The sequence below is a fragment of the Dendrobates tinctorius genome, unplaced genomic scaffold, assembly GCF_039654945.1.
Source record: "Dendrobates tinctorius isolate UK_male_01 unplaced genomic scaffold, ASM3965494v1 ptg000085l, whole genome shotgun sequence".
NCBI classification, from domain to species: domain Eukaryota; kingdom Metazoa; phylum Chordata; class Amphibia; order Anura; family Dendrobatidae; genus Dendrobates; species Dendrobates tinctorius.
The window spans coordinates 8,346,529-8,490,707 of NW_027361753.1; the positions used below are offsets into that span (position 1 = coordinate 8,346,529).

General features: G+C 46.2%; 1 protein-coding gene across 1 annotated transcript; it reads left to right on the forward strand.

The window, feature by feature from the left end:
* Window positions 1-23,878: 23,878 nt before the first annotated feature.
* On the forward strand, window positions 23,879-87,322 carry ST8SIA3 (ST8 alpha-N-acetyl-neuraminide alpha-2,8-sialyltransferase 3). Its single transcript, XM_073584836.1, has 4 exons — window positions 23,879-24,392; window positions 67,427-67,549; window positions 68,195-68,752; window positions 75,513-87,322. Exons 1-4 carry the CDS (start codon window positions 24,214-24,216, stop codon window positions 75,793-75,795), a joined length of 1,143 nt encoding a protein of 380 aa, XP_073440937.1. The 5' UTR covers window positions 23,879-24,213; the 3' UTR covers window positions 75,796-87,322.
* Window positions 87,323-144,179: the final 56,857 nt, after the last annotated feature.

Here is a 144,179-nt window from a genome sequence, read left to right on the forward strand (position 1 = left end):
AACTGTCTCCTGCACTCCATGCACCCTGCCCTTTGGCAGGCCGCCCGGGCTTCTGCCTCTAAACAGGAAGTGCCCGTCGTATACCTCCTTGCTCTGTGCTGCTCTGCTCTGACTCCTCCCCACTGAATAACCCCTTGTTGCCTGTGCCTAAACTGACACTATTATCTATCCTATTATCTATGTCTAATGTGCTATTACTCTACGCAAATTTCTATCCCTAATCTTAAACATATACACAGTACATAGCAGATACCTTACACTCAAATAACAATGAGGTTCCACATATGAACAGCATTCAGGAGACAGAAGGCATGTGAGGTTCCCTGCCAACTCCTTACATACCATAATCCTGCCCCATCTCTCCCATGATTCTGCCCCATCTCTCACATGATCCTACCCCATCTGTCCCATGATCCTGCCGCATCTGTCCCATGGTTCTGCCCCACCTGTCCCATGATTCTGCCCCATCTGTCCCATAAACCTGCCAAATGTGTCCCATGATGCTCCCTCATCTTTCGCCATCCATCCCTATCTGTCCCATAAATCTGCCCCATTGTCTCCATCCCGCCCCATCTGTCTCCATCTTGCCCTATGTGTCCCATGATTCTGCCTAATCTGCCCCCATATTGCGGCTTGCTGCTTTCAGTAAAAAAAAGATGTCAGCTACTATCCGGCGATTGGGTGGCAACTTTTATTGCAATGCGGGCCCGCGCTGCAATAGATTTTAAACTGAACGTGCGACCAAGGATCCATACTCCAGTAAGAGCAGTAATGACCTGATGGCGTTCCTGGGTGATGATTTAGGGCATAAAGTAGTGACTATAGGGTAAGATATACTCTAGTAAGCACTATAAGTTTAATACAGTGGCATGTAAAAGTTTGGGCACCCCTGGTCAAAATTATTGTTATTGTGAACAATTAAAAAAGTTGAAGATGAAACGATCTCTAAAAGGACTAACGTTAAACATGACACATTTCCTTTGTATTTTAGGCAATATATATATATATATATATATATATATATACAGGTGCTTCTCACAAAATTAGAATATCATCAAAAAGTTAATTTATTTCAGTTCTTCAATACAAAAAGTGAATCTTATATATTATATAGAGGCATTACACACAGAGTGATCTATTTCACGTGGTTATTTCTGTTAATGTTGATTATGGCTTACAGCCAATGAAAACCCAAAAGTCATTATCTCAGTAAATTAGAATATTTAGAATATTCATGATTTCCTTTTTAAAAAATACAAACAGGAAAATGGGCCGATGCAAAATTTTGGCCACCCTGTATGGTTAGTACCTAGTAGCACCCCCTTTTGCAAGTTTCACAGCTTGTAAGCGCTTTTTGTACCCAGATAAGAGTCTTTTAATTCTTGTTGGATGGATTTGAATCCATTTCTCCATGGAAAATTGTTCCAGTTCTGTGAGATTCCTGGGTCGACTTGCATGCACTGCTATTTTGAGGTTTAGCCACAGATTTTCAATGATGTTCTGTGCCCTTTTTTCTCCACACATACCTTTGATTATCTAGGGGATTGAAGTAGAATATCCCTTTAATGCCACCTCCATTTTAAGGAGTTCTAATGTAAATATATTGTAAGTTGATGTACAGATATTATTATGCTTCGGTACTGCTACACTACGGTGCCTGTCCCATTGGTACTGCCACATTATTTGTTACCATGTTGTAATATATTGTATTGTATTGTATGCCGTATATTAATGTATAGATTAGGGTAAGCCAGTGCATCCATCGGGTTCAATAGTGGAGGGCACTGTTAGTATATAGTTCCATAGACTGGGTAAGCGTAGTTCTGTTGTGGGCCACTAGATGCGGTATACTAGTGGGCCTTGTTAGGTATAGTTGATAGGAAGTTCACATAAGGGTTAATTGTAGGAGGAGCTGCTATGGGTTAAGCAAGTGTAGGAGATAGGAACAGTTCAGAAGGCGAGCACGCCCGACAAGTCCACAAGGGCTCTAAGCCCAGGACACCATAGTAGCTACGCAATGTTGTTGAAAGAAGAGAAGGATGGGCACAGTCAGATGGGTGCTGGATAAGACCAGAGCACCTGAGGAATTACAGTTTATGGCAGCAGCAGGAAAGGAAGAGAGAATATGGCCCAAAAGTCTTGCAGAGTGCAGAGTATTCACCATGTGGCAGATCTTAAATATGGCTGAAGTCTGCAAATCCAGGGCGAAATGGATGAACGGGATCCCCTATATCTTGAGGTCCTACAGTAGTGAAGCTGCGGTACCGCCAAGGGCGCTACTACCCTGTAATGTGCGTAAGGACAAGGAAAGTAAGAAAGGGAAAGTGCAGGAGGAATTCTGTGTGCACTGTGATGTAACTGATGTGTCTGGGACCGTTGAAGAGAAAAGTAAAATCATTGATTTGACATCAGAACCTGTATCTGTGTCCATTATTTCAACCCTGAGCACTGGAACCAAGTGTGCAGGAGCTGGGTTGCACCGCAGTGGAATCCCTGTCCGTGGACCAGCACCCCAGACATGTACACCAGTAGAAGCTGATGGTTTTTCTGTGGGAGGAGGCCAGGACATCAGAGCCTTGGTGTCCTCGACTATGACTACCGTCCTGGCAGCCTCTTACAATTATTGTGGGCAAAGAGTTCTATTTTAACCTCATCGATCCACAGGACTTATTTCCAAAATGCATCAGGCTTGTTTTGATGTGCATACTTCTGACACTGAATTTTATGGTGAGGATGCAGGAGAGGTTTTCTTCTGAAGACTGTTCCATGAAGTCCACATTTGTGCAGGTGTCTCTGAACAGTAGAACAATGTACCACAACTATACAGTTTGTTAAATCTTGATAGAGTGCTGCTTCCCATTTTTTGTCTCTGTATTTGGCAAGTATACAGATTATTTGCTGGGAGGCCTGTGCACCCACTTATCTGAAAGTGTGCTGTTCCATTTTCTCTAATGATAGATAGATAGATAGATAGATAGAGATATAGGAAAAAAAACTGACCAGCACCTCCTAAGTATGAATAGGTGCAAGCCGTAGTGACTGCAAATTATGTATAAAAAGCAGAGCAGCACTCTGTGAATGCCAAGACATACAGTGTCAATGGAAATAACGACTTCCAACTGCATTGTCCCCCAGCAAGATGTACTTATAAAAAAAAGCAGAGCCTCTTGGCGCATAAATTGTCCAATTCATGTGTGTCCATCAACCATGGCAAGATGACACTTCTCTGACGGGTCTATCAGAAATCCTGCTCCGACACTTTACTCCTCCCATTGAACTGCAGGTGTTCTCAACCAGTTCTACTTGCCCATTCAAATTGTAGGCTTGCAGCCCAGGAGAGAAATGTTTGTCCATTACTGTAGGCTTTTTAGCCTGAAAGTGGCATGTACAGCAGGATAGGGAAGGGTTATGATTAGTGTTGAGCATTCCGATACCGCAAGTATCGGGTATCGGCCGATATTAGCTGTATCGGAATTCCGATACTTAGTTCCGATACTTTTTTCATATCGAATACCGGAATCGGAAGTTCCCATAATGCTAGGAGCCCGCTCGATTTGATTCAGCCAATGGGGATCCTCAGAAGTGTGGGCATTTCCTGTTAGGCATGTAGGCATGTTAACTACTGGCATGGCTGTGATTGGCTGCTGAAATGATGTCATGATGCACTATAAAAAGCGCTGCAGCCGCCATTTCTGGTCACTCTGCTGTGAATTCAGTTAGGGACAGGCTGCTGTTGAAGACTGTGAGGGACAGTTAGAAATAGCGATTCCACAAAACATATAGTGCTTAACCCAGGCTACATAAGCCACCACTGTAGCTTGCTTTTCCCTAGCAGCGCTGTTTTCACAGCTGTCTGCAAGGGCTGTGTGAGTGCAGACCCACACTGTGTAGTGTGTCCTGCAGGCACGTCTGCTTGTAGGCCGGCCAGCGTGTGTCTCTGCCTCATACACATTTTTCTTTTATTGCTGCTTTTTTTTCTCCTGTATAGTGTGCTTCCATACGTATCCATATACGTTGGTTGCAAACACTAAAGGAGTGGACAGCAGAGCCTTTCAGCAGCCTTTCAGTGCTATAGCCCATTTCTCTGCACTGTTTTTGGCTGTCTGATAGGTCTCTCTGTGTGTGAGTGCAGCTCACGTTGCAGTGTGCTCTACAGCCACCGCTAGCTGTAGTCCGCTCAGCGTGCGTCACTGCCTCATACATAGTCCTTTTTTTGAAGCTAATTTAGCCAGATTTTTGCTCCTATATTAGTGTGCCTCCAACCGCATCCATTGTCATTGATTGGTTGCAAACACTATATAGGATTAGATAGAGGAGCCTTTTTGCTGGCTTGTGCCCTTCAGGGCCAGCCAGGCTATTATCACCCTATTTTTTGGAGCCTCATCAATTGCATTGTAGGTTAGCTTCCTGCATTGTAATCGCTCCAAAAAGTTTGTGATACTATAGCTTTCAAACTTTGGTCACATGCTTTCCTTTCCCCCCACCCAAAAAAAAGGAAATAAAGTTCACCAAACACTCCACTTTACAGTTGTCTAGGCCACATTAGATCACACTAAAGTGTAGTACACACACTCTTAGCCAAATTAGTGTTTCTTATACTGGTTAGCAGGTGTTCAGGAATAAGAACACTAAGCCACCCCTTTTTTACTTTTCTGCCTATCTTTATCAGTCTACCAAGATGAAGAAGGCAGGGAGTAAGGCACGTGGTCGTGGCCGTGGAGTTTCAGCAGGGAGAGGACGGGGGGATTCAGCAGGGAGAGGACGTGGGGATTCGGTATCTGCTGCGGCCACCAGTGACCCGGCATCCCCCACTTTTACCAGGCAACAGTCCTTCATACGCAGCTTTGTAGGACCTCGCCGTACCCCACTGCTGCGTGACGAACAAATTGAAGCCGTTGTCGGATGGATGGCAGCTAACGCATCCACTTCAATGACTTCCGCATCCTCCCAAGGCCAGAGCACTGAAGAGGAACCATCTGTCTCTTCACCACCTGCCAAATTGCCCAGGCAGTCTGAGAGCCCTGGACAGGAGCCATCTCAATCTTTACTTCTGTTCTCAGAATCTGTTGGCTTGGAAAGAGGTGGCCAGCCAAGCAGCATTCTAGAGCGTGAAGAAGAGGGAATATGCAGTGATGCGCAACTGCTTTGTCCCTCTGAATCTGAAGAGGCGGGTGGGCCAGTGCCTATGGTCAGCACACCTCAGTATGCATCAGATGATGATGAGACTCAGTTGCCAATTTCTGGTGCGTACGGTGCTGGCGAGACAACCCAGGACCAGCCGGTGCTTGAAGAGGGGAGTGGAGATGATGAGGTCCTTGACCCATCATGGCATCAGCCACAGGAAGGTGGTGGGAGCAGCTCTGAGGAAGAGATTCCCCAAACGGCCAAAAGAGGAGGGAGAGGGCGGGGGCAGACTTGGTTGCCTGTAGCCTCCACTTTGGCACCCGTGAGGAGCAATCCTCTTCCAAAACACAAAACGGGCGCTCCCAGGACTTACAGTGCGTGGTCTTTTTTTGACACAGTTGCAGATGACATTTGCTTTGTCAAATGCAAGCTGTGTCATCAGAAAGTGAAACAAGGGAAAAATGTGACCAACCTCAATACCACAAATATGTGGAAACATGTGCGTACCAAGCACGAGGTGGAGTTACACAGACACACTGAAGATGTAGGCCAACCTTCAGCAGCACCTACCACCTCTTCAGCTCGTGTTGGGGCCTCTTCCTCCAGCTCACACACAGCTGGTTCGGCTTCCTCACTGGAACGCCATGGAAGAACCACTGCCACTGTTGTCCAGAGACCCAGTGAAATTCCACCCACTGAACCACGTTCGCAGTCATCAGCACACTCCCAGGCCACTCACCAGCAATCGGTAGCACAGGCATGGGAGAAAAAGCGGCCATACTCGGCAAACCATCCCCGAGCACTGGCTCTGAATGCCGGCATTGCCAAACTACTGGCCCTTGAGATGCTGTCATTCAGGCTGGTGGAGACTGACACCTTCCGGAACTTTATGTCATTGGCAGTTTCACAATACAATGTGCCCAGCCGCTTTTATTTCAGCAGGCAAGCTGTCCCTGCCCTGCAAAAGCATGTGGAGGGAAAAATTAAAAATGCGCTACTAAATGCCGTCAGTAGCAAGGTCCACCTGACCACCGATGCGTGGACCAGTAGCCATGGACAGGGACGATACCTTTCCCTCACTGCCCATTGGGTCAATGTTGTGGAGCCGGGTACAGATCTGGAGAGTGGCTCTGTACGTATTCTGCCAACTCCAAGGATTGCAGGAATGCAGTTTGTACATATTGAGTCCTCCTCCTACTCTAGTTCCTCGGAATCAGCACTGCGTAAGCCTGTTAGGCCAGATATGAGCACAGGTGTGGCCAAACGTCAACAGGCCGTCCTTAAATTAATTTCTTTGGGGAATCGGAGCCACACAGCACAGGAGCTCTGGAATGCCATCAAGCAGGAGAGCGATGTGTGGTTTGTGCCAGCGAATCTCCAGCCAGGTTTGGTAGTGAGTGACAATGGCCAAAATCTAGTGGCAGCTCTGGGCCTAGGCAACCTCACTCACATACCATGTCTGGCACACGTGCTCAATTTGGTCATGCAGAGCTTTCTGAGGGACTATCCGGATCTTGATGCACTGCTGCACAAGGTTCGCCTAGAGTGTGCTCGCTTGCGGCGTTCCAGCATGGCAAGATCGCGCATTGCATCTCTGCAACGCCGATTCCGCCTGCCAGAACATCGCATCATATGTGACCTCCCCACCAGGTGGAATTCAACGTTACATATGTTGGAGCGGTTGTGTGAGCAGCAGGCAGCAGTAATGGAGTACCAGCTGCATCAGGCGCAAACAAGTCGCACTGTGCGCCGGACACACTTCACCACCACTGAGTGGGCCACTATGAGGGACATCTGCCAAGTTTTGCGTGCCTTCGATGACTCCACGCGGATGGCCAGTGCAGATGATGCACTAATCAGCATGACTGTCCCCCCTCATCTGTCTGCTTCAAAAAACCTTACAAGCACTAAGTGAGGAGGTTTTTGAAGAGGTCGAGGATGAGCAGTCAGAAATGCCATCTGCTTCTGGCAAGTCTGCGCAACGTGCTTCCACACAAAGGCCCAGGCAGGGGACACTTAGTGAGGAGGATGACGAGGAGTCAATGGAGGAGGAGGAACACATCTCTCCAGAGGAGGGAGGTACACAAGGCTCTAGTAGTCAGTGTGTACAGCGAGGGTGGGGTGATGCTGAGCAGGCAGAGATGCTGCCTCAAGCTGGGGACAGCGTTTCTGGTCCAGTTGGCAGTCTGCAGCACAAGGTTGATTTCATGCTGCAGTGCTTGTTAAATGACCGCCGCATCGCCAACATTCTCCACACGGCTGATTATTGGGTGTACACCCTCCTAGATCCTCGCTACCGGGACAACTTACAAAGCCTCATACCACAGTTGAACTGGGAGCGAAAAATGCGGGAGTACCAAGAAACACTTGTGCAGGCCATCATGTTCTCCATTCCCCCCACAAGTGTTGCTGGTAGTGCTTTTCAAAGCAGCCATGTGGGTAGAGGCAGTGGAGGAAGCTCTGCACAAAGAGGTAGCAGAGGCAGTGCCGCAGGACAAGGCAAGGCCAGTATGGTCCAAATGTGGAAAAGTTTTGTGGGACCGCCACAAACGGCTACACCATCACAGACAGCTCCAGTCAGCAGGAGGCAACGTTTCCGTCAGATGGTGACAGACTACTTGTCGTGCCCTGTTAGTGTTCTCCCAGACGGCTCTTCCCCGTTCAAGTATTGGGTCTCTAAGCTGGATACATGGCCAGAGCTTAGCCAGTATGCATTGGAGGTGCTGGCTTGCCCTGCTGCCAGTGTATTATCGGAACGTGTCTTTAGTGCTGCAGGTGGTGTACTAACAGACCGTCGCACGCGACTATCCGCCGATAATGTTGACCGGCTTACTTTTGTGAAAATGAACAAGGCCTGGATCTCACCTGAATTTGCCAGTCCTCTTCCAGAACAAATAATTGGCTGGCAACAGGATCCAGGTCTCCTGTTGTGTTCATGTTTCTATGACCTGAACTTTATTTCCTGGGCTACAGCAACGCCCGTTGTTGCTCAGAAGTGCTGTCCGCACAGACAAAACACTCGCTCATGTGTAAGTGGGGTTCGGTAACGTCAGCTGATCCCCTGCTGTGTGTACGGCAAACTCTCCTGCTGCCTACAACTTCTGACTACCTCTGATTTAATATGTTCTCTGATTTGCCCTCTGTCTCCACTCTGTTTTGAGTATTTCCTCCGGCCTACAACACCGCCTGTTTCTGCTCTCAAGTGCCGTCTGCACAATCCACACTTGTTCCTGTGGTACCTGGGTCCTGTAACATCTGCTCATCTCCAGAGTTGAGCACGGCAATGTCTCCTGCTTTGTCTACATTCCCACTACTTGTAGTGGAAATGTGGACAGAGCAGGAGACATTGCCTGACTCACCTCTAGGGAGAAGCTGCTGTTACAGAACCCCAGTAACACAGGAACAATTGTGGGTTGTGCAGACGGCATTTCAGAGCAGCAACTGGCGTGGTTGGAAGCCAGAGGAAATACTCGAAACAGAGTGAAGACAGAGGCCTAATTGGAGTATGTTGACAGTTAGTAGTAGTCTAGAAACAATCGCAAACTGCCACCAAGTAGGCCTCGGCCTACTACCTGATTTTCCCTGGGCTCCGACACCGCCAGTTGGTGCTCAGAAGTGCTGTCCGCACAGACAAAACACTCGCTCATGTGTAAGTGGAGTTCGGTAACGTCAGCTGATCCCCTGCTGTGTGTATGGCAAAGTGTCCTGCTCCCTCCACAGTCAAACAACCTCAGATTTACACCTGGCTCCAAGTAGGCCTCGGCCTACTACCTCATTTTCCCTGGGCTCCGACACCGCCAGTTGGTGCTCAGAAGTGCTGTCCGCACAGACAAAACACTCGCTCATGTGTAAGTGGGGTTCGGTAACGTCAGCTGATCCCCTGCTGTGTGTATGGCAAAGTGTCCTGCTCCCTCCACAGTCAAACAACCTCAGATTTACACCTGGCTCCAAGTAGGCCTCGGCCTACTACCTCATTTTCCCTGGGCTCCGACAACGCCAGTTGGTGCTCGGAAGTGCTGTCCGCACAGACAAAACACTCGCTCATGTGTAAGTGGGGTTCGGTAACGTCAGCTGATCCCCTGCTGTGTGTACGGCAAACTCTCCTGCTGCCTACAACTTCTGACTACCTCTGATTTAATATGTTCTCTGATTTGCCCTCTGTCTCCACTCTGTTTTGAGTATTTCCTCCGGCCTACAACACCGCCTGTTTCTGCTCTCAAGTGCCGTCTGCACAATCCACACTTGTTCCTGTGGTACCTGGGTCCTGTAACATCTGCTCATCTCCAGAGTTGAGCACGGCAATGTCTCCTGCTTTGTCTACATTCCCACTACTTGTAGTGGAAATGTGGACAGAGCAGGAGACATTGCCTGACTCACCTCTAGGGAGAAGCTGCTGTTACAGAACCCCAGTAACACAGGAACAAGTGTGGGTTGTGCAGACGGCATTTCAGAGCAGCAACTGGTGTGGTTGGAAGCCAGAGGAAATACTCGAAACAGAGTGAAGACAGAGGCCTAATTGGAGTACGTTGACAGTTAGTAGTAGTCTAGAAACAATCGCAAACTGCCACCAAGTAGGCCTCGGCCTACTACCTGATTTTCCCTGGGCTCCGACACCGCCAGTTGGTGCTCAGAAGTGCTGTCCGCACAGACAAAACACTCGCTCATGTGTAAGTGGGGTTCGGTAACGTCAGCTGATCCCCTGCTGTGTGTATGGCAAAGTGTCCTGCTCCCTCCACAGTCAAACAACCTCAGATTTACACCAGGCTCCAAGTAGGCCTCGGCCTACTACCTCATTTTCCCTGGGCTCCGACAATGCCAGTTGGTGCTCGGAAGTGCTGTCCACACAGAAAAACACACTCGTTCATGTGAAAGTGGGGTTCGGTAACGTCAGCTGATCCCCTGCTGTGTGGCCGGCAAACTGCTGCTGCCTCCAAATTTTAGCTACTTCAGATTTAAACATTCTCTGATTTGGCCTCTGTCTCCACTCTGTCTCTAGTATTTCCTCTGACATCCAACACCGCCAGTTCCTGCTCACAGTTGCCGTCCACGCATTCCACACGTGTTCCTGTGTTACTGGGGTTCTGTTACGTCAGCAGATCCCCCAATGTGTGTCCGCCACTGTCTCCTGCGCTGTCCACCTTCCCACTGCAAGAGGTGGGAATGTGGACAGAGCAGGAGACAGTGGCAGACACACATCAGGGGATCTGCTGACATTACAGAATCCCAGTAACACAGGAACACGTGTGGATTGGGCAGACGGCTACTGTACGCATAAACTGGCGGTGTTGGTGGTCACGTGAAATCCTGGAAACAGAGTGGAGACAGATGCCTAATTGGAGCACGTTGACAGCCTGTTGTAGCCTACAGACAATCTAAAACTGCCACCAAGTAGGCCTCGGCCTGCACCCTGGTTCTCCCTGGGCTCCAACAACGCTAGTTGGTGCTCGGAAGTGCTGTCCACACAGAAAAACACACTTGTTCATGTGGGGGTCAGTAATGTCAGCTGATCCCCTGCTGTGTGGAGGGCAAACTGCTGCTGCCTCCAAATTCAAACAACGTCTTATCTTAAACTGCCTCCAAGTAGGCCTCAGCCTACAAAATGACTATCCCTGGGCTCCAACATCGTCAGTTGTTACTCGGAAGTGCCGTCCACACAGAAAAACACACTCGTTCATGTGAAAGTGGGGTTCGGTAACGTCGGCTGATCCCCTGCTGTGTGGAGGGCAAAGTGTCCTGCTCCCTCCAAAGTCAAAATACCTCAGCTTTACACCTGGCTCCTAGTAAGCCTCGGCCTGCACCATGATTTCCCTGGGCTCCAACACCGCCAGTTGGTGCTCGGAAGTCCTGTCCACACAGAAAAACACACTCGTTCATGTGAAAGTGGGGTTCAGTAACGTCAGCTGATCCCCTGCTGTGTGGAGGGCAAACTGCTGCTGCCTCCAAATTGTAACTACTTCAGATTTAAACATTCTCTGATTTGGCCTCTGTCTCCACTCTGTCTCTAGTATTTCCCCTGACCTCCAACACCGCCAGTTCCTGCTCACAGTTGCCGTCCACGCATTCCACACTTGTTCCTGTGTTCCTGGTGTTCTGTAACGTGAGCTGATCCCCCAATGTGTGTCCGGCACTTTCTCCTGCGCTGTCCACCTTCCCACTGCAAGTGGTGGGAATGTGGACAGAGCAGGAGACATTGGCAGACAAACATCAGGGGATCTGCTGACATTACAGAACACCAGTAACACAGGAACACGTGTGGATTGGGTAGACGGCTACTGTACGCATAAACTGGCGGTGTTGGTAGTCACGTGAAATCCTGGAAACAGAGTGGAGACAGATGCCTAATTGGAGCACGTTGACAGTCTGTTGCAGCCTACAAACAATCTAAAACTGCCACCAAGTAGGCCTCGGCCTGCACCCTGGTTCTCCCTGGGCTCCAACAACGCTAGTTGGTGCTCAGAAGTGCTGTCCACACAGAAAAACACTCGTTCATGTGAAAGTGGGGGTCAGTAACGTCAGCTGATCCCCTGCTGTGTGGAGGGCAAAGTGTCCTGCTCCCTCCAAAGTCAAAATACCTCAGCTTTACACCTGGCTCCTAGTAGGCCTCGGCCTGCACCATGATTGTCCCTGGGTTCCAACAACGCTAGTTGGTGCTCAGAAGTGCTGTCCACACAGAAAAACACACTCGTTCATGTGAAAGTGCGGTTCGGTAACGTCAGCTGATCCCCTGCTGTGTGGAGGGCAAAGTGTCCTTCTCCCTCCAAAGTCAAAATACCTCAGCTTTACACTTGGCTCCTAGTAGGCCTCGGCCTGCACCATGATTGTCCCTGGGTTCCAACAACGCTAGTTGGTGCTCGGAAGTGCTGTCCACACAGAAAAATACACTCGTTCATGTGAAAGTGGGGTTCGGTAACGTTAGCTGATCCCCTGCTGTGTGGAGGGCAAACTGCTGCTGCCTCCAAATTGTAACTACTTCAGATTTAAACATTCTCTGATTTGGCCTCTGTCTCCACTCTGTCTCTAGTATTTCCCCTGACCTCCAACACCGCCAGTTCCTGCTCACAGTTGCCGTCCACGCATTCCACACTTGTTCCTGTGTTCCTGGTGTTCTGTAACGTGAGCTAATCCCCCAATGAGTGTCCGGCACTGTCTCCTGCACTGTCCACCTTCCCACTGCAAGTGGTGGGAATGTGGACAGAGCAGGAGACATTGGCAGACAAACATCAGGGGATCTGCTGACATTACAGAACACCAGTAACACAGGAACACGTGTGGATTGGGTAGACGGCTACTGTACGCATAAACTGGCGGTGTTGGTAGTCACGTGAAATCCTGGAAACAGAGTGGAGACAGATGCCTAATTGGAGCACGTTGACAGTCTGTTGTAGCCTACAAACAATCTATAACTGCCACCAAGTAGGCCTCGGCCTGCACCCTGGTTCTCCCTGGGCTCCAACAACACTAGTTGGTGCTCAGAAGTGCTGTCCACACAGAAAAACACACTCATTCATGTGAAAGTGGGGGTCAGTAACGTCAGCTGATCCCCTGCTGTGTGGAGGGCAAAGTGTCCTGCTCTCTCCAAAGTCAAAATACCTCAGCTTTACACCTGGCTCCTAGTAGGCCTCGGCCTGCACCATGATTGTCCCTGGGTTCCAACAACGCTAGTTGGTGCTCGGAAGTGCTGTCCACACAGAAAAACACACTCGTTCATGTGAAAGTGGGGTTCGGTAACGTCAGCTGATCCCCTGCTGTGTGGAGGGCAAAGTGTCCTGCTCCCTCCAAAGTCAAAATACCTCAGCTTTACACCTGGCTCCTAGTAGGCCTCGGCCTGCACCATGATTGTCCCTGGGTTCCAACAATGCTAATTGGTGCTCGGAAGTGCTGTCCACAAAGAAAAACACACTCATTCATGTGAAAGTGGGGTTCGGTAACGTCAGCTGATCCCCTGCTGTGTGGAGGGCAAACTGCTGCTGCCTCCAAATTGTAACTACTTCAGATTTAAACATTGTCTGATTTGGCCTCTGTCTCCACTCTGTCTCTAGTATTTCCCCTGACCTCCAACACCGCCAGTTCCTGCTCACAGTTGCCGTCCACGCATTCCACACTTGTTCCTGTGTTCCTGGTGTTCGGTAACGTGAGCTGATCCCCCAATGTGTGTCCGGCACTGTCTCCTGCGCTGTCCACCTTCCCACTGCAAGTGGTGGGAAAGTGGACAGAGCAGGAGACATTGGCAGACAAACATCAGGGGATCTGCTGACATTACAGAACACCAGTAACACAGGAACACGTGTAGATTGGGCAGACGGCTACTGTACGCATAAACTGGCAGTGTTGGAAGTCACGTGAAATCCTGGAAACAGAGTGGAGACAGATGCCTAATTGGAGCACGTTGACAGTCTGTTGTAGCCTACAAACAATCTAAAACTACCACCAAGTAGGCCTCGGCCTACACCATGATTTTCCCTGGGCTCCAACAACGCCAGTTGGTGCTCGGCAGTGTCTTTGGCACGGGGACTCCCTGTTGCCCAGCCTGGTTCCAGCACGCCTGCTGTTTCCGGGTAGTGTCAAGGTCACTATGCCACCAATCCGTTGTCCTGTCGTCTTGCGGCCGGGTTAGCCGACTCTACGGTGCCTGCAGTTTAGGTGACTCCTATGTGGGCTGCGGGAACTGGCACTGAAGGCTGGATCCGTAGTGCCAATGGGACATGGACCCCCTGTAGGACTGTGGGTTTCGGTAACTGCGGCAGGCTTGCGGCCTGGTTACTTTGCTTTCAATGGGTACCTTCTGCTACCCACCCGGGTTCCAGCACTGTCTGCTGGTTCTCGCCACAGCCTTTGGCCTAGGTGCCTTCATCTCGGTATCCGAGGTCCAGCACCGTCAGCTGGTCCTTGGTAGTGCTTTCTAGCACAGGTACCTCCTGCCTAGTAACCGTGGTCCAGCACCGTCAGCTGGTCCTTGGTAGTGATTTTTAGCACAGGTACCTTCTGCTTAGTAATCGTGGTCCAGCACCGTCAGTTGGTCCTCGGTAGTGCCATTGGCTCTTGTTCCTTCTGCTACCCATCCGGGTGCCAGCACTGTCTGCTGGTTCTCGCCACAGCCTTTGGCCTAGGTGCCTCCATCTCGGTATCCGAGGTCCAGCACCGTCAGCTGGTCCTTGGTAGTGCTTTTTAGCACAGGTACCTTCTGCTTAGTAACCGTGGTCCAGCACCGTCAGTTGGTCCTCGGTAGTGCCATTGGCTCTTGTTCCTTCTGCTACCCATCCGGGTGCCAGCACTGTCTGCTGGTTCTCGCCACAGCCTTTGGCCTAGGTGCCTCCATCTCGGTATCCGAGGTCCAGCACCGTCAGCTGGTCCTTGGTAGTGCTTTTTAGCACAGGTACCTTCTGCTTAGTAACCGTGGTCCAGCACCGTCAGTTGGTCCTCGGTAGTGCCATTGGCTCTTGTTCCTTCTGCTACCCATCCGGGTGCCAGCACTGTCTGCTGGTTCTCGCCACAGCCTTTGGCCTAGGTGCCTCCATCTCGGTATCCGAGGTCCAGCACCGTCAGCTGGTCCTTGGTAGTGCTTTTTAGCACAGGTACCTTCTGCTTAGTAACCGTGGTCCAGCACCGTCAGTTGGTCCTCGGTAGTGCCATTGGCTCTTGTTCCTTCTGCTACCCATCCGGGTGCCAGCACTGTCTGCTGGTTCTCGCCACAGCCTTTGGCCTAGGTGCCTCCATCTCGGTATCCGAGGTCCAGCACCGTCAGCTGGTCCTTGGTAGTGCTTTTTAGCACAGGTACCTTCTGCTTAGCAACCGTGGTCCAGCACCGTCAGTTGGTCCTCGGTAGTGCCATTGGCTCTTGTTCCTTCTGCTACCCATCCGGGTGCCAGCACTGTCTGCTGGTTCTCGCCACAGCCTTTGGCCTAGGTGCCTCCATCTCGGTATCCGAGGTCCAGCACCGTCAACTGGTCCTTGGTAGTGCTTTTTAGCACAGGTACCTTCTGCTTAGTAACCGTGGTCCAGCACCGTCAGTTGGTCCTCGGTAGTGCCATTGGCTCTTGTTCCTTCTGCTACCCATCCGGGTGCCAGCACTGTCTGCTGGTTCTCGCCAGTTTCTCAGCCTTCTTGTACCTTCTGCTACATTTCCAAGATCAAGCTTTTTGAAATTGTCTTTGGTAATCCTTATTGATCTCCATGACGATGACCCTGATGATGTCGACCCTGAAGACCACACCAAAGAAGACCAGAAATATGACCCTAAATAATAAGACCAAGAGGACAAAGAACATGAAGACAACCACCAAGATACAGAACAAAAGACAGAAGAACAAGAAGCAGAAGAAGCAAAAGCAGAAGAACAGAAAGCAGAAGAACATTAAGCATAAGACAAAAAATCAGCATAGAAGAAATCAAAATTATAAGCAGAAGAAGACTAAGCAGTAAATGGGGGTGAGTCCGTTCCTCCTCGTGGTGCCCCTGGAAAATGCCTGCTGCTGCAGGCCAAACTGAACGCGGACAAATCCTGTTGTAAATCTTTTGTGACAGGAAGAACGTAAGGTGTAATCTTATAACTTTTATAGATAAGTACTACAGGAATGCCTGTCACCATGAGAAAATGAAGAAAAAGAAGAATAGGAAGAAGATGAAGAAATAGCATATGAAAATTAATAATAGCTGAATAAGAAGAATATGAAGAATGGAAAAAAAAATTAATGGGAAGAAGGTGAAGAAGAAGAAGATGAATAAGGTGAAGAAAAAGTTGATGAAAAAAATGCTACTTCTGCGGATCATGAAGGAGAAAGTGTGGGAGAAGTACAAAAGAAGGTGAAGAGCATGGAAGTTGCGAAACATACATATCTGACTAAATATAAAAAAGTTAACATAGTCAATATCTTTTTAACTCCGAACGTCTTGAAAAAAAAAATTAGAATTAATGCTATGCCATGTGATTTGAATAAACCACTATGCTTTTAATGTCTCCTCCACCTCCTACAATACATTCTACATGATTCTTATTTGTTTTCAATTATGTAGAATTAGCCAACAAGGAAATAAAGGCCTTTTTTAATTCCGATACCGGAAGTCCCATTGACTTGAATGGGACTTCCGGTATCGGAATCGGCGATACCCGATATTTTTTTCGTATCGGGCGATACCATCCGATACGATATTTTTGGGTATCGAACGGTATCGCTCAACACTAGTTATGATAGGTCCCATCAGAGAAGTATCACTTTGCCGTGGTTGACAGGCACAGATGAATTGGCCAATTTATGTGACAACAACCATCGCTTTTTTTGTAAGTAAATTTTGCTGAGGGATAATGCGGTTGGAAGTTATTTCTATTGACACTATATGTCTTGGCATTCACAGCGTGTTGCTGTGCTTTTTTATACATAGATAGATAGATTGATAGATAGATAATAGATAAAAATATAATAGATTCTATGATTCTATGATTTAGCGAATCCTGCTTTGAGCAGGGGGTTGGACCAGATGGCCCAGGAGGTCCCTTCCAACTCTACGATTCTATGATTCAGTTGTGCTCAAAAGTTTACCTACCCCAGCAGACTTTTTGCTTTCTTGACCTTTTATGAATGATAACACCAAAACTTTTTCTCCACTCATGGTTAGTGGTTAGGTAAAGCCATTTATTGTCAAACTACTGTGTTTTCTCTTTTTAAATCATAATGACAACCCAAAACATCAATATGACCCTGATCAAAAGTTTACATACCCCATTTCTTAATATTGTGTATTGCCCCCTCTAAACATCAATGACAGCTTGAAGTCTTTTGTGGTAGTTGTGGATGAGGTTCTTTATTTTCTCAGATGGTAAAGCTGACCACTCTTCTTGGCAAAAAGTCTCCAGTTCCTGTAAATTCCTGGCCTGTCTAGCATGAACTGCACTGTTGAGATCTCCCCAGAGTGTCTCAATGATTTTGAGGTCAGGAGACTGAGATGGCCACTCCAGAACATTCACTTTTTTCTGCTGTAGCCAATAACAGGTCGATTTGGCCTTGTTTTTTAGATCGTTGTCATGTTGGAATGTCCAAGTACATCCCAAGCGCAGCTTCCATGCTGATGATTGCAAATTTGCCTCCAGTATTTGCTGATAACATGTTGCTTTTATCTTTCCTTCAACTTTTACCAAGTTTCCTATGCTTTTGTAGCTCACACATTCTCAAAACAACAGTGATCCACTAGGGATGAGCGAGTATACTTGTTAGGATTCGGTACTCAGCGAGTAATGAGGTACTCACGGTACTCAAATCCTAGCGAGTAAATTTCACTACTCGGCTTGCAATATTCGGATCTCCCACCGGCATGTGTTAGCCAATCACAGTGAAGCCGCTGCCTTCTTTGTTGTGGCATTACTGGGATTGGCTGGCTGCGCATCATCACTGAATCCCTGGTGAGCGGTCGGGAGATCGACGTGGGACCCTCATTAATGGGATTACTGCGGAAAGGTGAGTACAAGTTGCTATATTATTTTAATTTTTTTTACAGGTGATCAATGGCTTTGTGGAATTAGGTGTGTGCGGTGAGTACGTACTCTGTGTTATGTGTATGTTCTGTATGTCTTTTTTTTTTTTACATTCATCACATTAGCCGGATGATGGGAATACTACTTTCCCATCATGCGCTAATGCTGTCAATGTAGCGGGCATAGCCAGATGGGACAAGTAGTCCCATCGGATGATGCCCGCACAGCCCGCACAGACCCCGCAAACACACACAGCCCCACAGACCCCCACACACATTTTCCACGCACACATAGTCTCCACACACACACATTCTCTGCCCATTACTCGCATTTCACAAAGACTTACATTGGACTCGCTACTTATTAAGAGTACCCAAGTATTAGGAGCTACTCGTAACGAGTAGAGCGAGTCCGAGTATTTCACTACTTGCTCAACCCTATTATCCACCTCCATGCTTTACAGTAGGAATAGTGTTCCTTTCATCATAGGCCTTGTTGACCTCTCTCCAAATGTAACGTTTATGGTTGTGGCCAAAAAGTTCAATTTTGGTCTCATCACTCCAAATTAACTTGTTACAGAAGTTTTGAGGCTTGTCTCTGTGCTGTTTTGCATATTGTAGGTGACATACTTTGTGGCATTTGCGCAGTAATGGCTTTCTTCTGGCGACTCGACCATGCATCCCATTTTTCTTCAAGTGCCTCCTTATTGTGCATCTTGAAACAGCCACACCGCTAGTATTCAGAGAGTCCAGTATTTCAGCTGATGTTATTTGTGAGTTTTTCTTTGCATCCCGAACAATTTTCCTGGCAGTTGGGGACAAAACTTTTGTTGGTCTACCTGACCGTGGTTTTGTTTTTACAGAGCCCCTGATTTTCCATTTGTTAATCACAGTTTGAACGCTGCTGACTGGTATTATTAATCCCTCGGATATCTTTTTGTATCCCTTTCCTGTTTTATACAGTTTAACTACCTTTTCCCTTAGATCCATTGACAATTCTTTTGCTTTCCCCATGACTCACAATCCAGAAACGTCAGTGGCTGGATGAAAGATGCAAGAGTCTGTCTGGATCCCATAAACTCACTCAGCTTTTATGCACACACACTGATTACAAGCAAACAGGATGAGGATGTTACCTTTAGTAGCCATTCAAACCCTCCCATTTTTGTCAACTTCTATGCATGTTATCAGTCCAAAATCACCAGAATATGTGAACTTTTGATCAGGGTCATTTGGATGTTTTGGGTTGTCATTATGATTTAAAAAGAGAAAACACAGTAGTTTGACAATAAATGGCTTCACCCAACCACTAACCACGAGTGGAGAAAAGATTTCGTGTTATCATTCATATTTTCTGAAAAAAGGCCAAAGAAAGCAAAAATTCTGCCGGGGTATGTAAACTTTTGAGCACAACTGTATACAGTGAAGGAAAAAAGTATTTGATCCCTTTCTGATTTTGTATGTTTACCCACTGACAAAGACACGAACAGTCTATAATTTTAAGGGTAGGTTAATTTGAACGTTGAGAGATAGAATATCAAAAATAAAATCCAGAAAATAACATTGTATAAATTATATACAGTAAATTTATTTGCATTTTGCAGGGAGAAATAAGTATTTGATCCCCTACCAACCATTTAGAGTTCTGGCTCCTACAGACCAGTTAGACGCTACTAATCAACTTGTTACCTGCATTAAAGACAGCTGTCTTACATAGTCACCTTTATAAAAGACTCCTGTCCACAGACTCAAATAATCAGTCAGACTCTAACCTCTACAACATGGGCAAGACCAAAGAGCTTTATAGCAATGTCAGGGACAAAATCATAGACTTGCACAAAGCTGGAATGGGCTACAAAACCATAAGTAAGATGCTGGGTGAGAAGGAGACAACTGTTGGTGCAATAGTGAGAAAATTTAAGAAATACAAAATGACTGTCGATCGACATCGATCTGGGCCACCATGCAAAATCTCACCTTGTGAGGTATCCTGGATCATGAGGAAGGTGAGAGGTCAGCCTAAAACCACACCGGGGGGGGGCTTTTTAATGATCTTAGCTGGGACCACAGTCACCAATAAAACTATTGGTAACACATTACGCCGTAAAGATTTTAAATCCTGCAGTGCCCACAAGGTCCCCCTGCTCAAGAAGTCACATGTGCAGGACCATCTGAAGTTTGCCAATGAACACCCGGATGATTCTGTGAGTGATTGTGAGAAGGTGCTGTGGTCAGATAAGACAAAAATTGAGCTTTTTGGCATTAACTCAACTCGCCGTGTTTGGAGGAAGAGAAATGCTGCCTATGACCCAAAGAACACTGTCCCCACTGTCAAGCATGGAGGTTGAAACATTTTGTTTTTGGGGTGTTTCTCTACTTAGGGCACAGGACTACTTCACCATATCAATGGGAGAATGGATGGAGCCATGTACCGTAAAATCCTGAGTGACAACCTCCTTCCCTCTGCCAGGACATTAACCCCTTTACACCCAAGGGTGGTTTGCACGTTCATGACCAGGCCAATTTTTACAATTCTGACTACTGTCCCTTTATGAGGTCATAACTCTGAAACGCTTCCATGGATCCTGGTGATTCTGACATTGTTTTCTCGTGACATATTGTACTTCATGTTAGTGGTAAAATTTAATTCATATAACTTGCGTTAATTTGTGACAAAAACGGAAATTTGGCGAAAATTTTGAAAATGTCGCAATTTTCCAACTTTGAATTTTTATGCCCTTAAATCACAGAGATATGGCACACACAAAACTTAATAAGTAATGTTTCCCACATGTTTACTTTTCATCAGCACAATTTTGGAACCAAAATTTTTTTTTTTAAGAAGTTATAAGGGTTAAAAGTTGACCAGCAATTTCTCATTTTTACAACACCATTTTTTTTAGGGACCGTATCACATTTGAAGTCACTTTGAGGGGTCTATATGATAGCAAATACCCAAAAGTGACACCATTCTAAAAACTGCACTCCTTAAGGTGCTCAAAACCACATTCAAGAAGTTTATTAACCCTTCAGGTGCATCACAGGAATTTTTTGAATGTTTAAAAAAAAATGAACATTTAACTTTTTTTCACAAATAAATTACTTCAGGTCCAATTTTTTTTTATTTTACCAAGGGTAACAGGAGAAATTGGACCCCAAAAGTCGTTGTGCAATTTGTCCTGAGTACGCTGATATCCCATATGTGGGAGAAAACTACTGTATGGGCACACGTCAGGGCTCGGAAGGGAAGCAGTGACGTTTTGGAATGCAGACTTTGATGGAATGGTCTGCAGGTGTCATGTTGCCTTTGCAGAGCCCCTGATGTGCCTAAACTGTGGAAACCCCCCACAAGTGACCCCATTTTGGAAACTAGACCCCCAAGGAACTTATCTAGTGTTCCACATCTAGTGTGGTGAGCACTTTGAACCCCCAAGGGCGTCACAGAAGTTTAAAACGTATAGCCATAAAAATAAAAAATAAAAATTTCCACAAAAATGATATTTTTGCCCCCAATTTTTTATTTTCCCAAGGGTAACAGGAGAAATTGGACCCCAAAAGTTGTTGTGCAATTTGTCCTGAGTAGGCTGATATATGGGGGTAGATGACTGTTTGGGCGCATGGCAGAGCTTGGAAGGGAAGGAGCACCGTTTGACTTTTTCAACGCAGAATTGGCTGGAATTGAGATCAGACGCCATGTTGCGTTTGGAGAGCACCTGATGTGCCCAAACAGTGGAAACCCCCCAATTCTAACTCCAACCCGAACCCCAACACACCCCTAACCCTAATTTCAGCCCTAACCCTAGCCCTAACCCTAATCCTAATTGGAAAATAGAAATACATTATTTTTAATTTTATTATTTTTCCCTAACTAAGGGCGTGATAACGGGGGGTTTGATTTACTATTTATGGCGGTTTTTATGTTTGACAGCTGTCGCACGCTAAAAGACGCTTTTTATTGTAAAAATAGTTTTTGCATCACCACATATTGAGAGCTATAATTTTTCCGTATTTTGACCCACAGAGTCATATGAGGTCTCATTTTTTGCGGGACGAGTTGACGTTTCTATTGGTACCATTTTCGGGCACGTGACATTTTTTGATCGCTTTTTATTCTGATTTCTGGGACGCAGAATAAACAAAAAACAGCATTTCATGAATTTCTTTTGGGGGATGCGTGTGGTAAAATTGATAAAGCGGTTTTATTCTTTGGGTCAGTACGGTTACAGCGATACCTCATTTAGGCTGTTTTTTTATGTTTTGTCGGTTTTATGCAATGAATACAATTTTATATAACAAAATAATTATTTTTGCATCGCTTTATTCTGTGAGCTATAACTTTTATATTTTTTTGCTGATGACGCTGTGTGGCGCGTCGTTTTTTGCGGACAAGATGACGTTTTCAGCGGTACATGGTTATTTATTTCTGTCTTTTTGATCGCGTAGTATTGCACTTTTTGTTCGGCGGTATGATAATAAAGCATTGTTTTTTGCTTTGTTTTTTATTTTTTAAGGGATTCAGTAAAGGGGTTAACTAGTCGGACAGTTTAATAGGGCGGGTCGTTACGAACGCGACGATACTAAATATGTGTACTTTTATTGTTTTTTCTATTAAGAAAAAATGAATTTATTAGGGAATATTTTATTTTTCGTTTATTGAGGGATTTTTTATTATTTTTATTTTTTTTTTTACTTTATTCTATTGTCCCGGGGGGGGGGGGGACATCACTGTCTAGTGTCAGATCGCTGATCTGACATTTTGCACAGCAAAATGAAACTGATGAAATGAAATGAAACTGATGAAAACTGATGAAAACTGATGAAAACAAAATGAAACTGGGATGAAACTGAATGGGAGGAGACACAGATTAGATATTAGAAAAAACTTTTTGACAGTTAGAGTGATCAATGAGTGGAACAGGCTGCCACGAGAAGTTGTGAGTTCTCCTTCAATGGAAGTCTTCAAACAGAGGCTGGACAGACATCTGACTGGGATGATTTAGCGAATCCTGCTTTGAGCAGGGGGTTGGACCAGATGGCCCAGGAGGTCCCTTCCAACTCTACGATTCTATGATTCTATGATTCTATGATCTGACAGGAGCTGCAGCAGGCTTTCTCAGTGCCTGCACTTAGCAGGCACTGAGAAAGCCACCTCCCTGCAGGCCCCCGCGGCCATACTGGATCCAGGGGCCCTGCAGGGAGGGAGGCCCTCTGAACAGCGCAATCACATTGCGCTGTTCCGAGGGTCCAGGGAAGCACGCAGGGAGCCCCCTCCCTGCCCGATGCTTCCCTGATCCCCCGGTACACTGCGATCATGTTTGATTGCAGTGTGCCAGGGGTTAATGTGCCGGGGGCGGTCCGTGACTGCCCCTGACACATAGTGCTGGGTGTCAGCTGTGATAATCAGCTGACACCCGGCCACGATCAGCGGCGCTCCCCCCGGGCGTCGCTGATTGCGCTGACGTATTATCCCATCCCGGTCATACGGGCCCGGGTACCGTGGACGGGATAGTACGTCAGATGTCAGAAAGGGGTTAAAAATGGGCAGTGTTTGGGTCTTCCAGCAAGACAATGATTCAAAACATACAGCCAAGGCAACAAAGGAGCGGCTCAAAAAGAAGCACATTAAGGTCATGGGGTGGAGTAGCCAGTCTCCAGACCTTAATTCCATAGAAAACTCATGAAGCTCCGAGTTGCCAAGCGACAGCCCCAAAATCTTAATGATTTAGAGATGATCTGCAAAGTGGAGTGGACCAAAATTCCTCCTGACATGTGCGCAAACCTCAAGAAACCTCTGACTGCTGTGCTTGCCAACAAGGGTTTTACCACCAAGTATTAAGTCTTGTTTGCCAGAGGGATCAAATACTTATTTCTCACTGCAAAATGCAAATAAATGTATAGAATTTATACAATGTGATTTTCTGGATTTTATTTTTGATTTTCTATCTCTCAATGTTAAAGTTAACCTACCCTTAAAATTATAGACTGTTCATGTCTGTGACTTACATCAGCAAGGGACCAAATACTTATTTCCTTGACTATAGATAATAGAAGCAATAGAGTTGGATAGAGGTGAGATCGATAAGTAGATAATTTATATTTTTAATGATTTATTTATTATAACAATAATTCATAAAAAAAGCATAAATCTAACCGCACAAAATGAAGAGGAATCACCTACAGCTGGTACATAAGTAGTGTTTTTTCCATAGCTTTTCCCCCTTTGCTGCTGCCTGGTGCAGAGAGGGTCTGGTGTGAGGGCACGGTGCCTCCCTGGCAGAGGGAAGCCTGGCTCTGAGCCGCACTACGCATGCCCCCTGCCTCCTCCTGCATGCCGGACTGTGTGAGGGGGATTCCGGGCTGTATGGGGGGCTTCCTTCTCCTTTCCTCCCATAGCTGAGTGGGATGCAGTGGCCTCCATCCATTATTGCAGGCTGGCGGTGCACAATGAGGGGGGCTCCTAGCAGCCGCAGCACAGACGCCTCAGCTGCCATTTCCCCTGTGCAGCTCTGCCCTCCATCTTCCTGCTAAGTCTCCCCGGCGCTGGGCTCTCTCCCTGTGGATTATCTCCTCATTATTTCGTGTCTCCCCGCCGACCTAGTTCTTATGTGGCTGCTGCATTGAGCAGGGATGAGAATCTGCAAGATGGTGCGGGTTGCAAGTGTGCTGGGGCTGGTGATGCTGAGCGTCGCCCTCCTCATCCTGTCCCTCATCAGCTATGTGTCCCTGAAGAAGGACAACATCTTCACCACCCCCAAGTATGCCAGAGCTGGGGGTCCCAGGATGTACATGTTCCACGCAGGATTCAGGTATGTAGCACAGGGATACATTGTGTCAGCGGGGGAGGGGCAGGAGGGACACATTGTATCAGGGGGCTCAGCTCATGGCTGGGGGGCTGAGAGGGGCTTTATTCTGGGTGTAGATGGGTGCTGCTTTCACTGCTGAGATTGTCCATCATCATGGTCCCTGCCTCATCTACATTCCATGGCCGACATCCTGGCGCAGGCGCGGCGGAAGGAGCACAATGGAGGGTCCCTCAATCCTCACCCATCCTATAATGCACAGTGGTCTTATTATTGGCAGCCCCTCCCTGTGACATTAACCCTTGGCTGGCCACTCTGGATTCCGCCTGTCCTGAATTATTACACTGATTTTGGCTCATTCTAAACTATTAGGGCAGTTGCTGTCCCAGGTGCTGATTCCCCGGCTTTGTGTATAGGTAGAAAGTCTGGTGAACCCCCAGTGGTCTCCAAACAGTGAGGCTTCTCACAGCCGGCACGGCCCACTGAGAGTTGTAGTCCTGCAATAACTGGTGGAAAGCGAGAGCCACAGATTGGTGCAGGGGCAAAGAGAAAGAACTGCCCTTGTTTCCGAAGCTTGGCCGATAAAAGTTTAGGTTTCTCGATAGGTGGAGTTGGATCGTTCTCTTTTGTTATCGCCTCCTGCAAATCCTCTTGAAAAGAAGTCAAAAAGTCAAATTGTCTCTGTTGAAGAGAAATAAGAGTTAATGGAAAAATCACCCAACTTTTCCTAAAGTCCTGCCTAGTAATGTATTGATAAAGGAGCAGATGGAAAGAGGAAATCTAGGAAAGCTGGATGAAATATAAAAGAGTGAGAGGAAGATTAGATGGCCCCCGGCTTTCCCACACGCAGATATAGCTCAGGAAGTTTACAGGAAGAACGACTTGTGCCATATTCTAGAAAATGCGCGTCAGATTATTAGATACCGTCGTGGCATCTGCTGACATTTTTTTTTACATTGTGGGATGTATAATGTGAGCCACAATAGTAGTCATGCCCAGTTACAGCCTGTAATGTGCTCCAGAGCTGAAATCACAATTCTGCTAGTATCAGAGCTGAATACTTTGTGTTGCTGGCTCAGTCTCTGCGCTAAGTTTGCTCTGATGATTTCAGTTGAATAATAGAAGCTCAACTGAGCTCTTAGGTGAGTTTTTCCGGACAAGCTTTCTGACTGTTTCCAATATCCAGCAGAATTGTGAATGAAAATTGCATGTTGTAGGCCTGCAGGGTGGACATAGCACAGTGCGATGATTTGCAGCATCACTATAAAAACACCTAATCACGGTTAAGCTTTACATGGTGTTATAGACCTCGGTGTAACCCAGATGAGGCCCCTGTGCAAGAACCGTCCAATAATATGTCTGTGCCAGAAGCTGATTGTTGCTGTGGAGGTGGAAGTGGGCCCCCTTACCACTTGAGCCCCGTGCGGCTGCTGCCCCATTAGTATGTTCTCCCTGACCCCAAAATATGGGAAAACATAGTAGACTTGACTAAGTCATATATCAGAGGTGGGCAATTTTTTTTCCAAGATAGACTGTGACTGTTGTGGAGGCCGAACCGATCGGCCAAACTTTATTCTGCTCATTATTATTGTTAAATATCAATTTTTATCACTTAATCTTGAGCGTAATTAAGTCTGGTAACTTGCCGATACTGTTAATATATGTAAGGTCTTCTTTCCTGCATCAACCAATAAAAAAGCATAATTTACTGCTTTTTATAAAAATGATATAAAGCAGTAAATTATTCTGCTCCTGTTTTTCAGCCTTTGTACCTTGATCAACAGCTCCCAACACAATATGATGTCCCTACAATCCCCACTCAGAGTAAGATATCCCCACACAGCCCCCTTTATAGTCTGTCCCCACAAAGCCTCCCCTACACAGTATCATGTTCCCACACAGTATGTAGTCCCCACAGGGCCCCCAACATAGTAAGATACCCCCTCACAGCCCCCCTACATAGTCTGTCCCCACAAAGCCCCCCAACACAGTATGATGTTCTCACACAGTATGAAGTCCCCACAGAGCCCCCAGCATAGTATGATATCCCCTCACAGCCCCCCTACATAGTCTGTCCCCACAAAGCCCCCCAATACAGTATGATGTTCCCACACAGTATGTAGTCCTGTAGTCCCCACAGAGCCCCCCGCATTGTATGATATCCCCTCACAGCCCCCCCTAAATAGTCTGTCCCCACAAAGCCCCCCAACACAGTATGATGTTCTCACACAGTATGAAGTCCCCACAGGGACCCCAACATAGTAAGATACCCCTTCACAGCCCCCCTACATAGTCTGTCCCCACAAAGCCCCCCAACACAGTATGATGTTCTCACACAGTATGAAGTCCCCACAGAGCCCCCAGCATAGTATGATATCCCCTCACAGCTCCCCTACATAGTGTGTCCCCACAAAGCCCCCCAACACAGTATGATGTTCCCACACGGTATGAAGTCAACACAGAGCCCCCAGCATTGTATGATATCCCCTCACAGCTCCCCTACATAGTGTGTCCCCACAAAGCCCCCCAACACAGTATGATGTTCCCACACGGTATGAAGTCAACACAGAGCCCCCCGCATTGTATGATAGCCCCTCACAGCCCCCCCCTAAATAGTATGTCTCCACAAAGCCCCCCTACACAGTATGATGTTCCCACACATTATGAAGTCCCCACAGAGCCCCCCTCATAGTATGATATCCCCTCTCAGCTCCCCTACATAGTGTGTCCCCACAAAGCCCCCCAACACAGTATGATGTCCCCACACGGTATGAAGTCAACACAGAGCCCCCCGCATTGTATGATAGCCCCTCACAGCCCCCCCTAAATAGTATGTCTCCACAAAGCCCCCCTACACAGTATGATGTTCCCACACAGTATGATGTCCCAACAGAGCCCCCCACATAGTATGATATCCCCTCACAGCCCCCCTATATAGTGTGTCCCCACAAAGCCCCCCAACACAGTATGATGTTCCCACACAGTATGAAGTCCCCACAGAGCCCCCCTTGTAGTATGATATCCCCTCACAGCTCCCCTACATAGTGTGTCCCCACAAACCCCCCAACACAGTATGATGTTCCCACACAGTATGAAGTCCCCACAGAGCCCCCCGCATTGTATGATAGCCCCTCACAGCCCCCCCTAAATAGTATGTCTCCACAAAGCCCCACAACACAGTATGATGTTCCCACACAATATGATGTCCCCACAGAGCCCCCAACATAGTATGATACCCCCTCACAGCCCCCATACATAGTGTGTCCCCACAAAGCCCCCCAACACATTATGATGTTCCCACACAGTATGATGACCCCCAAAAAACCCCCACATAGTATGAATCCCATCACAGCCCCCCCTACATAGTGTGTCCCCACAAAGCCCCCCAACACAGTATGATGTTCCCACACAGTATGATGTCCCCACAGAGCACCCAACATAGTATGATACCCTCTCACAGCCCCCCTACATAGTGTGTCCCCACAAAGCCCCCCAACACATTATGATGTTCCCACACAGTATGATGTCCCCACAGAGCCCCCAACATAGTATGATACCCTCTCACAGCCCCCCTACATAGTGTGTCCCCACAAAGCCCCCCAACACATTATGATGTTCCCACACAGTAGGATGACCCCCAAAAAAACCCCACATAGTATGAATCCCATCACAGCCCCCCCACATAGTGTGTCCCCACAAAGCCCCCCAACACAATATGATGTTCTCACACAGTATGAAGTCCCCACAAAGCCCCCAACACAGTATGATGTTCCCACACAGTATGAAGTCCCCACAGAGCCCCCGTCGTAGTATGATATCCCCTCACAGCTCCCCTACATAGTGTGTCCCCACAAACCCCCCAACACAGTATGATGTTCCCACACAGTATGAAGTCCCCACAGAGCCCCCCGCATTGTATGATAGCCCCTCACAGCCCCCCCCTAAATAGTATGTCTCCACAAAGCCCCCCAACACAGTATGATGTTCCCACACAATATGATGTCCCCACAGAGCCCCCAACATAGTATGATACCCTCTCACAGCCCCCATACATAGTGTGTCCCCACAAAGCCCCCCAACACATTATGATGTTCCCACACAGTATGATGTCCCCACAGAGCCCCCAACATAGTATGATACCCTCTCACAGCCCCCCTACATAGTGTGTCCCCACAAAGCCCCCCAACACATTATGATGTTCCCACACAGTATGATGACCCCCAAAAAACCCCCACATAGTATGAATCCCATCACAGCCCCCCCCACATAGTGTGTCTCCACAAAGCCCCCCAACACAATATGATGTTCTCACACAGTATGAAGTCCCCACAGAGCCCACCAACATAGTATGATATCCCCTCACAGCCCCCTACATAGTCTGTTCCCACAAAGCCCCCCAACACAGTATGATGTTTCCACACAGTATGATGTCCCGAAAGAGCCCCCCACATAGTATGATATCCCCTTACAGCCGCCCTACATTGTGTGTCCCCACAAAGCCCACCTTAGACAGTGTGATGTTCCCACACAGTATGAAGTCCCCACAGAGCCCCCAACATAGTATGATATCCCCTTACAGCCCCCTACATAGTCTGTCCCCACAAAGCCCCCCTACACAGTATGATGTTCCCACACAATATGATGTCCCCAGAGAGCCCCCCACATAGTATGATATGTCCTCACAGCCCCCCTACATAGTGTGTCCCCACAAAGCCCCCCTACACAATATAATGCTCCCACTATTTATGAAGTCCCTACAGAGCCCCCACATAGTATGATATCTTCTCACAGCCCCCCTACACAGTATAATGTTCCCACACAGTATGAAGTTCCCACAGAGCACCTCACATAGTATAATATCCCCTCACAGCCCCCCCCACATAGTGTGTCCCCACACAGCCCCCCCAACACAGTATAATGTTCCCACACAGTATGAAGTTCCCAGAAAGCACCTCACATAGTATGACATTCCCTCACAGCCCCTATATAGTTTGCCCCCACAAAGCCCCCCTAAACAATATGTCCGCACAAAGACCCATACACAATATGTCCCCACAAAGTCCCCTACACAGTATGATATCCCCACACAGCCCCCTTGCATAGTATTATATCCGCACACAGTCCCCCACATGGAATGATGTATCCAGACCTTTGGTTGTCCCAGTACTTGGCCCGCACTGGAACACCCAATGTGCCGCATGTGACCCTCGGGCCACACTTTACCCAGGTCTGCCATATATTGTTATCCACTATATGACTATATTATGCCATGCACATTTTGCTTTAGCATAGGACGCTTTTGGTGATGCGTATTGCCAGGGTTTCTAATCGATTATGCTAATAACTCTCTGAGCAAACTCTCATCAGAGTTTGAACCAAGGGTCACCTTAGTGTGATCCAATTGACTTGCATGAGAGAATCGCAGCACAGGTGCGGAGAAGACGGAGAACTTAATTTCTCCATCTTCTCCATTGTATGTGTCTGCATAAATCGCACTGCACTCTGATGACACCCGAGTGCAGTCCAACGTTTTACATGTACCCATAGACTTGAATGGGTACTGCCCCATAGTATAACACTGGCCCAAGTGCTATCAGATAACACATCGCATAGCACTCGGGTGAGCGAGCCCCGTCACTTTACGGCAGTGTGTCTTCAGTGCCATACATCCTCCTGGCTGATGTCTTAGGGGCAGAAGAGAACAACTGAGGGGGCAGAAGAGAACAACTGAGGGGACAACAAGTTATATATGGAGTGCTGAGCACTTTATAACTGAGGGTTTGCTACAGTTGTATCCAGTTTAGGCAACTCTATGTGAGCTTAAAGAGCACAAATCTGTCCTATTTGTTACAGTGTATCACTGGCACTTATCTGGAATCCAGCCTTTGTAGCTCACATAGATTGCCCACACAGGATGCAGTGCCAGGTAAAGGGAACCTATCACCAGGTTTTCCCCATATAAAGTACGGCTAGCACCTGTAAGCCCCCTGGTACAGCATTCGGGTCCCCAATCCCTTCTGCAAGGTACAAAAAAAAGCTTTTATTATACTCACAGATGGCGCAGTCCAGTCTGATGGTTGTCTCTGGTCTTGATCCGATGCCTCCTCTTTTCCTGTGATCGCCGTCCTCTTTCACTATGGCGTCACTATGAGACCGGCACTATGGCATAACTATGAGACCAGCACTATGGCAGGACTATGACACCGGCGCTATGACATGACTATGAAACCGGCACTATGACATGACTATGAGACCGGCACTATGGCAGGACTATGAGACCGGCACTATGGCAGGACTATGAGAACAGCACTATGGCATGACTATGACACCGGCACTATGGCGTGACTATGAGACCGGCACTATGGCATAACTATGAGACCGGCACTATGGCGTCACTATGAGACCGGCACTATGGCGTCACTATGAAACCGGCACTATGGCATAACTATGAGACCGGCACTATGGCATAACTATGAGACTGGCACTATGGCGTGACTATGAGACCGGCACTATGACATGACTATGAGACCGGCACTATGACATGACTATGAGACCGGCACTATGGCGTCACTATGAGACCGGCACTATGGCATAACTATGAGACCGGCACTATGGCGTGACTATGAGACCGGCACTATGGCGTGACTATGAGACCGGCACTAAGACATGACTATGAGACCGGCACTATGGCATGACTATGAGACCGGCACTATGGCATGACTATGAGACCGGCACTATGACAGGACTATGACACCGGCACTATGGCGTCACTATGAGACCGGCACTATGGCATGACTATGAGACCGACACTATGGCAGGACTATGAGACCGGCACTATGGCAGGACTATGAGACAGGCACTATGGCAGGACTATGAGACCGGCACTATGGCAGGACTATGAGACCGGCACTATGGCAGGACTATGAGACCGGCACTATGGCAGGACTATGAGACCGGCACTATGGCATGACTATGAGACCGGCACTATGGCAGGACTATGAGACAGGCACTATGGCAGGACTATGAGACAGGCACTATGGCAGGACTATGAGACCGGCACTATGGCAGGACTATGAGACAGGCACTATGGCATGACTATGAGACCGGCACTATGGCAGGACTATGAGACCGGCACTATGGCATGACTATGAGACCGGCACTATGGCAGGACTATGAGACAGGCACTATGGCAGGACTATGAGACCGGCACTATGACATGATTATGAGACCGGCACTATGGCATGACTATGAGACCGGCACTATGTCATGACTATGAGACTGGCACTATGGCAGGACTATGAGACCGGCACTATGAAATGACTATGAGACCGGCACTATGGTAGAAATATGAGACCGGCACTATGGCATGACTATGAGACCGGCACTATGGCAGGACTATGAGACCGGCACTATGACATGACTATGAGACCGGCACTATGGCAGAAATATGAGACCGGCACCAAGGCATGACTATGAGACCGGCACTATGGCAGGACTATGAGACTGGCACTATGGCAGGACTATGAGACCGGAACTATGGCATAACTATGAGACCGGCACTATGGCATGACTATGAGACCGGCACTATGGCATGACTATGAGACCGGCACTATGGCATGACTATGAGACCGGCACTATGGCATGACTATGAGACCGGCACTATGGCATAAATATGAGACCGGCACTATGGCATGACTATGAGACCGGCACTATGACATGACTATGAGACCGGCACTATGGCATAAATATGAGACCGGCACTATGGCATGACTATGAGACCGGCACTATGACATGACTATGAGACCGGCACTATGACATGACTATGAGACCGGCACTATGGCATGACTATGAGACCGGCACTATGGCATGACTATGAGACCGGCACTATGGCATAAATATGACACCGGCACTATGGCATGACTATGAGACCGGCACTATGACATGACTATGAGACCGGCACTATGGCATAAATATGAGACCGGCACTATGGCATGACTATGAGACCGGCACTATGACATGACTATGAGACCGGCACTATGACATGACTATGAGATCGGCACTATGGCAGGACTATGAGACCGGCACTATGGCATGACTATGAGACCGGCACTATGGCATAAATATGAGACCGACACTATGGCATGACTATGAGACCGGCACTATGACATGACTATGAGACCGGCACTATGGCATAAATATGAGACCAGCACTATGGCATGACTATGAGACCGGCACTATGGCATGACTATGAGACCGGCACTATGACATGACTATGAGACCGGCACTATGACATGACTATGAGACCGGCACTATGGCATGACTATGAGACCGGCACTATGACATGACTATGAGACCGGCACTATGACATGACTATGAGACCGGCACTATGACATGACTATGAGACCGGCACTATGACATGACTATGAGACCGGCACTATGGCATGACTATGAGACCGGCACTATGACATGACTATGAGACCGGCACTATGACATGACTATGAGACCGGCACTATGGCATAAATATGAGACCAGCACTATGGCATGACTATGAGACCGGCACTATGGCATGACTATGAGACCGGCACTATGACATGACTATGAGACCGGCACTATGACATGACTATGAGACCGGCACTATGGCATGACTATGAGACCGGCACTATGACATGACTATGAGACCGGCACTATGACATGACTATGAGACCGGCACTATGACATGACTATGAGACCGGCACTATGACATGACTATGAGACCGGCACTATGGCATGACTATGAGACCGGCACTATGACATGACTATGAGACCGGCACTATGGCATGACTATGAGACCGGCACTATGGCATGACTATGAGACCGGCACTATGGCATGACTATGAGACAAGAATAGAATAAGAACAGAATAAGACAACACGATCCCATCCCTGGTATTGACTCATGGAGGAGTCAGTAGAGACCCTGACATGAGTAGACAAGGTCATAAGCATTCCAGAAAGCATATATAAAGAAATGCACATAAACAGGACTATGATCAATATAAACAAAGTGCCAATAGAAGACAAACAATACACAAGATATCAAGTAATGTCAGTGGCCTAAAATGAGAACCATGTAATATACAAGATATCAAATATTGGTAACCGAAAATGGGCGTCCCCAAGAACAGTAAGAGAACACATACAAATTGTTGGGCTCAACAACAAAAAAACCACTTAAGCAATAGAGATCAGGGATGTATAACGCATGTGTGATTTAATAAACATATATATTTTTTGCTAATTTCAGGAGTGCGCTATGTCCATGGAATGACCCTTTTTTCTTTCTTTGTTTATACTCTCATGCATGGCGCAGCACCCGTCTACTTGCTATTTATGCCTATTCATGTAGTGCACCCTTTTTCCTAGTTGTATCACTGGCACTATGGCATGACTATGAGACCGGCACTATGACATGACTATGAGACCGGCACTATGGCAGGACTATGAGACCGGCACTATGACATGACTATGAGAACAGCACTATGGCGTGACTATGAGACCGGCACTATGACATGACTATGAGACCGGCACTATGGCAGGACTATGAGAACAGCACTATGGCATGACTATGACACCGGCACTATGGCGTGACTATGAGACCGGCACTATGGCATAACTATGAGACCGGCACTATGGCATAACTATGAGACCGGCACTATGGCATAACTATGAGACTGGCACTATGGCGTGACTATGAGACCGGCACTATGACATGACTATGAGACCGGCACTATGACATGACTATGAGACCGGCACTATGGCGTCACTATGAGACCGGCACTATGGCATAACTATGAGACCGGCACTATGGCGTGACTATGAGACCGGCACTATGGCGTGACTATGAGACCGGCACTAAGACATGACTATGAGACCGGCACTATGGCATGACTATGAGACCGGCACTATGGCATGACTATGAGACCGGCACTATGACAGGACTATGACACCGGCACTATGGCGTCACTATGAGACCGGCACTATGGCATGACTATGAGACCGACACTATGGCAGGACTATGAGACCGGCACTATGGCAGGACTATGAGACAGGCACTATGGCAGGACTATGAGACCGGCACTATGGCATTACTATGAGACAGGCACTATGGCAGGACTATGAGACCGGCACTATGGCATGACTATGAGACCGGCACTATGGCATGACTATGAGACCGGCACTATGGCAGGACTATGAGACAGGCACTATGGCAGGACTATGAGACAGGCACTATGGCAGGACTATGAGACCGGCACTATGGCAGGACTATGAGACAGGCACTATGGCATGACTATGAGACCGGCACTATGGCAGGACTATGAGACCGGCACTATGACATGATTATGAGACCGGCACTATGGCATGACTATGAGACCGGCACTATGGCAGGACTATGAGACAGGCACTATGGCAGGACTATGAGACCGGCACTATGACATGATTATGAGACCGGCACTATGGCATGACTATGAGACCGGCACTATGGCAGGACTATGAGACCGGCACTATGAAATGACTATGAGACCGGCACTATGGCAGAAATATGAGACCGGCACTATGGCATGACTATGAGACCGGCACTATGGCAGGACTATGAGACCGGCACTATGACATGACTATGAGACCGGCACTATGGCAGAAATATGAGACCGGCACCAAGGCATGACTATGAGACCGGCACTATGGCAGGACTATGAGACTGGCACTATGGCAGGACTATGAGACCGGAACTATGGCATAACTATGAGACCGGCACTATGGCATGACTATGAGACCGGCACTATGGCATGACTATGAGACCGGCACTATGGCATGACTATGAGACCGGCACTATGGCATGACTATGAGACCGGCACTATGGCATAAATATGAGACCGGCACTATGGCATGACTATGAGACCGGCACTATGACATGACTATGAGACCGGCACTATGGCATAAATATGAGACCGGCACTATGGCATGACTATGAGACCGGCACTATGACATGACTATGAGACCGGCACTATGACATGACTATGAGACCGGCACTATGGCATGACTATGAGACCGGCACTATGGCATGACTATGAGACCGGCACTATGGCATAAATATGACACCGGCACTATGGCATGACTATGAGACCGGCACTATGACATGACTATGAGACCGGCACTATGGCATAAATATGAGACCGGCACTATGGCATGACTATGAGACCGGCACTATGACATGACTATGAGACCGGCACTATGACATGACTATGAGATCGGCACTATGGCAGGACTATGAGACCGGCACTATGGCATGACTATGAGACCGGCACTATGGCATAAATATGAGACCGGCACTATGGCATGACTATGAGACCGGCACTATGACATGACTATGAGACCGGCACTATGGCATAAATATGAGACCGGCACTATGGCATGACTATGAGACCGGCACTATGGCATGACTATGAGACCGGCACTATGGCATAAATATGAGACGGCACTATGGCATGACTATGAGACCGGCACTATGACATGACTATGAGACCGGCACTATGACATGACTATGAGACCGGCACTATGACATGACTATGAGACCGGCACTATGACATGACTATGAGACCGGCACTATGGCATGACTATGAGACCGGCACTATGACATGACTATGAGACCGGCACTATGGCATGACTATGAGACCGGCACTATGGCATGACTATGAGACCGGCACTATGGCATGACTATGAGACAAGAATAGAATAAGAACAGAATAAGACAACACGATCCCATCCCTGGTATTGACTCATGGAGGAGTCAGTAGAGACCCTGACATGAGTAGACAAGGTCATAAGCATTCCAGAAAGCATATATAAAGAAATGCACATAAACTGGACTATGATCAATATAAACAAAGTGCCAATAGAAGACAAACAATACACAAGATATCAAGTAATGTCAGTGGCCTAAAATGAGAACCATGTAATATACAAGATATCAAATATTGGTAACCGAAAATGGGCGTCCCCAAGAACAGTAAGAGAACACATACAAATTGTTGGGCTCAACAACAAAAAAACCACTTAAGCAATAGAGATCAGGGATGTATAACGCATGTGTGATTTAATAAACATATATATTTTTTGCTAATTTCAGGAGTGCGCTATGTCCATGGAATGACCCTTTTTTCTTTCTTTGTTTATACTCTCATGCATGGCGCAGCACCCGTCTACTTGCTATTTATGCCTATTCATGTAGTGCACCCTTTTTCCTAGTTGTATCACTGGCACTATGGCATGACTATGAGATCGGCACTATGGCATGACTATGAGACTGGCACTATGGCAGGACTATCAGACTGGCACTATGGCATAAATATGAGACCGGCACTATGGCATGACTATGAGACTGGCAGTATGGCATGACTATGAGACCGGCACTATGGCAGGACTATCAGACTGGCACTATGGCATAAATATGAGACCGGCACTATGGCATGACTATGAGACCGGCACTATGGCATGACTATGAGACCGGCACTATGGCATGACTATGAGATCGGCACTATGACATGACTATGAGACTGGAACTATGGCAGGACTATGAGACTGGCACTATGGCATAACTGAGACTGGCACTGTGGCAGGACTATGAGACCGGAACTATGACATGACTATGAGACCGGCACTATGGCATGACTATGAGACCGGCACTATGGCATGACTATGAGACCGGCACTATGGCATGACTATGAGACCGGCACTATGACTTGACTATGAGACCGGCACCATGACATGACTATGAGACCGGCACTATAGCACGACTATGAGACCGGCACTATGGCACGACTATGAGACCGGCACTATGGCAGGACTATGAGACTGGCACTATGGCAGGACTATGAGACCGGAACTATGGCATAACTATGAGACCGGCACTATGGCATGACTATGAGACCGGCACTATGGCATGACTATGAGACCGGCACTATGGCATGACTATGAGACCGGCACTATGGCATGACTATGAGACCGGCACTATGGCATAAATATGAGACCGGCACTATGGCATGACTATGAGACCGGCACTATGACATGACTATGAGACCGGCACTATGGCATAAATATGAGACCGGCACTATGGCATGACTATGAGACCGGCACTATGACATGACTATGAGACCGGCACTATGACATGACTATGAGACCGGCACTATGGCATGACTATGAGACCGGCACTATGGCATGACTATGAGACCGGCACTATGGCATAAATATGACACCGGCACTATGGCATGACTATGAGACCGGCACTATGACATGACTATGAGACCGGCACTATGGCATAAATATGAGACCGGCACTATGGCATGACTATGAGACCGGCACTATGACATGACTATGAGACCGGCACTATGACATGACTATGAGATCGGCACTATGGCAGGACTATGAGACCGGCACTATGGCATGACTATGAGACCGGCACTATGGCATAAATATGAGACCGGCACTATGGCATGACTATGAGACCGGCACTATGACATGACTATGAGACCGGCACTATGGCATAAATATGAGACCGGCACTATGGCATGACTATGAGACCGGCACTATGGCATGACTATGAGACCGGCACTATGGCATAAATATGAGACGGCACTATGGCATGACTATGAGACCGGCACTATGACATGACTATGAGACCGGCACTATGACATGACTATGAGACCGGCACTATGACATGACTATGAGACCGGCACTATGACATGACTATGAGACCGGCACTATGGCATGACTATGAGACCGGCACTATGACATGACTATGAGACCGGCACTATGGCATGACTATGAGACCGGCACTATGGCATGACTATGAGACCGGCACTATGGCATGACTATGAGACAAGAATAGAATAAGAACAGAATAAGACAACACGATCCCATCCCTGGTATTGACTCATGGAGGAGTCAGTAGAGACCCTGACATGAGTAGACAAGGTCATAAGCATTCCAGAAAGCATATATAAAGAAATGCACATAAACTGGACTATGATCAATATAAACAAAGTGCCAATAGAAGACAAACAATACACAAGATATCAAGTAATGTCAGTGGCCTAAAATGAGAACCATGTAATATACAAGATATCAAATATTGGTAACCGAAAATGGGCGTCCCCAAGAACAGTAAGAGAACACATACAAATTGTTGGGCTCAACAACAAAAAAACCACTTAAGCAATAGAGATCAGGGATGTATAACGCATGTGTGATTTAATAAACATATATATTTTTTGCTAATTTCAGGAGTGCGCTATGTCCATGGAATGACCCTTTTTTCTTTCTTTGTTTATACTCTCATGCATGGCGCAGCACCCGTCTACTTGCTATTTATGCCTATTCATGTAGTGCACCCTTTTTCCTAGTTGTATCACTGGCACTATGGCATGACTATGAGATCGGCACTATGGCATGACTATGAGACTGGCACTATGGCAGGACTATCAGACTGGCACTATGGCATAAATATGAGACCGGCACTATGGCATGACTATGAGACTGGCAGTATGGCATGACTATGAGACCGGCACTATGGCAGGACTATCAGACTGGCACTATGGCATAAATATGAGACCGGCGCTATGGCATGACTATGAGACCGGCACTATGGCATGACTATGAGACCGGCACTATGGCATGACTATGAGATCGGCACTATGACATGACTATGAGACTGGCACTATGGCAGGACTATGAGACTGGCACTATGGCATAACTGAGACTGGCACTGTGGCAGGACTATGAGACCGGAACTATGACATGACTATGAGACCGGCACTATGGCATGACTATGAGACCGGCACTATGGCATGACTATGAGACCGGCACTATGGCATGACTATGAGACCGGCACTATGGCATAACTATGAGACCGGCACTATGACGTGACTATGAGACCGGCACTATGGCGTGACTATGAGACCGGCACTATGGCGTGACTATGAGACCGGCACTATGGCGTGACGATGAGACCGGCACTATGACGTGACTATGAGACCGGCACTATGGCGTGACTATGAGACCGGCACTATGGCATGACTATGAGACCGGCACTATGGCGTCACTATGAGACCGGCACTATGGCATGACTATGAGACCGGCACTATGGCAGGACTATGAGACCGGCACTATGGCATGATTATGAGACCGGCACTATGGCATAACTATGAGACCGGCACTATGACATGACTATGAGACCGGCACTATGGCATGACAATGAGACCGGCACTATGAAATGACCATGAGACCAGCACTATGGCAGGACTATGAGACTGGCACTATGACATGACTATGAGACAGGCACTATTACATAACTATGAGACTGGCACTATGGCATAACTATGAGACCGGCACTATGGCATAACTATGAGACTGTCACTATGACATAACTATGAGACTGGCACTATGCATGACTGTGGGACTGGCACTATGGCATAACTATGAGACCGGCAGTATGGCATGACCATTAGTCTGGCACATTGGCATGGTTTTGAGGCTAGCACTATGGCATGACTATGAGACTGGCACTATGCCATGACTATGAGACTGGCACTATGGCATGACTATGAGACCGGCACTATGGCATAACTGAGACTGGAACAATGGCAGGACAATGAGACCGGAACTATGGCAGGAATATGAGACCGGCACTAAGGTATGGTTATGAGACTGGCACTATGGCATGACTATGAGACCGGCACTATGGCATAACTGAGACTGGCACTATGGCAGGACAATGAAACTGGAACTATGGCAGGACTATGAGATCGGCACTATGGCATGATTATGAGACCGGCACTATGGCATGACTATGAGACCGGCACTATGACATGACTATGAGACCGGCACTATGGCATGACAATGAGACCGGCACTATGAAATGAACATGAGACCGGCACTATGGCAGGACTATGAGACCGGCACTATGGCATGATTATGAGACCGGCACTATGACATGACTATGAGACTGGCACTATGACATGACTATGAGACCGGCACTATGGCGTAACTATGAGACCGGCACTATGGCATAAATATGAGACCGGCGCTATGACATGACTATGAGACCGGCACTATGGCATAACTATGAGACTGGCACTATGGCATAACTATGAGACCGGCACTATGACAAGACTATGAGACCGGCACTATGACATCACTATGAGACCGACACTATGGCGTAACTATGAGACCGGCACTATGGCAGAAATATGAGACCGGCACTATGGCATGACTATGAGACCGGCACTATGGCAGGACTATGAGACTGGCGCTATGGCAGGACTATGAGACCGGCACTATGGCAGGACTATGAGACCGGCACTATGGCAGGACTATGAGACCGGCACTATGGCAGGACTATGAGACCGGCACTAGGACAGGACTATGAGACCGGCACTATGACATGACTATGAGACCGGCACTATGGCGTGACTATGAGACCGGCACTATGGCGTCACTATGAGACCGGCACTATGGCATAACTATGAGACCGGCACTATGGCGTGACTATGAGACCGGCACTATGACATGACTATGAGACCGGCACTATGGCAGGACTATGGGACCGGCACTATGACATGACTATGAGACCGGCACTATGACATGACTATGAGACCGGCACTATGGCAGGACTATGAGACCGGCACTATGGCAGGACTATGAGACCGGCACTAGGACAGGACTATGAGACCGGCACTATGACGTGACTATGAGACCGGCACTATGGCGTGACTATGAGACTGGCACTATGGCATCACTATGAGACCGGCACTATGGCATAACTATGAGACCGGCACTATGGCGTGACTATGAGACCGGCACTATGACATGACTATGAGACCGGCACTATGACATGACTATGAGACCGGCACTATGGCGTCACTATGAGACCGGCACTATGGCATAGCTATGAGACCGGCACTATGGCGTGACTATGAGACCGGCACTATGACATGACTATGAGACCGGCACTATGGCATGACTATGAGACCGGCACTATGGCATGACTATGAGACCGGCAATATGACAGGACTATGACACCGGCACTATGGCGTCACTATGAGACCGGCACTATGGCATGACTATGAGACCGGCACTATGGCAGGACTATGAGACCGGCACTATGGCATGACTATGAGACCGGCACTATGGCAGGACTATGAGACAGGCACAATGGCAGGACTATGAGACCGGCACTATGACATGATTATGAGACCGGCACTATGGCATGACTATGAGACCGGCACTATGGCAGGACTATGAGACAGGCACTATGGCAGGACTATGAGACCGGCACTATGACATGATTATGAGACCGGCACTATGGCATGACTATGAGACCGGCACTATGTGATGACTATGAGACCGGCACTATGGCATGACAATGAGACCGGCACTATGAAATGACTATGAGACCGGCACTATGGCATGACTATGAGACCGGCACTATGGCAGAAATATGAGACCGGCACTATGGCATGACTATGAGACCGGCACTATAAAATGACTATGAGACCGGCGCTATGGCAGGACTATGAGACCGGCACTATGGCAGAACTATGAGACCGGCACTATGACATGACTATGAGACCAGCACTATGGCATGGCTATGAGACCGGCACTATGGCAGAAATATGAGACCGGCACCAAGGCATGACTATGAGACCGGCACTATGGCAGGACTATGAGACCGGCACTATGACATGACTATGAGACCGGCACTATGGCATGACTATGAGACCGGCACTATGGCAGAAATATGAGACCGGCACCAAGGCATGACTATGAGACCGGCACTATGGCAGGACTATGAGACCGGCACTATGGCAGGACTATGAGACCGGCACTATGACATGACTATGTGACCGGCACTATGGCAGGACTATGAGACCGGCACTATGACATGACTATGAGACCGGCAATATGGCATGATTATGAGACCGGCACTATGACATGACTATGAGACCGGCACTATGGCATGACTATGAGACCGGCACTATGGCATAACTATGAGACCGGCACTATGGCATAACTATGAGACCGGCACTATGGCGTCACTATGAGATCGGCACTATGACATGACTATGAGATCGGCACTATGACATGACTATGAGACCGGCACTATGACATGACTATGAGACCGGCACTATGGCATGACTATGAGATCGGCACTATGGCATAACTATGAGACCGGCACTATGACATGACTATGAGACCGGCACTATGACATGACTATGAGACCGGCACTATGACATGACTATGAGACCGGCACTATGGCATGACTATGAGACCGGCACTATGGCATAACTATGAGACCGGCACTATGGCATAACTAGGAGACCGGCACTATGACATGACTATGAGACCGGCACTATGACATGACTATGAGACCGGCACTATGGCATGACTATGAGACCGGCACTATGGCATAAATATGAGACCGGCACTATGGCATGACTATGAGACCGGCACTATGGCATGACTATGAGACCGGCACTATGGCATGACTATGAGACCGGCACTATGGCATAACTATGAGACCGACACTATGACATGACTATGAGACCGGCACTATGACATGACTATGAGATCGGCACTATGGCATGACTATGAGACCGGCACTATGGCATGACTATGAGACCGGCACTATGGCATAAATATGAGACCGGCACTATGGCATGACTATGAGACCGGCACTATGACATGACTATGAGACCGGCACTATGACATGACTATGAGACCGGCACTATGACATGACTATGAGACCGGCACTATGACATGACTATGAGACCGGCACTATGGCATTACTATGAGACCGGCACTATGGCATGACTATGAGACCGGCACTATGGCATAACTATGAGACCGACACTATGACATGACTATGAGACCGGCACTATGACATGACTATGAGACCGGCACTATGACATGACTATGAGACCGGCACTATGACATGACTATGAGACCGGCACTATGACATGACTATGAGACCGGCACTATGGCATGACTATGAGACCGGCACTATGGCATGACTATGAGACCGGCACTATGGCATGACTATGAGACCGGCACTATGGCATAAATATGAGACCGGCACTATAGCATGACTATGAGACCGGCACTATGGCATGACTATGAGACCGGCACTATGGCATGACTATGAGACCGGCACTATGGCATGACTATGAGACCGGCACTATGGCATAAATATGAGACCGGCACTATGACATGACTATGAGACTGGCACTATGGCATGACTATGAGACCGGCACTATGGCATGACTATGAGACAAGAATAGAATAAGAACAGAATAAGACAACACGATCCCATCCCTGGTATTGACTCATGGAGGAGTCAGTAGAGACCCTGACATGAGTAGAAAAGGTCATAAGCATTCCAGAAAGCATATATAAAGAAATGCACATAAACAGGACTATGATCAATATAAACAAAGTGCCAATAGAAGACAAACAATACACAAGATATCAAGTAATGTCAGTGGCCTAAAATGAGAACCATGTAATATACAAGATATCAAATATTGGTAACCGGAAATGGGCGTCCCCAAGAACAGTAAGAGAACACATACAAATTGTTGGGCTCAACAACAAAAAAACCACTTAAGCAATAGAGATCAGGGATGTATAACGCATGTGTGATTTAATAAACATATATATTTTTTGCTAATTTCAGGAGTGCGCTATGTCCATGGAATGACCCTTTTTTCTTTCTTTGTTTATACTCTCATGCATGGCGCAGCACCCGTCTACTTGCTATTTATGCCTATTCATGTAGTGCACCCTTTTTCCTAGTTGTATCACTGGCACTATGGCATGACTATGAGATCGGCACTATGGCATGACTATGAGACTGGCACTATGGCAGGACTATCAGACTGGCACTATGGCATAAATATGAGACCGGCACTATGGCATGACTATGAGACTGGCAGTATGGCATGACTATGAGACCGGCACTATGGCATGACTATGAGACCGGCACTATGACAGGACTATGACACCGGCACTATGGCGTCACTATGAGACCGGCACTATGGCATGACTATGAGACCGGCACTATGGCAGGACTATGAGACCGGCACTATGGCATGACTATGAGACCGGCACTATGGCAGGACTATGAGACAGGCACAATGGCAGGACTATGAGACCGGCACTATGACATGATTATGAGACCGGCACTATGGCATGACTATGAGACCGGCACTATGGCAGGACTATGAGACAGGCACTATGGCAGGACTATGAGACCGGCACTATGACATGATTATGAGACCGGCACTATGGCATGACTATGAGACCGGCACTATGTCATGACTATGAGACCGGCACTATGGCATGACAATGAGACCGGCACTATGAAATGACTATGAGACCGGCACTATGGCATGACTATGAGACCGGCACTATGGCAGAAATATGAGACCGGCACTATGGCATGACTATGAGACCGGCACTATAAAATGACTATGAGACCGGCGCTATGGCAGGACTATGAGACCGGCACTATGGCAGAACTATGAGACCGGCACTATGACATGACTATGAGACCAGCACTATGGCATGGCTATGAGACCGGCACTATGGCAGAAATATGAGACCGGCACCAAGGCATGACTATGAGACCGGCACTATGGCAGGACTATGAGACCGGCACTATGACATGACTATGAGACCGGCACTATGGCATGACTATGAGACCGGCACTATGGCAGAAATATGAGACCGGCACCAAGGCATGACTATGAGACCGGCACTATGGCAGGACTATGAGACCGGCACTATGGCAGGACTATGAGACCGGCACTATGACATGACTATGTGACCGGCACTATGGCAGGACTATGAGACCGGCACTATGACATGACTATGAGACCGGCAATATGGCATGATTATGAGACCGGCACTATGACATGACTATGAGACCGGCACTATGGCATGACTATGAGACCGGCACTATGGCATAACTATGAGACCGGCACTATGGCATAACTATGAGACCGGCACTATGGCGTCACTATGAGATCGGCACTATGACATGACTATGAGATCGGCACTATGACATGACTATGAGACCGGCACTATGACATGACTATGAGACCGGCACTATGGCATGACTATGAGATCGGCACTATGGCATAACTATGAGACCGGCACTATGACATGACTATGAGACCGGCACTATGACATGACTATGAGACCGGCACTATGACATGACTATGAGACCGGCACTATGGCATGACTATGAGACCGGCACTATGGCATAACTATGAGACCGGCACTATGGCATAACTAGGAGACCGGCACTATGACATGACTATGAGACCGGCACTATGACATGACTATGAGACCGGCACTATGGCATGACTATGAGACCGGCACTATGGCATAAATATGAGACTGGCACTATGGCATGACTATGAGACCGGCACTATGGCATGACTATGAGACCGGCACTATGGCATGACTATGAGACCGGCACTATGGCATAACTATGAGACCGACACTATGACATGACTATGAGACCGGCACTATGACATGACTATGAGATCGGCACTATGGCATGACTATGAGACCGGCACTATGGCATGACTATGAGACCGGCACTATGGCATAAATATGAGACCGGCACTATGGCATGACTATGAGACCGGCACTATGACATGACTATGAGACCGGCACTATGACATGACTATGAGACCGGCACTATGACATGACTATGAGACCGGCACTATGACATGACTATGAGACCGGCACTATGGCATGACTATGAGACCGGCACTATGGCATGACTATGAGACCGGCACTATGGCATAACTATGAGACCGACACTATGACATGACTATGAGACCGGCACTATGACATGACTATGAGACCGGCACTATGACATGACTATGAGACCGGCACTATGACATGACTATGAGACCGGCACTATGACATGACTATGAGACCGGCACTATGGCATGACTATGAGACCGGCACTATGGCATGACTATGAGACCGGCACTATGGCATGACTATGAGACCGGCACTATGGCATAAATATGAGACCGGCACTATAGCATGACTATGAGACCGGCACTATGGCATGACTATGAGACCGGCACTATGGCATGACTATGAGACCGGCACTATGGCATGACTATGAGACCGGCACTATGGCATAAATATGAGACCGGCACTATGACATGACTATGAGACTGGCACTATGGCATGACTATGAGACCGGCACTATGGCATGACTATGAGACAAGAATAGAATAAGAACAGAATAAGACAACACGATCCCATCCCTGGTATTGACTCATGGAGGAGTCAGTAGAGACCCTGACATGAGTAGAAAAGGTCATAAGCATTCCAGAAAGCATATATAAAGAAATGCACATAAACAGGACTATGATCAATATAAACAAAGTGCCAATAGAAGACAAACAATACACAAGATATCAAGTAATGTCAGTGGCCTAAAATGAGAACCATGTAATATACAAGATATCAAATATTGGTAACCGGAAATGGGCGTCCCCAAGAACAGTAAGAGAACACATACAAATTGTTGGGCTCAACAACAAAAAAACCACTTAAGCAATAGAGATCAGGGATGTATAACGCATGTGTGATTTAATAAACATATATATTTTTTGCTAATTTCAGGAGTGCGCTATGTCCATGGAATGACCCTTTTTTCTTTCTTTGTTTATACTCTCATGCATGGCGCAGCACCCGTCTACTTGCTATTTATGCCTATTCATGTAGTGCACCCTTTTTCCTAGTTGTATCACTGGCACTATGGCATGACTATGAGATCGGCACTATGGCATGACTATGAGACTGGCACTATGGCAGGACTATCAGACTGGCACTATGGCATAAATATGAGACCGGCACTATGGCATGACTATGAGACTGGCAGTATGGCATGACTATGAGACCGGCACTATGGCATGACTATGAGATCGGCACTATGGCATGACTATGAGACTGGCACTATGGCAGGACTATGAGACTGGCACTATGGCATAACTGAGACTGGCACTGTGGCAGGACTATGAGACCGGAACTATGACATGACTATGAGACCTGTACTATGACTTGACTATGAGACCGGCATCATGACATGACTATGAGACTGGCACTATGGCAGGACTATGAGACTGGCACTATGGCATAACTGAGACTGGCACTGTGGCATGACTATGAGACCGGCACTATGGCATGACTATGAGACCGGCACTATGACTTGACTATGAGACCGGCACCATGACATGACTATGAGACCGGCACCATGACATGACTATGAGACCGGCACTATAGCACGACTATGAGACCGGCACTATAGCACGACTATGAGACTGGCACTATGGCACGACTATGAGACCGGCACTATGGCACGACTATGAGACCGGCACTATGGCACGACTATGAGACCGGCACTATGGCACGACTATGAGACCGGCACTATGGCACGACTATGAGACCGGCACTATGACATGATTATGAGACCGGCACTATGGCATGACTATGAGACCGGCACTATGGCAGGACTATGAGACAGGCACTATGGCAGGACTATGAGACCGGCACTATGACATGATTATGAGACCGGCACTATGGCATGACTATGAGACCGGCACTATGTCATGACTATGAGACCGGCACTATGGCATGACAATGAGACCGGCACTATGAAATGACTATGAGACCGGCACTATGGCATGACTATGAGACCGGCACTATGGCAGAAATATGAGACCGGCACTATGGCATGACTATGAGACCGGCACTATAAAATGACTATGAGACCGGCGCTATGGCAGGACTATGAGACCGGCACTATGGCAGAACTATGAGACCGGCACTATGACATGACTATGAGACCAGCACTATGGCATGACTATGAGACCGGCACTATGGCAGAAATATGAGACCGGCACCAAGGCATGACTATGAGACCGGCACTATGGCAGGACTATGAGACCGGCACTATGACATGACTATGAGACCGGCACTATGGCATGACTATGAGACCGGCACTATGGCAGAAATATGAGACCGGCACCAAGGCATGACTATGAGACCGGCACTATGGCAGGACTATGAGACCGGCACTATGGCAGGACTATGAGACCGGCACTATGACATGACTATGTGACCGGCACTATGGCAGGACTATGAGACCGGCACTATGACATGACTATGAGACCGGCAATATGGCATGATTATGAGACCGGCACTATGACATGACTATGAGACCGGCACTATGGCATGACTATGAGACCGGCACTATGGCATAACTATGAGACCGGCACTATGGCATAACTATGAGACCGGCACTATGGCGTCACTATGAGATCGGCACTATGACATGACTATGAGATCGGCACTATGACATGACTATGAGACCGGCACTATGACATGACTATGAGACCGGCACTATGGCATGACTATGAGATCGGCACTATGGCATAACTATGAGACCGGCACTATGACATGACTATGAGACCGGCACTATGACATGACTATGAGACCGGCACTATGACATGACTATGAGACCGGCACTATGGCATGACTATGAGACCGGCACTATGGCATAACTATGAGACCGGCACTATGGCATAACTAGGAGACCGGCACTATGACATGACTATGAGACCGGCACTATGACATGACTATGAGACCGGCACTATGGCATGACTATGAGACCGGCACTATGGCATAAATATGAGACCGGCACTATGGCATGACTATGAGACCGGCACTATGGCATGACTATGAGACCGGCACTATGGCATGACTATGAGACCGGCACTATGGCATAACTATGAGACCGACACTATGACATGACTATGAGACCGGCACTATGACATGACTATGAGATCGGCACTATTGCATGACTATGAGACCGGCACTATGGCATGACTATGAGACCGGCACTATGGCATAAATATGAGACCGGCACTATGGCATGACTATGAGACCGGCACTATGACATGACTATGAGACCGGCACTATGACATGACTATGAGACCGGCACTATGACATGACTATGAGACCGGCACTATGACATGACTATGAGACCGGCACTATGGCATGACTATGAGACCGGCACTATGGCATGACTATGAGACCGGCACTATGGCATGACTATGAGACCGGCACTATGGCATAAATATGAGACCGGCACTATAGCATGACTATGAGACCGGCACTATGGCATGACTATGAGACCGGCACTATGGCATGACTATGAGACCGGCACTATGGCATGACTATGAGACCGGCACTATGGCATAAATATGAGACCGGCACTATGACATGACTATGAGACTGGCACTATGGCATGACTATGAGACCGGCACTATGGCATGACTATGAGACAAGAATAGAATAAGAACAGAATAAGACAACACGATCCCATCCCTGGTATTGACTCATGGAGGAGTCAGTAGAGACCCTGACATGAGTAGAAAAGGTCATAAGCATTCCAGAAAGCATATATAAAGAAATGCACATAAACAGGACTATGATCAATATAAACAAAGTGCCAATAGAAGACAAACAATACACAAGATATCAAGTAATGTCAGTGGCCTAAAATGAGAACCATGTAATATACAAGATATCAAATATTGGTAACCGGAAATGGGCGTCCCCAAGAACAGTAAGAGAACACATACAAATTGTTGGGCTCAACAACAAAAAAAACACTTAAGCAATAGAGATCAGGGATGTATAACGCATGTGTGATTTAATAAACATATATATTTTTTGCTAATTTCAGGAGTGCGCTATGTCCATGGAATGACCCTTTTTTCTTTCTTTGTTTATACTCTCATGCATGGCGCAGCACCCGTCTACTTGCTATTTATGCCTATTCATGTAGTGCACCCTTTTTCCTAGTTGTATCACTGGCACTATGGCATGACTATGAGATCGGCACTATGGCATGACTATGAGACTGGCACTATGGCAGGACTATCAGACTGGCACTATGGCATAAATATGAGACCGGCACTATGGCATGACTATGAGACTGGCAGTATGGCATGACTATGAGACCGGCACTATGGCATGACTATGAGATCGGCACTATGGCATGACTATGAGACTGGCACTATGGCAGGACTATGAGACTGGCACTATGGCATAACTGAGACTGGCACTGTGGCAGGACTATGAGACCGGAACTATGACATGACTATGAGACCTGTACTATGACTTGACTATGAGACCGGCATCATGACATGACTATGAGACTGGCACTATGGCAGGACTATGAGACTGGCACTATGGCATAACTGAGACTGGCACTGTGGCATGACTATGAGACCGGCACTATGGCATGACTATGAGACCGGCACTATGACTTGACTATGAGACCGGCACCATGACATGACTATGAGACCGGCACCATGACATGACTATGAGACCGGCACTATAGCACGACTATGAGACCGGCACTATAGCACGACTATGAGACTGGCACTATGGCACGACTATGAGACCGGCACTATGGCACGACTATGAGACCGGCACTATGGCACGACTATGAGACCGGCACTATGGCACGACTATGAGACCGGCACTATGGCACGACTATGAGACCGGCACTATGGCATGACTATGACACCGGCACTATTGCATGACTATGAGAGCGGCGCTATGGCATGATTATGAGACCGGCGCTTTGGCATGACTATGACACCGGCACTATGACATGACTATGAGACCGGCACTATGGTATAACTATGAGACCGGCACTATGGTATGACTATGACACCGGCACTATGACATGACTATGAGACCGGCGCTATGACATGACTATGAGACCGGCGCTTTGGCATGACTATGACACCGGCACTATGACATGACTATGAGACCGGAACTATGGTATAAATATGAGACCGGCACTATGGCGTGACTATGAGACCGGCACTATGACGTGACTATGAGACCGGCACTATGGCATAACTAAGAGACCGGCACTATGGCATGACTATGAGACCGGCACTATGGCATGACTATGAGACCGGCACTATGGCATAACTATGAGACCGGCACTATGGCATAACTATGAGACCGGCACTATGGCATGACTATGAGACCGGCACTATGGCGTCACTATGAGACCGGCACTATGGCATGACTATGAGACCGGCACTATGGCAGGACTATGAGACCGGCACTATGGCATGATTATGAGACCGGCACTATGGCATAACTATGAGACCGGCACTATGACATGACTATGAGACTGGCACTATGGCATGACAATGAGACCGGCACTATGGCAGGACTATGAGACCGGCACTATGGCAAGACTATGAGACCGGCACTATGGCATGACCGGCACTATGGCATGACTATGAGACCAGCACTATGGCATGACTATGAGACCGGCACTATGGCGTGACTATGAGACCGGCACTATGGCGTCACTATGAAACCGGCACTATGGCATAACTATGATACCGGCACTATGGCGTGTCTATGAGACCGGCACTATGACGTGACTATGAGACCGGCACTATGGCGTGACTATGAGACCGGCACTATGACGTGACTATGAGACCGGCACTATGGCGTGACTATGAGACCGGCACTATGGCATGACTTTGAGACCGGCACTATGGCGTCACTATGACACCGGCACTATGGCATGACTATGAGACCGGCGCTATGACATGACTATGAGACCGGCACTTTGGCATGACTATGACACCGGCACTATGGCGTGACTATGAGACCGGCACTATGACGTGACTATGAGACCGGCACTATGACGTGACTATGAGACCGGCACTATGGCATAACTAAGAGACCGGCACTATGGCATGACTATAAGACCGGCACTATGGCATGACTATGAGACCGGAACTATGGCATAACTATGAGACCGGCACTACGGCGTGACTATGAGACCGGCACTATGGCGTCACTATGAGACCGGCACTATGGCATAACTATGAGACCGGCACTATGGCGTGACTATGAGACCGGCACTATGACGTGACTATGAGACCGGCACTATGGCGTGACTATGAGACCGGCACTATGGCATGACTTTGAGACCGGCACTATGGCGTCACTATGACACCGGCACTATGGCATGACTATGAGACCGGCGCTATGACATGACTATGAGACCGTCACTATGACATGACTATGAGACCGGCACTATGGTATAACTATGAGACCGGCACTATGGCGTGACTATGAGACCGGCACTATGACGTGACTATGAGACCGGCACTATGACGTGACTATGAGACCGGCACTATGGCGTGACTATGAGACCGGCACTATGGCATGACTATGAGACCGGCACTATGGCGTCACTATGAGACCGGCACTATGGCATGACTATGATACCGGCACTATGGCAGGACTATGAGACCGGCACTATGGCATGATTATGAGACCGGCACTATGGCATAACTATGAGACCGGCACTATGACATGACTATGAGACCGGCACTATGGCATGACAATGAGACCGGCACTATGAAATGACCATGAGACCAGCACTATGGCAGGACTATGAGACTGGCACTATGACATGACTATGAGACAGGCACTATTATATAACTATGAGACTGGCACTATGGCATAACTATGAGACCGGCACTATGGCATAACTATGAGACTGTCACTATGACATAACTATGAGACTGGCACTATGCATGACTGTGGGACCGGCACTATGGCATAACTATGAGACTGTCACTATGGCATGACTGTGGGTCTGGCACTATGGCATAACTATGAGACCGGCAGTATGGCCATTAGTCTGGTACATTGGCATGTTTTTGAGGCTAGCACTATGGCATGACTATGAGACTGGCACTATGACATGACTATGAGACTGGCACTATGGCATGACTATGAGACCGGCACTATGGCATAACTGAGACCGACACTATGGCGTAACTATGAGACCGGCACTGGCATAAATATGAGACCTATGACACCGGCACTATGGCATGACTATGAGACCGGCACTATGGCACGACTATGAGACCGGCACTATGGCACGACTATGAGACCGGCACTATGACACGACTATGAGACCGGCACTATGGCGTAACTATGAGACCGGCACTATGGCATAAATATGAGACCGGCGCTATGACATGACTATGAGACCGGCACTATGGCATAACTATGAGACCGGCACTATGGCATGACTATGAGACCGGCACTATGACAAGACTATGAGACCGGCACTATGACAAGACTATGAGACCGGCACTATGACATCACTATGAGACCGACACTATGGCGTAACTATGAGACCGGCACTATGGCAGAAATATGAGACCGGCACTATGGCATGACTATGAGACCGGCACTATGGCAGGACTATGAGACCGGCGCTATGGCAGGACTATGAGACCGGCGCTATGGCAGGACTATGAGACCGGCACTATGGCATGACTATGAGACCGGCACTATGACATGACTATGAGACCGGCACTCTGACATGACTATGAGACCGGCGCTATGGCAGGACTATGAGACCGGCACTATGACATGACTATGAGACCGGCACTATGACATGACTATCAGACCGGCACTATGGCAGGACTATGAGACCGGCACTATGGCAGGACTATGAGACCGGCACTATGGCAGGACTATGAGACCGGCGCTATGGCAGGACTATGAGACCGGCACTATGGCATGACTATGAGACCGACACTATGACATGACTATGAGACCGGCACTCTGACATGACTATGAGACCGGCGCTATGGCAGGACTATGAGACCGGCACTATGACATGACTATGAGACCGGCACTATGACATGACTATCAGACCAGCACTATGGCAGGACTATGAGACCGGCACTATGGCAGGACTATGAGACCGGCACTATGACATGACTATGAGACCGGCACTATGACATGACTATGAGGCCGGCACTATGGCAGGACTATGAGACCGGCACTATGACATGACTATGAGACCGGCACTATGACATGACTATGAGACCGGCACTATGGCAGGACTATGAGACCGGCACTATGGCACGACTATGAGACCGGCACTATGGCATGACTATGAGACCGGCACTATGGCATGACTACGAGACCGGCACTATGGCGTAACTATGAGACCGGCACTATGGCATAAATATGAGACCGGAGCTATGACATGACTATGAGACCGGCACTATGGCATAACTATGAGACCGGCACTATGGCATGACTATGAGACTGGCACTATGACACGACTATGAGACCGGCACTATGACGTAACTATGAGACCGGCACTATGGCATAAATATGAGACCGGCGCTATGACATGACTATGAGACCGGCACTATGGCATAACTATGAGACCGGCACTATGGCATGACTATGAGACCGGCACTATGACAAGACTATGAGACCGGCACTATGACATCACTATGAGACCGACACTATGGCGTAACTATGAGACCGGCACTATGGCAGAAATATGAGACCGGCACTATGGCATGACTATGAGACCGGCACTATGGCAGGACTATGAGACCGGCGCTATGGCAGGACTATGAGACTGGCACTATGGCAGGACTATGGGACCGGCACTATGACATGACTATGAGACCGGCACTATGACATGACTATGAGACCGGCACTATGGCAGGACTATGAGACCGGCACTATGGCAGGACTTTGAGACCGGCACTATGACATGACTATGAGACCGGCACTATGACATGACTATGAGACCGGCACTATGGCTGGACTATGAGACCGGCACTATGACATGACTATGAGACCGGCACTATGGCAGGACTATGAGACCGGCACTATGGCACGACTATGAGACCGGCACTATGACACGACTATGAGACCGGCACTATGGCACGACTATGAGACCGGCATTATGGCATGACTATGAGACCGGCACTATAGCATGACTATGAGATTGGCTCTATGGCATGACTATGAGACTGGCACTATGACATGGCTATGAGACTGGCACTACCGGCGCTATGACTTGACTATGAGACTGGCACTATGACATGACTATGAGACCGGCACTATGGCATGACTATGAGACCGGCACTATGGCATGACTATGAGACCGGCGCTATGACATGACTATGAGACCGGCACTATGACATGACTATGAGACCGGCACTATGGCACAACTATGAGACCGGCACTCTGGCATGACTATGAGATCAGCGCTATGGCATGACTATGAGACCGGCACTATGACATGACTATGAGACCGGCACTATGGCACGACTATGAGACCGGCACTATGGCATGACTATGAGATCGGCACTATGGCATGACTTTGAGACCGGCACTATGGCATGACTATGAGACCGGCACTATGACATGACTATGAGACCGGCACTATGGCAAGACTATGAGACCGGCGCTATGGCATGACTATGAGACCGGCGCTATGACATGACTATGAGACCGGCGCTATGACATGACTATGAGACCGGCACTATGGCATAACTGAGACTGGCACTATGACATGACTATGAGACCGGCACTATGGCATAACTGAGACTGGCACTATGACATGACTATGAGACCGGCACTATGGCCCGACTATGAGACCGGCACTATGGCACGACTATGAGACCGGCACTATGGCACGACTATGAGACCGGCACTATGGCATGACAATGAGACCGGCACTATGAAATGACCATGAGACCAGCACTATGGCAGGACTATGAGACTGGCACTATGACATGACTATGAGACAGGCACTATTATATAACTATGAGACTGGCACTATGGCATAACTATGAGACCGGCACTATGGCATAACTATGAGACTGTCACTATGACATAACTATGAGACTGGCACTATGCATGACTGTGGGACCGGCACTATGGCATAACTATGAGACTGTCACTATGGCATGACTGTGGGTCTGGCACTATGGCATAACTATGAGACCGGCAGTATGGCCATTAGTCTGGTACATTGGCATGTTTTTGAGGCTAGCACTATGGCATGACTATGAGACTGGCACTATGACATGACTATGAGACTGGCACTATGGCATGACTATGAGACCGGCACTATGGCATAACTGAGACCGACACTATGGCGTAACTATGAGACCGGCACTGGCATAAATATGAGACCTATGACACCGGCACTATGGCATGACTATGAGACCGGCACTATGGCACGACTATGAGACCGGCACTATGGCACGACTATGAGACCGGCACTATGACACGACTATGAGACCGGCACTATGGCGTAACTATGAGACCGGCACTATGGCATAAATATGAGACCGGCGCTATGACATGACTATGAGACCGGCACTATGGCATAACTATGAGACCGGCACTATGGCATGACTATGAGACCGGCACTATGACAAGACTATGAGACCGGCACTATGACAAGACTATGAGACCGGCACTATGACATCACTATGAGACCGACACTATGGCGTAACTATGAGACCGGCACTATGGCAGAAATATGAGACCGGCACTATGGCATGACTATGAGACCGGCACTATGGCAGGACTATGAGACCGGCGCTATGGCAGGACTATGAGACCGGCGCTATGGCAGGACTATGAGACCGGCACTATGGCATGACTATGAGACCGGCACTATGACATGACTATGAGACCGGCACTCTGACATGACTATGAGACCGGCGCTATGGCAGGACTATGAGACCGGCACTATGACATGACTATGAGACCGGCACTATGACATGACTATCAGACCGGCACTATGGCAGGACTATGAGACCGGCACTATGGCAGGACTATGAGACCGGCACTATGGCAGGACTATGAGACCGGCGCTATGGCAGGACTATGAGACCGGCACTATGGCATGACTATGAGACCGACACTATGACATGACTATGAGACCGGCACTCTGACATGACTATGAGACCGGCGCTATGGCAGGACTATGAGACCGGCACTATGACATGACTATGAGACCGGCACTATGACATGACTATCAGACCAGCACTATGGCAGGACTATGAGACCGGCACTATGGCAGGACTATGAGACCGGCACTATGACATGACTATGAGACCGGCACTATGACATGACTATGAGGCCGGCACTATGGCAGGACTATGAGACCGGCACTATGACATGACTATGAGACCGGCACTATGACATGACTATGAGACCGGCACTATGGCAGGACTATGAGACCGGCACTATGGCACGACTATGAGACCGGCACTATGGCATGACTATGAGACCGGCACTATGGCATGACTACGAGACCGGCACTATGGCGTAACTATGAGACCGGCACTATGGCATAAATATGAGACCGGAGCTATGACATGACTATGAGACCGGCACTATGGCATAACTATGAGACCGGCACTATGGCATGACTATGAGACTGGCACTATGACACGACTATGAGACCGGCACTATGACGTAACTATGAGACCGGCACTATGGCATAAATATGAGACCGGCGCTATGACATGACTATGAGACCGGCACTATGGCATAACTATGAGACCGGCACTATGGCATGACTATGAGACCGGCACTATGACAAGACTATGAGACCGGCACTATGACATCACTATGAGACCGACACTATGGCGTAACTATGAGACCGGCACTATGGCAGAAATATGAGACCGGCACTATGGCATGACTATGAGACCGGCACTATGGCAGGACTATGAGACCGGCGCTATGGCAGGACTATGAGACTGGCACTATGGCAGGACTATGGGACCGGCACTATGACATGACTATGAGACCGGCACTATGACATGACTATGAGACCGGCACTATGGCAGGACTATGAGACCGGCACTATGGCAGGACTTTGAGACCGGCACTATGACATGACTATGAGACCGGCACTATGACATGACTATGAGACCGGCACTATGGCTGGACTATGAGACCGGCACTATGACATGACTATGAGACCGGCACTATGGCAGGACTATGAGACCGGCACTATGGCACGACTATGAGACCGGCACTATGACACGACTATGAGACCGGCACTATGGCACGACTATGAGACCGGCATTATGGCATGACTATGAGACCGGCACTATAGCATGACTATGAGATTGGCTCTATGGCATGACTATGAGACTGGCACTATGACATGGCTATGAGACTGGCACTACCGGCGCTATGACTTGACTATGAGACTGGCACTATGACATGACTATGAGACCGGCACTATGGCATGACTATGAGACCGGCACTATGGCATGACTATGAGACCGGCGCTATGACATGACTATGAGACCGGCACTATGACATGACTATGAGACCGGCACTATGGCACAACTATGAGACCGGCACTCTGGCATGACTATGAGATCAGCGCTATGGCATGACTATGAGACCGGCACTATGACATGACTATGAGACCGGCACTATGGCACGACTATGAGACCGGCACTATGGCATGACTATGAGATCGGCACTATGGCATGACTTTGAGACCGGCACTATGGCATGACTATGAGACCGGCACTATGACATGACTATGAGACCGGCACTATGGCAAGACTATGAGACCGGCGCTATGGCATGACTATGAGACCGGCGCTATGACATGACTATGAGACCGGCGCTATGACATGACTATGAGACCGGCACTATGGCATAACTGAGACTGGCACTATGACATGACTATGAGACCGGCACTATGGCATAACTGAGACTGGCACTATGACATGACTATGAGACCGGCACTATGGCCCGACTATGAGACCGGCACTATGGCACGACTATGAGACCGGCACTATGGGAAGACTATGAGACCGGCACTATGGCATGACTATGAGACCGGCGCTATGACATGACTTTGAGACCGGCACTATGGCATGACTATGAGACCGGCACTATGGCATAACTGAGACCGGCACTATGGCATAACTATGAGACCGGAACTATGGCATGACTATGAGACTGGCACTATGACACGACTATGAGACCGGCACTATGACGTAACTATGAGACCGGCACTATGGCATAAATATGAGACCGGCGCTATGACATGACTATGAGACCGGCACTATGGCATAACTATGAGACCGGCACTATGGCATGACTATGAGACCGGCACTATGACAAGACTATGAGACCGGCACTATGACATCACTATGAGACCGACACTATGGCGTAACTATGAGACCGGCACTATGGCAGAAATATGAGACCGGCACTATGGCATGACTATGAGACCGGCACTATGGCAGGACTATGAGACCGGCGCTATGGCAGGACTATGAGACTGGCACTATGGCAGGACTATGGGACCGGCACTATGACATGACTATGAGACCGGCACTATGACATGACTATGAGACCGGCACTATGGCAGGACTATGAGACCGGCACTATGGCAGGACTTTGAGACCGGCACTATGACATGACTATGAGACCGGCACTATGACATGACTATGAGACCGGCACTATGGCTGGACTATGAGACCGGCACTATGACATGACTATGAGACCGGCACTATGGCAGGACTATGAGACCGGCACTATGGCACGACTATGAGACCGGCACTATGACACGACTATGAGACCGGCACTATGGCACGACTATGAGACCGGCATTATGGCATGACTATGAGACCGGCACTATAGCATGACTATGAGATTGGCTCTATGGCATGACTATGAGACTGGCACTATGACATGGCTATGAGACTGGCACTACCGGCGCTATGACTTGACTATGAGACTGGCACTATGACATGACTATGAGACCGGCACTATGGCATGACTATGAGACCGGCACTATGGCATGACTATGAGACCGGCGCTATGACATGACTATGAGACCGGCACTATGACATGACTATGAGACCGGCACTATGGCACAACTATGAGACCGGCACTCTGGCATGACTATGAGATCAGCGCTATGGCATGACTATGAGACCGGCACTATGACATGACTATGAGACCGGCACTATGGCACGACTATGAGACCGGCACTATGGCATGACTATGAGATCGGCACTATGGCATGACTTTGAGACCGGCACTATGGCATGACTATGAGACCGGCACTATGACATGACTATGAGACCGGCACTATGGCAAGACTATGAGACCGGCGCTATGGCATGACTATGAGACCGGCGCTATGACATGACTATGAGACCGGCGCTATGACATGACTATGAGACCGGCACTATGGCATAACTGAGACTGGCACTATGACATGACTATGAGACCGGCACTATGGCATAACTGAGACTGGCACTATGACATGACTATGAGACCGGCACTATGGCCCGACTATGAGACCGGCACTATGGCACGACTATGAGACCGGCACTATGGCAAGACTATGAGACCGGCACTATGGCATGACTATGAGACCGGCGCTATGACATGACTTTGAGACCGGCACTATGGCATGACTATGAGACCGGCACTATGGCATAACTGAGACTGGCACTATGACATGACTATGAGATCGGCACTATGGCATAACTGAGACTGGCACTATGACATGACTATGAGACCGGCACTATGGCATGACTATGAGACCAGCACTATGGCATGACTATGAGACCGGCACTATGGCATGACTATGAGACCGGCACTATGACATGACTATGATGGTATGACTATGAGACCGGCACTATGGCATGACCATTAGTCTGGCACATTGGCATGTTTGTGAGATTGGCACTATGGTCATGTTATGGCAGTGGCATTACACAACTATGGTGAGTACTTTCAGGGTATGAGCAGGACTCCTATGGAAGGTGAAACCAGGAATTCCTTCCGACAACCCTTGGCACATCTTGTGTCTGAGCCTCTATATCCAGTATCCGATACCTAAGACACAAACATTCCCATATCCAATATTTTCATTTCCGGGGCCGTACGCCATACTCCACAGTATTAGAAATGATGGCTCTATGGTTTTAGCTGCGTTAGGATGGCAGCTTTGGCAGATCGGAGAGAGGCGCGGAGTGGATGTGTCCCAGGTCTGCAGCCTCTGCTCCCCCCTCCCCCCGTTTCTCATTGTAGTCCTTTATAGGGAACACACTGTTATAATGCTTGTAATCTGACATTTGGCAGCAGCTGCTCCTGTTTAGATTAAATGCGAGCACTTACCAGCAGCGAGACTGCAATTCCACTCACGTGGATCATATAAATCCTCTGGTTTGAGCAGATTAAGCTAAACAACTGGCGAGCCTCTGAGTAACACAAGGCATCGTGCGGGCACAGCTGGAGATGAGCCGTGCCATCCATGCCAGTGGTGCCACAACTGCAAGCAGTGCCGCCAAATTATCATCAGCTTATCACAATGCGTCAGGTTATTACACCATTGGGATGAATCAGCGGCCATTGTAGACTTCTACAGTAGAGGCTCAACCGCAGGTCATGCCGTAGTTTCCCCGCAGCTGCACATTTCCCTACTTCCTTTTCTATCTGGAGATCTTTCATTTGGGGAATTTTTCTTCTTTAATGCATTTATTTTTGGCTGAAAAAATAATGCCTTTTGCAATTGGGTTTGATTATAAATTTTTCACAGTTTGGCTTTTACAGATTGTTCATTGCTGACTGCAGAATGAGGTAACTAGGGATCCGTCAGTGAGCTTGTTTTGTGGGGAAAGTTTGTAATTGTGGTATCTTTCTTTTTCTGAGCTTCGCTTAGCTCAGGGTTCCCCAACTCCAGTCCTCAAGGCTCACCAGCAGGTCATGTTTTCATGATTTCCCTTTTATTGTACAGGTGATGCAATTATCACCTGGGCAATACTAAGGAAATCCTGAAAACATGACCTGTTGGTGGGCCTTGAGGACTGGAGTTGGGGAACCCTGGTTTAGCTGATTTATGACCACATCAAAGTTCATCCCAGCTTTGATGTGGTGTGTGGTCATAAATCAGAACAGAGGGGTTCAGAAAAACACAAGGAGTTAAAAGAGTTTTCTACCACTAGGATACCACTTTCTTATATACTATATTCCCAAATGGATATTAAAAACCACATACACTCACCTCCTGTACCGGCGCCAACCCAGCGATATTGGAGCTGGGTTTTCCGAGGCTCACGTGGTATTGATATGCCACTTGAGCCGTTCAGACAGTTAGCGGAGGTGAGTTTATGGTCTTTTACTCTTCCACTGGGAAATATATATAATACTTAAGAAGGTCTTGTCCTAGTAGTGGACAACCCATTTAAGGCCCAATTTAGACAAGCTAATAATGCGAGATCAGCACTCATTAGAATACTCATTCGCCAATTATTTGACTTTTTAAACACTGAGGCAAACAGTTGTCTGCTGGTAAGTCGATTATTCATTATTCAGGTATGAAAACATTTGTTATCGGCGATACATTGTCAGCTGTAAATAGGATATGTGTTGTCGATAAAATTATACTCTGTGTGCACAGAACAATTGTATTAACATTAGTTCTGCACATTTAGATTTCTGGTTGGCCTATTTAAACAGGTCAACAAACGACTATAGACCAACTTTTATATAGCCGACTGGTAGTCATTTAAATGGGTGGTTCGAGACTATTTATTTATCATTTTTACTATGGACCTAAAAACTAAAACGCAGAGTTAGCTACCTAGCGCTGGCTCAGATCGGTGACCTAGCGCTGGCTCAGATCAGTGACCTAGCGCTGGCTCAGATCGGTGACCTAGCGCTGGCTCAGATCGGTGACCTAGCGCTGGCTCAGATCGGTGACCTAGCGCTGGCTCAGATCTGTGACCTAGCGCTGGCTCAGATCGGTGACCTAGCGCTGGCTCACATCGGTGACCTAGCGCTGGCTCAGATCGGTGACCTAGCGCTGGCTCAGATCGGTGACCTAGGGCTGGCTCAGATCGGTGACCTAGCGCTGGCTCAGATCGGTGACCTAGCGCTGGCTCAGATCGGTGCCCTAGCGCTGGCTCAGATCGGTGCCCTAGCGCTGGCTCAGATCGGTGACCTAGCGCTGGCTCACATCGGTGACCTAGCGCTGGCTCAGATCGATGACCTAGCGCTGGCTCAGATCGGTGCCCTAGCGCTGGCTCAGATCGGTGACCTAGCGCTGGCTTAGATCGGTGACCTAGGGCTGGCTCAGATCCGTGACCTAGCGCTGGCTCAGATCGGTGACCTAGCGCTGTCTCAGATCGGTGACCTAGCGCTGTCTCAGATCGGTGACCTAGCGCTGGCTCAGATCGGTGCCCTAGCGCTGGCTCAGATCGGTGACCTAGCGCTGGCTTAGATCGGTAACCCACCGCTCTTGTGGGCAATTCAGCTGCTCCAGGTCAACAGAGCAGCTCTTCTTCTTCTAGGCTGCTCTGTCAACAGGGTGTGACTGCCGACGTCATGCTGCGGATTGACAGCCAGCTCCCTGCAGTTAGGAAGTCAGCATGATGTCAGCAGTCACCCCCCACCCATCAACAGACAAAAGCCGAAGAGAAGTCGCTGTTCCCCCAATGAGATGTCTGTGAATGTGCTGAATTGCCAATTAGAGGTAGTCTGTGACTGATCTGTGCCGGCAGAGATCGGTGCTGGGTATAACAGACAGGTAGTTAGCAACAACCTGCCTGTTAGTTCTTAGGCCATTGAATAGTCCTAGATAACCCCCTTAACAGGTTGGCAAGTTTACATGGGCCCTTACAAACTTGCAAGTTAGAGCGAGCTCCTTGACGGATCCTTAGATAGCGTATTCTGCAGCTAGCCAAGCAGCCTTAAAGAGTAATTGTCATTTTAATTTTTCATATCATAATTCATAGTCAACATAAAGACACAGTTGATTGCATAAGTTTTCAACCCCTTGGCTTTTTACCTGTTTTGTTGCATTACAACCTGGGTGTAAATATTTTTGTAATCCGTTTTGTGTGTGATACATCAGCACTAAATAGTCTAAGTTGGAGAAGTGAAGTGTCAAAATATACGCAAGAATTACATTTACGTAATCGAATAACTAAAAATCGGCGTGTGCGTATGTATTAACCCCTTTTGCAATGAAGCCCCTAAAAACTTCTGGTAAAACAATTCCCTTCCTAAGTTACATGCTTAGTGAAAGTAAGTCCACCTGTGTGCAATCTAAGTGTCTCCTGTCTGTCAGTATATACTGAAAGGCCACAGAGGCTGCAATACCATTAACAAGAGGCACCACTAACCAAACACCATGAAGACCAAGGAGATCTCCAAACACCACCATGAAGACCAAGGAGATCTCCAAACAACTCCATGAAGACCAAGGAGATCTCCAAACAACTCCATGAAGACCAAGGAGATCTCCAAACAACTCCATGAAGACCAAGGAGATATCCAAACATCACCATGAAGACCAAGGAGATCTCCAAACAACACCATGAAGACCAAGGAGATCTCCAAACAACACCATAAAGACTAAGGAGATCTCCAAACACCATGAAGACCAAGGAGCTCTCCAAACAAGTCAGGGACAAAGTTGTTGAGAAGTACAAGTCAGGGTTGGTTTGTAAAGAAATATCCCAATCTCTGATGATCCCCGGAACACCATCAAATCCATTATCATCAAATGTGAAGAACATGGTACCACAAAAAAACCTGCCAAGAGAGGGCCGCCCACCAAAACTCTCAGCTCGGGCAAGGAGGGCATTAATCAGAGAGGCAACACAGAGACCAAAGGTAACCCTGAAGGAGAGAAGACTTCCCAAGCAGACACTGGAGTATCTGTCCATACCACCGCAATAAGCTGTACACTCCATAGAGGTGGACTTTATGGAAGAGTGGGCAGAAAAAAGCCGTTACTTACACACAAACATTGTAAGGCTTGTTTTGCGTTTGCCAAAAGACATGTGGGAGACTCCCCAAGTGTATGGAGGAAGGTGCTGTGGTCAGATGAGACCAAGCTTGAACTTTTTGGCCACCAATGTAAACACTATGTTTGGTGCCAAATCAGCGAAGCTCATCACCCCAAGAACACCATCCCCACAGTGAAAGATGATGTTGGCAGCATCATGCTGTGGGGATATTTTTCGGCAGCAGGGACAGGGAAAATGGTCTGAGTTGAGGGGAAGATGGAAGTGGGTTAAGGGGAAATGTAAATGTTTTGGAGTGGCCTAATCAAAGCGCAGACCTTAACTGAGGTCAAAATTTAGCAAGTGTGAATATAATCAGTGGTGGATATAACACGGGACCCCATGTGCAAAGACAGTGTGTGACCTTGTGAAATAAAAAAAAAAATGTTTACTTATGTCGCCATTTTCAGAGACCCCTAACTTTTTTTATTTTTTCCATCAATGGAGCTATGTGATGGCTGAAAACTGCAAATCTTGTATTTCATTTTTGGGTGTTTTTTGGTGTTCAACATATTTTTTAAATAATTTTACCATTTTATAAACTCAAATTTTATGGACGTGATGATACCAAAAATATTCACTATTGTTGTTTTTATAATTATTATTATTTTATTCCTTTATTTTAAAACTTGGAAAAGAAGGGAGATTTCAACTTTTATATTTTTTTTAAAAAATCTGGAAAACTTTTTTACTTTGTTAGTCCCCATTGGGGACTTAAATCCTGCGATTGTTTGATTGCATATATTACAATGTCCTATGAACCTCAGCCTGTGGTTAAACTTCAGAGGTGTACCAAGATGGCAGCGATGGTGACCTTCAGCAAGTGCTTGGCTTCCCTTGTAAACCATTGGCCCCTCATGATCACGTCGTAGGGGGTTTGGTGGGCACCAATAAATAAACAAGAGTCGGGCGAATTTCCACCATTCCTGACTGGGCACAATTTTGGGTTTTATCGTACATTAACAGCTCTAAAAATAAATTTGGTTCTGATATTCAAATAATATTCGATACATGTGACTTAATTGTTTTCTCATTTATATTCCTTTTTTTATAATGGGCTAAAATGAAATGTAAAGAAAAGTAGGAAATACGTGTCTTATTTTCCACTTCTTTTATTACCCCCCAGGATGAGGTATTAAAACATCTTTGGACAGAGGGGTTGGGAGCGGGGATTTTTACGTGTTAATACATACTTTTATCACTGATTTCCACTGTAACTGAGGCGGATGTAATAGCCCCAGTTACAGGGGAAATTTAGCCTCCTGGCTGCATGACAGCACTGAATTTGTCTCATTGGTCTCAGTAGCTCCTGTTTCCTGTCGGTTCTTACTTATCTGTGTACAGTGAGTTAGGCACTGCTTAGGGACTGTACAGTAGGTTTGTTTATAATCCGAATTTCTATGTAGGTTGAAACAGGGCCAGGAAAAAAATAAAACAAATACTTCACTTCTCGCTGCCTGCCTTCAGGTCCTCTTCTTTCAGTCATTGGGTGCCTCATCACTGACCCCTTCACTATAGGTCAGGACCGCCAATGGCACGTAAACGTGATCTGATGATGGGCATTGTCAGGACTCGAACCCAGCAGCATTTTTAGTATATAAACTAGTATTCCAATGTTGATGAAGACTGTAGCAGGCATACGCAACAATCAGGTAGTTAATTCATAGGTGCTGTGGTTCTTACATACTCCTCAGAACTATATCTGCCTCCTTGCATGGTCACTATTTTCTTATGTCAAAGGAGAAGGGGTTCCGGCACTGTGGGCCTCACAGCAGTTACAGGTGTACGTAAGGGAGTGATATAATGCTAAATAATAAAATCTGCGTAGATTATTGATTCCAGCATCACATCCAAGGGTGAAACAACAAAGGGTGCAGCGGTAGAAGTTGCATCTAGGCCCAGGATATGAGGGGTCCCCAATGACCCTGTAACATATGAAGGCACCGGTATCTAAAATGGCACAAAATAGTTGGAGACCTGTTAAACATTCGACTGTGGGACCCAAGAGCCTCAAGTTGAGCCTCTTGATCACTTTGATACTCTTGTACATGTGATAAGAGTTGGAAAGACCACCATGTTTTCTGGAAACCTACAAGAGTGAATGACTAGGGCAATCCAATAATCTTCGTGTTTTACATCAAGTAATGATAATTTTGTTTTGTACTGCTAGGTCCCAGTTTGCGATGAAGTTTTTGGACCCTTCATTTGTTCCAATAACAAATTCTTTGACGCAAGAACTACAAGAAAAACCAGCCAAGTGGGTGTTCAACCGGACAGCATTCTCTCGCCAGAGGTAAGTGGAGGAATTAACTATATGCGACAACCATTCACCTATAGTTCCTATTCCTAATTACATACCACATTTCCCTCTTAGTGGTCAACATATGTAACATGAAAACATGGTGGGGTCCAAATCATGGTGTCTGGTCTGGAGTCTAAATTATAGGTTCTGGCCCTGTTGTCTGAATTGTGGGATCTGATCTTGGGTCTCTAAATTATTCGATCTGGACTGGGGTTTGTGATATGAATATTGAAGTCTGAATTTTGGAGTCTGGTTTGGGGGTCTAATTTTTGAAGTTTAGAAAAGTTTAGGGGTCTGGTCTTGATTACCTAGGCTCCATATACGATTTTCACCATAATGGCCTTGTAGTGATGGCAGTTTGCTAGGAATATTCATAAGAAAAATGATAAATGTCAAACTCCACTCTGACAATCCATGCCATATTATAGAAGCAGTGAGAACAATGTCTCAAATATTGACAACTACAATTGATCATTGGTGGTTTGCGAGACCAGACGAGACCAGTCGATCAGCGCTCCAGCTTTAATCCAAGGGTTATGTTGAGACACCCCTTTAAGTCCTGATATTTGATGAACTTTTAGGGAAAAATTATGTTTAGTTTTTCTTAATTTTGGTTTTTCTTTTTTGCGTTCTAAGGAGAGAAATTCTGCAGAATGTGGACGTCATCAGAAATTTTTCTCTGACCAAGAATAGTGTACGAACTGGCCAGTTGATGCATTACGACTACTCCAGTCATAAATACGTGTTTTCTATCAGCAATAACTTCCGATCGCTTCTTCCAGACGTGTCGCCCATTCTCAACAAACATTATAACATTTGTGCCGTGATAGGAAACAGTGGCATCCTCACGGAAAGTCAGTGCGGGGCAGAAATAGACAGCGCCGATTTTGTCTTTCGTTGCAACTTTGCTCCGACTGAGGCTTTTCAGAAAGACGTGGGGAGGAAAACTAACCTGACTACGTTCAACCCCAGCATCTTGGAAAAATATTACAATAACTTATTGACCATTCAAGATCGGAACAATTTTTTCTTACATTTGAAAAAACTGGATGGGGCCATATTGTGGATCCCGGCATTTTTCTTTCACACTTCGGCAACAGTCACCAGAACACTGGTCGACTTTTTCGTTGAACATCGGGAACAGCTTAAAGTCCAGTTGGCTTGGCCTGGAAATATCATGCAGCATGTCAACAGGTAAGAGACTGTCTAAATTCTAGCCCTTTATTATAGGGACCAGTGATCCCATCAATGGCCAGTCCTTAAAATGCCATAAAAATGTAATTAATGAGAGTCCGACTGCAGGGACCTTCACTGATCGAGAGGATGATGGGTCCCAGTTCTTAGTGTAGGGATGGTCAAGCATGTGATTGGGTAGGTTTCCCAAAAAATTATATTCTAACTTTTTTTTCTTCCCTTTTCATGACATCAGACTAGCTGTAAAAAGGCATATAATCAAAAAAGATCTTGCGCAAAGTATAAACTTTTTTTAAAAAATATTTTTGTACGTCAAGCTAAAATTAACCTACTAGATGCTCAGGAAATTTTTTCTACCTGTGTACAGAGCATTTGAAAAAATTCACCTAAAAAAACTTGAAAGATTGCAGTTTTAACAGTGCCCACCAGAGGAGACAATAGGCTGACACTTCCTGTTTTCTGTAGCTCAGTTATTGGCTTTGCTGTTTAGACTGGGGCTGAATGAGCAGAGTCAGCTCATTATCATTAGTGACAGGAAGATATAGTGACATCTCTATTGTACTTTGCTGAAGGCTTTTGTAAATAGGGGACTGTTATAATTGATAACAGTTTGCTGTCAATTGAATCCCATTCATGTCACGTGCCATAAAGACACACAAAATGCTGTATTGTCAATACAGACTTTACAGAAATAAAGTGCATCCAATATGGCTACCCCGGGGATTTAAAAAAAACAAAACAAAGCACAAAATGTGTAGTTACAATGTAAACAGAGCAAACACATTATTTCTCTTTTATAGACTTGTATGTTATTAATGACAATAGACGAATACCAGACTAGTCCGGGACAGTGCTCGGCCGGCTTCTTCCCGCACCTCTGCAGTTGATTTACACGTTTATTTCACGAGTGTACATTGGGACAGACGTTAATCATCAGGAGCTGCACTTCAAGCTGTATTTTCTCTGAAACACCAGAGCGTTTCAAAAAAAGATGTACCTGACTACAATCATGTAGCTAAGCTCTGATTCATGCTGCCCGTTTTTGGACAGCATTAACCAAGTGACAGGTTAATGGAAACGCATTAAGTTTCAGTCTGCAATTTTCATTCCTTCAAAAATGTTTATACCTCTTGATATGCAATTTGTAGCCTAATCCAAGTTGCAGATTTTTTACTTTTAGCTGAGTCTCTCCCAACAATGGGAGCTCTCTGTTTCTCTCCTATTAATATAGGCTGAATGGGAGCTGTGTGTCTCTCCTTGTAATATAGGATGGATGTGAGGTCTGTGTGTCTCTCCCATTAGTAAAGGCTGGATGTGAGGTCTGTGTGTCTCTCCCAGTATTAAAGGCTGGATGTGAGGTCTATGTGTCTCTCCCAGTAATATAGGCTGAATGGGAGCTGTGTATCTCTCCCAGTAATATAGGCTGGATGTGAGGTCTGTGTGTCTCTCCCAGTAATATAGGCTGGATATGAGGTCTTTGTCTCTCCTAGTAATATAGGCTGGATGTGAGGTCTGTGTGTCTCTCCCAGTAATATAGGCTGGATGTGAGGTCTGTGTGTCTCTCCAATTAGTAAAGGCTGGATGTGAGGTCTGTGTGTCTCTCCAATTAGTAAAGGCTGGATGTGAGGTCTGTGTGTCTCTCCCAGTAATACAGGCTGGATGTGAGGTCTGTGTGTCTCTCCCAGTAATATAGGCTGGATGTGAGGTCTGTGTGTCTCTCCCAGTAATATAGGCTGGATATGAGGTCTTTGTCTCTCCTAGTAATATAGGCTGGATGTGAGGTCTGTGTGTCTCTCCCAGTAATATAGGCTGAATGGGAGCTGTGTGTCTCTCCCAGTAATATAGGCTGGATGTGAGGTCTGTGTGTCTCTCCAATTAGTAAAGGCTGGATGTGAGGTCTGTGTGTCTCTCCCAGTAATACAGGCTGGATGTGAGGTCTGTGTTTCTCTCAGTGTAATATAGGCTGGATGTGAGGTCTGTGTGTCTCTCCAATTAGTAAAGGCTGGATGTGAGGTTTGTGTGTCTCTCCCAGTAATACAGGCTGGATGTGAGGTCTGTGTGTCTCTCCCAGTAATATAGGCTGGATGTGAGGTCTGTGTGTCTCTCCCAGTAATATAGGCTGAATGGGAGCTGTGTGTCTCTCCCAGTAATATAGGCTCCAAAAGTTGTGCAATTTGTCCTGTGTATGCTGATACTCCATATGTGGGGGGGAACCACTGTTTAGGCGCATGGCAGAGCTCGGAAGGGAAGGAGCACCGTTTGACTTTTCAGTGCAAAATTGTCTGGAATTGAGATCAGACGCCATGTCGCGTTTGGAAAGCCCCTGATGTCCCTAAACAGTGGAAACCCCCCAATTCTTACTCCAACCCTAACCCCAACACACCCTCAACCCTAATCATAACCCTAACCACAAACCTAACCCTAACACACCTCTAACGCTAATTCCAACCCTAACCCTAATCCCAACCCTAGTCCTAACACTAACTTTAGCCCCAACCCTAACCCTAACTTTAGCCCCAACCCTAACCCTATCCTTAACCCTAACCCCAATCCTAACCCTAATGGGAAAATGGAAATAAATACATTTTTTTATCTTATCATTTTTCCCTAACTAAGGGGGTGATAAAGGGGGTTTGATTTCTCAATTATAGCGGGTTTTTATGTTTGGCAGCTGTCACACTAAAAGACGCTTTTTTTTGTAAGAAGTTTTTGCATCGCCGTATTTTGAGAGCTATAATTTTTCCATATTTCGGCCGACAGAGTCATGGAAGGGCTTGTTTTTGCAGGACAAGATGGCACTTTCAGTGATACTATTTTTATTACCATTTTTTTATCGCGCTTTATTCCACTTTTTCCAAGCGGTATGATGATACTGCTTGGAAAAAGTATAATTTGCTACTTTTTTGTGTTTTTTTTACGGCGTTCACTGAAGGGGTTAACTGGTGTGAGATTTTTATAGATGGGATTTTTACGGACGTGGCGGTTCCAAACATGTGTACTTTTTTTGTTTATTTTATTCACATAAAAATGTGAATTCATTAGTGGATTTTTTTATTATTATTTAATATTTTTTACATTTTTTTTTCCTTTTTTACCTAGTACCTTTATGGGACTTTCAATTTTTACACTTTGATTGCAGGTATAATACATTGCAGTGCACTAGCTCCCGTCCCTCTGCCTCCCCCCTGAACGCTGCAATCGCGCTCGATCGCAGCAATTAGGGGGTTATCAGCCAGGGGCGGCACTGACTGTTAGTGCAGATGCTCAACCACCGGCAGCGCTAAGCTCCTGCACTGATCGGGCAGGAGATGCTGATATTTCAGCAACTCCTGCGCGGTCATGCTGTGATCGGTCAATCAGATGGACGGACCGATCACAGTGATCTGGGTGTAGGGACCGATGGCATGGGTCCCTGCACCCGCTGGGGTGATAAGCAGTGCATTTTGGCCTCCAAACGTGGTGTGTATTTTACCTTCCAGACAGTTCAATCTTGGTCTCATCTGACCCGACTATATTCTCCCAGTATTTCACAGGCTTGTCTAAATGTTGTTGAGCAAACTTTAAACGCACTTGAACATGCTTTTTGTTCAGCAGTCTTGCCTGGTGAGCGTGCATATAGGTCCTTGAGACTGAGTGCAGTACTCATAGTTTTCTTTGGCACAATTATACCTGCTGATATCAGGTCTTTCTGTAGCTCTCCACAGGTGGTCCTTGGCTCTTGGACAACTCTTCTGATAATTCTTTTCACTCTTCTGTCTGAAATCTTGGGGAGAGCACCTGGTTGTGACTGGTTTATGGTTAAATGGTGTTCTTTCCACTTCCAGATTATGGCCCCAACAGTGATCACTAGTTTACAAATTCTTTTGTAACCAATCCCATCAGTACATTTTGCAACAATAAGGTTGTAAAGGTCTTGAGACAGCTCACTGGTTTTACCCATCATGACATGTTTCTTGTGTGGCACCTTGGCAATGAGACACCTTTTTATGAGCTATCAGTTGAACCAAATTATATTATTTTTTCACTAAGTGCCAGGATTGCTTTCTTTTTACTGATAGATTTCAGCTGGTGTCATGATTTTCCATGGATTTTAGCATCTCTTTCTTAATTTGTTCAACACTTTTTCCCTGTGTCATTTCTCAATACTATACATAACTCAATTTATGAACAGCTATGGTTTGATTTTTTTTTTCCCTGTTTGGATTGGATGGGTTATTGCCAACATGTGGTGAGAATTTCATGTTGATAGCACATTTAGAAATATATTTATTTAGAAAATTGGTGATGTGTCCAATATTTAGACATTAAGGTTAAAGATGTTAATCAAAGAATGTACAGGACACAGAATGTTTCTGGCCCTTTCTCCAAGGTCCTGTGCTGGAGGAGGAACTGCACGATCATGGAGCCTGCATGGTGAAGACATTGCAGAGCTTGGGACACAGCTTTGTCCTCAGACATTGCAGAGCTTGGGACACAGCTTTGTCCTCAGACATTGCAGAGCTTGGGACACAGCTTTGTCCTCAGACATTGCAGAGCTTGGGACACAGCTTTGTCCTCAGACATTGCAGAGTTTGGGACACAGCTTTGTCCTCAGACATTGCAGAGCTTGGGACACAGCTTTGTCCTCAGACATTGCAGAGCTTGGGACACAGCTTTGTCCTCAGACATTGCAGAGTTTGGGACACAGCTTTGTCCTCAGCCATTGCAGAGCTTGGGTCACAGCTTTGTCCTCAGACATTGCAGAGCTTGGGACACAGCTTTGTCCTCAGACATTGCAGAGCTTGGGACACAGCGTTGTCCTTAGACATTGCAGAGCTTGGGACACAGCTTTGTCCTCAGACATTGCAGAGCTTGGGACACAGCTTTGTCCTCAGACATTGCAGTGCTTGGGTCACAGCTTTGTCCTCAGACATTGCAGAGTTTGGGACACAGCTTTGTTCTCAGACATTGCAGAGCTTTGTCCTCCTTGAAGAGCAGACATTTCCCCCAATTCGCGACTGCCCCACTTATCCGGGCTGGTTGGGAGGTATACTTCTATACCAACAAATATTGTCTGAGTCAGTCTATTGCTGCTAATATGAACAATAGGAAGTAGAAGTCTAATATTAGACCTAGTAGTAAGTATAATAATTGTGAGGGCTTTTCATATAATACACATAGTAGTATAAAAAATAAAAAAAGTCGTCAAATATTATTTTAAAAATATATTTACCATACAAACCTGATTTAAACAATATATTATTTCTGATAATACATCCCCTTTAAACCATCATTTTACTGTGTACTGTGGGTTTATATTTAATAAAGAACAAATCCCCATCCAGACGTAGCGTGTTTCCTCCTGATTGCAAGCTGTTATTGGCTGCGGGAGATTTTGTACCCCGCAATAAAGGCTGACAAACCTCTATGTGACACATTAATAATCTCACATTATTTCCTCATCCTCGGTTTTTCCCATTGTCAGATTCTTGCTGCAGACTTTAAATATGATTTGGCATTTCATCAAGATCCGTAACCCGACCAAATCTGATTTGCCAGCTTTTATTACGAGCATCCATCCATTAGGGTTTTATAGTCTTCTCACATCGCGGATCTTAATTTCATTGCCCGACCTTTATTGAGTCTTCGTTGCCACAGTTGGAAGAGCCCCTAACGGAGATTGGCAAACGGTGGGTGACACTGCCTGTGAAATGTGATATCGACCATTGCGAGGGGTCTCACCAGCCAGACCAGTAATGTGGAATAGGAAAGCTGGGGAACAAACAGTGATAACTACATAATAAAAACTAGATTATGGCCTGCAGAAAATGTAAATTTAAAAGGAAGCTGTCATTGGAAATTCACCTATTATTTAAAATAGTTTTTTGAGTTTAATATATTAAAAAGAAAATCTTAAATATTTACTTAAAAATAAAAAAATAGAAATCATGCAATTCTATTATTTTTGATGAGTATGAGTCTAATAAATCACACCAGTCACTGGAGTTTTTTTTTAGACTCTGACTTCATATGGTTTCAGGAAACAACACATGTACATTAGCAGCAACAAACAGACTTTGACCCTATATTTTGTATTGAAGCATCTATTGAGCATGTGCAAAGGTCAACAGAAGGGGGAACCTAAGGGGGAATGGCAGTGGGAGCCTATTGTGACTGATGAATCCTTTTTTTATCCACTGTGTATTGAGGTGTTACCTGTCAATGTAATCTTACATGTGATGATAATGACTTTTTGTTTAAATCATGTTTTTCTGTTAAATGTATTTATTTAAAAAAAAAATGTTGGCAGTTTTTTTTCTGTTTCACAAGCTTTGTTAAAAATAAAAATTAGAAACCTTGTGCTTTTCACTCTGGCCACTGTGGCTTTTTTAGACTCAAAATTACTATTGTTTCAGGAAACAACACATGTACATTGTATTGAAAAGCTTCTAATCAGCGTGTGCAAAAGACATTGTGAAGGGAGGGGGAGTAGGGGAGCTGTTGTGATTGGTGTATCCTGTCTTGTCAGCTATGTGTAGAGCTGTTACCTATCATTGTAATCCTTCCTCTGTTGATAAGAAAACTGCTGAAAACTCTCCCTTAAGAGACAAGTAGTATGAGTCTAAAAATGCCCCAATGGCTGATGTGAAAATTGCAAGATTCCATTTTTTTATTAAATAATGATTGTGATATAAAATAAAGCTTATGTTCATTTACATATATATATATATATATATATATTTATTTATTTTTTATTTCATTTTTCTGTTTTTTTTTACAGATATTGGAAAAACAAACACTTATCTCCCAAGAGGTTGAGCACCGGCATTCTCATGTACACGCTGGCCTCTTCCATCTGTGACGAGATACACTTGTATGGGTTCTGGCCGTTCGGTTGGGATCCCAATACAGGGAAGGATCTTCCGTATCATTACTATGACAAAAAAGGGACAAAATTCACTACAAAATGGCAGGAATCGCACCAGCTTCCTGCAGAGTTCAAACTACTGTACAAAATGCACAGAGAAGGACTGACCAAGCTGACGCTGTCACATTGTGCCTAAAGACAAAGCAGGAAACAACAAGTGCCAATTGTTCTAAAAAAAAAAAAAAAAAAAGTGCCCAAATGTGATTGAGTAGACACCGGAAACCAACAAAAATGTAACGAAAAAAATCTTCTTCGTGATGACGTAGAATGTAAATTCCAGGAAACCAGGCGGGTCAAACTTACAGAGGTTTTCGAGGGGCTGTAAGACATTGGATCTTGCTCTAATGTGAAGGTCCTTTCCATTACAACAGTTCTGTCTTACTCCCAAATTAGGACCATAACCAAGGCGTGTCATCGTAAGGATTTAAAGGGGTGTTCCTTTTTTTTCTAAATATGGCTGAATTTTAAAAAGTTCTACAACTTTCCAATATACTTTGTGTTGCAGTTAGTGATGAGCGACCGTGCTGGGATAAGGTGTCATCTGAGCATGCTCGGGGGCTAACCGAGTGACTTCGGCGTGCTTGAGTAGTATGTTCGAGTCCCTGCGGCTGCATGTCTCGCGGCTGTTTGGAGCATTTTTGGGTACCAGGAGTATGAGGATTTTTTTTTTATAAAGCTCCAGTTGCCCCTTGAGTTTGACGCGCCTGTAATAATCATATGGTTTAATTTTGGGAGTGAAGCTCTTCCTCTGACCCGCATTGGCCCCATATTGGTCTATATCTTTGCTATTTACATTTTATTTTTCAATATGTTTCTACAGTTTGCAGAGTAGTAAAAGTGATCATTTTGCTACCAGGAAACCATCAGCAAGCTGCATTGGCAGATCTATTGATCTTGTTACAGTATGTGTCTCTATTTAGGACCTTAGTCATTTAGTGAATAATGTTGTCCAGCTATGGATGGCTTGTACCAATTTGGAAGTTTCGCTAATTGGATGGAGACCGTAAACAAGTAGGTAAAATGCAGTTGATAACGGTCTTACAAGGTGGGTCAGAGGAAGAGTGGGGTGTAAACGTCATACATCCTGGCATAGTCGCCAGATGTCCCAGATTTCTTAGTACTCATGGGACAAAAAGGGGCAGAGTTTAAGTAAATCTCAGCCCAAAAGTTGATGCTCTGGGATGGGCCTGGGGCATTCTCAGGAGGGGCCAAAAGTTGTTTTTTATGTAAACCCCCCCAAGTATGGGTGTTCCAAATTGGGGTTGGAAGTTCTTGGGAGGGACATGGGGTATGGTTGGGGGCAAAACATAAACGCCCCCAGAAATGTTGAATGTAACTAGATTGGCCAACAAACTAATATGCATGCATGCTTGCTGACAGTTTACTATAGGAAGATGTCGGATATGAAAGATTGGGAATGTTGGGGGCTGTGTACTTGCAGGGAAGCAGATAGGTCTGAAGCCATTTATAGCAGGATATTAGTGTGCCCTCAAAGTATCAAATAGCAGCACAAAAGATGAACAGATCAATCAACAGCAGCTTGCTGATGGTTTCCAAATTGAAATCTATCACATAAAACAAAAATGAATGAAGTTACTATATTTTATATTTTTCGGATCCAGAGTCAATGGTAATCTACGGTAATCTGAACTTTAATATTTGTACTATTTTAGCAACAGAGGAATTGTTCGTTTTCACTTAATGGAGGATGACACTGAAGGTATTTTATAAGAAAAAAAAACCCCCAGTGTTTTCATCCCTACATCTGCTGCTATTATTTATTATCACATGTTACGTTAACAATCAGGAGTCTGTATAGTGATGGTGTAAATTGATTTGCAGGACGCAGTCCGGTGGTCATCAGATGGGGGTCGTGCTGGAAACTGGTTCCTCTTCTGATTGGCTAATCAGTCGTTGCGGCATGACGCGCCAGGCAGGCTAATCATCAGAAGAGCCATGGATGCTAGTTGGTAAGAGGCGGCCCACAAGGCTCCCAACTGGCGGGCACAGAATACTGAGCTGGTTGCTGCACCAGGTCCTGCAAATCGATTTGTACCATCTCTACTTTCCATCATCGCCGTCAATCCGACCAAGCATTAATTACATTTTGTCAGTAATGTCCCGAGCTCGAATGTAGACGTAATAATTCCATCTATTCTGCACAATTCTACACAAAATATTTGACATTTATTTTGTTTGTTTTTTTATGTATATAGTCCCTAGGAATAATTTTTCACTGTTCGGAAGACATTTGGGTCATTGGCTTCTCTTGTTTTTTTTAGGCACTTTTTTATTTATTTTTTATTAAGCCTGATAAATGCCTGAAATCATGAGTGATCATGAGAACCTACCGCTTCGTTCATTAGATCTATCAGTCCTGTAGTCATATATACGACAACTACTCTCATTCACAATGAATAGAGTGGTGGTCATGGGCACTACTTCTCCCTTGTTCCATGATAATGGGGGACCCCCAGGTATCATACATTTATCAGCTATCCTGTAGACAGAGATATATGAAGAAACCATCTATAGTAGCCCAATGGACGTAATTATCATGTGACTGCCCTGTGAATATAGCGGTGGGGTATGTGCATTACCCCAATTTTGGGATCTTTCTACCATTAATACTGGTGCCTATGAATAATAAAGTGGGCACTTGTGACTAGAGAGGAGCAGACCCATAGCTGGACTGGCCCACCAGGGAACCGGAGAATCCTCCGATGGGCCCTGGCTTCTTCTTCATAGCTCGTAGTGCAAACCGTGCAGTTGCTATGGGGCTCTTGAGTGGGAGAGAAAGGTGGGCCCTCAAAATCAAATCAAGTGGGCCCAATGTTCTTCAGTTTGACACTGAGCGGACCCATGGAAGTTCTGGTTTGTCGGGTTTGACCAAACTTTTGTCCACAGTTTGCGTACCAGAACTTGTACCTTAACCCGATCTCCATAGAAATCAATGTGGATCTCTCGCTCTTTATACCCTCGAAGAGAAGTCTGTGTTTGGAGTTCAGCACTGGACACTAGGACTCCGGTACGAACCCTGAACGTTGCAGTTCGGGTTCGCTCATCTCTACTTGTGATTATGGCGGGTTCTGGTGAGGCTGCCCAACAAACCCTCTACCATGTAAAAGGCCATGATTTAGAGGTGCAAGGATTGCAGTCACACCCAGTACCCTTGAGGCTGGAGGTTTCCCAAACGGTCCCTTTGGCCCATATGAGAAGACCAATACTAATAATGACACGCCATAGTCGGGGTCATGATGGAGATTTTCCACTAGCTTCAAGTAATGCCACTGGCACCAGTCACAGAAATGGCCATTACCACTGGGTAACTCAACCAGTGCTTTTGGTGTAAGCAGCAATGCATTATATTTTTTTAAAGGGGTTTTCCCGTTATAATTCGTGATGGTATACGCCAAGTAGAAGCCATGACTTCCTAACCGATGTTGATCTGACTGACAGGGTCCCTGCCAATCCTTAGAAACCATAGAGATTAGCCACTTCTCATTAAAGCCATAGAGTTTGGACCTCTCGTACACTAAGGCCTGGACAGAGCTGCTAAATCCAAAACCCCCATAGATTTGCTTAGCAATGGTCTGCGACTGTACGGTTCCAAATGGGTGTGAGGTGGACCTGAGGGCATTCTTATTAACTACAATATTGATCTCAGTCAGGCTGGGCCTTACAGAGCAGAATAGATAATCTTCAATCAATTTATGTATTTTTTTGTTGCCCTAAAATATATAGGGGGAGATTTGTAATCCAGCATAAAAGGAAAACTGTGTTTGTCCCTCATAGCAACCAATCACAGTGCAGCTTTCATTTCTGAAGGCTCTCTTAAAAAATGAAAATTGCGCTGTGACTGGTTGTTGTGGGCAACACTAATAGTTTTCATACATTTGTCTTACACATGTTATGATTCTTGTGTTCATGGGGTCTTCATGGTTACAGATGGGGTCTTCTTCATGGTTACATATGGGGTCTTCATGGTTACAGATGGGGTTTTCTTCATGGTTACAGAAGGGGTCTTCTTCATGGTTACAGATGGTGTCTTCTTCATGATTACAGATGGGGTCTTCTTTATGGTTACAGATGGGGTCTTCTTCATGGTTACAGATGGTGTCTTCTTCATGGTTACAGATGGGGTCTTCTTTATGGTTACAGATGGAGTCTTCTTCATGGTTACATATGGGTCTTCATGGTTACAGATGAGGTCTTCATGGTTACAGATGGGGTCTTCTTCATGGTTACAGATGGGGTCTTCATGGTTACAGATGGGGTCTTCATGGTTACAGATGGGGTCTTCTTCATGGTTACAGATGGGGTCGTCTTCATTGTTACATATGGGTCTTCTTCATGGTTACAGATGGGGTCTTCTTCATGGTTACGGATGGGGTCTTCTTCATGGTTACAGATGGGGTCTTCGTTATGGTTATAAATGGAATCTTCTTCATGGTTACATGTGGGTCTTCTTCATGGTTACAGATGGAGTCTTCATGGTTACAAATCGGGTCTTCTTCATGGTTACAGATGGAGTCTTCATGGTTACAGATGGGGTCTTCTTCATGGTTACAGATGGGGTCTTTTTCATGGCTACAGATGGGGTCTTCTTCATTGTTACATATGGGTCTTCTTCATGGTTACAGATGGGGTCTTCTTCATGGTTACGGATGGGGTCTTCTTCATGGTTAAAGATGGGGTCTTCTTTATGGTTATAGATGGAATCTTCTTCATGGTTACATGTGGGTCTTCTTCATGGTTACAGATGCAGTCTTCATGGTTACAAATGGGGTCTTCTTCATGGTTACAGATGGAGTCTTCACGGTTACAGATGGGGTCTTCTTCATGGTTACAGATGGGGTCTTTTTCATGGTTACAGATGGGGTCTTCTTCATGGTTACATATGAGTCTTCTTCATGGTTACAGATGGAGTCTTCATGGTTACAAATGGGGTCTTCTTCATGGTTACAGATGGAGTCTTCATGGTTACAGATGGGGTCTTCTTCATGGTTACGGATGGGGTCTTCTTCATGGTTACATATGGGTCTTCTTCATGGTTACAGATGGAGTCTTCATGGTTACAGATGGGGTCTTCTTCATGGTTATAGATGGGGTCTTCTTCATTGTTACATATGGGTCTTCTTCATGGTTACAGATGGGGTCTTCTTCATTGTTACATATGGATCTTCTTCATGGTTACAGATGGGGACTTCTTCATGGTTACGGATGGGGTCTTCTTCATGGTTACAGATGGGGTCTTTATGGTTATAGATGGAATCTTCTTCATGGTTACATGTGGGTCTTCTTCATGGTTACAGATGGAGTCTTCATGGTTACAAATGGGGTCTTCTTCATGGTTACAGATGGAGTCTTCATGGTTACAGATGGGGTCTTCTTCATGGTTACAGATGGGGTCTTTTTCATGGTTACAGATGGGGTCTTCTTCATGGTTACATATGAGTCTTCTTCATGGTTACAGATGGGGTCTTCTTCATGGTTACAGATGGTGTCTTCTTCATGGTTACAGATGGGGTCTTCTTTATGGATACAGATGGAGTCTTCTTCATGGTTACATATGGGTCTTCATGGTTACAGATGGGGTCTTCTTCATGGTTACAGATGGGGTCTTCATGGTTACAGATGGGGTCTTCTTCATGGTTACAGATGGGGTCTTCTTCATTGTTACATATGGGTCTTCTTCATGGTTACAGATGAGGTCTTCTTCATGGTTACGGATGGGGTCTTCTTCATGGTTACAGATGGGGTCTTCTTTATGGTTATAGATGGAATCTTCTTCATGGTTACATGTGGGTCTTCTTCATGGTTACAGATGGAGTCTTCATGGTTACAAATGGGGTCTTCTTCATGGTTACAGATGGAGTCTTCACGGTTACAGATGGGGTCTTCTTCATGATTACAGATGGGGTCTTCTTCATGGTTACGGATGGGGTCTTCTTCATGGTTACAGATGGGGTCTTCTTTATGGTTATAGATGGAATCTTCTTCATGGTTACATGTGGGTCTTCTTCATGGTTACAGATGGAGTCTTCATGGTTACAAATGGGGTCTTCTTCATGGTTACAGATGGAGTCTTCACGGTTACAGATGGGGTCTTCTTCATGGTTACAGATGGGGTCTTTTTCATGGTTACAGATGGGGTCTTCTTCATTGTTACATATGGGTCTTCTTCATGGTTACAGATGGGGTCTTCTTCATGGTTACGGATGGGGTCTTCTTCATGGTTACAGATGGGGTCTTCTTTATGGTTATAGATGGAATCTTCTTCATGGTTACATGTGGGTCTTCTTCATGGTTACAGATGCAGTCTTCATGGTTACAAATGGGGTCTTCTTCATGGTTACAGATGGAGTCTTCACGGTTACAGATGGGGTCTTCTTCATGGTTACATATGAGTCTTCTTCATGGTTACAGATGGAGTCTTCATGGTTACAAATGGGGTCTTCTTCATGTTTACAGATGGAGTCTTCATGGTTACAGATGGGGTCTTCTTCATGGTTATGGATGGGGTCTTCTTCATGGTTACATATGGGTCTTCTTCATGGTTACAGATGGAGTCTTCATGGTTACAGATGGGGTCTTCTTCATGGTTACAGATGGAGTCTTCATGGTTACAGATGGAGTCTTCATGGTTACAGATGGGGTCTTCTTCATGGTTATAGATGGGGTCTTCTTCATTGTTACATATGGGTCTTCTTCATGGTTACAGATGGGGTCTTCTTCATTGTTACATATGGGTCTTCTTCATGGTTACAGATGGGGACTTCTTCATGGTTACGGATGGGGTCTTCTTCATGGTTACAGATGGGGTCTTCTTTATGGTTATAGATGGAATCTTCTTCATGGTTACATGTGGGTCTTCTTCATGGTTACAGATGGAGTCTTCATGGTTACAAATGGGGTCTTCTTCATGGTTACAGATGGAGTCTTCACGGTTACAGATGGGGTCTTCTTCATGGTTACAGATGGGGTCTTTTTCATGGTTACAGATGGGGTCTTCTTCATGGTTACATATGAGTCTTCTTCATGGTTACAGATGGGGTCTTCTTCATGGTTACAGATGGTGTCTTCTTCATGGTTACAGATGGGGTCTTCTTTATGGTTACAGATGGAGTCTTCTTCATGGTTTCATATGGGTCTTCATGGTTACAGATGGGGTCTTCTTCATGGTTACAGATGGGGTCTTCTTCATGGTTACAGATGGGGTCTTCATGGTTACTGATGGGGTCTTCTTCATGGTTACAGATGGGGTCTTCTTCATTGTTACATATGGGTCTTCTTCATGGTTACAGATGGGGTCTTCTTCATGGTTACGGATGGGGTCTTCTTCATGGTTACAGATGGGGTCTTCTTTATGGTTATAGATGGAATCTTCTTCATGGTTACCTGTGGGTCTTCTTCATGGTTACAGATGGAGTCTTCATGGTTACAAATGGGGTCTTCTTCATGGTTACAGATGGAGTCTTCACGGTTACAGATGGGGTCTTCTTCATGGTTACAGATGAGGTCTTTTTCATGGTTACAGATGGGGTCTTCTTCATTGTTACATATGGGTCTTCTTCATGGTTACGGATGGGGTCTTCTTCATGGTTACAGATGGGGTCTTCTTTATGGTTATAGATGGAATCTTCTTCATGGTTACATGTGGGTCTTCTTCATGGTTACAGATGCAGTCTTCATGGTTACAAATGGGGTCTTCTTCATGGTTACAGATGGAGTCTTCACGGTTACAGATGGGGTCTTCTTCATGGTTACAGATGGGGTCTTTTTCATGGTTACAGATGGGGTCTTCTTCATGGTTACATATGAGTCTTCTTCATGGTTACAGATGGAGTCTTCATGGTTACAAATGGGGTCTTCTTCATGGTTACAGATGGAGTCTTCATGGTTACAGATGGGGTCTTCTTCATGGTTACGGATGGGGTCTTCTTCATGGTTACATATGGGTCTTCTTCATGGTTACAGATGGAGTCTTCATGGTTACAGATGGGGTCTTCTTCATGGTTACAGATGGAGTCTTCTTCATGGTTACAGACGGGGTCTTCTTCATGGTTACAGATGGAGTCTTCATGGTTACAGATGGGGTCTTTTTCATGGTTACAGATGGGGTCTTTATGGTTACAGATGGAGTCTTCTTCATGGTTATATATGGGTCTTCTTCATAGTTACAGATGGAGTCTTCATGGTTACAGATGGGGTCTTCATGGTTACAGATGGGGTCTTTTTCATGGTTACAGATGGGGTCTTCATGGTTACAGATGGGGTCTTCTTTATGGTTACAGATGGAGTCTTCTTCTTGGTTACAGATGGGGTCTTCATGGTTACAGATGGGGTCTTCTTTGTGGTTACAGATGGAGTCTTCTTTATTGCAGCAGCTTAAAGGTGTTGTTTTGTTACGTAAACCAAGTTTAGTTGTTTTAAAACAAAAAGTTTTGCAACTTTTAAATATATTTTGTGTTCTATTTTCTCACCATTTTCAAGGTCTCGGCCTGCGGTCAGAGAATGGGAATCATTCTGTTTATGACTGGTCCGGTCTAGTCCTTCTGATACAGCTGCAAGGCTCGCTACAAAAAAAGTGCTCTTCATCTGTATCAGTGAGACATGTTTGGTAACAGTTATCGGGACCTAAATTTAAAGGGGCTGTTCAGTGTTAGAAAAACATGGCAACTATGATCATATTTACAACCCCTTATAAATCTGCTATACATCCATATATCCGCAATTTCCGCCAGGCATTTAAAGGGATATTCCCATCTGCAAGATCCTATCCCAATATGTAGTAGGTGTAATAATAAGATTCAATCACCCCCTTTATTAATAATAATTTTATTTTTATAGCACTGATATATCCGCAGCACTTTAGGAATATCCCAAAAAAAAAATGCAAGAGATTTAGAAAAAAAACTCGCCACATCTATCAAAACCTATCATTATTTAATGCGTAAACCGCAAAGAAGAAAATGAAAATAAAATTCAAAAATTGCTGTTTTTCAGTTAACGCATCTCCCCTCACAAATGCAATAAAAGAAAACGATCTAAACATTGTACGTACCCAGAAGTGACACCAACGAAAATTACATCTCAAAATGCCGAAGAAAAAAAAACCTGCGCACAGATCCATCAATAAAAAATGGTGACGTTTCAGGTCTCAGAAAAAGGTGACGAAACCCCCAAAGTTTTTTACAACATTGTAAAAAAAATTTGTTATCTACTAACCTATATATATATATATATATATATATATATATAAAGACTATAAAAGTTTGGCATTGTAGTGATAGTACAGGCCTGGAGAATTATATTGCCAAGTCATTTTTTTACTGCACGCCGCAAAAAAATAAATTGGCGGAGATGTATTTTTTTCTTTAACCGTTTCACCTTGTTTGGAATTTTTTTTTTCCACGTTATATGGTAAAATACAGAAGCAAAAAAAAAAACAAAAAAAGTTATGACTCTTGGAGTTAAAAAAAGTGTAATGTAAAAATTGTCCTTGGCGGAAAGGGAAACGGTGGACAGTAAGTAAGGAAACGGTACTTTATTTTTTTAATTTCTGGACTTTACTTTCACTGACAGCAAGCGATGCCTTTGAAAATGGTCATAAATGGTAACTCAAGGTCAATTAGAAAACTGCAATAAAAAAAGCTATAATAAAAAAATGCATAATTCCAGTGTCCGTGAATTTACTACCATAAATGCCGCTCCATCTGCACGTACCGTACACACATGGCACCTGGCAGACTGTTAGGATAGGTTTATACCGCACATCCTTTAAAACTTGATCATTTGTCGGTCGTGAGATTTTCTGGTAGTATTGTCTAATCTGCCGTCTGATATGTTTGATAGATAAACTGATCACAGTCATATATCTGAATTTGGAGTAAAATTAAATCGAAAATAATATATATTTATTTTTTCTTTTTACAACTTTCTCCAAATTGATCAAAGCTAATTAGCATTAAGGGTCCATCCTATAGCGTCCATGTCCATTTTGGTTGTCCACCTCTGAAAACAATTTTTTTTTTAACTCGAATATATGTATTTTAGGCTAAATATAATTTTTCAAATTTGGTTTCATTGAAAATTTTGGCACGGTTTGCCACTTACAGGCTCTTTCTTTTTGCCCAACCCTTCTGTATATTCGGGTGCACGTGTTACTCTTTCGTTTCCTATAGACCTCTTTTACAGGGTTCACTTTAAGCACACAGCGAAATTTAGATATAAAGCACATTTCCACCTAAAGTTTGAAAAAAAAAAAGTCCTTGAGTCATCCACTCATTAGAAATCCTTATATGTCGTATAGTGTCCGAAGCTTTGAGCACTGGGGGTCCAGGTGCTGAGACCCCATCACTTTGAACTTTCATTGTATCCATACACCACTCACTCCGCTCTCTGAAGCCGAGATGATCAACGCCGATCAGAATAGAATGGACACTGCACTCTACTCTTTTATTTTAGCGAGTGGTGGAAATCTTAGAACTCAAACCCAATTGATCAAAATTTTTGACATGTCAACATTTCTGTAAAATGAGAGTTATGGGCTCATTTAGACGTCCATTTTTCACGTACGAGTTCTAGCCCTGAAGTCTTATGAGGCTGTTCACACGTGCGATTTATTGTAGACCCAAATGGTCCTCGGAAAATCACTACGATGTGTCCGATATTGATCCGAGCGTCGGATCAAAATCACCAATGCAAGTCTATGGGTCTGTGAAAAAAAATTGGACTGCACTCTGATGCCATCTGAGTGTTGTCTGTTTTTCACTGACTGATAGAAGAAGGTGGAGAAACTTTTTTTTTCATCATCCTAGGAAATCTGACGAAACTCTGATAACCCTCTGCTGAAACTCAGATAAAAATCACTTCTCGTACATGAAAAAAAAAGGACGTCTGAAAGAGGCCGTACACCTTAAACGGAATGTTTAAAAATTAAGTAACTTTGAAAAAGTTTCAAAATTCTACTAATAGAAATCTGTGTCTCCATGGTAACAGACTACAAAAAAATTATATGTAGTCTGATCCGGCAGTCATCCTTCCTACCAAATACTTGTTAGCAAGACCTAATAGACAAATGGAAGGGAGCACGGCGCACCTTCACTGTCGGTTCATGGAGGTTCCTAGTAGTCTGTAACGGCATAAGTATGTGTAGGAGCTGCATTCACAAAACGGTGGGAGCTTTATCATCACGTCATGTTGCAGGATGTCCCATATCGGAACCACTCAATGACTTTTATCTGTAGAAACACTTTATTTTAGGGGGTGATGTGCTTTAATTGCACAGCACAATAAACTAATCCATCGGTGTCTCTGTGAATGTCCGCCGACATTGCCCGTTCCTCTGAATAGATCCGCCCCGGTGTTTTCTACGCGACTTGTACATTACACTCATTATATGAAAGGCCATAATTCCGTATTCTCTGACGCTGATGTAAATATTTTCTCGTCCGGTCTGGAATCTAGATTTCTTACATTGTAGAAGTCTTCTCCATATTGAATCGTATCGGTATTTTGTGAATAAAAACCGCAATGATTTCACTTTTTCTTTTTTTTTTTTAAAGTAATTGATGGATGTAATGTGCCGACACTTGAATTTCTGTGCCAAAACACAGTCATGAATGCATTGATTTTAATAATAAAGATGTCATTGTGCAGATGTGCTGTGATTATTCTCGGTCTACAGAATGGATCTGAGTAGGAAAATTCGGAGGGAAAATCTGCTGCACACCCGACCGGTGTGAGCATACACTAACAGGGGCACTTTTAAGAGACCTAAAGGTAAAAAATTAATATACCCATCATTTGCCTATGTTACCGATTCTCATCTGTTCTCCCAGCTCTGGTCTCCTCACTCCTTGCTGCCTCGGACTATCCAATTTCATGACTTGTCAGCCATTGTGTAGACATATTGTGTGACGCTTAGACCCCAATTCATTTTTTTTCTTTGTCTAGTTTTTGATGTGGTTTTTTTTTTACCTATTTTTGATGGCACCTTTATCCTCTTTCAATTTGCACTTTATTACAAGTTTGTTTTATACAGTGCCTTGAAAAAGTATTAATACCCCATGACCTTTTCCACATTACTCCCTCAAACTTAAATGCATTTTTTTTAAACTTCGTTTTTATTATTATTTTATTATACATACAACATTGTAGATATCATTCAAAGCATATATATCAAAATCTCTATATTGGAGATTGCATCGGTATACATGACAATAAGACAAAACAACCACAAAATCGGGGAGAGGGGAAAGGAGGAGAGAAGGAAGCACCTCAGAAACAGGTACAATTTTTACCCATTAGACACTTAGTATATTTGCCCAATCTTAAGCTCCGGACCCACCGACACCAAAGTACATCCAAACCACCTGGCAGTGTCTCTCAGTAGCGGTTCTCCCAAGGACATCACTGTACAGGTATCTCCCCCGTAGTAGCTGCTCCTGATACCAGATCGTCGGTCAAAAACAAGTCTCAATGTCACTCTGGATGTGTTGTGGGAGCATAGAGATAAAGCTTTTCCAAGTTTCAAAAAAGGCCTGTACCCTTCCCTCCTTATGCAAAGAGGCCTCGACCCAGTCCTTCTGAAGCAGGCACGACAGTTTTTCTAGAAATATTTTGAAGGGAGGGGCATGGTCATGGATCCATGTCGGCAAAATGGCCTTAGTACCAGCTGCCGCCACCAAGTGCAATAGCTACCGAGACCCTGGAGAGCAGGTGTATGTATCTGGTTTTAAGTATCCAAATATGGCCCATAAGGGTTTGTGTTATGAATGAGTCACCGAGGAGGAAAAACAAAAACAAGCTAAGCCACAGAAAACCAGAGAGGTTGGTAACTAAGCGGATTGCAGACCCCTGATCCTATCCACACAACTAGCAGTAGCCGTGGAGCGTACCTACGATGATCCTAGACGCCTCATCACAGCCGGAGAACTAAATAAGCCTAAAGCAAGAAAAGGGGAAATCTAAACTGCCCGAGAGCAGACCCCAAAGCAATAGACAGCCCCCAAACATGTATTGTCGGTGAGGCAAGATGAAAACACAAACACAGATAGAAAAATAGGCTGAGCAAACGATGGGGCCCACACTAACTAGAAAGGACAGGAAAGGAAAGATGCTGTCTGCAATCACGCACAAAACCCTGCCAAAAAATGTCCAACACTTTCTGATAACAAAAACCCTGAAGTCGCTAGACTTCAATTCCCTATATCAGCACTCTGGTATATTCTGAAGACAGAGCAAAAAGAGACCAGTCTGATCAGGGACAAAAAGCAAACTAGCATAAACAGAGACATAAGAATGGAAATTCAGCACAGCCCCAGCAGGGGCTGGCTGACCACAAAAGCTGAGTAAACCAGACCAAATCTCATGTGAAAAAATAGCACAGCACACTTAGCTTAAGAAGGCAGGAACAGAACTGGAAACCAGAACCTCAGGGCAGGAACAATCACCAGCACAAAATTAGGGAGTCGGCTGTCTTAAATCCAGTCAGAGACTCCTGATGTCCACTCACCGTCCTCCTCAGGTGGCAGGTCTCTGCCATTTAGATCAGCTTCATTACCTACTGTCACCACTAGAGGGAGCCCGGATGGAGAACTCACGACTCCTCTGTCAACACAGCCAGCTCCACCACCCTCACCAGAAGCCAGAGGTAAACCAGAAAATGAGTTCACAACAGTACCCCCCCTTGAGGAGGGGTCACAGAACCCTCATCCACGCCACCAGGCTGATCAGGATGGGCCCGGTGAAAAGCACGAACCAATCTATCAGCATGAATGTCTGAGGCAGAGACCCAAGAATTGTCCTCCTGGCCATAACCCTTCCACTTGACCAAATACTGGAGTCTCCGTCTAGCCAGGCGAGAATCCAGTATTTTCTCTACCTCATATTCCACATTACCTTCAACCAACACAGGGTCAGGAGGTGCCGCCATAGGAACCACTGGCTCAACAAACCTCTTCAACAGAGACTTATGAAACACGTTATGGATCTTAAACGTAACTGGAAGAGCCAATCGAAAAGAAACCGGGTTAAGAATCTCCAAAATCCTGTAAGGTCCAATAAATCTTGGCTTGAACTTTGGAGACGCAACCTTCACAGAGATATTTTTTGATGACAACCAAACCATATCACCCACTTTAAACCGGGGACCAATGGTCCTATGCCGGTTGGAAAACCGCTGGGCCTTTTCTTGAGAGAGAGACAACTTATCAACCACTTGGTCCCAAATCTGCTGCATTCTCTCTACCACAGTGTCAACACCTGGGCAGGCTGAAGATTCTACTTGCCCTGAAGAAAATCGAGGATGAAACCCAATGTTACAGAAAAAGGGCGACATCAATGTGGCAGAACTAGCTCTATTATTTAGGGCGAATTCAGCCAAGGGCAAAAATGAGACCCAATCATCCTGATCTGCAGATATAAAACATCTCAAATAGGACTCCAAAGTCTGGTTTGTTCTCTCAGTCTGCCCATTTGTCTGTGGGTGAAACACAGAGGAGAAGGATAACTGAATTCCCAGCTTGGAACAAAAAGCTTTCCAAAATCTGGAGTCAAACTGGACTCCTCTGTCCGACACAATGTTCTCAGGAATCCCATGCAACCGAACCACCTGTTGTAAAAACAAGGGCACCAACTCTGAGGAAGATGGCAGCTTTGGGAGTGGTACAAGATGCACCATCTTAGAAAATCTAACACAAATCACCCAGATAACAGTCATTCTCTGAGAGACAGGAAGATCAGAAATAAAATCCATTGAGATATGGGTCCATGGCCTCTTGGGCACCGGCAAGGGCATCAACAACCCACTAGAATGAGAACAGGGTTTAGATCGGGAACAAGTCCCACAAGACTGCACAAAATTCCTGACATCACGAGATAAGGCGGGCCACCAAAAAGACTGACTCACCAAATCTCTGGTACCAAAAATACCTGGATGACCAGCCAACGTGGAGCAATGAAGTTCAGACATCACTCTCTTCCTCCACTGGTCAGGAACATACAATTTTCCCATAGGACAACGCTCAGGTTTGTCCTCCTGAAATTCTTCCAGGGCACGTCTCAAATCGGGCGAGATGGCAGAAAGAACTACCCCCTCACCTTGGATGGTAGTAGGTTTGGTCACAATAGGAGAATCAGCAAAGAAACTCCTAGAAAGGGCATCTGCCTTAACATTCTTAGTGCCCGGAAGAAAGGAGACCACAAAATCAAAACACGTGAAAAACAACGCCCACCTAGCCTGTCTAGGATTCAAGCGTTTGGCCGACTCCAGGTAAATCAAATTCTTGTGGTCAGTGAGGACCACAACTTGATGTCTAGCTCCCTCCAACCAATGTCTCCACTCCTCGAATGCCCACTTCATGGCCAACAATTCCTGATTCCCCACATCATAGTTGCGTTCAGATGGGGAGAACTTTCGGGAAAAGAAGGCACAGAGATTCATTTTAGAAGTCACCGGATCTTTTTGGGACAAAACAGCTCCTGCACCAATCTCTGAAGCATCTCCCTCTACCTGAAATGGAAGTGAGACATCAGGTTGCCGGAAAACCGGAGCAGAAGTGAACCTCCGCTTCAGCTCCTGAAATGCCAAAACAGCCTCCGGAGAACAATTCAGCACATCAGCGCCCTTCCTGGTCAGATCAGTCAGTGGTTTGGCAATACCAGAAAAATTAGCTATAAATTTACGATAAAAATTAGCAAAACCCAAAAACTTCTGGAGAGCCTTCAAAGAAGTGGGCTGAACCCAATCATAAATGGCCTGTACCTTGGCCAGGTCCATTTCAATAGTTGACGGAGACAAAATAAATCCCAAAAATGAAATCCTCTGTACACCAAAAAGGCATTTTGATCCCTTAACATACAGGGAATTCTCCCTCAAAATCCGGAACACAGTCCGAACATGTTCCACATGAGAATCCCAATCACTGGAAAAGATCAGAATATCAGCCAAATAGATGATCAAAAACTTATCCACAAAGTCCCGGAAAATATCATTCATGAAGGATTGGAAGACAAAAGGGGCATTAGTGAGCCCAAAAGGCATCACCAGGTAATCAAAATGTCCCTCCGGAGTATTAAACACCATCTTCCATTCATCCCCATGCTTGATGTGAATAAGATTATACGCCCACTTGAGGTCAAGCTTGGTAAACCAGCAGGCACCTATAACTCTGGAGAATAAATCAGAAAACAGGGGTAACGGATACTGATATTTAACCGTAATCTTGTTAAGGGAACGATAGTCAATACAAGGCCTTAATGAAACATCTTTCTTAGCCACGAAAAAAAAAACAGCACCTAAGGGTGAAGAGGATGGTCTAATATGACCCTTCTCCAACGACCCCTTAATATAAGATCACATAGCCTCGTCTTCAGGTACAGATAAGTTGAAAAGCCGACCCTTGTGAAATTTACACCCAGGCCTCAACTCAATTGCACAGTCATAACTCCTATGAGGAGGCAGGGACGCAGACTTACTCTCACTAAATACATCATAAAAATCAGCCAAATAGGAACATCATGCGACTGGGGAGAGGTGGAGAAAACAGGAGTGTCACCAAGAGCACACCGACAGCCCCAACTCACCACAGACACAGATTTCCAATCCAAAACTGGATTATGGATTTGCAACCAGGGAAAACCCAGAACAATAGTATCATGCAAATTATGCAGCACCAAAAATCTATAATTTTCTTGGTGGTCTGGGGCGACCCGCATTATCACCTGGGTCCAAAACTGAAGTTTATTCTCCACCAAAGGAGTAGCATCAATACCCCTCAAAGGAATAGGCGTCTGCAGAGGTATCAAGGGAAAACCACAACGTTTAGCAAAATCCAAATCCATCAGATTCAAAGCCGCTCCTGAATCTACAAAAGCCTTGGCGGAAAATGTGGATAAGGAGCAGATCAGAGTAATTGCCAAAAGAAACTTAGGTTGTACGCCACCCACAGCAAATGTGTGTGCAAAACGTTTCTCTCGTTTAGGGCAGACAGAAATAATATGAGAGGCATCTCCACAGAAAAAACACAGCTTATTACGCCTTCTATACTCCTGACATTGCACCCTAGACAAAACTCTATCACATTGCATAGGTTCAGGCATTTGTTGAAAAGGTGGCAACACCTCTCGTGTAGTTTTACGTTCACGTAAACGCCGATCAACTTGAATGGCTAAAGACATAGAATCGTCAAGACCAGAGGGAACAGGAAATCCCACCATAATATCTTTTACGGTTTCTGATAAACCCTTGCGAAAGAGAGCTGCAAAGGCACCATCATTCCATGTAGTAAGGACCGCCCACTTTTGGAATTTTTGACAGTATAACTCTGCAGAATCCTGACCCAGGGTCAATGCCAATAGGGCTTTCTCAGCCTGATCAATAGCATTAGGTTCATCATACAACAACCCCAAGGCTTGAAAAAATGCATCCACGTTAGTCAGAATAGGATTTTCAGGTGTCAAAGAAAACGCCCAATCCTGGGGATCGCAGCGCAGCAAGGAGATGACAATTTTAACCTGCTGCGCAGAGCTGCCCGATGAGTTAGGCTTCAAGGCAAGAAATAATTTACAATTATTCTTAAAATTCAAAAATTTTGACTGATCCCCAGAAAACACATCAGGAGTAGGGATTTTTGGTTCAGCAGCATGTGATTGAGCGAGAGAGGTGGAAATTCCCCGCACTTCAGCAGCGAGCTGCTCCACACGATCAGACAATTGCTTAATCTCCATTAAGGAAAAAATCCTCCTATGGCCCCAGAGAAAAAGAGGAAAAAATACAAATAAAAAAAAAATTCTCACACTTTTTTTTTCCCCTGCTTTTGAGTACCCTAGAATCTGCGGTATGGCTGGTGATTCTGTTATGAATGAGTCACCGAGGAGGAAAAACAAGCTAAGCCACAGAAAACCAGAGAGGTTGGTAACTAAGTGGATTACAGACCCCTGATCCTATCCACACAACTAGCAGTAGCCGTGGAGCGTACCTACGATGATCCTAGATGCCTCGTCACAGCCAGAGAACTAAATAAGCCTAAAGCAAGAAAAGGGGAAATCTAAACTGCCCCAGAGCAGACCCCAAAGCAATAGACAGCCCCCAAACATGTATTGTCGGTGAGACAAGATGAAAACACAAACACAGATAGAAAAATAGGCTGAGCAAACGATGGGGCCCATTAACTAGAAAGGACTGGAAAGGAAAGATGCTGTCTGCAATCACGCACAAAACCCTGCCAAAAAATGTCCAGCACTTTCTGATAACAAAAACCCTGAAGTCGCTGGCTGACCACAAAAACTGAGTAAACCAGACCAAATCTCATGTGAAAAAATAGCAGAGCACACTTAGCTTGAGAAGGCAGGAACAGAACTGGAAACCAGGGAAGGAAAAATCACCAGCACAAAATTAGGGAGTCGGCTGTCTTAAATCCAGTCAGAGACTCCTGATGTCCACTCACAGTCATCCTCCTCAGGTGGCAGGTCTCTGCCATTTAGATCAGCTTCATTACCTACTGTCACCACTAGAGGGAGCCCGGATGGAGAACTCACGACTCCTCTGTCAAAACAGCCAGCTCCACCACCCTCACCAGAAGCCAGAGGTAAACCAGAAAATGAGTTCACAACAGGTTCGTTGGGAGCGACATTTGTCAGATGTTTAGAATTAAATTGCCGTATTCTTTCCCAAAATGGTCTATTGACTGGGCATGCCCACAGGCAGTGAAACAGGTTGACTTCTGGGGAGTGACATTTAAAACATTTGGAAGTTATGTAGAGCCTCATTCTATGACCCTTTTGTAGGGTTAGATAGGATCCATGGCAGATTTTGAGTCTCATTTCTAGGAAACGAGCTGAAGAGAGAAATTTATAAGCTTGGTCCAAAGCTTTTAAGATGGTATTACAGGACAGGTTGGAGTCTTCAATCTGCCATTTTGGTAACGGAAATTGGGATTGTTTATAATTTAGGGCTATGTGAATGAATTTATAGTTAATGGCTATTTGGCCAGACTTAGAATTGGGTTTAGTAAACCATCTGAACAGAGATGGTCTCCATTTGAGAGACGTGCTATAACTTTCGTGATATAACTTTTAACTTGCAAGTATTGGAAGGGAGGGAATATGGCTTTGGGATATTTACATTGCAGCTCCTCCACTGAGTACATCCGCCGCTCCTCAAAATGGACTAAATATTTAATAGATATTATATCCTGAGAGTGGCATTGGTAGAAGACAGGGTGAGAGTGTCCATCCTGGAAATGGGGGTTACCAATTAGTGGGAGGAGGAGAGACACCTGAGGAGAGAGCCGGAACTGTCGGCGTAACTTTTGCCATGCCCTCCATGTAGACATTAACAATGGGTTAGCTCTTACCTCAATCGGCAGTTCAGTATGAGGGAGATGTAGGAGGGCAGGGAGAGCCAGCCCCGGGGCAAGACAGCACTCCAAATTATGTTGGGTATAAGACGTCCCCCCCCAGCCAATCCACCACCACCTAAAACAAGGATGCTAGGTTATAATGTCTAATATCAGGAAAGTTTTCCCCCCATTCCCCCTCAGTTGCTGGAGTAGTTTAAAAGCTATGCGAGGTTTTTTACCCTCCCAGATAAATGAGTGATATAAATAATTGATCTGCTTCTCCTCTTTAGGAGCTAAATAAATTGGGAGATTGTGGAAGAGGTAGAGGAGATGTGGAAACTCCGCCAAATTGGCTCTGCCCAGGTATGACAAGTTAAAATCTTTCCATTTTCCTAAAGTAGATTCTAAGTTTTTGAGGTATAATTTAGCTGGGTGTTTTGTTACCAGTACTCCCAAGTATTTCAATGAGCCATTAGTAAATTAACACGGGAACCCTAATGCCCATAAAGGTTTGAAGGGGCCGCGTAACATCATCACCTCTGTTTTATCCCAGTTGATATTGCATCCTAATAAACCTCCCACATCCTCCAACTCCTGTATAAGACCCTTTTGGGATCGGTTACTACCAGCAGATTATCATCTGCAAACGCCGCGACCCTCAGCTCTCTAGAACCCGCTGCAAGCCCCCAAAAATAGGTGTCTGCGAAAGATGACGCAGTAAAGGGTCTATAGAGAGGTTAAATAAGAGGGGTGACAGAGGACATCCTTGTTTAACTCCCTGAAAAAGGTCAATTGGTGGCGCTTCGTATCCGTTACCCGACAGCCGAGTATTTGCGTTTGTGTGAAGGTATTGGACATACTGCAGAAACTTTGGACCAAAATTCCCCCTACCCAAGATCTTGTACAGGAAAGACCATGTCACTTTGTCAAAGGTCTTTTCCGCATCGAAGCATATCGGCATCGCAGGTGCTCCCGATGCGTCTCGAGCCAGGACCGTAGCCGCCATTGCCATGAGTATATTTGCCACGCTACAACGACTTTGAATAAATTCTGTCTGAGCCTCACATTGGAGGCCAGGCAGCAACATCAGCAGATGGTTCACCAAGATCTTCGCTAAGCGTTTATAGTTGTGGTTGAGGAGTGAGATTGGGAGGTAAGATTGTGGCAGTAATGGGTCTCTATTAAATTTGGGGATAACTATTGTTCGTGAGTCTGTAAATTGGCCGATAGAAGCTTCGTGAAGAAAAGCTTTGTTAAACAGACTGGTCAAGATGGGTACCAAGTCAGGGGAGAGAATCTTATAGTATTCCGCAGAAAAACCGTCGGGGCCTGGGGCCTTACCGTTAGATGCACCTGATATAGCTTGTCTCACTTCGTCCTCTGTTATCTCTGAGGAGTTGATTGCGGGGAGACTGGCAGGGGAGGCTCTATAGAGGTCCTCATAGTAGTCACTAAAAATTTGGGTGATCTCTTTACGGTCAGTCGTCTGCAAGCCTATTGTAGGGTTCTTTAGTTTAATAATTTGTTTGTGGGATTGTTTGTTTTTAGTCAGGGTAGCTAGTAATTTGCCCATCTTGTTTCCCCAGCGGTAGAATTTATTTCGAGTTAATTGAATTTGCCAATGTGATTGAGAATGTATAAAAGAGTCCAAGAGATGTTTGTTCATAGAATAGGTTCATTGTGCATCAGGGGAAGGGGATAGGGCAAGCGCTGTCTGAGCCTGAAGGAGTGAGGTGTGCAAGGCGTCAAACTTTTTTCTGTGCATTTTCCTCCTACATGACAGATAACTGATGATATGGCCTTTCATGACAGCCTTAGAAGTGGCCCAGAGCAGAGGGATATCATCCATATAAATGGTGTTGTCGTCTAGAAAGTCATTCCAATGTAATTTAAGGAAAATGTTAAAATCGTCTGATTTTGCCAGGTAGGATGGAAATCTCCAATGCCGTGTCTGGGGGATTGGATCTGTTAAAGTCAAGGATAATGAAATAGGAGCGTGATCTATGATCAGTATAGGGTGGATACGGGAATCATGGTGCTAGGGAAATGATTGTGTGGAGATGAGGAAATAGTCAATACGAGAGAAGGATTGGTGGGTATGGGAATGGCATGTGTACTCTGTAGCTGTAGAGTCCATCACCCTCCACGGGTCACAAAGTGAAAGCTGATCCATAAAGTGTAGGAGTAAGGCGGTGGCCACTGAGGCCTGAAGGGAGGACGGAGAACGGTCCAAAGTAGAACATTGTACTAAGTTAAAGTCTCCTCCTACTATCAGATAATTGGGCCCAAGTCCTAAAAGAGTCTGAAGAAGTGATGTATCAAAATGATGCTGGTCATGGTTAGGAGCATAAAGATTGACCAAAAAATATAGTTTACCTGCTATGTCCACTTTCAAAATCAGGTATCTACCCTGGCTGTCACTGATAGAATCCTGGATGGAGCATGGCAGGCCCTTATTAATAAGGATAGCCACTCCACGTGATGATGAGGTATGTGAGGCAGTATAACAATCCCCTATCCAGGGTGCTGACAATTTACCAGGCTCAAAACAGGAGCAAAAGGAAAACAGGTGAAAAACATCAAAAAATTGACCCAAAAAAAGGTGCAAATGCAATAATAAAACAAACCAAAGAACATTTTTAAATTTGTTCAAAATTCATGAACCAAGGAATGGTACAAAACGAAAAAAGAAAAGTGACTTTAAACCCCCCCCCCAGTAAATGATGAGTGTGAATGTAGCCTCTTGTGGATCCCTAACATTTACCTTTTATTTACTAATGGAACTGCAATCTATTAAAGGGTTATACCCAAAACCGTAAGTAATCCCCCAAGCTCAAGATGAATCTTAAACTACAAGCTCCACGGTTGACTTTTGAGCAGAACCTTCTCTCAGAAGAGTGGATCATCTTCTCTATCCAATTGACTCATTTAGGTCATTGTTCTTGGAGGTTTCAGTGGAGAAATCCTCAGCGGCCGTCTCCATCTAGAATACAAGCCGTTATTAAGTCAGTCTATCACATTTACACGACTCGGGATCTCTCAGCAGGCCGGCTTTTAAGTTGTTCATTGATTTTGAAATTCTGTTTATGACCTTTTAGGTTTTGCATTGTCCTTATTTGTTTAATGCGCCTAAGCCAAGTACTTTGTATGCTCTTGAGGCCTTCGCTTCTATGTCATGCTTTCTTTCTTCCTAGTCGGAGAAGATAAGCATTCTGTGCTCGACTGAAGGGACTTTACTATCAAAATGGGATTGTAAAGGTGTCCATGCATCTTAGAGGAAAGTTGGGCAAGTTCAGCTGGAATCAGCAGACTATCCTAATGTGTGTGAGGGTGTGATGTGGCTCAACTAATCATGCAGTTTTTTAAATGTATGAGCACTAGTGATGAGCGTAACAGGTTTGGATGCGGTATTATCCAAGCATGCTCATGTACTAACCGAGTGTCTGCGGCGTTCTTGAAAAATACGTTCGAGTCCCCATGGTTGCGTGTCTCGCGGCTGTTCGACAGCAGGGATTGCCTAACAAACAGGTATTCTCTGCAGGTGTTGTGGCTGTCTATCATCGAGACATGCAGCCACGGGGACTCGATCATAGTTTTCAAGAACGCCGAAGACACTTGGTAAACACATGAGCATTCTTGCATTAAAACCTTATTTAAGCACGTTTGCTCATCGCTAATAACCACCTTAAAAGGACAATTTCATATCAGACTTTTAAGGCATATCCACCGGCTACATCATATGTGGGTCCAATCCCTGGGAGCCACATCTTGAGAACTGGAGTCCCCCATTTCTTACTCTCAGATGGATTTCAATTCTATGTGAATTCTGAAAATCGTCAAGCAAGTCAGGTGGGGCCCACTTTAATTAGATATCTGTTTCATATCCTACCATAAATGTCCACTTTACAGGTCATGCATGACTTCTGGAGACAAAGAAGACAACACATAGTACCACAGCCCGTTTATTGGGAGTCCCGGTGCCTGAACCACCAAGATGATAGGTCATATCACAGGTGGTCCATTACCGTATGGTAAGTGGGGGGATTAGAACGTCAAATTAGCAATTGCAAACCTATGTAGAATGTACAGTATGTTTAATTCTCAAATGTTTTCTTTATTTACAAGAGGGTAATGATCAACAGGAGGATCGTGCTCTGCGGAACTGGACAGGAAATCCCTGGGTGTGATGGAGCCATTTGGCATAAGGATTACCTGGAGGAACGAATGGTAGGGCTGAAGATGTGTTGTGCTAAAGATCTGATGAAGGATCTGATGAACAAACACAATCTGATGAACTTGAACTGACCAGTAAACTTCTGTTTTGTTGAAATGAGTTTGATGCCCCCTCAGTTATGTGCTCCTGATGATGGAGGCCTGGAGACAGTGGAGGTCTGGGGCCTATAAGTGAGTGTGATGCACCCCACACTGGACAGCACACTGGGACCGAGACATTGTTTCCCTGTAAAATGCCAGAGTATAACCGGACAGCGGCTCGGTCATGACTACCGCTATCATCAACTTTACACTGACTAGTTGCTACCATTTTCAGAAATGACCTCCACAACTGAGTACATAGGTATTTGCTATAAACATCGGAGAAAAGATATTCAGCAAATTCTCCACTCCCAAATCTAAATGTCCCCATCCTTCTGAGCCCCAATGTGCCTAAACAACATATAGCGCCCACATGTTTGTCAATTCTGTAATGATGAGAGCCCGACTATTTTACAGGTGCTTGTCTCCAGAAGCATGAGCTGGGCATAACGTACTGGTCACTACAGCGTACTGGTCACAACAACAGCAGTTTGCAATTTTCACTCAGCAACATCCACTGCTGCCTGTTTTTGGAAAACACCCAAGGAGTCAAAATTGTCACTACATCTGTAGATAAATTCCCAGAGGGTTATAATTTCCAAAATGGGGTCCCTTATGGGGGGTTCTGCTGTTCTGGCACCTCAGGGGCTCTGCCAATGTAACATGGCACCCTCAAACAAGTGCAGCAAAATCTGCACTGTAATATGACGCTACTTCCCTTCTGAGCGTTACACTGTGCCTCAAAGGTAGTTTTCAACCACATATGGGGTTTCAGTGAGCTCAGGAGAAATTGCACAACAAACTTTGGGGTCCATTTTCTCATTTTGCCCTTGTGCAAATACAAAATTTGTAGCTAAAAAAAGATTTTTGTGGGAAAATGTGATTTTTTTTTATTTTCAAGGTTTAACATTATAAACTTCTGTGAAGCACCTGGGGGTTCAAGGTGCTCAATACACATGTAGGTAGGTCCCAAAGGGGTCTGGTTTACAAAATGGTGTGATTTGTGGGGGATTTTCACTGTTTAGGTGCATCAGGGGCTCTTTAAATGCGACCTAGTGTCAGCTAATTATTCCATCAAATTTTGCATTCAAAAAGTCAAATGGCGCTCCTTCCCTTCCAAGCCCTGCTGTCTACCCAAACAGTAGTATTCCCCCCACGTATGGGGTATCAATATATTCAGGAGAAAGTGCTGAACAAACGTTATGGAGCAATTTCTCTTGTTACCCTTACGAAAATGCAAAATTTGGAGCTAAAAAAGATTTATCTGGGAAAATTGTGATTTTTGTATTTTCACGGCTTAACGTTATAAATTTCTGTGAAGCACCTGTGGGTTCAAGGTGCTCAATACACATCTAGATAAGTTCCTTAAGGGGTCTAGTTTCCAAAATGGTGTCACTTGTTGGGCATTTCCACTGTTTAGGCACACAGGGGCTCTCCAAATATGACATGGCGGCCGCAAATTATGCCAGCAAATTTTACATACAAAAAGTGAAATGGCACTCCTCCCATTCCGAGCACTGCTGTTTGCCCAAACAGTAGACTTCCCCCACATATGGAGTATTGGCATGCTCAGGAGAAATTGCACAACAAAATGCATTGTCCATTTTCTCCTGTTACCCTTACAAAAGTATAAAAAAATTTGGTCTAAAGGAAAATTTTTGTGAAAGAAAAGTAAATGTTTATTTTTTCCAAAACTTCCTGTGAAGCACCTGAAGGGTTAATAAACTTCTTGAATGTGATTTTAAGCACCTTGAGGGGTGCAGTTTTTAGAATGGTGGGAATATTCTGTCATATAGACCCCCCAAAGTCACTTCAAATGTGATGTGGTCCCTAAAAAATGGTTTTGCAAATTTTGTTGTAAAAAAATGAGATATTGCTGGTCAACTTTTAACCCTTATAACTTCCTAACAAAAAAAATTATGTTTCCAAAATTGTGTTGATGTAAAGTAGACATGTGGAAAATGTTATTTATTAACTATTTTGTGCAATATAATGCTCTGATTTTAGGGCATAAAAATTAAGTTTGAAAATTGCAAAATTTGCCAAATTTTCACCAAATTTCCATATTTTTTTTTTACAAATAAACGCAAGTCATATCAAAGAAATTTTACCACTATTATGAAATTCAATAAGTCACAAAAACAACAATCTCAGAATCAGTGGGATCCATTAAAGAGTTCCAGAGTTATGACTAGAGTGGAGCGAAACAGGTCAGTCAGATTCAAAAGTCGCCGACTTTCGCCAAAGTCGGGTTTCATGAAACGAAACTTGACCACAGTGTGAAGTTGGCCATGCGGTCGGCGACCCAAGCGTCAAAGTCGGGTTTCGCCGAATGCTTGCACGTGACTTTTTTCAGCCAATGAGAGAAGCGGAGCGGAGCGGAGCGTAGCGGGAGCGTAGCGGGAGCGTAGCTGGAGTGGGAGTGGGAGAGAGAGAGAGAGAGGGGGAGAAGAGAGAGAGAGAAGAGAGATTTCGCCGCCTCTGGGGTTAAAATTCATGCCAGGTGTGTTTACAGTCCTCCACTCACTGCTGACTTTTCTCCCCATTGACGTGCATTGGGTTTCGTGTTTCCCGACTTTTCCCGACTTTTCCCTATAGCCGGCCGATTTTGTTCGACTCGACTTTTGAGAAAGTCGGGTTTCATGAAACTCGACTCGACCCTAAAAAAGGCAAAGTCTCTCATCTCTAGTTATGACCTCATAAAGTGACAGTGGTCAGAATTGTAAGAACTGGCCTGGTCAGGAAGGTGAAAACAGGTTTTGGGGCGAAGGGGTTAAAGACCAACTTTAACTTACCTTAAATATGTAATTTTTTACTGGGTGCTTCTCTTGAAGCTGTCATTTATCTTTTGCTCCTGCGTCTCTCTGTTTCTGATACTTGTATATGCCCCTTTTTTTCCCTGTATATAAATCTAGTCAACCAGACTTTGCGCTGGCTACTCTCACTATCAAGTCTCAGGTGAGCCCTGGTCTTCACACTTTAAGCCCTCTGCAGGGATATGGACTTAAACTGGGACACTTGGCTAAGTCATTTGAGGAGCCACTGGCCGGTAGTGCAGGCTGGCAGTAAGTATGGTCATGTAAATGAGTTGAGGTCTGAATCAGGAATATCCACTAGAAACACAGGAGCTAAGATACACAGGAGTTCACCAGAGCGAGTATAACTATAACTGGCAATGAATAGCAGAGCTTGCAGTCCCACCCAGGCTAAACAGTAGAGAGCAATATAAACAAAAATTAATTTCCAAGCTCCCAGCCAGGACAATATTGCAGTTATAGAGAACACGGGACTTTCGTTGTCACCCCACATTGCCCGCAAGAAAAACGAGACGCTGCCCAGAGACAGAAGCAGAAACAGGAAGAAAAGTTACCGATACAGATTTCACAGTACCCCAGTCAATCTGCAAAAACTGCTTAGAATGGTGTGAGGACTTTCATCAAATTCCTTACATCTAAATCCCATTGATGTGCTGGAAAAATAGGCCCGATCTATGGAGGCGGCACCTCACAACTTAGAGGACTGCCGCTAATGTCTTGGTGCCAGCGAGCGAGTTTTGGGTACCAGCAGGTGGTTTTACGCCAAGCAGCATATGAGGATATATGAATTTAAAGGAATTTCTACTTGTTGCAAAAAGGTAAAATGTTCAAGAGGGAACGATAGAGGAACATATAGGATGTCGTGGCTTTAAGTAAAACTATGATAGTATCACTAATGTGCATTCATAGAATGGTAGAGTTGGAGGGGACCTCCTGGATCATATTGTCCAGCCCCCTGATCAATGCAGGATTCATTAAACCATCTCAGACAGATGTCTGTCCAGCCTCTGCTTGAAGACTTCCATTGAAGGAGAACTCACCACCTCTCGTGGCAGCCTCTTCCACTCATTAATCACCCTCTGTCAAAAAGTTTTTATAATATATAATCTGTATCTTCTCCCATTCAGTTTCACGCCATTGCTTCTCGTGTTTCTATGTGCAAAATAGAATAAAGATGATCCTTCTAGACTGTGACATACCTTCAGATACTTGCAGACCGCTATTAAGTCTCCTCTTAGCCTTCTTTTTTGCAAACTAAACATTCCCAGATCCTTTATCCGTTCCTCGTAGGACATATTTTGCAGTCTGCTCACCATCCTGGTAGGTCTTCTCTGAACTTGCTCCAGTTTTTCAATGTTTTTTTTTTTTTAATGTGGTGCCCAGAACTGGATACACTATTCCTGACTTAGGAGGACTAGAGGGGGATAATTACTTGATCTAGACTCTATGCTTCTCTTAATACATCCCAGAGCTGTGTTTGCCTTTTTGCTGCTGCATCACACTATTGACTTATGTGCAGTCTGTGATCTATTAGTATACCCAAGTCTTTTTCACACATGCTTTTGCTTAGTTCTATTTCTCCCATTCTGTAGATGTAATTTTCGTTTTTATTGCCAAGATGTAGAATCTTGCATTTCCTCCTGTTAAATACCATTCTAATAGCGGCTGCCCATTGTTTAAACTTATCTAGATCTTTCTAAATACTTTCTTTGTCTTCTCTAGTGTTACGGTACCGTTACACTTAGCGATGCACCAGCGATCCCGACCACGATACGACCCGGTCAGGTTCGCTGGTGCATTGCTAAGTGGTCGCTAGTGAGCTGCCAAACAGGCAGATCTCACCAGCGACATAGCAGCGGTTGGGGGTCGCTACTTACCTGTCAGACGAAGCAATAAAGACGTCCTCCCACCCGCGTTCAAACGGGCCAGGACGTTCTCGCGCGACCAGCGATAATCAGCGGGGGAGCCGGTCAGAGGTAAGTATCACACATAGCGATATCGCTAGCAATATCACTGCTGCGTCACAAAACCAGTGACATTATAAAGATATTGCTAGCGATATCGCTTAGTGTAGCGGGCCCTTTAGCTATCCCTCCTAGCTTTGCATCATATGCAAATTTAATTAGTTTATCTTCAGTTCCCTTATCTAGATCAATTATAAAAATGTTGAACAACACTTGGGCTAGGAAAGAGCCTTGTGGTACCCCACTTGAAACACTTTTCCAATTGGATGTGCAATCATTTATTACCACTCTTTGAGTACAATCACTGAGCCAGTTATGAATCCACCTAACCGTAGCCTTGTCAATCCCATACTTGGTCATTTTTTCAATAAGGATAGTATGACATACTTTATCTAATGTTTTGCTGAAGTTGAGGAATACTATATTTACCGCATTTCCCTGATCTACCCAGTCAGTGTTTCCATCATAGAAGGAAATTAGATTAGTCTGGCGTGACTTGTTTGTTACTAACCCATACAGGCTCTGGTTAATTACTGTATTCTTATCCAAGTACTTGCTTACATGCTGTTTAATAATTTGTTCAAAGCTCTTTCACTGCGATCCATTAGTATTACCGAAGAGCTCTGTCCTCTAATATTACCTCTCTAACATGGCATTTTTCCTGGATTCAGCTCTGTTCTCCATTCATCATACTGTTATGCCACTGAAACAGATACATACTAATGAGCAATGAAGTGACAAGTCTGATCTGTTAACTCTAAAGGCCCCGGTCACACTAAGCAATATTGCTAGCAATATCGCTGTAACGTCACTGGTAGAGTTGAGCGAAACAAGTCAAAAAAATTCAAAAGTCGCCGACTTTTGGCAAAGTCGGGTTTCATGAAACGAAACCCGACCCTAGGATGAGGTCGGCCACGAGGTCGGCGACTTACGCGCCAAAGTCGCGTTTCAAAAGTTTGCTTTGCGCTCTTTTTCAGCCAATCAGGATCCACGGACACTGTGGGCAACGTGATGACATAGGCACGGGTCACCACCATCTTTCAGAAGGGCATGCAAGTGATTGGCTTGCTTTGGTGGGCGTCACAGGGGGTATAAAAGGGCGTGCACGCCGACCGCCATCTTACTTCTGCCGATCTTAGTATAGGGAGAGGTTGCTGCTGATTCTGTAGGGAGAGCGTTAGGCAGGGAAGAAGACAAAAAAACTGCTTCTGCTGCTAGCGATTTGGCCTGTACAACACACCAGTCACTGTGTGTGCAGTGCAAGGGGAGGCTATATAGTGGTGTATCAGTGGTGTTGGTTGTTGGGCTGCCTTCTAAGGCTTCCTGACATTCCTGCATTGCTGTTTACCCACTGCTCCGCAAACTGCTTTTTTAAAAGCAATCCCAATTTTTTTTTTTTGTCCTGCTGAGAAGACAAAAAAACTGCTTCTGCTGCTAGCAATTTGGCCTGCACAACACACCAGTCACTGTGTGTGCAGTGCAAGGGGAGGCTATATAGTGGTGTATCAGTTGTGTTGGTTGTTGGGCTGCCTTCTAAGGCTTCCTGACATTCCTGCATTGCTGGTTACCCACTGCTCTGCAAACTGCTTTTTTAAAAGCAATCCAATCTCCCTTATCCTCTAGTCACTTTTGTCACAGCTGTGCCATCGAGCCTGTCACATAGCGCTCAGATATTCATTGGGCCTCACACAATCCAAAAGTGTCCAGTGTCCAAAAGTGTGTGCAGAGATTCAAAATCTCCCTTATCCTCTAGTCACTTTGGTCACAGCTGTGCCATCGAGCCTGTCACATAGCGCTCAGATATCAGTGGGCCTCACACAATCCAAAAGTGTCCATCCAGTGTCCAAAAGTGTGTGCAGAGATTCAAAATCTCCCTTATCCTCTAGTCACTTTGGTCACAGCTGTGCCATCGAGCCTGTCACATAGTGCTCAGATATCAGTGGGCCTCACACAATCCAAAAGTGTCCATCCAGTGTCCAAAAGTGTGTGCAGAGATTCAAAATCTCCCTTATCCTCTAGTCACTTTGGTCACAGCTGTGCCATCGAGCCTGTCACATAGCGCTCAGATATCAGTGGGCCTCACACAATCCAAAAGTGTCCATCCAGTGTCCAAAAGTGTGTGCAGAGATTCAAAATCTCCCTTATCCTCTAGTCACTTTGGTCACAGCTGTGCCATCGAGCCTGTCACATAGCGCTCAGATATCAGTGGGCCTCACACAATCCAAAAGTGTCCATCCAGTGTCCAAAAGTGTGTGCAGAGATTCAAAATCTCCCTTATCCTCTAGTCACTTTGGTCACAGCTGTGCCATCGAGCCTGTCACATAGCGCTCAGATATCAGTGGGCCTCACACAATCCAAAAGTGTCCATCCAGTGTCCAAAAGTGTGTGCAGAGATTCAAAATCTCCCTTATCCTCTAGTCACTTTTGTCACAGCTGTGCCATCGAGCCTGTCACATAGCGAGCGCTCAGATATTCATTGGGCCTCACACAATCCAAAAGTGTCCAGTGTCCAAAAGTGTGTGCAGAGATTCAAAATCTCCCTTATCCTCTAGTCACTTTGGTCACAGCTGTGCCATCGAGCCTGTCACATAGCGCTCAGATATCAGTGGGCCTCACACAATCCAAAAGTGTCCATCCAGTTTCCAAAAGTGTGTGCAGAGATTCAAAATCTCCCTTATCCTCTAGTCACTTTGGTCACAGCTGTGCCATCGAGCCTGTCACATAGCGCTCAGATATCAGTGGGCCTCACACAATCCAAAAGTGTCCATCCAGTGTCCAAAAGTGTGTGCAGAGATTCAAAATCTCCCTTATCCTCTAGTCACTTTGGTCACAGCTGTGCCATCGAGCCTGTCACATAGCGCTCAGATATTCATTGGGCCTCACACAATCCAAAAGTGTCCAGTGTCCAAAAGTGTGTGCAGAGATTCAAAATCTCCCTTATCCTCTAGTCACTTTGGTCACAGCTGTGCCATCGAGCCTGTCACATAGCGCTCAGATATCAGTGGGCCTCACACAATCCAAAAGTGTCCATCCAGTGTCCAAAAGTGTGTGAAGAGATTCAAAATCTCCCTTATCCTCTAGTCACTTTGGTCACAGCTGTGCCATCGAGCCTGTCACATAGCGCCCAGATATCAGTGGGCCTCACACAATCCAAAAGTGTCCATCCAGTGTCCAAAAGTGTGTGCAGAGATTCAAAATCTCACTTATCCTCTAGTCACTTTTGTCACAGCTGTGCCATCGAGCCTGTCACATAGCGCTCAGATATTCATTGGGCCTCACACAATCCAAAAGTGTCCAGTGTCCAAAAGTGTGTGCAGAGATTCAAAATCTCCCTTATCCTCTAGTCACTTTGGTCACAGCTGTGCCATCGAGCCTGTCACATAGCGCTCAGATATCAGTGGGCCTCACACAATCCAAAAGTGTCCATCCAGTGTCCAAAAGTGTGTGCAGAGATTCAAAATCTCCCTTATCCTCTAGTCACTTTGGTCACAGCTGTGCCATCGAGCCTGTCACATAGCGCTCAGATATCAGTGGGCCTCACACAATCCAAAAGTGTCCATCCAGTGTCCAAAAGTGTGTGCAGAGATTCAAAATCTCCCTTATCCTCTAGTCACTTTCGTCACAGCTGTGCCATCGAGCCTGTCACATAGCGCTCAGATATCAGTGGGCCTCACACAATCCAAAAGTGTCCATCCAGTGTCCAAAAGTGTGTGCAGAGATTCAAAATCTCCCTTCTCCTCTAGTCATTTTGGTCACAGCTGTGCCATCGAGCCTGTCACATAGCGCTCAGATATCAGTGGGCCTCACACAATCCAAAAGTGTCCATCCAGTGTCCAAAAGTGTGTGCAGAGATTCAAAATCTCCCTTATCCTCTAGTCACTTTGGTCACAGCTGTGCCATCGAGCCTGTCACATAGCGCTCAGATATCAGTGGGCCTCACACAATCCAAAAGTGTCCATCCAGTGTCCAAAAGTGTGTGCAGAGATTCAAAATCTCCCTTATCCTCTAGTCACTTTGGTCACAGCTGTGCCATCGAGCCTGTCACACAGCGCTCAGATATCAGTGGGCCTCACACAATCCAAAAGTGTCCATCCAGTGTCCAAAAGTGTGTGCAGAGATTCAAAATCTCCCTTATCCTCTAGTCACTTTGGTCACAGCTGTGCCATCGAGCCTGTCACATAGCGCTCAGATATTCATTGGGCCTCACACAATCCAAAAGTGTCCAGTGTCCAAAAGTGTGTGCAGAGATTCAAAATCTCCCTTATCCTCTAGTCACTTTGGTCACAGCTGTGCCATCGAGCCTGTCACATAGCGCTCAGATATCAGTGGGCCTCACACAATCCAAAAGTGTCCATCCAGTGTCCAAAAGTGTGTGCAGAGATTCAAAATCTCCCTTATCCTCTAGTCACTTTGGTCACAGCTGTGCCATCGAGCCTGTCACATAGCGCTCAGATATCAGTGGGCCTCACACAATCCAAAAGTGTCCATCCAGTGTCCAAAAGTGTGTGCAGAGATTCAAAATCTCCCTTATCCTCTAGTCACTTTCGTCACAGCTGTGCCATCGAGCCTGTCACATAGCGCTCAGATATCAGTGGGCCTCACACAATCCAAAAGTGTCCATCCAGTGTCCAAAAGTGTGTGCAGAGATTCAAAATCTCCCTTCTCCTCTAGTCATTTTGGTCACAGCTGTGCCATCGAGCCTGTCACATAGCGCTCAGATATCAGTGGGCCTCACACAATCCAAAAGTGTCCATCCAGTGTCCAAAAGTGTGTGCAGAGATTCAAAATCTCCCTTATCCTCTAGTCACTTTGGTCACAGCTGTGCCATCGAGCCTGTCACATAGCGCTCAGATATCAGTGGGCCTCACACAATCCAAAAGTGTCCATCCAGTGTCCAAAAGTGTGTGCAGAGATTCAAAATCTCCCTTATCCTCTAGTCACTTTGGTCACAGCTGTGCCATCGAGCCTGTCACACAGCGCTCAGATATCAGTGGGCCTCACACAATCCAAAAGTGTCCATCCAGTGTCCAAAAGTGTGTGCAGAGATTCAAAATCTCCCTTATCCTCTAGTCACTTTGGTCACAGCTGTGCCATCGAGCCTGTCACATAGCGCTCAGATATCAGTGGGCCTCACACAATCCAAAAGTGTCCATCCAGTGTCCAAAAGTGTGTGCAGAGATTCAAAATCTCCCTTATCCTCTAGTCACTTTGGTCACAGCTGTGCCATCGAGCCTGTCACATAGCGCTCAGATATCAGTGGGCCTCACACAATCCAAAAGTGTCCATCCAGTGTCCAAAAGTGTGTGCAGAGATTCAAAATCTCCCTTATCCTCTAGTCACTTTGGTCACAGCTGTGCCATCGAGCCTGTCACATAGCGCTCAGATATCAGTGGGCCTCACACAATCCAAAAGTGTCCATCCAGTGTCCAAAAGTGTGTGCAGAGATTCAAAATCTCCCTTATCCTCTAGTCACTTTGGTCACAGCTGTGCCATCGAGCCTGTCACATAGCGCTCAGATATCAGTGGGCCTCACACAATCCAAAAGTGTCCATCCAGTGTCCAAAAGTGTGTGCAGAGATTCAAAATCTCCCTTATCCTCTAGTCACTTTGGTCACAGCTGTGCCATCGAGCCTGTCACATAGCGCTCAGATATCAGTGGGCCTCACACAATCCAAAAGTGTCCAGTGTCCAAAAGTGTCTGCAGAAATTCAAAATCTCCCTTATCCTCTAGTCACTTTGGTCACAGCTGTGCCATCGAGCCTGTCACATAGCGCTCAGATATCAGTGGGCCTCACACAATCCAAAAGTGTCCAGTGTCCAAAAGTGTCTGCAGAAATTCAAAATCTCCCCTGTCCTATAGACACCTTGTACCTTGTTTTACATTACTATATAGTTTGTTGGATTTTGTCTACATTTCTACCAAAAATGAGGAAGGCTGGTGGAAGAGGCCGTGGAATTGGGCGGGGGTTGGCAGCTGGTAATGATGGTGTTGGTGGTGGATCTGATGGTAGTGGCAAGAGCAAAATAGGACCGAATGCAGGAGGTGCTGACCCTGCGTCATCGTCTGGCTACATAAGGCCTCGAACGCTTAGTTTTCTAGGAGTTGGCAAACCGCTTTTAAAGCCAGAGCATCAGGAAAAAGTTTTGTCTTACATTGCTGACTCAGCCTCCAGCTCTATCGCCTCCTCTTCTTCAGTTGTAAAAAGTAAAAGCACTGAGTCATCATTGGAGGCTCATGTTCATGAACCACACCTTTCCTTGTGTCCTTCACCCCAACCAAGATTGAAGGATGACGCAGGCCATACTACTGATTACTCCATGGAGCTGTTTTCACATACCATGCCTGGATTATCAAGTGAAATGGTGAATTACCCAGGCCAAGATGAATCTGACATGGAGTGCACTGATGCACAGCCGCTGATGGATGATTCTGCTGGTACATTCACTCAGAGCACTACATTGTCCTCGCAGTGTACAGAGCCAGATTCTGACCCTGATGAGACTCAGGTGCCCCTTCCCGCACACTATACCACCATACACGGTGACACAGAGGAAGGTGCACATGACATAGAAGAGGAGATGATGGATGACCCAGTTGTTGACCCAGATTGGCATCCATTGGGGGAAGAGGGTGCTGCTTCCAATAGCTCAGATGAGGAGCATCCACAGCAGACATCGACATCGCAACAGCTGTTATCTGGCAGGCCCGGAGCACTCCAAAGACAGGTTCCAAACATCAAAAGAGTTGCTGGACAGCTTGTCCAGAGGGTCAAAAGATCACAGCGTGCAAGGCCTCAAAATGTCTGCCAAAGTAGGAAGAGTGCAGTGTGGCACTTTTTTGAACAAAATCCTCATGATCAGGCCAAGGTTATCTGTAAGAAGTGCGCAAAGACCTTTAGCCGAGGGAAAAATCTGAAAAATTTGAATACCAGTTGCATGCTTAGACATTTAACCAGCATGCACTTGCAAGCGTGAACACAACACCAAACCTCAAGTGCCACATGTGCAACTGATCACAACGAAGGTAGTCAGCAACGATACATTGTTTCCCCCACTGTAAGCCCACCGGTTAGCACAGCAGCAAATGTTGAGGTGTCGTTGCAAGACCACAGCAGTCAGGGAATCCCACTGTTATATCAACGAAAGACTGATTCTAGGCCATCAGAAAGAACACCAACTCCATCACAATCATCAACCCTCTCTCAGTCCGCCCTGTCCACCGCTACTTCCACCATATGCAGCTCTCAAGTCCAGCTCACCCTCCCAGACACTATGAGTAGGTCAAGAAAGTACTCAGTCTCTCATCCGCGTACACTGGGTTTGAACGCCCACATTGCCAAACTAATCTCGTTTGAGATGATGCCCTTTCGGTTGTTGGAAAGCACAGCTTTCCGCGAACTCATGGCCTATGCAGTACCACGCTATGACCTACCCAGTCGCCACTTCTTCTCTCGCAAAGCCATCCCAGCCCTCCACCATCATGTGAAAGACCGCATTGTCCATGCACTCAAGCAGTCAGTGAGCGGAAAGGTGCACCTCACAACTGATGCATGGTCCAGTCGGCATGGCCAGGGCCGTTACGTGTCCATCACTGCGCACTGGGTTAATGTGGTGGATGCAGGGTCCACAGGGGACAGCGGTGGTGGGACAGTGCTGCCTAGCCCACGGTATAGGAAACAGTTGGCTGTAGGCGTTCGACCCTCCTCCTCCTCCTCCTCCAGAAGCGAAAGCTCGTCCACAGAGCGCAGTCGTACGAGCACTCCATCTGCAGCTGCCACTGTTGCACACGATGTGTCCCCCTATCGAGCAGCTAGTGGAAAGCGTCAGCAGGCTGTGTTGCAGATGATGTGTTTGGGCGACAGACACACCGCCGAGGTGCTGGCCGAGTACTTGAAGCGACCAACTGAGTCATGGCTGGGCAGTGTACATCTTGAGGCAGGCAAGGTAGTTAGTGATAACGGCCGTAATTTTGTGGCAGCCATAGCCCTTTCAAAACTCAGCCACATACCTTGCTTGGCTCACACCTTGAACCTGGTGGTGCAGTGCTTCCTCAAAAATTATCCGGAGTTAACAGCCCTGCTCCAGAAGGTGCGAAGACTGTGCGCGCACATCCGCCGGTCGCCTGTACACTCCATTCGTATGCAGAAGCTGCAGCGATTGCTCCACCTTCCCAACCACCGCCTCATTATCGACATTGCAACAAGGTGGAACTCCACCCTGCACATGGCGGAGCGGCTGTGCGAGCAGAGGCAGGCCATAATGCATTTGTGGGAGGATACACGGCCAGGCACTTTGAGAGCAGACATGGAGTTGACAGGTGTGCAGTGGTCGAAGCTGAAAGACCTTTGTAAAGTCCTTCAGTGTTTTGAGGAATGCACACGGCTGGTAAGCGCAGACGACGCCATCCTAAGCATGAGCATCCCTCTTATGCGTCTGCTCATGCAAACTTTGACGCACCTTAAGGAGCAGGCGTCTGCAGCCAATGTTGATGAGGAGGAAGAGGAGGAGGGAATCCTTGATGACATTCAGCCATTGTCTGCTCAGGGACCTCTCCTGGACGAGGTGGAGGAAGAAGAGGAGGAGGAGGATGATGATGGGGATGATTACTTAGGGGAGGAGGATGCATCTCGTGGGGCAAGTGAAAATGTTGGCGTGGCAAGGTCTGGTACAGGGTTTGTGCGTGACTGGAGGGATGTGGATTTGCCAGAAAGTGCTCCTCCACCCAGCACTCGCAGTGCATCATTGACACCGGGAACATTGGCCCACATGTCAGATTATGCCTTGCGGATCCTAAAAAGGGACCCCCGCATTGCCAAAATGATGAACGATGACGACTACTGGTTGGCCAGCATCCTGGATCCACGCTATAAAGGCAAATTACAAAACATCATGCCACAGGAGAACCTTGACCTAATATTGGCTAATAAACAAGCAACTCTGGTAAATCGGTTGCTTGAGGCATTCCCAGCACACAGCAGCGGTGATGGTTCTCACACGAGCCGTACGGGCCGGGGGCAGCTTGGCAGAGGTGTTCGTGGTGCACACAGCAGAAGTGGCGTTGGAGACAGGGGTTTCATGACAATGTTGTGGACTGATTTTTCAAATACCGCTCACACAACTGGTAATACTGCATCGATGGAAAGTGACAGGAGACAGCAGTTGTCAACTATGGTTACAAACTACTTTTCCTCCCATATCGATGTTCTCCCACACAGGTCATTCCCCTTTGACTATTGGGCCGCTAAACTGGACACCTGGCCTGAATTGGCCCAATATGCCTTACAGGAGCTCGCTTGCCCAGCTGCAAGTGTGCTATCGGAAAGAGTCTTCAGTGCAGCTGGATCAATCCTGACAGAAAAAAGGACCCGTCTGTCAACCCAAAATGTGGATGATCTAACCTTCATTAAAATGAACCACGCATGGGTTTCCAAGGATTTTGTCCCACCTTCCCCTGATGACACATAGGGTGACAGAAAAATGGCTTGCTTTGGTCCACCTCTTCCTGGTACTTCACCTATTTCGCCTTTTGCATCAGCTGAATGTCCAACATCAACATATGCCACTTTCTAAAACTCCCTAACTGTGCTGCCTCCCCCCCCATGGCCGGGGTCACCACCTAGCGCGCGACACCGTGCGAGTGCCGTTGCCCTGGACAGGTGGGTAGGCCGACTCTTGGGCGCGGGCACTGGCACAGGGTCCCTCATAGTGCAATCAAGTGTCTCTGACGGTGGTGGTGCACACCCGCCGTCAGACACACCGCTGTACTATGAGGGGCCCAGTGCCAGTACCAACGCCCACGAGTAGGCCCCCCTTGCTTGGGCAGGGCCCCAGCATTTGCAATCTTTACCTCTCCCTGCTCCTCCGCTGTGTAATCTGGGCCGTCAAATCCATACTGTGCCTGACACCGTCTGAGCCTGCCTCCTGATGTATAGACATATATTTTGAATGTGTACGCTATCCATACATGTTATCCAGGAATACGGTACCCTTTCTAACCTTTGTGCAATCACGTGCAATCCATACTGGGCCTAACACCATCTGAGCCTGCCTCCTGAGACATATATATTGAATGTGTACGCTATCCATACATGTTATCCGGGGAAACGGTACCCTTTCTAACCTTTGTGCAATCACGTGCAATCCATACTGGGCCTAACACCGTCTGAGCCTGCCTCCTGATGTATAGACATATATTTTGAATGTGTACGCTATCCATACATGTTATCTGGGGATACGGTACCCTTTCTAACCTTTGTGCAATCACGTGCAATCCATACTGGGCCTAACACCGTCTGAGCCTGCCTCCTGAGACATATATTTTGAATGTGTACGCTATCCATACATGTTATCCGGGGATACGGTACCCTTTCTAACCTTTGTGCAATCACGTGCAATCCATACTGGGCCTAACACCGTCTGAGCCTGCCTCCTGATGTATAGACATATATTTTGAATGTGTACGCTATCCATACATGTTATCCGGGGATACGGTACCCTTTCTAACCTTTGTGCAATCACGTGCAATCCATACTGGGCCTAACACCGTCTGAGCCTGCCTCCTGAGACATATATTTTGAATGTGTACGCTATCCATACATGTTATCTGGGGATACGGTACCCTTTCTAACCTTTGTGCAATCACGTGCAATCCATACTGGGCCTAACACCGTCTGAGCCTGCCTCCTGAGACATATATTTTGAATGTGTACGCTATCCATACATGTTATCCGGGGATACGGTACCCTTTCTAACCTTTGTGCAATCACGTGCAATCCATACTGGGCCTAACACCGTCTGAGCCTGCCTCCTGAGACATATATTTTGAATGTGTACGCTATCCATACATGTTATCCGGGGATACGGTACCCTTTCTAACCTTTGTGCAATCACGTGCAATCCATACTGGGCCTAACACCGTCTGAGCCTGCCTCCTGAGACATATATTTTGAATGTGTACGCTATCCATACATGTTATCTGGGGATACGGTACCCTTTCTAACCTTTGTGCAATCACGTGCAATCCATAGTGGGCCTAACACCATCTGAGCCTGCCTCCTGAGACATATATTTTGAATGTGTACGCTATCCATACATGTTATCTGGGGATACGGTACCCTTTCTAACCTTTGTGCAATCATGTGCAATCCATACTGGGCCTAACACCGTCTGAGCCTGCCTCCTGAGACATATATTTTGAATGTGTATGCTATCCATACATGTTATCCGGGGATACGGTACCCTTTCTAACCTTTGTGCAATCACGTGCAATCCATACTGGGCCTAACACCGTCTGAGCCTGCCTCCTGAGACATATATTTTGAATGTGTACGCTATCCATACATGTTATCTGGGGATATGGTACCCTTTCTAACCTTTGTGCAATCACGTGCAATCCATACTGGGCCTAACACCGTCTGAGAATGATAGATGGGGCCTACCATACACTGGAACATTCCAAAGGTGGACATCAGACACTGGAGCAGCATTTACAGGGCCCATTATACACTAGAGCATTAGAAATGGGGCCCATTATGTTTGGAGCATTATTTGGGCCCATAAGACAGTAGAGCTTCATCCATGGGGACCAACATATACTGTAGCATTATGTGGAGCTCATCATATACTGTTTCAAACATTATATGGGACCAATGATTCTGTATGGAGAAATAGATGGGCCTCGTCATGAGATGTAAAAAGTGAGGTATTTTTCATTGTACTATACCGCTATTTCTCTGCCGTATCGGAGCATGATGAGTTGTGGTATGTGTTAAAGGGGAGCTCTTTCGCCCAGGGCACATGAAAACCTGGAGCCAGCCCTCCCCCCCCACAACTTTAGCCAAATAACCCCCATTTTTCAGTGCGTAACTTGTATTATGAAGTTAATTAAGGTTGACAAGCTTAAGTAAGAAGAATTGATGCTTTTGGCATTCAAATGGGCACTGTAGGTGTGTTTCCTGTCCTCCTCTCACTGCCGACTTTTATTCCCCATTGACTTACATTGGGTTTCGTGTTTCGGGACGACCCCGACTTTTCCCTATAATCGGACGATCTTGCTCGACCCGACTTTTGGAAAAGTCGGGTTTCACGAAACGAAACACGACCCTAAAAAACCAAAAGTCGCTCAACTCTAGTCACTGGTTTTGTGACGCAGCAGTGATATTGCTAGCGATATCGCTATGTGTGATACTTACCTCCGACCGGCTCCCCCGCTGATTATCGCTGATCGCGCGAGAACGTCCTGGGCCGTTTCTCGTCGTCAGCTTCCTGCTGGGCTTCCTGTGGCGCCGACGAGCGACGCGTGGACGTGGGCGGGAGGACGTCAGGATCGCCTCATCTGACAGGTAAGTAGCGACCCCCGACCGCTGCTATGTCGCTGGTGAGATCTGCCTGTGTAGCAGCTCACTAGTGAACACTTAGCAATGCACCAGCGAACCTGACCGTGTGACAGTACCTTAAGCTTCTGTCAAGATTTATCTTAAACTGCATAAGCCGGGAAATTACTCTCTGAATTTAGGACAAAAACTTGCCAAGATAATTTTTTCTTCATTCAACGTGCATCAGGTTTGAAAAACACATTTTGGGATCGTCATCATTTAGCCAGCAGCAGAAAAGGAGCATCTCTTACTCCGATCTGTGCAATAGACAGAAAGCACATTGATTTTAATAAGAACTGTATAATGCTTTATTTCTCCAGTGGTGGCACTGCAGGGGAATTCAATTCTTCTTGCCGAGATGCCTAACAGATTACTGATGATCGATTATGATTCGTTGGGGTTCTCTGTAGTATACTAGGTGATCAGCTTATCAATTTGAGAGTTTTATAACAAACATGGATTGCGAAAGCAAAAAATCACATAATGTATGTATGCAGCGTGTGAGGGGTTGACACGCTCAGCTGCTACTTAAGGTAGACATAGGAACGTTTTAGTGGTAAATTATCTGCTCTTTGATTATAGTCAGCATAGACTAAAGCAGGGTTCAGGAAAAATAAGCAGAGCCTTTCTGGATTAACAGAAAACACTTTCACTGACTGGGTGGATCAGGGAAATGCTGTAGATATAGTATATCTTGACTTCAGCAAAGCATTTGACAAAGTATCTCACACCATCCTTATTGAAAAAGTGACTAAGTATGGAATGGACAAGGCAACTGTTAGGTGGACTCATAACTGGCTTAGTGATCAAACCCAAAGAGTGGTCGTAAATGGCTGCACATCCAGTTGGAAGAATGTCTCAAGTGGGGTACCACAGGGCTCTGTCCTGGGCCCTGTATTGTTCAACATCTTTATCAACGATTTAGATGAAGGAATTGAGGGTAAACTGATTAAATTTGCTGATGACACAAAGCTAGGAGGGATAGCTAATACTAGAGAAGAGAGAGAGAGGATTCAAGAAGATATAAATAAACTGGAGCAGTGGGCAGCAACTAACAGAATGGTTTTCAACAGGGAAAAATGCAAAGTACTACATCTGGGCAATAAAAATGAAAAAAGCATATACAGAATGGGAGGAATAGGCCTAAGCAACAGCACATGTGCAAAAGACTTGGGTATACTAATAGATCACAGACTGAATATGAGTCAACAGTGTGATGCAGCAGCAAAAAAGGCAAATGCAATTCTAGGATGTATTAACAGAAGCATACAGTCTAGATCACGTGAAGTCATTATTTCCCTCTACTCCTCTTTGGTCAGACCTCATCTGGAATACTGTGTCCTGTTTTGGGCGCCACATTTTTAAAAAGACATCAACAAACTGGAGCAAGTTCAGAAAAGAGCGACCAGAATGGTGACCGGTCTGCAAACCCTGTCTTATGAGGAAAGGTTGCAGGATTTGGGAATGTTTAGCTTGCAGAAGAGAAGACTGAGAGGAGACTTAATAGCTGTCTACAAATATCTCAAGGGCTGTCACGTTGTAGAAGGATCATCTTTATTCTCGTTTGCACAAGGAAAGACTAGAAGCAATGGGATGAAACTGAATGGGAGGAGACACAGATTAGATATTAGAAAAAACTTTTTGACAGTTAGAGTGATCAATGAGTGGAACAGGCTGCCACGAGAAGTGGTGAGTTCTCCTTCAATGGAAGTCTTCAAACAGAGGCTGGACAGACATCTGACTGGGATGAATTAGCGAATCCTGCTTTGAGCAGGGGGTTGGACCAGATGGCCCAGGAGGTCCCTTCTAACTCTACCATTCTATGATTCTATGACTACAAAACAAAGTGCAAAAGAGTCCTTTCCCTGCAGGTGTCACCCGCAGAGGCCACACAATGTCCTCAGCTCATGGAGCTACATGGGAGTTCCTCCTCCCCCAAATCATACCCAAACTGACTCTCCAGACAGGCTTTTTAATCCAGACCATGTGATGATCATTTGACCGGGACATCAAATCAGGTCCTGTTAGTACACATGCTGGTGTCGGATCTGCAGGAGGAGACATGGTGAGCACCCTCCCTTCCACTCTATGGGTGCCCACATGAAACCAGCCCAGGTATACAACTTTAAATTAACCCTCTCAGCATGTAGCGTGCTGTAGGAAAAATATCCTGGTTTTACATCACTGATGCCAATATGCACAGTGACACATATCTCCCTTCATACACTGTGCAAGTGACCCTGTCACAAGTGCCTACACCAGAAGAATAGTGAGTGCAGCTCTGGAGCATAATACAGGATGTAACTCAGGATCAGTAATGTAATGTATGTACACAGTGACTGCACCAGCAGAATAGTGAGTGCAGCTCTGGAGTATAATACAGGATGTAACTCAGGATCAGTACAGGATAAGTAACCAGTGACAACACCAGCAGAATAATGAGTGCAGCTCTGTAGTATAATACAGGGTGTAACTCAGGATCAGTAATGTAATGCATGTACACAGTGACTGCACCAGCAAAATAGTGAGTACAGCTCTGGAGTATAATACAGGATGTAACTCAGGATCAGTACAGGATCAGTAATGTAATGCATGTACACAGTGACTGGACAAGCAGAATAGTGAGTGCAGCTCTGGAGTATAATAGAGGATGTAATTCAGGATCAGTACAGGATCAGTAATGTAATGTATGTACACAGTGACTGCACCAGCAGAATAGTGAGTGCAGCTCTGGAGTATAATAAAGGATGTAACTCAGGATCAGTAATGTAATGTATGTACACAGTGACTGCACCAGCAGAATAGTGAGTGCAGCTCTGGAGTATAATACAGAATGTAACTCAGGATCAGTAATGTATGTACACAGTGACTGCACCAGCAGAATAGTGAGTGCAGCTCTGGAGTATAATACAGGATGTAACTCAGGATCAGTAATGTAATGTATGTACACAGTGACTGCACCAGCAGAATAGTGAGTACAGCTCTGGAGTATAATACAGGATGTAACTCAGGATCAGTAATGTAATGTATGTATACATTGACTGTACCAGCAGAATAGTGAGTGCAGCTCTGGGGTATAATACAAGTTGTTACTCAGGATCAGTAATGTACATACACAGTGACTGCACCAGCAGAATAGTGAGTGCAGCTCTGGGCTGCTGGAGTGTAATGCAGGATGTAACGCAAGGACAGTAATGTATAAATTTAAAACTGCTGTTTTTTGTTCTGACAATTTTACTGAATAAAGTAAAAACAAACCCCTAAAACAATGTTGGGAAGGATATTGTGACGTTAGGGTCAGTTCAAAGGTGGCCATTTGATTATTACATGGATGGCTCTCCTATGATGAGAGGTTGGAAAAGTTGGGCATGTTTAGCTTAGGAAAAAGACGTTTCCGAGGAGATTTCATTCATATGAATATAGTAGTGTAGCGGTAGCACCGTATGCATTGATGAGGCAGTGACCCACAAAGTTCAAACATAAAAGTCTCTTTAATATATTATCTTCACACCAGTTCATAGCACTACAGAGTACACGGCTTTGTATCACAGTCCCTAAACATGCCGGACTTCACCTTGTCCTGTTTCCATGGGCGACTGCACGCCGTGCCAATGTCTCGCACTTACAGCCTCCTTTAGGCTTGGCTGACATCGCGTTAGGGCAATCCGTTTAACGGATCCATTTCTAAGCGGCACTAACGCACTGTAACGGATCCGTTAACGCACCCATTGACTTCCATTAGCGTAACGGATCCCAACGCATGTCAAAATCGGCATGCGTTAGTGATGGTCCGTTATTTTGTGACACACTTTCGAACGAGGACTACCACGTTTTCGGGTCTGTTGTGGCGAACGAACAGCGAACGGAAGCGTTCGCTCTGCATAGAACTCTATTGCTAACACAGGCCGACGCAATGCAACCATGCGTTAACGCGATCGCAAAAATACAGACAATTTGAGGCTCATCATTAGCGCATCCATTTAACGGATTGCCCTAATGCAATGTCGACCTAGCCTTAGTCTGCCATCAGGACACACGCTAGTCCTCCTCTGGCTAGTTCCCGGGGGGAGGGATAGACTGTGCAGAATACAAATAAACGCAGTCACAGTAGCGCCAAAGAGTAGTGCTGAGAAGTGACTTTATTCCAAAACGCGTTTCGACAACCAGACGTCGTCTTCATCAGGTGGCAGCATAATGAGATCAAGAGGAGGGGGTATATATATTCAGGACAGCCAATTAAAATAAAGGATAAAAACTACCAATCACATCTAAATAAAATCATAAAATAAAAACTGGCTACAATTAATTAATATAGAGAACTATTGGATATTCAAATTAGGTAAACTTAGTCCGGATGTTCTGAATCTCACTATTGAGAATACAACAAGATAACTTTGTTATTTTATGTTCATTATATTGCATTACATTTTAATATTATGATTGTAGCCATTTTTATTTTGTTTTTATTGTTTTTATTTTATGATTTCAACATGATCAGTTACTGAAGCGGCAACATCCTGCTGCTGGGGCCGGATGAGCAGAAGAGAGTAAAGGCGGTAATGCCCTGATGGCGGCCCTGAACGCCCTTTGTGGTCTTAAAACACTGTTGTACTTTGCAGTCTTGGTGTTTTTTTTCCTTTATAGGCTTCTATGTGGAGCATGAAAAAAAATTTCATTTTTAAATTCAGAATCAAAGTTTTTCTGGACTGTAAAAACAACAGTAAAAATGCAACTTCACTTGTGCACCAAAAGCACATCACATAAAATGGAAAGATATAAAAGAAGCACTGCAAAAATGTAATAATCAGAGAAAATTGTTGCGTGTGTGGTGAAGAAAAAACAGTACAAAAAAAACAGCATTTACACTGTGGGTGAACACGGCCTATTTACAGATCACCATAAATAATCTGATCGCTGTGTTGTGCAGGTTGTTACGATTACAGAGACACCAAATATGTCTACTTTATGTTGATTTGTAATATTTACTAAAAAAAAAATTAAAAGTACATTAAAAATGACGTTTTTGGATTGATTTTCATTACTTTTTAGTAATTTTATAGAAAGAAAAAACTGACCGTTTCTCAACCTCTAAAATACAGGGACATAGAAATACACTGTTATATACAAATGTATCTCTATGTACCAGTATCATCAGACTGTGGGTTCAAAATCTGTAATAAATCTTCAAGTATACAAAATTATACTATGCTAATCAATATAAGTTGTGGCTCATAGCTTTAGTTACTGCCTTCAATAATAGAGGTTGTTGGTTCAAATCCTGGAAGACCAGATCAAAAGAAAATACATTTTAATGATGTTATATATCCTCTAGAATACAGGTGTATAAAATACACTGCTATGTTCCAGTATTATCTGACTGGTGGGTGAGAGCCTGCAATGTAACTACCAAATTGTCCTATGATGATCAGAACAGCTTGCTGCTCGTAACTTTAGCTACTGCCTGTAATCAAGGAGATTGTGGGTTCAATTCCCAGGGAGACCCAATCACAAGAGAATTGATCATTTAATTAATATAAATGCTTGCAAAGTAGAGCGATACCAGTTCCTTCCCTGAGGAGGAGAAGCTGTGTGAGAGATGAAGACTTCGGAGACAAGAGAGAGGAGTGGAAGTCAGGACTGGCTGAGACAGCAGGGATTCTCTGTCAGACATCAGTGTGTCCCATACGAGTGGTGACAGTTTTCACACGTAAATGGGTCTGTGCACACGTCTGTGTGTTTCCACGGATCTTGTGTCTGTGGACAAAATACGCTGACATGTCCCTTTTATCAGCAGCACGGGCCACAAAACGTCCCACACACGTGCACAGGGATGTCAACAGTGTCACACGTACCGGCGCTGGCAAGCAGCGGTATAGTTAGCACTGTTCCCCGGTGCCAGGTGCTGAAGAAGGCTCTCATCATTCTCCCCTGCTTGCAGTGAGATAAGTGCTATCAGGAGAGAATGTTGAGAGTAATACTCAACTGATAACAGCGAGAGCAGGTGGCGGCTGATGGGACTATTACTCCCATCAGCTTACACCTGCTGCAGCTAATAACAGTGAGAGCAGGCGGCGGCTGATGGGACTATAACTCCCATCAGCCTACATCGATGCGGCGAATAACAGTGAGAGCAGGCGGCGGCTGATAGGACTATTACCCCCATCAGTCAACACCTGCTGCAGCTAATAACAGTGAGAGCAGGCGGCGGCTGATGGGACTATTACCCCCATCAGCCTACACCTGCTGCGGCTAATAACAGTGAGAGCAGGTGGCGGCTGATGGGACTATTACCCCCATCAGCCAACACCTGCTGCGGCTAATAACAGTGAGAGCAGGTGGCGGCTGATGGGACTATTACCCCCATCAGCCAACACCTGCTGCGGCTAATAACAGTGAGAGCAGGCGGCGGCTGATGGGACTATTACCCCCATCAGCCTACACCTGCTGCAGCTAATAACAGTGAGAGCAGGAGGCGGCTGATAGGACTATTACCCCCATCAGCCAACACCTGCTGCGGCTAATAACAGTGAGAGCAGGCGGCGGCTGATGGGACTATTACCCCCATCAGCCTACACCTGCTGCAGCTAATAACAGTGAGAGCAGGCGGCGGCTGATAGGACTATTACCCCCATCAGCCAACACCTGCTGCGACTAATAACAGTGAGAGCAGGCGGCGGCTGATAGGACTATTACCCCCATCAGCCAACACCTGCTGCGGCTAATAACAGTGAGAGCAGGCGGCGGCTGATAGGACTATTACCCCCATCAGCCAACACCTGCTGCGGCTAATAACAGTGAGAGCAGGCGACGGCTGATGGAAACATTCTTCAGCCCTGGCCTGAGCTATAAATAAATAAACCGGTATGGGTTCCCCTGAATTTTTGATAACCAGACAGGCAAAACTGCAGTACCAGTGGTACCTGAACCCGAAACCGCTCCGACGGTACCTGAATTTGAAACTGTTCCACTCCGGTTTCTGGTACCACTGCTGCCAATTCTGGTTCCAGAGTCGGTACCATCTTAACAAGTGTCTATGTCAGTACCATCTGCATCCGGTCCTGCCTTGGACTCCAAGTGCTTTTCTACTGTCCTGACCCGTGGGTACAGCTGTCGGGGAACCGGATCTGTCCTGGAGTATCACCTGGGGTCTCCCTGGGACCAAATCTAACCCCACCATCAAGGGCTCTAGTGAAAACTCAGGTGAACAATTAGTTACAATCCCCCAGGCTCTCCCTGCTAAAGTGGGTCCACGATCCGCAAGAGTGACAACCCTAAGTAACAGAGCCACTATTTATATCAGTCTCTGCTATGGGCATAGTGCCCTCCCAGGCCTTTCATAATTCGTCATCACCTCTACAATCTGATTTTTTCTCGTGATGAGAGTGAATCCAATCACACATTATATCAAAGAATGCCTTATATACAACTCCCTAATATTGTTTCTATGGTTGGTTTCCATGGCAGAACTGCAGTTTACGATCCTCAGAGCTGCACTCTATAGACTTCAGGTGATTTTGTTTTACACTCTGCAGGATTGAGATAGCATTTATTTGCTTCTCCGCTCCATGTGATATACATTCATCACTGTGTAACAACCCCCCGTGACACCAGGGATCTCAGCAGTATGCAGACGCAGTTTATATGTTGATACGTGGCCATTCGTGTCTATTCACACATCAATATTGCAGCGGATGTGTGGTACCAGTATAGGGACAAAGCTACAAGCAAAAACCTCTGCTCTACATACAGGAGACTATGGTAATCCATTAAGGTGCTGTGACCTGGGGGGTTAATATCCTTGTCTGTGTATTTGATGTAGTGCTAAGCAAAGTCATGGATCACAGCAGGAAGAAAAAGTCAAATATCAGCAGAGGACACAGGAACAATCCCGTCCATGCATAGTACATTATGTGCATGCCCTCTAAATCAATGGGCATGAAAATAGGCAAAACCTTGTCTCACTGAAGTAGGAGCCAACGGCCTGTCCAAGATCCCATCCCATCCAATACTGTATTTTTGCATTGTTCCGCAAGCAGATAATAAAGTATATTGTAAGCACAGGAGAAGATGAGCCTCCTCTCGACCAGTAATGGTGCCACCTACACTATAAGAGTGCCCCTCCAGGTTTAGTTCCATCTTAGTGCTCAGTTATTGTGGCCTCGCTCCATAATTATGCCACTTGCTTCTCACTTAATAATGAAACCAATAGTTTCATCATTCATTTTCTCGCTCAGCAGGGGTGTCCTTGCTGCCCCCACTCAGTAATGAAGCCCCCATCTCAGTATTAGTGCCCGCTTAGTTTCCTTACTTGGTGCCACCACTTAGTAGTTGTTCTCCCGCTCCATAATCGCACCACACTTAGTTCCGCCACTCGCTAACATATATTGGTGCTTCTCTCTTTGTAATGATGCCCTATTAGTTATTAGGGCCCCCACTCAATAGTGATATCTTGTCCCCTAATAGTTCCTTCACACATTAACAGTGCCTCACAATTCAGAAATGTGCCTCCTCAGTGTTCCCACTCAATAATTGACCTCCCAAATAATAAAAGAACACCCCCTTAGTGCCACAACTCAGTAATTTTGCTCCTTAGTTTCCTCACTCAGTATTGGTGCCCCTTAGAGCCGCTGTAGGGTCTAGCAGGTTCGCAGGATGCAGTGACGAGACACTAGACGGATGGTGGTTTGTGAATTAACTTTTATAAAACTGTAGCCGCTAGGCTTGGCTGAACCAACATATATGAAAGAAAAAAAACTAACAGTCCACGCAGGGACTCAACAATATTAACAAGACTATATTGCACTTAGCATTCCAGGGGGTTGCCGGTTTCGAGAGCGTGGCCGCGTAGAGGTCGCTGAGGCGGCTGTCCTGACGCCTCGCTACTCCAGGAAGGAATGGGGCTCAACAGGCCCTGAAGAAAGCGATGTCGGTGGGGCACAACAGGCCCTGAAGAAAACGATGTCGGTGGGGTGCAACAGGCCCTGAAGAAAACGATGTTGGTGGGGCGCAACAGGCCCTGAAGAAAACGATGCCGGGGGAGCGCAACAGGCCCTGAAGAAAGCGATGTCGGAGGGGAGCAACAGGCCCTGAAGAAAACGATGCCGGTGGGGTGCAACAGGCCCTGAAGAAAACAATGCCGGTGGGGCGCAACAGGCCCTGAAGAAAACGATGCCGGTGGGGCGCAACAGGCCCTGAAGAAAGCGATGCCTGTGGGGCGCAACAGGCCCTGAAGAAAGCGATGCTGGTGGCGCGCGGTGATGACGCAGTACCACAGATGATCTGAAGCCGTCTTTTTCAAGGAGTCTCTCCCAAAGCCCGGGGTAGCGGGCCTTTAATCTCGCCTATGACGAGGTGGCGTATCTTCAGGCCGGTGACGGCAGGGTCGCCGTGGTGGGCGAAGGCTGGGGGGAATTGTCCAAGCCTCTGCGGCCTGGTTATATGTACTCACGGCCACAACCTGAGGTAAAGATTCTCTCCCACAAAGGCGGGGGGCAGCGGGGATGATTCTCTGAGAACGGGGGCGGGGAGCAGTCTCCGGTAACAGTCTCTCCCGTCTCTCTTGTCGGTAAATGCGCAGTTTCCTACTCACAGGCTCCTGTCGGTGCCCCTGCAAGTCACCCTGCTTCCTGCCTTCTCTCTGGCTCTCTCCCAACTGCCACCTCAGCGCGCCCCCTGCTCCTTGTCTCCTAGCCCCGCCCCCCCGTCGCCCTGACAACTTCAGTCGCATGTCTCCTTTGTAATCCCCCTGGTGTGGTTCCTTCAATAACCCTGATGGCGGTCTCCCTGGTTCTGGCCCAAACACTATATGGGGGTCCTCCTCCCCACACCGCTATTCAATAATTGAGCTCCTCCTCAATAAAGGAGCTCTCTTACTACCTCCAAATCAGTAATGGTGATCATTTAGTTTATCCATTCTGTCCTCTTCGTTTCATCACTCAATATTGGTGGCCCTAATTCCACCCACACAATAATGGTGCGTCCAAAATTTCCCCATTCCGTAGTAAAGCTCCCGCTCAACAAATGGGCCCTTTAGCGCCCCCAACTTAGTAAGGATTCCCCCTTGGCTTCCACACCCCACACCCCGTAACGTTGCTTCCACTAAGTACGGTTGATGTCAGTGTTTCCAAACTTAGGAATAGTGCTCAACAAATAAGAAGTCTGTTCCCACAAGGATGCAGTCGAAAAAATGGCAGGACGGGACCGCTCTGCAGGCCCATAGGTCAGAAAGTGAGTTGTCTCTGTGACAGACAAAGCTGCATTTTGCACTGGGACTGCAAGAGTTAATTATGCGGCCCCAGAAGAAGTCTTGGGCGAATAGATAGACAGCAGTGTGAGCAATGCATGTTGGGCCTTAAAAGGATTGTCTGGCCTTAGGGTACAAGTCAAAAGTCAGGGGAAACAACTGCACTGACATTTTTAAAAAGTCACAGTTCCGCTGTTATTTTTTGGGTTTTGTATTTACTGCGGTAAAAATGACGTGTCGGCACAACTTTACAATTCGGTATTTTTATGGCAATAGCCAACTTAAGACTTGTTAATTAATTTTAGTAGTTTAAAAAAAGTTCAGAACTTTGCAGAAAAAAAAAAAAAATTTTTTACAACATATTCTGAGATCTGTAAGAAAAAAAAAAATTTTCTGCTCACTGAGCTGTGTGAGGCTTGTTTTTTTCACCCCAAGCTGTAGTTTTTATTAATTACATTTTGGGGTACATAGCCAGACGGCTCTTTGATGACTTTTCATAGCATTTTTTTATGACGCGCAATGATAAAAAAAAATATATGCCAATTCTGCTATTTATTCCTTATCTTTCCATTATCTTTTCATCGTGCGGAATGTTTGTATTTGTGTTTTATAAAGCAATTACGCAGGCTGCAGTTCCAAATATATACATTTCTTTAAACATTTACATTTTACTATTTGCTAGAGATGAGCCAATTGATTTGTTGTGAATTGATTTTGCGTCAAATTTTCTTAAATTTGTTGGATCCAACAATTCTAAAAAAAATATTTGATTTGAATCACACGCTCTGCTAAAAAAATGTCCCCCCATCATTTTAAACAGAGCAGAAGATTGCATCAACCGGAGAAGGCTCGTATGCGGTCGGTCAGGCTTCCCCATAATGCCATGCAGCTATCACATCACAAGGAATAACACAGTCGGGGTGGACGAGCAGTGATTTTTAGGCGAATCTGGACAGTTAGAAGACGTCACAACTTAGAGAAAGCCATAAGACACTGAATAAACATTACAGATAGTGTGTGACAGCACAGCAGTGGAAAGCACCGTTTACCCACACCTAGAAATGTTGAGGTTACATTGACATTACTAAGGATGTGTTTGCGTTAAAAAGCTTGAAAGGGGTTGGTTGGATTTAGTCCTAGTAGAACTCAATGTGTTGCACACGTTTTCTCATCGAAATTTTACGCAAAAGATAGTGAGTAAACATTCCTGATCCTACAAGCACAGAATCTGTACATTGTTGGGGAGAGAGGTTATAGTTGACAGGTGCTCGCTGGAGCATCTGCAAGGATGTAAGAAAACGTTGATCCAGTAAGTGATTTGATCTAATTAAGAAGTTCTCTTTAATGGATCAAACCACAGTACAAACAACTATGCATTAGCACACAGCCTTGTGAATTTACGGTGCACTGATCGCCCAAGCTCAGCAGTTATACTTCAGTGGGGAGAGTAGTTGTAGTCGCCAGGTGCTCGCTGCAGCAGCGGCCAGGATGGAAGAAAACTCTAATCTCCAAAGTTCCTTTAACTTAAAGAAGAAGTTTAACATTTCAATCCATATTCGTTTAATACACACAAAAGTTGTCCAAAAAGTAAAAAGTGGCTGGCACTTCAAAAATAGATGAACACAATTCTGGACTTATCAAATAAAGGGTCGATTGAAGAGAACCAGAATAGCAAGCTAAAATGATTATACTTTATTAATACATAGTAAAAAGTTCAAGAAGGTAAAAAATGTGCAAATGACAAAAAAAAAAAAGGCGCACTAACCAGGGGGGACACTGTACTGTGTTCCTATGCCATACTAAAAGGGAATCTGTCACCACTTTTTTGAGATATCATATGATAGAATTCAATTGTGTGTCACATAAGGATTCTCTTAGTACTTTTGCTTCCCCCTGTCAGTTAATGCTGAGAGGGGGGGAATTTCACAAAAAATATAAGATAGTATAATATCCAGTATTCAGATCAGTGATCACTTAAGGATATAGTGCACAAACTGGGGCGTCCTAGAAGAAGCTGGATGCAAAACGTGCGTCGGGGTGAGGTGTTTCCACGGCTGTGCTCTGTACTTCTGTTTCTGGTAATATGTTTCATTTATGTTTACTAACCTTTACAGTACTTTTGCCTTTACTTTTCTGAGTAATTCATATGGTTTGCACATTATATCCTTAAGTGATAATTGATCTGAATACTGGTTATTATACTATCTTATGGTTTTTTGTGAAATTCCACCTCTCGGCATTAATTATGCCATATTGGTTTAGTATTATTTATAGGAGAAAAGGGAGGCCTATCTTCTGGCACATGATGGGACTAGAAGCCCCTATGCCATGTAAGAGGAGAATACAAATGGACCGTGCATTAGTCTAGTATTACTATGATGTACTACACGATCTGATGAGAAGCTGAGGGTCGAGGAAAATGGTTCAAACATAGATTCAATTCCTATGGGGGGAAAAACTGGTACAAGGTATAACATTCAGTTTGTCCTTCCAAATACTAAGGGTAAGTTCACATAAGGCGTTTTTTTCAGCATATTTTTTTCTGCAGTAAAACCTGCTCTCTTGCCAGGAAAGAAGCTGTCAAAAAAAAGCATGTTTTCCTTGTTTGTTTGTTTTTGATGCTTTTTTTTTTGCTGCGGTTATGCTAGATTTGTCTCTTGCGCATGCTGATAAAATTTATTGTTGAAAAAAAAAGTCCTATTCCATACATAGCATCAGGTTTTGGCACAAAAAAAACACAGCAAACCCTGATTCCTGCGTTTTTTCAGTGTTTTTTCACTGGGTTTTTTCCTACACCCATTCAAGTCAAAGGGTAAAAAACGCTGAAAGAAGTGACATCCTCTAGGTCCAAAAACCATGCAAAGCACAAAATGCTGATGACAAAAAAAAAAACAATGCGTGTGCATGATATTTCTGAAATCCTATAGGCTTTGCTTGTGCTGTAAAACATCTGAAAATTAGCATTAAAAAAAAAACGCAATGTGTGTACTTAGCCTTTATCAGTAAACCGTCATCAGATCATGAGTTCTATTCCCTTGATTCGCTTGAATTTTAAGTGGAGGCACAGACAACCCCCATGTGTCACACCACAATGTAATCAATGATCAAGGCATCCAATCAAGCTTTATCCATGGGAGTCATCCCATAGCAAATGAACGGCAGTGGAAACACTTGACAAAGCACAATTGATGCGACTCTTATCTGTCACGTGGATGATGGACGCTGGCATCATTGTTTTATTAACCTGCATTTTACGGAGATTTCTACTGTGCATTCAACCTATACCAACCCTGTATCCATTATCCTAAGGTTTCTAGATATCCTATTGTTAGGGATACAGGAGCAATTGACGTTTGTTAGCGCCACAGACTGTGAGGAGGAATACCCTGGAGTGGACCCTCTGGACCGTGGCACCGAGGGACCCCGGACGAGCAACCTGGTGTGACCGACCCCTATACAGGGATCGTTAGGCGCAAGACCAGAGACTCGAATGCCACGGCAGCCGGAACCAAGAGGGGCGGCTCGGAATGGTGCACAGGGCGTGAGCAGGAACAGACACAGGACTTGAACAGGCACGGTTACCGGACTGGAGCAGGCACGGAGACAGGACTGGAGCCGGCACGGACACAGGACTTGAACAGGCACGGACACAGGACTGGAGCTGGCACGGACACTGGACTGGAACAGGCACGGACACTGGACTTGACCAGGCACGGAGACAGAACTGGAGCGGGCACGGACACAGGACTGGAACAGGCACGGAAACAGGACTGGAGCAGGCACGGACACAGGACTGGAACAGGCACGGAGACAGGACTGGAACAGGCACGGAGACAGGACTGGAACAGGCTCGGAGACAGGACTGGAACAGGCACGGAGACAGGACTGGAACAGGCACGGAGACAGGACTGGAACAGGCACGGACACAGGACTTGAGCAGGGCTGGAAGCAAGCACAGAGGTTAGGCAGCGAGCCGGATTCCAGCGGAGTACACAGGGCCTGAGGCGCAGAAGGGAACAACCACGGTCAGGCGCCTCCACTAAGGGAGGGCGGCCTGATATGGCTGCTGCTGAGCCCCTATTGGTCCGGCGGTGCAATTGGGGCAGGGCACCGCCGGAGACCAGCTAGCGGCGGAGGACCGGCCGCGACCTACTGCGCATGCGCGGGACCCGCGGTGACGTCACCAGCCGTGGGCCGGAGGAAGGGAGAGGCCGACGCCGGGGCTGGAGGAAGCGAGGCTGCTGGAGGGAGCGCGGCTGCCGGGCGAGGTGAGTATCGCTGCGCGCACGGGGGCGCAGGGCTGGGAGCGTGACAGGGGGATCGGGGCCCGTGACAGTACCCCCCCCTTAAGCCGCCCCCTGCTGCGGTTGGCAAAAAATTTCCTGAGAATGTGGAGGACATTGATGTTCTCCCGGGGCTCCCAGGATCTCTCCTCAGGACCAAACCCCTCCCAGTCAACAAGGAAAAGGTCCTCCCTCTAACTCTCCTCATGGCGAGAATATCCCTCACCTCGAAAGTATCATCCGAGCCCACAGGCTGAGGGGCTGGAGTGGGTGAAGGATGGAATTGATTCAGGACCACAGGTTTCAGGAGGGAGACGTGGAAGGTGTTCGGGATACGGAGCGAAGCAGGCAACCTCAATTTGTAGGCGACTTCATTGACTCGATCCAGGACCTCAAAAGGACCTATGTACCGGGGGCCCAGCTTGTAAGAGGGTAGTTTCAGTCGGATGTACTTGGATGAGAGCCAGACCTTATCCCCAATGTGAAACGGTGGAGGATCCAGCCTCCTCTTGTCTGCGTGGTTCTTCATTCGCTCACTGGCCCTTTTGAGAGTGGAGTTGGTCTCGGGCCAGATTTCAGAGAATTCCTGGAACAAGGAGTTGGCTGCCGGTACTTCAGAGGTTGGAGCGACAGGAAGAGGTATGTTAGGGTGTTTGCCGAATACCACAAAAAAGGGCGATTTAGTAGAGGATTCGCCGGCATGATTGTTGTAGGCGAATTCCGCCCAAGGAAGCAGATCAGCCCAATTATCCTGGTGGCCGTTGGAAAAATGCCGAAGGTATGCAGTCAGGATCTGGTTAGTTCGTTCCGCTTGCCCATTGGTTTGTGGATGATAGGCAGAAGAAAAATCCAAGGAAATATCCAGAAGTTTGCAAAGTGCTCTCCAAAATTTAGCCGTAAACTGTACCCCACGATCAGAGACAATTCGTTCAGGTAGACCATGTAGTCTGAAAATCTGATGGACGAAGATCTTGGCTAATCCGGGTGCGGAAGGGAGGCCGCTTAGCGGAATGAAATGCGCCATTTTAGAAAAGCGGTCCACTACCACAAGAATCACCATACAGCCAGACGAACGGGGCAGATCCGTGATAAAGTCCATGGCGATATTCTCCCAAGGCGACTTCGGTACCGGCAGGGGAAGCAGCAGGCCAAATGGAGGACGACGGGGTGTCTTATTCCTAGCACAGGAGGAACAGGAGGCGACAAAGTCTGCCACATCTTGACGGAGAGTGGGCCACCAATAATACCGCGTTATGAGGGCCAGGGTCTTCCCAATTCCGGCATGACCAGCCAGTTTGGAGGAATGCCCCCACAGAAGAACTCTCCTCTTAACGTCCTCTAGTACGAGAGTCTTGCCCGGAGGTGGAGAAAGCAGAGACAACGGGGCCACTGTGATTATCTTCGTAGGCTCGATAACATGGGAAGGTTCCTCCCCAGATTCAGTTGGTTGAAAGACTCTGGATAGAGCATCGGCTTTAGCGTTCTTGTCTCCAGGGCGGAAGTGCAGCTCGAAATCAAAGCGGGCAAAAAACAGAGACCATCTAGCCTGTCGAGGATTGAGTCTCTGGGCGGTCTGGAGGTAGGCTAGATTTTTGTGGTCAGAGTAAACAATAAAAGGGTGAACTGCTCCTTCCAGAAGGTGACGCCACTCCTCCAATGCCAACTTCATGGCCAGAAGCTCACGGTCGCCAATCGAATAGTTACACTCAGCCGGCGAAAAGGCTCTGGAGAAAAAGCCACAAGGGCGTAGGCGGCCCGAACCGGTCCTCTGGGACAAGACAGCCCCGGCGCCAGTCGAGGAAGCGTCCACCTCCAGCACGAAAGGCTTGCCGCTCTCAGGACGGATCAATACGGGAGCTGTGGAAAAAGCTTGTTTTAGCAACTGGAAGGCCTCTTCGGCTTCAGGTGTCCAGGAGTTGGCAGAGATCCCCTTTCGGGTAAGGGCCGAGATCGGCCTAGAGAGCGAGGAGAAGTGCGGAATGAACTGCCGATAGTAGTTCGTGAAGCCCAAGAAACGTTGAATAGCTCTTAAGCCAGCGGGGCGAGGCCACTTGAGAATGGCGGAGAGTTTCTCGGGATCCATCTGAAGCCCGGCATCGGAGATGATGTAGCCCAGAAAAGGCAGGGAGGTCTGTTCGAACAGGCACTTCTCCATCTTGGCATATAGACGATTCTCTCGAAGACGCCGAAGAACAAGGCGGACAGTCCTCCTGTGGGATGGAAGATCCGGGGAGAAGACCAGAATGTCATCCAGGTAGACTATGACACAGGAGTACAGGAGGTCCCGGAAGATTTCATTGACGAACTCCTGGAACACCGCCGGGGCATTGCACAGACCGAATGGCATCACCAAGTACTCATAATGACCGTCACGGGTGTTAAAGGCGGTCTTCCATTCATCGCCGGCACGGATGCGGATGAGGTTGTATGCCCCCCTGAGGTCCAGTTTGGAGAAGATGCGTGCCCCCCTGAGACGGTCAAACAACTCCGGGATAAGAGGAAGTGGGTACCGGTTTTTGATAGTGATGTTGTTCAATCCTCTATAATCGATACATGGGCGCAGCGAACCGTCTTTCTTTTTAACGAAAAAGAACCCGGCGCCGGCAGGAGATGAAGACTTCCGAATGAATCCCTTGGCAAGGTTCTCCGTGACGTACTCGGACATGGCTGCGGATTCTGCAGGGGACAGCGGGTAGATCCTGCCCCTGGGAGGAGTAGAACCGGGGATAAGCTCAATCGGGCAGTCGAAGGATCGATGCGGTGGAAGAACCTCCGAATCCTTCTTGTCGAAAACGTCTGCATAAGCCCAATAGGCGGAAGGAAGCCCAGAGAGATCCTGAGGTGGGCGAACGGGAACCACTGGCTGAATGGGGTTCAGACAGCGACCATGACACGGGTCTCCTCAGCGCAAGACCTCCCCGGTCGACCAGTTGAGTACCGGCTGGTGTGTCCGTAACCACGGGAGACGGGGGAGAATGGCATGAGACAAGTCGGGCAGCACATAGAAGGCTACTTTTTCACGGTGGAGGGCACCGACTTGCAAGATTACCTCTTCTGTGACCGCGGTGATGGAGTCCAACAACGGTCGGCCATCAACGGAAGCGATAATCCGAGGGTTCTTCAGGGAGACCACGGGAATCCGATATTTGTCCACAACTTCACGCCGGATGAAGTTGCCTGCTGAGCCCGAATCCACATAGGCCACCTCGGACCCACGCCTCTCCCCTGAAAGCAGAACGGAAAGTGTGAGGGCCTGAGAGGAATCATAATCACCTAGGAAGGCCTCTCTTACCTGGCCTAGGTGGAAGAGTTTCCCGGTCTCTCAGGACAAGAGCGGATGAAGTGGGATGCCCCTCCACAATAAAGACAAAGCCCTTGCTCCCGTCTCTCCCTCTGACGTCTCTCAGCCATCCGGACCCGATCTACCTGCATGGGCTCAGGGGGCGGAGTATGTCCAGGACCAGGCGGACGAGGATTAAAGGACCGGCTAGCGATCTGGGCCGGCCTAATGGGCCTCCTATCCCTCGCCGTTTCCCGGGCGCGCTCCTGGAACCGGAGGTCAATTCAAGTGGCCAGGGAGATGAGGTCCTCGAGGTTGGTGGGGGTATCACGCCCCGCCAACTCGTCCTTAATTCTGCCCGACAACCCACGCCAAAAGGCCCCGACCAAAGCCGCGTTATTCCAACCCAATTCGGAGGACATGGTGCGGAACCGAATGGCGTATTGACCAACAGTCAGGGAGCCCTGGTGTAGGTTGAAAAGAGATTCGGTAAGCGAGGCTACCCATCCAGGCTCATCGAACACCTTACGAAAAGTGTCCAAGAAGAGCGGGATGTTAGAAACAATAGGATCGTCCCTCTCCCAGAGCGGATTTAACCAAGATAAGGCCTCTCCCTCCAGATGGGACATGATAAAGGCCACCTTGGCCCGATCGGAAGGATACTGATGAGGCTGAAGCTCAAAATGCAAGCCACACTGGTTTAGGAACCCTCTACACTGTCTGGGGTCCCCAGCGTATCGGGGTGGTTTGGCAAGGCGAGGAGAGGGGAACGGAGCGGGACTGGGGATGGCGGCCGATCTCCCAGACGGCTATCTACCGAGGCCATATACGACAAAATGTGGGACTGAGCGTCCCGCTGCTGGCTCAACTCCTGCTGGAGGCTGGCCAGCTGTGCGGCATTCCCCGGATCGGCCGCCTGGAGAGCGGACAAGCGGGACTCCATGGCCTTCATGACCGACATAATGCGCCCCTGGTTCTCCCGTAAAAAGAGGAGCTCCTTTTGACCGGGAGCGGCAGCACCGGCGGGATCCATGGCCTGACCGTACTGTTAGCGCCACAGACTGTGAGGAGGAATACCCTGGAGTGGACCCTCTGGACCGTGGCACCGAGGGACCCCGGACGAGCAACCTGGTGTGACCGACCCCTATACAGGGATCGTTAGGCGCAAGACCAGAGACTCGAATGCCACGGCAGCCGGAACCAAGAGGGGCGGCTCGGAATGGTGCACAGGGCGTGAGCAGGAACAGACACAGGACTTGAACAGGCACGGTTACCGGACTGGAGCAGGCACGGAGACAGGACTGGAGCCGGCACGGACACAGGACTTGAACAGGCACGGACACAGGACTGGAGCTGGCACGGACACTGGACTGGAACAGGCACGGACACTGGACTGGACCAGGCACGGAGACAGAACTGGAGCGGGCACGGACACAGGACTGGAACAGGCACAGAAACAGGACTGGAGCAGGCACGGACACAGGACTGGAACAGGCACGGACACAGGACTGGAACAGGCACGGAGACAGGACTGGAACAGGCTCGGAGACAGGACTGGAACAGGCACGGAGACAGGACTGGAACAGGCACGGAGACAGGACTGGAACAGGCACGGAGACAGGACTGGAACGGGCACGGACACAGGACTTGAGCAGGGCTGGAAGCAAGCACAGAGGTTAGGCAGCGAGCCGGATTCCAGCGGAGTACACAGGGCCTGAGGCGCAGAAGGGAACAACCACGGTCAGGCGCCTCCACTAAGGGAGGGCGGCCTGATATGGCTGCTGCTGAGCCCCCATTGGTCCGGCGGTGCAATTGGGGCAGGGCACCGCCGGAGACCAGCTAGCGGCGGAGGACCGGCCGCGACCTACTGCGCATGCGCGGGACCCGCGGTGACGTCACCAGCCGTGGGCCGGAGGAAGGGAGAGGCCGACGCCGGGGCTGGAGGAAGCGAGGCTGCTGGAGGGAGCGCGGCTGCCGGGCGAGGTGAGTATCGCTGCGCGCACGGGGGCGCAGGGCTGGGAGCGTGACAGGGGGATCGGGGCCCTTGACAACGTTTCTTGCAGATACATTTTTTAATTACCGTAGATATAAGTTTAATAGTTTTTCAGCGGCCAACACTATTAATTTACGGTGAAAGTCCGCTCTGACGGAAGAGTGAAGGCTGCATGCAATAAGTGGCTGCTGATACTACTGCAGTGGTCACGTCACATAACAATGTCGTATGACTTGCGGCAATCATAGCGCTGACATCGCAGGAATGGGAGGTAAGGATCAAATGTTGATATTTTATGAAATGCAGTGTAGTGATTAAGAAAGGGTTGTACAGTAGTGGACAAGCCTTTTACATAAAAGTCATAAAATGCTGGAAATGCTCTACCAGTCCATTGTAGCAAGCGCCATCCTTTTTGCTATCATATGCTGGGGCAGCGGTGTGCGAGTAGCTGACGCCAATAAGCTCAACAAACTTATCAAGAAGGCAAGCGCGGCTGCTGGCCTCCATCTTGACTCTTTTGAGGAGGTCGTGGAGGATAGGATTCAGAAGAAGTGCAGGGCTATAATGAACAATAATACACATCCACTATACGAGTTATTCTGGAAGCAGAAGAGCACATTCAGCAGCCGTCTAATCCTACTAAGGTGCAAGAAGGAGAAATTCAGGAAATCGCTTGTACCTACTGCTATGGGGATGTATAACAATTCACTAAGGGTGAAAGATGGCTATGACCTAGGGTCGGCGAACTAATGTAAAGGATCCTTTGTTTGTTAAGTATTGTGGTTATTCATGTGCAGGATCTGTGTCTGGTAATTACTCTATGTAATGCTGTTTGTAATGTAATCTGGTAATGCTGTTTGAAATGTTTTGTTTGTAATGCTGTTGTAACACTGCTGTGATACCGTAATTTCCCTCGGGATCAATAAAGTGTATCGTATCTTTTCGCATCGTATAAAGCATGAAAACATGTGTAAATATTAGGTATCAGTTTATGTGACTGGCACCCTACTTGTGCACAACATTTTGTTAATTATCTAAGACTAAAATCTTTCATAATCCAAACCTCAAACTCTCACCTCTAAGACTATGTTCATACGTCACATTTTTGCAGCATTTTTTATGCAAATTAAAAGTGCATTTTACAGTACCAAGAAAATTTATGAGATTTCAGAAATCTCAGGCACACACTTTCTTTTTTCCTGACTAAATTGGAAAACTGCTGCGTTTTTTAAAACTGGTGAACAATTCAATGCCCTACCAATGTGTTAGGCAAACAATGTCCTACCAATGTGTTAGGCAAACAATGCCCTACCAATGTGTTAGGCAAACAATGCCCTACCAATGTGTTAGGCAAACAATGCCCTGCCAATGTGTTAGGCAAGCAATGCCCTGCCAATGTGTTAGGCAAACAATATCCTACCAATGTGTTAGGCAAACAATGCCCTGCCAATGTGTTAGGCAAGCAATGCCCTGCCAATGTGTTAGGCAAACAATATCCTACCAACGTGTTAGGCAAACAATGCCCTACCAATGTGTTAGGCAAACAATGCCCTGCCAATGTATTAGGCAAACAATGCCCTACCAATGTGTTAGGCAAACAATGCCATACCAATGTGTTAGGCAAACAATGCCATACCAATGTGTTAGGCAACACACTTTCTTTTTTCCTGACTAAATTGGAAAACTGCTGCGTTTTTTAAAACTGGTGAACAATTCAATGCCCTACCAATGTGTTAGGCAAACAATGTCCTACCAATGTGTTAGGCAAACAATGTCCTATCAATGTGTTAGGCAAACAATGCCCTACCAATGTGTTAGGCAAACAATGCCCTGCCAATGTGTTAGGCAAGCAATGCCCTGCCAATGTGTTAGGCAAACAATATCCTACCAATGTGTTAGGCAAACAATATCCTACCAATGTGTTAGGCAAACAATGCCATACCAATGTGTTAGGCAAACAATATCCTACCAATGTGTTAGGCAAACAATGCCCTACCAATGTGTTATACAAACAATGCCCTACCAATGTGTTAGGCAAACAATGCCCTACCAATGTGTTAGGCAAACAATGCCCTACCAATGTGTTAGGCAAACAATTCCCTATCAATGTGTTAGGCAAACAATGCCCTACCAATGTGTTAGGCAAATAATATCCTACCAATATGTTAGGCAAACAATGCCCTGCCAATGTGTTAGGCAAACAATGTCATATCAATGTGTTAGACAAACAATGCCATACCAATGTGTTAGGCAAACAATGTCCTACCAATGTGTTAGGCAAACAATGCCCTACCAATGTGTTAGGCAATCAATGCCCTACCAATGTGTTAGGCAAACAATATCCTACCAATGTGTTAGGCAAACAATGCCCTACCAATGTGTTAGGCAAACAATGCTATACCAATGTGTTAGGCAAACAATGCCCTACCAATGTGTTAGGCAAACAATATCCTACCAATGTGTTAGGCAAACAATGCCCTGCCAATGTGTTAGGCAAACAATGCCATACCAATGTGTTAGGCAAACAATGCCATACCAATGTATTAGGCAAACAATGTCCTACCAATGTGTTAGGCAAACAATGCCATACCAATGTATTAGGCAAACAATGTCCTACCAATGTGTTAGGCAAATAATATCCTACCAATATGTTAGGCAAACAATGCCCTGCCAATGTGTTAGGCAAACAATGTCATACCAATGTGTTAGACAAACAATGCCATACCAATGTGTTAGGCAAACAGTGTCCTACCAATGTGTTAGGCAAACAATGCCCTACGAATGTGTTAGGCAAACAATATCCTACCAATGTGTTAGGCAAACAATGCTCTACCAATGTGTTAGGCAAACAATATCCTACCAATGTGTTAGGCAAACAATGCCCTGCCAATGTGTTAGGCAAACAATGCCATACCAATGTGTTAGTCAAACAATGCCATACCAATGTATTAGGCAAACAATGTCCTACCAATGTGTTAGGCAAACAATGCCATACCAATGTATTAGGCAAACAATGTCCTACCAATGTGTTAGGCAAACAATGCTCTGCCAATGTATTAGGCAAACTATGCCCTATCAACTCAATGCCCTATCAATGTGTTAGGTAAACAATGCCATGAACTCATATAACCTTAGTCCACAGCTGCTCTTCACACATGAATCCATCTTCTTTTTCAGACTATTCACTATTTTTTTCAGACATAATAAACTTTTCCATGAAATAATTTTGATCAAATTGCCCTTTTTTTAAAAAAATGTTTTATGGTTTCATATATGTGTTACATTGGTGGCCTAACACCTTGAATTGTTCATACTTGCAAGCTCAGGTTTTAGCGGCAGCAAAAAAGCAATCTGTGAATATAGACAGACGTTTCTTGAGCTGCACATGCTCTCTGGGATATTCTACCTAAGAAAATCAGATTTAGGTCTCATTCAGAACTCACTGGTATGCAAAAAACAGTCCGATTTTCAGCAGTGTTTTGGATCAGATATCCATTAGTGTTTAATCAGTGTGTCAGTTTTTACTATCAGGGTTTCATCAGTGACTTTCACATGTGCTTATTTACAGATTAAAGAAAATCGTAAAGCTTCTCCTGCAAAGTTTAAAATGGACAACACACACATTGCACATGGATGGCATCCATGTGTTATCTGTGATTTTCATGGATCCATAGACATATCAATAATTTTTATCTGCGACTTGGATCCAAAACTGTCATGTCTCCTTTTTTTACAGACCACACAATTCACAAAATAACATGAACATATAAGCAGCCACATTCATGCTTACCTTTCCGTATTTCAGCAAAAATAACCTTTTTTTATATTGTTTCACTGAAGTGTTTTATACAGGATCAATTGTATTATTTTCTATCACGGTTTTGAGGTACATATTTTACCACGCCATTACAGGAAAATAAATACATTATTTTGTGTACTTTTTTGTGGGTTTTTATTTTATCTTTAATGTAATTCGTCTCCCAAACTATCATAAAAAATCTGTGGAGATCATAACGTAACTTTATTTTTTTGTGCAAATTTTCCACTGTAATTGGGGCATACAAAGGGGCCCCAGTTACAGCAGAAATTGTCTGACTATATGGACAGAAGTCACTGGAAGAGGTGATCTGGATTTGCCATTACCTAGCAATGATACAAACCGAAGAAGACACCCAGTGGTCGCAAGATTTCCAGGTCCAATAGAAACACTGTTGTAGCTGATGTTTCTGTCATGGTTTGAACAGGGTTCTTGCCCTGCGCTCACAGGGTTAAGTGTTCGTGGCCTCTTTCTGGATCTGGGAGGGGTATTTATACTCACTCTTTACCAGGGTTCTTTGTCAGCTATACTGTTGTTCTGGTGTGTCTGACCCCTGGTGTGCGTGTATTCTGCGTTGCTTGTTTGCTTCCCGTGTATGATCCGGTCCGTTCCCTCACTCTGTACTCCGTCTCTCGTTTTGGTACTATTGCCTTTTCTGGTTCTGACCTCCTGGCTTGGCTATCGTTACTCCATTACAGTTTGTCCCTATTGTACCGTCTATTGCCTGTTCTGGTTTTCTGATCTATTGCTACGTCCTGACTATCCATTCTGTCTAATCCTTTGGTACTGTATTGCTATCTCGTGCTTTGACCCGGCTTGATCTGGTTTCTGTCTCTGTCTATGCCCCTTGGTAACATTGCCCTGTAGTTACCTTTCTAGGAGTTTCCCTGCAGCTCCTGGCTCTGTGGAGCTGAGGCCACACCCCCAGCAGTCACATGCTTCAGGTCCTGTGAGCTTGGAGCATGCATCGTCACCACTGAGACCCCGCTCGCAGGTATCTTTGTGCACAGTCTTTGTACTCAGGACACGCGCACTGGCTCAGTGAGCAAGTGCAGTGTGGTGTTCCTGACAGTTTCTAGTCACTACATAGCACTCACTGAGTAATATGTAGCCTGCAAAGGAGAAGACAGAATTGGTGCTATGCTGCTTCTGTCTTCTCTTTAGAGTTGTCAGCTGTATCTGAAAGTGGAGTAGTTTTACAATGGCATGGAACTGATGACCACGACTAAGGGATGTACATTTACGGTGCTTAGTAATTACAACATAAACTTTCAACACCTACAATTAAAAGCAAGCCCTGAAAAACACATTGATGGAGACTTGGGGTGTTCAAGTCCGCTGGTTCGAGACCACATGATCCAGGGATCATCCTACTTAACGCGCCCGCTCTCCTTTTACAGTGGGCAGAATACTACTCAGACAACAAAAGGAGAGGCTAAAACAGTGTGGCAAAACTTTATTGAACCACAAACAGACAATAATATATAGAACAATCCCAGCAAAATATCAAAGATGGTGGAAAATTACAGAGTCTCACCCGCTGACTCACCGCGATTAAAGCAGCTGCGACTTCCACGGTCGACTACCCCCACCTGTGGCACGCACAGAGAAGAGGTCATGACAAGTTTAGGAAGCTGACAGTCCATTGAGGTATGAAGCCAAGTGACCGAAGGGTCACAACCTGCCTTCAACAAACATTTCTATGGAGCCAGGTGACCAGTGGGTCCCAATCCTGGCTTTCCCAAATGTTTCCATGGGGTTCAGATGACTGGTGGGTCCAAATCCTGGCTTCCCCAAACATATCCATGGATTCAGTGATGGTCAATGGAGCAGAACTGTATTCTGTCGTGGCCATGTTCCCCTATGCTGGCATCCTGTAGAATGTCAAATCTGTGTCCCTCATGATGGAACCATGATGTCCTGGCTGCTGTCCTGTAGAGTGTTTCGGGATATGGTTTTGTAAAGAGTCTCTGGTTCTTTGGATCTCTTATCACAGAGACATATCCACCTTACAAAGTTCACAGCTGTTGTCCTTCAAGCCATCATCCAGAGGTCAAGAGGAAGGTGTGATGAGATTAACTCACATTGTTTGAGTATTTCATCAATTTGCATAGTTTTTCCTTCTCTGTTTTGCAAGTCAACAAGTCACAGGGTCCCACACAATGTTCAACAACAAATTATCAAACATTTATTGTTCAATTACTCTATTGTGATGACTCCTGGAGTGGACCCTCTGGGTCGTGGCACCAACCCTCCCAGGGCGAGCTGACCTTGTGAAGACCACCCCCTATACAGGGAGTGTCAGGGGCAAGCCCCAGGGGGTGAGGTACCACGACTGCTGGCACCAGGTAGCCGGCTCACAGGAGACACGAGTGGGTGAGTGTGTCTGCAGGAACGTGTAAAGTGTGGACACAGGAACACGTGGTATACAGAGACTTCGTACGTCCGGGTGTGAGTGAAGCAGGATGCGTGCAAGGAGCACGTCAGAGCACTGAGTCAGGCAGCAGGTCTGCCAGGAGGTGTAACAGAGTACAGGAGCAGGGTGTGTGCCAGAGGGCACAACTGAGCATAAGACAGAGTGCAGGATCAGAGCGTGTGCCAGGAGGCACAACTGAGTATGAGACAAGGCACAGGATCAGAGTGTGTGCCAGGAGGCACAACTGAGTATAAGACCGAGCACAGGATCAGAGTGTGTGCGAGGAGGCACAACTAAGTACAAGGCAGAGCACAGGATCAGAGTGTGTGCCAGGAGGCAAAACTGAGTACAAGGCAGAGCACAAGATCAGAGTGTGTGGCAGGAGGTACAACTGAGTACAAGGCAGAGCACAGGATGAGAGTGTGTGCCAGGAGGCACAACTGAGTACAAGACAGAGCACAGGATCAGAGTATGTGCCAGGAGGCACAGCTGAATGTAAGACGGAGTACAGGGTCAGAGCGTGTGCCAGGAGGCACAACCGAGTACAAGGCAGAGGACCCGAATACAGAGCACAGCCAGGCAGGGACACGGCAGGTCAAGCCAGGAAGCACAATAATCAGGCACCTCCCCTAGGAAGAGGTAGCCTGATATAGCACATGATCACGAGAGCTTCCGGGTCAAGTTCTCCAGTACCATAGAGAGGACTGACCTGGAGACCGAACTGAGAAAAGCGCGCAAGCGCAGACATAACATGGAGGAGACAGGGACCTAGGTACGAGAGGTGCGCGTGCGCACCCGGCGAGACCCCCGGAGTGACCGTGGCTCCGGAAGAGATGACGTCGGGACCGAGGTCCCGCCCCCAGGTGAGAGCGGCGTGACACCTATGTCTCTATCCCTCAAAGACAGCTGACAGTCAGCTTGCAGCAAACAGTTTCTCCAGAGTCACATTCAGGCTAGTATGAACAATAGTCTGTGCTTCTTGACCAACGAAAGAACAAACACATAAATTCAAAAGTCAACATCAACTGGGTTACTGAACATAGACGTCTGGATGATTAAGATTAGATGCTGTGTCGTCAAAACATCTCTTTACGCAGATCTATCACAGTCCCTAAATCGGTCTCCCCTTCTGTCTCTTCTATAATACTTCTCGGAACCTCATCCCTTCATTTAGCCATAGACCCCTATACTTTTTGCACCCCAAAGTACTTCCTATCTTCTCATCCAGACATATTGGCTGATGATGGGTTCATTGGTTGTTGTAACCCTATTTTATAAAAGATGGCTGGACAATACAGAATAAGGGCACTTGCCTCTTATGGCACACGTTTCCTTATAGACTGTCATCTTTGTGCCCTTTGAAATGTAAGTGTGATGATGATGATGATGACGATGACGATACACATTGTCCAGAAGATGTTAAAGAGTATCTCCATTAACCATCACTAAGAAGTCTAAGGTCTTGAGTTATAATATTACGATCCTTCCATTATGACATAAACACACAATGGATATTTTTCAAGGGTACAGGAGCGACTTCCTCTAAAGTACATAGGAGAGATCTACAGGAGTTCAAACCGGAGCCATCAATTAGGATCTGTAAAAGGTTTGTGAAACAGAGACATCCATCTTGTCCTGAACTTAATGCTTATTCATCAGCGAAACACCACA

Coding starts and splice junctions, on each gene's coding strand:
- ST8SIA3 (XM_073584836.1), top strand. CDS start 24,214: ATGAGAATCTGCAAGATGGTGCGGGTTGCAAGTGTGCTGGGGCTGGTG. Junction 24,393..67,426: donor ATGTTCCACGCAGGATTCAG/GTATGTAGCACA, acceptor TTGTACTGCTAG/GTCCCAGTTTGCGATGAAGT. Junction 68,753..75,512: donor ATCATGCAGCATGTCAACAG/GTAAGAGACTGT, acceptor TTTTTTTTACAG/ATATTGGAAAAACAAACACT.